Below are 144,179 nucleotides of genomic sequence, written 5' to 3' on the forward strand. Positions count from 1 at the left end.
TTGTACAATGCATCCAAGGTTATTTCAGATTCTCAAACTGATTCATAGAAGGTGCAGTAAACATTGCAAGCAATGATTAAACATACCTGAATGAGTCCTCACATTATAAGTGATTTAACACATTTGAGTACTGAGAATGTTAGACTTGTACCTGTATTCAGCCGATACACTTAACTAAAATACCCGAGTGACAAGTCTGAATTAGGTAACCAAGTAGCCAAGTATGTACAATCTAATTCCATTTGTTGCTTAAAAGTTAAGTTGTGATATCAGTACTAGATTATACAGAAGCATTTTTTGCTATTTAATACACGTGGTTTTAGCAAAACAGGTATCAGTACTGGAAACTGGTAAAACCCCAAGCATTACTCTGCAACTACAGCCTCAAATTTGTCACAGCAGCAGCCGTGACACAGCCCAAAATATGACCTTGTTTACATTGAGGTGTCAGCAGTTTAAGCATAAAAACTATACTCATAAATGACAAATAATCTATTCTATAATATTTCATTTTACATACATACATTTCGATCTTGACACTAATTTTTGTAATTATATTGCAATTAAATTTAGTTTAATTTATCTATAACTTATTTTTCAAGGTTTACATTATTGTTAAAGATTGCATGTTTTAGCTATATCTACTGCAAGAATTTACATGCTTTTAAAAACTGATAACCTTATTAATATAGTTCTGGTAGTGAAACTTTTTTTAAAAAAAAAAACACAGATGCTGTATAGTATTGGAGAAGATTATTCTGCAAATTGTCACATACGGGTAAGTAAAAATGAACTTACAACTCAAAATGCTCTCTCAAGAGTCAGCTTGTACAGTGACATTGAACCCGAAGACCCCAATTTTGCATACTGATCATACTCTTAACAGATTATCCCATTACCACCTATCAAAACACCTGCACTATTATTATTCCATGCTGTTACAACTGAATGAGTTTTCACTGGTATGTACTGATGACCTTTGCAAATTGGCACACATTGTCTGTGAACATTCATAACCTTCTCAATTACAAATGATTAAAAAAACCCCAAAACACCATCCCAGTCAGGTAATGCTGAGGGCAAAATAGAGTATTATCAAGAAACATTACCAAGTAAACTAAAACTCTGTGCAAGTGCATTAAAATAAGCCACAGACATCTAAAAAGTTAACTTATGCAGCAAGTACAAGACAATGATGTTGGAGTAAACAAGTCACCTTGTTTACTCTCATTAAAATGTAGCTGCTTTATTTCAAAGAAATTCTAGGCCTTATGCAATTAATTGAGCTATTTGCATTGTCTATTTCGGACACCAAATATTTTCTTTAGTAACTGAAACTCACAAGCTTCAGATACCAAAGTAGTAAAATCAAGATGACATTCAGTGCAGTAATCTTTAAAAAAACCCAACAAATAAGTGCAACATTGAGCTGCTGGGGAAAATACTATTTATTATACATTTAAATACAAATTTGAAATGTGTTGTGGACACATCTGCAGGGTTACTGTTAAAAAAAAAATAATGTACAGAGTTATGTTCTGCATTTCTCAAAACTGATGCTTCAAAAAAATTTTCACAAAATAGCAAAGAGTTCATCTTTGTAAGAACAGCAAAGATAATAAGGCGTACAATCTTTTGCTTGGCAGATTATCTTTGTTCCCTCCCTGCATAAAGTACCTAGAGTTTGTAAACAGTCTTTAAAAGTGTTAATAGCTTTAAGGAATGTGTAATCACAGTTCACATCCAGCAATGAATTATAATGCTACACAGTAGTTTCGTGTTTCCATAACCCAGTTCTAATATTACCAGTACTGTCTGCAGTGAGCAAGGGTCCATCCTGTCCACTGCTTTTAAGCGGTCCATTCTGAATGGCTAAATTTAAGCCATAAGATTTTTGCTGGTTTTCAAGTTCAACTGCTATTGGTTTCCTTAGAATATCTTTTTTGTTGTTGGTAGCTACTGTTTTTTCAGTATTTCTGCTACTTTTTGGAAGTGTACTGCAAGCATCGCTGCTATCTTGTTGGGACTGGTTATACTGACGTTCTCTATATGCCAAATAGGCTCTTCGGCTCCTTGAATGCCCTTCGCTGTTGCTTTGTCGACTTTTAGGTAGGCCATTTTGCACACTTCCTTCCACACTTGTGGGAACATCATATGCATATTCCCTCAATACTGCAAGCCTGCTAGCACGATGTCCCTTGCTTCTGTTCTTATGATGCCGACTTGGGTGTCCGTTTGTCCGAAACTGTACCTCCAAGGGAGCTACATGCATTTTGATATCATTATCCACCGAATGTTCAGTGAGACTGTTATCAAGCTGGGGACCTGTGTTCAATGGCAGAGAGGTAGGGTGGCACTGAGCTGCTGCAGCTTGTAAATTAGTTAGTTTACAACCTTGAGAAGAATTTTTTAGGCTTGATGCACTTTTATTTGTGCATGAAGATTCCGCGCTACTGTTGGTGCACTTAGGGGTCTCTCCATTGGTTCCACTGGAACTGGAGGGCTGAACATTTACTTGCACTGAATATGTACTCCTTCCAGGGCAGCAAGTTGTTATCCAAGCATGCCTGACATCTTCCCTGTTAACGCAATGGTGCACCATAAGAAAGGCACTGAGGCTTAAACATGTTGCCCCAAAAAAACAGCTGAAGATCAGGTCCATGGGATAATACAGGGAAACTGATAGAGCTCCAAAGATCCACAGAGCAACATACAAGAGCAAAGTAAGGCCCACTCCCAGCAGCTGTGCTTGAAAGCTGTGCTCGTTCTCCAAAGCAGATGTGGAAACCAGTGACACTGACAATGAATCTTGATGAGCCAGTTCCCCGTGTTCATTGGTAGCCAGGCGCTGCTGTTCCTCAACAGGTTCCTTAAGTTCGTATTTACGTTCAGGGTGACGTTTTAGTTGTATGAATATGCTGAGAAAATACATACAGTTTATGAAAATTATAAAGCTAGCTGGTCCATAAAATGCTCCTAAGCTAGGTTCCCAAGTCATCCAGCAACTGGAAAAAAAAACAAACCAAAGAATCAAAATTAACATCTCACAAGTCACTTACGCTTTATCAGTTCATAATGATACCTCCAAATTATCTCAGCTGTGTTACATTTTCTGGAAGAATAAGAATTAATTGCAAAGAGTACTTAGAAAAGCAAATCCATGAAACCTTATGACAAAGCTCTCAGTTACGTGGTACTTACTAAGGAGCATTAGGTCTGCTGCCATAATTTCGGATGTTTGCTGCTGCTGTTATTCCACAAACTATGATAGGGATCCCTCCACCAATAAGGTAGAACCTAAAAAGTAAAGCCAGTATATCAGTGGTTGCTTAATGGCAATGGATTTTATTCAGTCACCATGAAGGAAATGCAAACTTTCCAGGATTTATTCAAGTTCTTTAAGAAAATAAATAGTGTGAATCAAGTTTGGCCTTTGGCAATATCAATTTTTTCTAAATCTTCCTCGCTACCATTTCCCCCCTCCCCTGTTGAAAACCACCTCTCTCTCACAGTGGCTCACCTCCCTCGCAGGCACTGAATGAAGGTATACACAGTTAGACGGAAGAAGCAAAAGCTGGCAGTCAAAAGTTGTAAACTGCTGGAAGAGAATATGGAAACTTAGAAGGAAAATAGTAAGTGGTATGTTTCTTGTTCCAGAGATGATTTGCCTAATATTATGGACACTGTGTTCAAAAGATCAGCCATAAGAACTCTTGTTACATGGGGGCTTTTTGTGTGGAGGGGTTTGGGTGCTGGTGTTGGTGGTGCTTTTATTTATTCATTTTTAATGGACTCTGTAACCTCATAGTATATACCTACTGCTTCCCTGTGGTGGTGTTAATGAAAACTGCACGCCTTCACAAGGACAAGGGATATGTTTTTGGAATATCTAACTTTTCATTCCAAATTCTATGAATTCACATTGAATTCATTAGTAGCAGATCAATAATTACTGACAATTGTTCCCATTAATGGCACTGTCCTGCATCTTATGCTAGTCCAGTCCAGATTCAGATCAGAACACACAGTGAAAACTACTACTGTGACATACAGATGGGTAGTTTTTGTCAACAGGAGACACCTATTCTGATGGTCCTGGACCTTTCCACTGCATTTCAGATTATTTACCAGAAGGTACTGCTGTCTCACTTGAGACACAAAACAACAGTCTAGAACAAATTCTTTCTTGGACGTCTAGGTACACTAAATATATTACTTAGTTGCTGAATTCTACAAAGATCAAATTTGATCATTGGTTAATTCTGTACATTTATGCAGCAATCGGGAACTGGCCAGATGAAACAGATCTTTGTGGCAGATTTTACTCTATTTATCTTTCACTACAAATTACTAAATCGCTGCCTCAAAGATGCACCACTACTCAAACATGAACAGATGGGTGAAGCTGGTTCTACACAAGGCAAATTGTTACTGGTGGCAAAGTGAAGCAATATGCCTTGTTTGCAGCCATAGTTCACTTTGCTGTATTGAAGGAACAAGTTTACAACCGGCCTTGAACCATACCAAGGTATCAAGTACCAACACACACAAAAAAAGCACGCACTTGTGTGTCGCCGTGTCTAAGTCTTCAGTGATTCCTAAGAATCAAAATTACAAACCAAAACTATCACGCAACAAGGAGCTGTATGAACAGAACAGTAACTAAAAAACATATACAAAGCATGCTGAAGGAGATGCAGTAATATTAAGATTTTGGGGCAGAATGCTGCACGAGCTAAAACTTTTCCATAAGTTCGATCATAAAGAGAAAAACAAATCTAATGACATAGGTACACAAGAGATGTTACAGTAGTAACAGAAAAAAATTTAAATAGTGAAATGTTGTGGTTTTAAGTAGAACATTCACTCAATAGTTGTATTATAGAAATACAAATATTTGTATTTATTTTAAATAAAATTACAAGATACAAATATTTGTATTTTTTATTTCATGGTTTACATGAAGTATCCCATTATTAAGGTATTCAGCAAGGTTCTTTGTAAAGCAGTTATTTTACGTTAAAAAAAATTGTCTAGTTTGGAGTCTGCTGAACAAAATACCATTTCTGCACGACAAACTCCATTTCCTTGTTGTGATTGGCAGCTGAGGACCTCAGTTATTTTTACACTCTCTTGCCTGGCATGGCAATGCAATATACTTGGCATAAAGTTTTTCACAGTTAAGAAATTCCAATCAGTGCCAAGTGTTGCATTATCTTCTCAATATGGCTACTGTGAGCCACAGCAAACCTCCCCTCTAATGTCTATGGCGGCCTTCTGAGGAACACCAGATCCATTTCAAAGTCTTTTTCCACCTTGTTCATGATTTGTGACAAGGTCCCATTAGCACACTAAATGAATATCATCATCACCAACAAAATTCTCTCACATGCACTGACTTTCCTAAAATAAAGAATAAAGCTTATCTACAGTAGAGGGGAAGGAAGCTTAACAGGTATGAAGTCCACCTCCAGAAAATACCTACAGGAACTGAAGATCAGCATAAATGTCACGTCTACCTATCATCTGCAAGGTGGACTTCTTTAAACCCAAAGAACACGAAGCAGAATAATTTACATATGGCAAATAAGGAGAAAAATGAGTACCTACATACATTTATCAGGGCTTTTTTTTCTGTTGCAAAAGGCCCTTTTTAATTCTGAAAAGGCATATGGAGGAGGAATATAAACAGCGTAGAGGCAAACAGAGAATGAATTGTTTTGTCTCTCTAAATTCAAGAAACGGGGAGCCTGATAACAGTAGATCGCTTGTTCCAAACAAGCAAGAAACTCTTCTGTAAAACTTTGCCCTATGCCACTATGGATAGTTCTGTTTCAAACATAAGTTTAAAAGAAAAGTGAATTAAAAAAAAAAAGTCCTTCTATGGCTGTTCCATGCAAAACCATCACACATCTATCTGACTGAGGAAATCCCTGATCTGCATGAAGTTGGACACCGAGAAAATCTGAAAAATATGAAGCATGTTTCCTCTGTTCTGATACTTGTCTCCAGAGTTACTGCCGTTGTCACAGATGAGGTGTCCAGATTTGAAATGGTATGTACATGTTTACATCTATGCAGAGCTGAGCCTATGAGGCTGGTAATTTTACTGTAACATTTTCCAAAGCAAGAACTCTATGACAAATGTACAAGAATGAAGAAAAAAAGGGGAAAAAGAGGAAAAAAAAAAAGAAAAAAAATCGCAATAGAAGTTAAAAGGGCTATTCAGTACCCTGCTGGAGGGCACAGAGGTGGTGATGGGTATGATAAACAACAGTGAATACAACAGATTTACTTATTCTTAAAAGAAAAATAATGAAAGCTAAGGAAAGCAGAGACAGCCCTTACGTGGTATAAATATTAAACTTCTACCTTACCAATTAAATATTTCTATATGCTTGTATGTAATACTGCAAATTTTAGTTGATGATATTCAGAAAAGCATTTCTGATTTTCTGCAGTCTCTGTACTTAAATCAAGCTTTCTAAATATTGGCCTATAACTAATCAAAGTTAATCAACTTCTGCCACCTTGTGGAGAATTTCAGCATAGCAGTTTTTAATTAATATTCAGAGGCTCAGTAAGCTACACGAACAATGTCGATGTTTTCTATTAAAAATGTTTCACAGAGTGAATTTCACAGATAATTAGTTTGTGCCTTTTCAGTGATTTAAGAAATAAAAATTCCAAGAGGAATGCTTCACAAAGAACACTATTTTCCTTTCATAATGAGTGATACCTATTTTTCAAATTATTTGCAAGCAATCTTTGGAAAACATATTCAACTTCATTTACTTAAACTGCAGTGTTTTTTAATTGTGTGATAACACAGTTCTCCAAATTCTTTCTTCTATGATAACTTAGTGGGAAGTGTTGCTATCTAAAGTCCTAATCAAAGCACCAAGGGCGATGCTGAAACACTACCAATTTCTTAATTTACAAATCGGGAACACAGCACTGTAACAGTAAAATGCTAAGACCAATCGTCCTTCACCTCATCCTCCTTAACATAATGCTGAGGAACAGAAAAATCTGGAAGGAACTTTACAGACCTGGAAAGAAAATCTTTTATGAAAGGCACTTGCAAAAAACCAGCAGTGACCAGCTACATTTTTCTGGTCAGAATATAAGCATAGCAACCTGGGAAATAATGAGTTGCAGAAACAAACAATAGGCTCACCTCAGCATTGGTCTGGGTGGAGGAGGTGGCTCATCAGGATCTTGACATCTTTTTGCTTTTTTGGTTACTTGCTTGTAAATATTACGAGATGTCACCCCCAGCCACAGTACTGTCGCCAGAGTGGAATAATGGAGAATTATCCCAACCTTAAAAAAAATAAAATAAATGAACCCCCAAACATTTCCATTTTACCAAGTTAAAAAAAATTATTTAACACGCAACTTGCATAAAGCCTGAATTTTCAAAACCTCTTTCCAAGAAAAGAAAAAACTCTCTTATTTTACTATGACAGTTTTAAATGCCAAGTCATTGTTGTTTTCAAAAAAGTAAAGTATATTATGCAAACCCATCTCCCCATCAGTTGAGTCTGGAAAGGCTACATAGCTGCAGTTGCCTCTGCTGGAGGGAAAACTTAATAATGCAGGAAGAACTTTGGTTTTAAGTTTACATATCAATCATACACTAGGAAACTGTATTTCGCAAAATGCTTAACTCTTGAATATCTGTAATACAAGACATTTTAATTGAAACAAATAAGGGAACAGCAAGCTAAACATTGTGGTAACTACACAGCAGCTAATATAGACAGCTAAGACTCATCAGTGATTTTAACACAATGGAGGGAAAAAAAAAAAAAAAAAAGAAGTGTCATACTTTAGATATTTAACCAGCCCAAACATTAATGCAAAGTCAGCCTCACAGACTGACTGGGCACTACTGTTAAGAAAATGGTTCTCTGTCAGATCCTTTTGCATCTGCACTATTTTATAAACTGAACATTGTTTTCTTAAAAGAAGTTCCGGGAATTCCCAAGTCCCTGTGGTTTTGTCAGTGAAAGGCATGATCTGGTCGTCCTGTATTTCCTTACTTATAAACCAACACCGAGATGAAGTGACTGCAAGAAGTAGGTTTCATGTATCCCTTAAATGATAGCACATGTGCATGGAAGAGGTGACACTTCAGTTTCTGTTAAGATGACTGGGGGTGGGTTTTTTGCAAGTTTCAATCACCAGTAAAAGCACAACTGTTAAACAATCCAACCATATCACGGGATTTTTCTTGGAGGATTACTGTCTCCAAGGCAAGAAAAAAGATTACAGTTTCTTAAACTATCTCTTCATCTCCATATTGCATGTTTGTGTGTGCACACGCATATGCATGCACACAGACTAGCATTCTCTCTATATTTGTAGGAGAAATATCAGGGACATACTTTATTGCAACACTTTCAGCCATCAGCATAGTAACTACTGTAAACCAACAACGAGGGGCTGGTGGGGAATGTGAAGCTCAAGGGCAGCCTTGGCTGCCGTGACCATGAAATGGTGGAGTTCAGGATCCTTAGGGCAGCAAGAAGGGCGCACCGCCAGCTCACTACCCTGGACTTCAGGAGAGCAGACTTTGGCTGCTTCAGGGATCTGCTTGGAAGAGTACCATGAGATAAAGCCCTGGAGGGAAGAGGGGCCCAAGAAGCTGGTTAATATTCAAGGATGACCTCCCCCAAGCTCAGGAGCGATGGATCCCAACAAAGAGGAAGTCAAGCAAAAATGCCAGGAGACCTGCATGGATGAACAAGGAGCTCCTGGACAAACTCAAACACAAAAAGGAAGCCTACAGAGGGTGGAAGCAAGGACAGGTTGCCTGGGAGGAATACAGCGAAATTGTCTGAGCAGCCAGGGATCAGGTTAGGAAAGCTAAAGCCCTGATTGATAGAATTAAATCTGGCCAGGGACGTCAAGGGCAACAAGAAAAGCTTCTATAGGTACGTCAGTGATGAAAGACAACTAGGGAAAATGTGGGCCCTCTCCAGAAGGAGACAGGAGACCTGGTTACCTGGGACATGGAGAATGCTGAGGTACTCAATGACTTTTTTTGCTTCAGTCTTCACTGGCAAGTGCTCCAGCCACACCACTTAATTCCAGAGGGCAAAAGCAGGGACTGGGAGAATGAATAACTGCCCACTGTAGGAGAAGATCAGGTTTGAGACCATCTAAGGAACCTGAAGGTGCACAAGTCCATGGGGCCTGATGAGATGCATCTGTGGGTCCTAAGGGAACTAGCAAAGGAAGTGGTTAAGCCACTATCCATCATATTTGAGAAGTCATAGCAGTCCAGGAAAGTTCCCACTGACTGGAAAAGGGGAAATATAACCCCCATTTTTAAAAAGGGAAAAAAGGAAGGCCTGGGTAATTACAGGCCAGTCAGTCTCACCTCTGTGCCTGGCAAGATCATGGAGCAGATCCTCCTGGAAACTATGCTAGGGCACATGGAGAAAAACGAGGTGATTGGTGACAGCCAACATGGCTTCAGTAAGGGCAAATCATGCCTGACAAACTTGGTGGCCTTCTACAATGGGATTACAGTGTTGGTGGATAAGGGAAGAGCAATGGACATCATCTACCTGGACTTGTGCAAAGCATTTGACACTGTCTCACACAATGTCCTTGTCTCTAAATTGGAGAGACATGGATTTGACAGATGGACCACTCGGTAGATAAGGAATTGGCTGGATGGTCACACTCAAAGAGTTGCGGTCAATGCCTCGATGTCCGAGTGGAGACCAGTGAGAAGTGGCATTCCTTGGAGGTCGGTATTGGGACTGGCGCTGTTTAACGTCTTTGGCAGTGACATGGACAGTGGGATTGAGTGCACCCTCAGCAAGTTTGCCGACAACACCAAACTGTGTGGTGCAGTTGACAACGCTGGAGGGACCTTTGCAGGCTTGAGAGGTGGGCCCATGCAAACCTCACAAAGTTCAACAAGGTTGAGTGGAAGGTGCTGCACATGGGTCAGGGCAATCCCAAGCACAAACACAGGCTGGGCAGAGAATGGATTGAGAGCAGCCCTGTGAAGGACTTGGGGGGAGTTGGTTGATGAGAATCTCAACATGACATGGCAGTGTGCATTTGCAGCCCACAAAGCCAACCGTATCCTGGGCTGCATCAAAAGAAGTGTGATGAGCAGGTCGAGGGAGGTGATTGTCCCCCTCTACTCCGCTCTCACAAGACCCCACCTGCAGTACTGCGTTCAGCTCTGGAGCCCCCAACATAAGGACATGGACTTGTTGGAGCGAGTCCAGAGGAGGGCCACAAAGATGATCAGGAGCACCTCCCCTATGAAGACAGGCTGAGAGAGTTGGGGTTGTTCAGCTTGGAGAAGAGAAGGCTCCAGGGAGACCTTATAGCAGCTTTTCAGTACCTAAAGGGGGCCTGCAGGAAAGCTGGGGAGGGACTTTTTACAAGGGCATGTAGTGATAGGACAAGGGGTAATGGCTTTAAACTGAAAAAAGGTAGATTTGGATTAGATGTAAGGAAGAAGTTCTTCACTGTGAGGGTGGTGAGGCACTGGAACAGGTCGCCCAGAGAGGCCCCATCTCTAGAAGTGTTCAAGGCCAGGTTGGATGTGGCTTTGAGCAACCTGGTCTGGTGGAAGGTGTCCCTGCCCATGGATGATGGGAACTAGATGATCTTTAAGGTCCCTTCAAACCCAAGCTACTCTATGATTCTACGTAAACTCAAACAAAAAGCATTATGGAATATTATGGTGAGGGATTAGAAACTTTTATAAGTCACTGGATGGAAAAAGAAAACATTTTAAAAATTTCACTGATACCATTCCAAAGTGACAACTGTTAGTATACTGAACCACTGCAATGGAATTAGAGATGGCCAAATCTTAGAAGAACAAATTGTGATAAAAGAGGAGTCTCAATAGTGATGTTTGTTTAGAGAAAGCATGGGTCTTTGACTTGAAACACTTCTCTCTCCCTCCCTTTACATTATAGTGAGCAAATAGAAATAAATATTTTAATACCTGTGGAAATCAGTTCTCACACAGTCTGTAAAGGCCACATACAGCCTTATAAAACAATACAATAATAAGTCTCAAAAATAAAACAAACAGGTAAAACTTATTCTTTTGTGATAGCATTTTGGGCAAAAAAAATTCTGTTGCACTTCTGAAATACTTTTCCAATTTTCAAGTAATAAACTAGTTTTATCTTCATGGCTGGATGAAAACACAACAGAAATTTCTAAGGTAAAAAAAGAAATATTGATTTTTTTGTCTAAATTTTATATTCTGATGAAAACGCCTGTACAGTACCACTGTTCTGTAGGAGGCAAGGGCGGCCTATACATATATAGGAGTATGAAACTGGTAACTGATTTTTTCAAGTGTTTGCATGCTTACTTACTGCTTGGCAAATGCTGGCATTCCTGGTCTGAGTTATGCCTCCAATAAACATCACACATGTCAGGAAAATATGAAAGCTCAGGTTAACTAGCATATGCCAGCTTTTTACACTGATCCTGATCACACTGTTAAAAGAAACAAATCAGACAAAACACAGCTGCATTATTGTCTTTCAGAAACTAGCAAGATACACTTGTGATAAATGAGATACAATTACTGTTAATGATTGTTTGACTACCACGTACTTTGTAATCAAATATAATCTCTGGTCTTCATCACAAGAAATTAAAACACCCTCCTATTAACTAGCTTTATACAACTATTTGGGGCCTGATTCAAAAATTTTAGGCTGCAAGCTTTCACATCAATAGAAATGTAAAAGCCTGAACAGTTTGTTAAATTCTACCATCATCCTTGAGTGGTCTCTTCTTTCATCATGAAGCAAAAGTGAAGAATCAAAGAGATACATGGTTATGAGAGCTAAGTTGTCATCCTCAAGAGATGAAATAGCTACTTGCTTAACTGTTAGTTTGCATCAACAAATTTTATAGGAAGAAAACCCCAAACCAAATGCAGATTACTATATCATGTTCCTATCAAAAAATAAAAAGTAGTCCTAAGCACTATGAAACTAATTTTTTTAGTCTAGTAATTTTGATTCATACCTGTGATGGTATATGTAACTGACTATGATCATCAACAAGCACATTAGCAAAACCATGGCAGTGGCATAAATAACTGGATGCAAAAGATCAGCTGGCTGTGTATATAATTCAGCTCCTGTCAAGTCCTGACAACAAAAACAAAATTAACATTAGTCCACCTTATGTCTTCATTTTGTGGGGGCAGGGGGAAGTAGAGGAAACACGAAATAAAGAAGTAACAGCAACCTTCTGAGGAAAAAAAAAAAAAATCCCTTTCCCCCACCACAAACCCGACTCTCCAATTATTTATTATCTGATGTTCCAGGCTTTATTCCACAATTATGTGCTATTCTAGCTGACGTTTATAAATGCAGTCACACATCTTATAGAACACTTAAACTTCATATATGCTTGAATATACAGAGAAGTTAGCAGCTTATAGACACGCACCATTTTCTTTTTCTTAAAATACTTATATAGCATGTAGAACAACTGTGTGTTTCAGTTATGATTATTATCTTCTGTAAACAACCCCTAGGGCATTGCAGAAAGTGGCCTCAGCAAGTTTGCAGATGATGCCATAGACTGAAGAAACTGATCAATATATTGGAGGATATTCAGAGGGATGTTGGTGAGCCAGAGAAATGGGCTGATAAAACATCATGAAATTTAGCAAAGAAAACATGAAAAGATCTGCATCTGGGATAGAACAACCCCACGTGTGCAACAATACAGGCTGGGCAAGGGACTGAATAGAAAGCAACCAAAGAACCATTTTAGGGTACTGGCAGACAAAAGTTGACCACAAGTCAGCAGTGTAGCCTGCAGCCCAAGGCCACATTTTGCTGTACTAACAAAACCACAGCAAGCAGGTGAACTGATTATTCCCTTCTGTTCAGCACTATAAGACCACCTCTGCAGAAATGCCTTCAATTTGAGGCTCCCCAGTACAAGAAAGGCACTGACATACTGGATGAAGTCTAACAGATCACTGGGATGATTAGCAGGCTGAAGCACACACTGAGACTGAAAAAGCTGGGTTTGTTCATTTTTAAGAAGAAAAGGAAGATGGGACAAATCTTATTATTATATTGAGCTATACCTACTGGGACAGTATAAAGAAGACTGAGTCAAACTCTTCTTGGAGATAAGCCATGAAATGATGAGAGGCAATGGACATTATCAGCAGCATGGAAAATTCTGGTTAGATACAGGAAAAAATTTCTGATGAAAGTGGTCACATACTGGCCAGAGAGCCTGTGTAATCTTGGTCCTTGGAGATACTCAAAGCTTGACTGAGTATGACCTGGAGCAGTATGATCTGATTTGTGAAGCTGATCAAACTTTGAGCAGGTAGTTGGACCAAATGACACCCAGATGTTCCTACCAGACTGTTATTCTATGATTACTGCTTCACTGGAATAGATAGTTGATATCTCAAATAGAATTCAACAGCTCTTTAGCATCGTTCTAGTTTTCTGAATCCACCTGTCAAAATGTTACTCAAGGAGTAAGCATGAAATAGAACCTTGGACTGTTAAAGCATGGCAGTATTTCAAATAACAACTGAGGAGTGACATTTTCATTTATTAATAAGAAGAGCAAGAAAACGTAGTTCTGTTTGGATGCTGTTACAATTTACTAGGGTTCTATTTCCATAATGGTAATGAATGGAACTGAAATAAAAAAAAAACACCCAAAACAAAAACAAACTTCAGTACCTTCCAGCACAAAATAAAACAAATTTGCTTAACTAAGATTAGTTGAAAAATCTATTAAAAAGAATTTTTCAGAACAGACAGGATACAGAAAATTCTCTCACCTATGATTCTGAGTGAGAGTCACTCTTAAACCTCTAGAGTTGGCAAAGTTCCAAAGTGTGCTGGGAGGAAGGAGAACAAATTTGGCATTCACAAAGAACAGCAGAACATCAGGAGGGAGCTTCAGTTTGTTTTGAGAAAAATCACAGTGATATACAATCTGTTTTTAAGGTTAAGACGGGTAATCTGATTTCATGGACAGGAGAAAAGTTCTTGAATTGAGGCTTACAATTAAATTAGAGTCAGCAGTCTCTTCACTCCTTCAATTGCTCTTTCATTAGAATATAAATTTGTTATTCTGAACTAACTCACCAAGCTCATTTCAAACTAATTTCATCCGATTGCCAGTTTGATTTTTATGTATTTGGTTTTCTTTGGCACCTGGAAAAAATACTTTGAGAAAGATCATAAGATATTATGCCTCAGGCAGCCAGTGTCATCTGATTTCAACACTACCTGTGGCCTGGTTGATATCCAGCTGGAGATCCCTAGGAACCCACTGCTGTTACAAGCATGAGCAAAAGTGTCATCACACATATTCAGTGAGTATCAGAGAACAGAAACTGTAGGAGAACTCCTGTTGCTGCTTCCAGATTTGTGACAGGTAACAAGATGTTCTCTTAAGTTCACACCAATACATGTATGACAAATGCTACAAAATCACAAGATTTACAATAAACTTCTAAGATATCTGAGAAAATTCAGCAAGCCTAGCCTAGCTAGCAAAGGCCTTGACCCAATACCCACTAAATCCATGGAATTCCTACCGATTGCACCAACATTTTTATCAGACCTACTAAAAGGAGTAAGGGGAGCTAATAAAGTTATTTCTAAGCTAAACTAATCCTAAATAATAATTTAATAAAAAAAGACTGACAGTAAAACAACAGCAGAGATGATATTAAGAACAACACTGGGGCATTTATAGCCAACTAGAAGTCTGTTTCTTCTCAACTACCATTGCTGTTTTTTTTCCTTTGCTGTAGGCCTATAATAATGAGATTTCAGCTGAGTATCCTGGTTATCTCTTCTATTATTAAACAGTGCTTAAAATGATTTCCAAATAAATACAAAGTTTTATAACTGTATCTTCCTAAATCACCAGATTAGAAAACTAGGCACTCAGTTATGGGTTTCCTTATCAGAGGGGACTTTACATTACGTTCTGAAACATATAAAGACAGGTCAGTACATTACAACCTGATTTCTTCTACGTACATATGTACTAAAGTAGACTAAAAAGGAGTGAAGTAACACTGGTTAAGTCATTCACGATCCAGCCAGGATGATGGAATATTGCATTCAGGTCCCTCCTGCCACTACTGTTCATGCACTCAATGTTAATGACAACTGCTGAATTAAAAGCCAAACTTCTAAAACTGAACCCAAAATAATTTCTTGTGAGCCTGGGACCAGGAGCTAGACTTTCACAACACTATGACAGTCTACAAATGAAATATGCTATTATTGCTTTTTTACTTAACATATGGATAGGCATTATGAAAACCTTTTTCAGCAGCTACTTAGACATCCAGAGCTTTTGCAGTGTATTAACTGTGTGCAAGGAACATCTAACAGATGTACATTACTCTGTCCTCCTCCACCTCTCCCCTCCTCTGCAGTCCCTACAGCCTAACATTTTGGGAAGTAGCTAAATACTTAAAGAACACCAGTTTTGAGCAAGCATAGAATGAGAGCCACTGGCAGAAAAGAAAGCAAGCTGCCCCTTCCTCAAACTTTTTTGATTTTTTGACTGTCAACAGTTCTCTATATAACTCACAATAAGATATTGATATAATCTTACCATGTATTAATTTAGAAAGTCATTTACAGCAGCAGATTGAATATGCTCTTCATTTTTCTTCCTCCAGATGGCAGAAATGTGACCAATTTAAACCATATTCTCTCTTTACACCCATACTACACATACAAATGAAGTATAATTCTGTTTTAAAGAATGCTGTTATGTTTTAGGAAAGGATTATATATTTTTAAAATATCAAAGAAGGGAACTACAGGATTATAACAGTTTGAAGTAATTTAAAACAGTACCTTCAGAGGTAAAGTGAAAAGTTGCTCTCTTTCAGCTCTTTTAAGAAGCTTGGCATGTAAGTCTTAATTTTATTTATGTTTAGCTTTTCAGTATTCTACTATTTAATTCTCTTAAGAGAAAGATTTTTGAAAATTTGAGTTGCAAAACAAAAATTGCAACTTCTCAGGTACTGATCATCATAAAGGAATCCTCTTTCTTCCACATATGATTACATAAAAACATATATTTAATTCTACCCAGATCACATTAACTACAACAAAACCCATACCAAATTTACACTTATGTTAACAATATTTCCTAAACCTCTTACAATTTCACTCGGCTTCCTACTAGCCTACCATTTTCATGTATCACATCTTATCATTTAGCATCTGTATTGATGACTGATGAGAAATGTAGCAATCACCATCTGTAAAAAGGGAAGCCTCCCAGGCCAAACTTTGAAATGAAGAGCTTTGGGAACAGACAAAGAAGAAATCCTACTTCATAACTGTGGAGCACTAAAATAAGGTGTCTTGCTCCCTTCTTTAACTATCACTGTATTTTAGAACTGGTTAACCATTTTATTGACATTAATATGCTGAGACTAGAGTTCAGATACTATTCTTTAAGCAATATTTCAAAAATATTTTGGATAGTAACTGTTTGATTTTTTTTTTCCTTTTTCAATTGATATTTTCTGGTAACAGACCTACATACCAGAAAATGAATGAATAGCTAATTTGCAGTGAAATAACTATCTCTGGTTATGGATTTCAGTGGAAAAAAACCCCAAAACTAGGAAAACACTCCTGTCAACAGACAAAGCTAACAAATTTGATCTAACACAGAAAAGATAGGTTTTTTTCAACTGTTACCATTCACTATTTTAAGCTGTCATTATTAGACTAAAGTTCATAAAAGCCCATTTGATTAAGTAGCTCATTAAAATGGCTTCCTATAATATAGTACTTTTCATATGAAAATTCTTTTGTATCTAGTATATTCAGCAATTAATTCTGCTTTGACACATTTCCACTTAAACATCATCTTACATCAACATTTACATCAACACAAGCAAAAACTGAAGATTTACTTCATATGTCTAGTTTTATGTGAAATGGAACACGGGAATGCTCATTTTCTTTAATGCAAGAAAAAAACCCAACAGAATTGCATTCTGAATATTTTTAAGTTCCAGAAAGAGACATGTAATTCCAAGTGTCATACCATTAAAACGGCATAGTTGCTGAGGGTGTAGCACTGAATGGTAGTAATATTTTCATCAGACAGAAGAATACGACAATCATCAGATTTCCATCCCCCTTGTCCGTTCAGAAGATCAAAGTCCCACTGAGCTGCAACAGCATCTGCTCCATGCGCAATGCGCCGCAGTGTCACATTTATAGGAACGTGGTGACTAGCTAGGTTTAAACCATCTGTTACAAAAGAAATGTATTTGCACATAAATTTCTCAACATGTAACACATTAGATGCTAAAAACCTCTTATTAGATATACACTAGTCGAAACAAAGGAGTCAAAAATGTTTCTTAAAGATCATGAAAAAGTAATACTAAAAAACAAACCTATCTTCGCAAGAATAACTGGTGTTACAACTGTACGACGTTTCCCGTCATCAGCCAGATTTGTTGAATTTCCTGTTGCTGGAAAAAGCTTTCCATTGCGAAATGCAATAAGCTGAAGCTTGTAGACAGATTCATCTGCTGGTCTGATTTCTCTTTTTTGCTTTTGGGTGAAAAGGGAAGCTGGCAACTGGATAGAAGCCTCTACAATTGTGTTCTAGAAAGAAATAGATTTTTAAAGTTTTAAAGAGAAAATTAAATTCTTTACAGAGATTAAATTAGCAACTCCTCCAACTGAACAGTGTCAGAGATGAATGCATTTAGCAGACTATGTATTGTGACAAACCTATTTGATAGTGTTTCCAAGTAATCCATGATAAAATAGTTGAATTGGGTTACTAAAGCCTTAACACTTTTTTAAAAAGAAAAAAGACAAAAAAAAGTTAAGATTCTGTAGTTATCTTACTTGTTACAGAGAGTAAAATTGAAGTTAGTATCAGTAAACTATTACAAGAGTTTTCCAGATTAGACTATTGGCAACTAGAAGCGGCAACCAAGACAAGCAGAAAAAGAAATGTTGTAATTGTGCATTAGTACCATTCAAAAGGAAATGCTGTATACAAACATGTTTTTATAACTTGTATATAAATTATACATGGGTAGGGAAGCATGCATGCAATTTCATAGAATTACATAAATACAATTTCAAACATACACCCTGAAGTAACGTTCAAGCACATTAAGGGATAAAAGCAAACTGGTATGTTGGGCAATGTATCTGAAAAAATACTTTTAAAGAATATGAGGAAGTGTTTCCATTCAACACACACCCACAAATATAATTAATCTTTCAGGTCTGTTTTCTAATTCATGCTTAATTACAGTATCATTCTGAGCAGAATATTTCAGATATTTAAGGAGACTGTTAATATCTGATTTAGTATGTAATGAAGGTGAAAATACAGCAAAATAAAGCCAAGTATTACTATGAACTAGGGAGCATTTTGATTTCCATACTTATGAAAAGGTCTGAACGCATCTTTCAACTTAAGATGTTTTAATAAAGAAAACCACACCTACTCATTAGAAACTGTGTCCATTAAGAAAATATTCTATAATCAAACTCTATTACCATTTGTCACTAATTATCTCTTGTTACAGACATTCTGGATTACATAAAAATACTACTTTAATATTAGAAATTAAGAATATTAAGCATTTGGAAAGCAAGCTTATAAGACACTATTACAAAGTCAGTAGGGAAACAATGAGTATCTGACCTTTAAAGCCAGACTTGACAGTGTATTCGAAACATTGCACTTAAAGCTTAATTGTTTATCTAGATTTCCATCTGGATCTCTTCTCCCATAATCACTGAGTCCTGTACGGTCTGATGTAGCCACTTTCTGAAATACGGTGCACGTCATCCCAGTGAAACCAGCAGCCTTTATTACATAAGCCTCAAGAGCAATATTTGGAGAGTACTGTGATGACAAAAATCAAACATTAAATAATTTTACACACCACAGGAAGAATAATAAATAATCTTAAAGGGATTCCTTGCCATAACAGAAAAAAACCACACAGAAAACTGTTTCTGTTTATCTGGCAAGGATAAATCTGTTCAGATTATTTCTCTTCTCCCTACAGAAATAGTAGGCATTTCAGATAATGCCAATATCTATTAAGAAATATAAAAAGCTATTGAAACTCAAGAGCCAGCAAAATGTCTTCTAAATAAATAAATTTATACTTACAGTAGAATAAACTTGAGCTCCATTAGCAAGCCGATACATAGCAATTTTCTGTAGACACTGTACAATTCTAGTGCAAGCCTTGGCTTCCCTTTGTGCCATCCACAAAACACGTTCATCAGCTAACATAATGTTACTTGCTATGTCCACCATCACATCTCCAAGCTAACAGGGAAGAGAAATAAGACATTTTATATCTTTGAAAGCGGTCATCAAGTAGGATCATTATCAGAAAATACAAAGTGACTTGTCAGCACAAAAAGCAAAAGGAAATTGATTGTTCCTATTTCAATCACTGCGTGTCATGTTGAGATACTGAAATACTCTGACTCTGACATATACCTCCATCCAAGAAAACTGTAGTGCCAATGTAATTTATCTGTTTACATTATACTTAGAAATCAAAAACATGAGAAATACAGGTATTTCATTAAAAGCAAAGAATGTAATACTCCATGCTTTATTGTACTAATTATTTAAAAGGACTATTTATAATCAAATTCAAACCTAGAATCAATAAACTGAACTATAAATCAACAATAATACAGTTTGTGTATATGGAGGAAGATAATAAGAAAAGAGTAATACAAGCAAAAATTAGCATGCAGCCTTTCTGCTTCTCTTCCTTTCACTATGTCTACCTTTTCTTTGATGCCTTCCTTGCTTGCCTTCAATTTTGCATGAACTGTTTTAGGTCACAGGTTATACATGAGAGACAGCAAATACCCATAGGTACCAGAGCTGCTTTCAAATCACCAATTACATTGTTGTTAAGTTTAAGCTCACACTCCCCACCCTGTCTTCTGTATGACAGACAAATACAACTGTAAAAGGAATTCATTTATTTAGGCCACAACTCTGCCAAAATTAATGGACCAAAAGTGAAGGTGCATGTATTTTTCTAGTTGAATTCACTGAACTCCAACTCACAGTGCCTAAATTTAGGGACTGGAATTTTCTGCTTAGAGACAGGATGGGGTAGGGAAGACATCTCCTTTACCATCCAGGCTTCCCAATCCCTTTTCAGAATATTACTAATACGAAGAGAGAACAGTAGTTTGTTGTTCTTTTTTTAAATCTTTAAAAATAAATGCAAGAATGGGAATATAAAAATATTAACTGTTTTAAGAACTATCTCTTAGGGACAGAAGCCACAGTCAATAAACGTTCTCAACAGCTAACAGAGCCTCAAGAAGCATTTGCAGGCTGTAGCCCTTTTCATTAAATTCTCAAGAACAAATGAAAGTTAAATTACTTGAAGATGGTCATTATGACTTATTCCTACTTGAAAACTGGTAACGTTTTACACCTTAACAAACGGTGGTTTTACAATAAAGTATCAGTATTAAGATCCTGAAGTCACAGGACTGAAGTTGTTTCATACTTTTAAAAAAATACTACACATTATTCTTTTGCCTGCTTATCAAGGTATGCACAAGTTTTTTCAACTGCATACTAACTTAAGACAATCTGCTAAAAACTTTCTGAACATTTGTCTTCAGTTTGTTTCTTCTTCTGACATGAAAAAGCTATTAAATGAAGCTTTTAATAATTTATAGCATTTATCTTTCAGAATAGCCACTGTAGCAAAAACTAAAGAACTGACAATAAGATGGTATAAGTGAATACAGTATCAAGAAGTTTGGTGAGTAATACGCTAATAAGAAATAACTAAGTCTTATTAATAGCCACTAAAAATAATTAAATTGCAGTCCTGTTCCTTGAATATATAAGCAAATCAAAGGTTCACTTCAAATCAAACCAATTAAGACAAAAAAATACATTGCCTAAGACCAAAACTACCTATGAAATTAACTTAGATTTTTTCATATCATCTATTACCTTCAAACATGACAAAGTAAGGCCAGATTGTGTCACTCTACAGGCAATAAAACACAGCTGAGAAAAGAATATCTTTATAACACAACAAATCATGCAGCAATCTAAAACACAGTCCTATTTTTGTCTGGCTACAAAATCAGCCATTTAATGAACTGCTTGTATAATTCCAAAATACACCAAAAAAACCCCAAAAAACGCAAGCTGTGATTGTAAAAAGGAGATTTAGCCTGAAACTTCTCCAAGGCATTCTGCAAAGAATTACAACCAGCATTTATGGTTTTCTGAGGGTGGATGGGGAAATTTGGCTTTTTTTTGCGCAAGGTTAAAATTGAGGCATTGTGGTTTCCAACTTCCCAACATGCACTGTACAGTGAGATCAATATAACCTCTGTTCAGCAGTGAAACAGAGAGTTCCTACCCACTGGCGGGACTATTCAACCACTTGCATTTTTCTCCCCTCTTAGAGCGTTCTCTAAGATTTTATTTTAATGTCTTATCTTATATCCTGCAAGATATAGGAATACTGAAAACCTTAGAGATACAGCTCAATACTGAATAAAGACAGCCTACCATGGTGGGAGGGGAGAAGATAAGTCTTGTTTTATTCATTATTGAGAGGATCTCTGAGGCTTTCATTATTTGTCTTTTTACATAAGAACATACCAATGAAAACCTGTGTGACCCACTCCATATTAAATAAAAACAGACTTACTGTACCTATCTCCCTGCTCCAGTGCTGACCAGAGGTGTTACTCACATTACAGGTCCAGTGAATGCTGGATCATCTCAGCGCGAATGCAAAGTCTGTGACCATGGGTCAGCACTTCAGGGACCTACTAAACAAACAAAAACATGGAATAGAATCTGATAATCCACTAACTCAGTGCCTGTATCTAATGCTGAGAAGGTTTCACCACTCAGAATACTTAAGGACAAACACTTCGATTATCTTTAAAGTGATGGCAAATTATCCAGTTACCTCTTTATATTTTTCAGCAAATCTTCCAAATTTCTCTATCATTTCAGCCACAAAAATAACATCCATCTTATCAGAAAAATTTGCTGCTTCAACGGTGTAAGCCAAGAGCTGTCTTGCTGTTGCCACTGCATTAGTAAGGTTGAGCGGCATCTACATAGAGAAATATAAGCATTTTGAAGAAGTGAAAATTAAGTACAAGATACAGGAAACACTTTAGCAATTAACAAATAAGCATTTTGTGAAAGAGGATAGCAATCTCCATAGGGATCACAGTGTTTTAGGCAGCCAGGGACTACCAGCTTATCTGTTAGCAAAAACACTTCCTACAAGCCAGAGAACCAGCATTTGTACCTGCAGCCAGAAACTGGGTTTTGTCCTGTTGCCCTACAAGGGAGAGAGGTGCTGCACGAAGAAAAGGGGGGGGGGGGGGGAGTACTGTCAAATGCCTGTTTTCCTTTGCACCAGAGCCTAGGCATGGCAACACAAAGCTCCTAAAATATGGTATTTTATAGCATGGTAAGCCAAATAAATTCAAACACACCACTGCTGTAGCATTCACTCTTCTGTAACTCTGTAACTGGAATGAAACACACACAAAAACCCCACCAAGATAGATCCTCTCTCTGACAAAGCTCATGATTTCATTCCTGAAACAAGTACCATGCTGAAAAATTCTTCACTAAATAGTATGCAAAATCAACATGCCTGAGCTAGCAGGGACCAAAAATGGGAAATTTCACTTAGTACAGTGGAACACTGTGCAAATGTTATCAGCTTATGTTCAGATGCTGTTTATCCATGATAATCCAAAATGTCCCATCTCTGTTTTTTGGTGTACAGATATCTGGTCTGCCCTACTGAATTTGCAATGTGCCACATAAGCACAACTACATGTTTGTCCCTGCTTGTCTTAGCACTTCTACATAGATTTAAATGCAATTAATGGAAGATTTTTTTTTCCCGAAACACTGAAAGTCATGTATTTAAAGTGTAAATAAAGTTCAAAGTCATAACACACACTGAACAAAGTCAACTTTCAAATTCAGATATTCTGTATAATTTCTTTGAACTTTCTTTAAACGTGAATTCCTTTTCACCTAAAACTATACCTGTACTATACACAAACAAGAACAGTGAAATATAAATGTTCTTGTATAAATGTCACAAAAGTTTCACTCCATTTTAAACTTAGACCTCTACTTGATTTAAATTGCTTGGCAGAGTTCTAATGTTCAAAACAAGATTTCTACTACCTTAGTGTTCAAAGGCTCTAAAGATGCTTATAATGTTATAACATTTAATATTCGTCTCAAAGAGACAATAAATTTCTGTGCAGAATACTGCTATAAATTCCAGACCTAATACACATAAAAAGAGGAAGGCTTTAACGAGTAAAAACAACTCCTAAAACCAAAACATGCCACTTATCCCTTTAAAGAAAAAATAAATTTGAAACTTCTATTTCAGCATAGCATACCTGCGTGTGTATATTTTTAAGCAGATAACAGTAAGTTATCTACTTCACACATGGAAATTATACTTCTACTTCTGCTTTTTTGAAGATACTGATTTGACCCTCACATTTTAAACTTCCTAACACAAAGTTGGCAACATTATTCCACAACCTGGTAAATGTTGGCTAACTAAAAGCTATTCTAACAGGCTGAAGCAATCTAGGCTCCTGAGCAGCTGCAACTCTAAAGTTGGGCTACACTACATAGGCAGGAGTAGCATTGAGATGTTACAGGCCTTGCAGGAAAACATGAATTCCCAGGTGAGGAAAAAGCAAACCAGCAGCATCAAAGCTCTCAATAAGCAAACAATCAACCTTGCTGTGTCCCACAAAGGGACAACAAAGGGATCCCTGGCATCACCTCCCACCTGCTAACTAGTCATTAAGCACCACCAGCCCTCAAACATGCTTGTGACCAAGCCACAGCATGCACCTCTAGTGCTCAGAATGTAAAGCAGCAGAACACAAACAGTTACATCAACCCCTAAGTTCATCTTGGGCCAGAACAGGCAGTCCTTTCCCTTTCTGTCCCTCCCACTCTTTCCGCCTTTTTTACACCAGTGCCCACTGGTCCTCAGGGAACCTGAGCAGCAAGATAAAAAGCTATGTCTACATTAGCAAGTAATTGAACACAGAGGGAGCAAGTCAGCAATATGCAGTTCAGTGCTTTTCCCTCAAACTAGATTTAGCCCAAGCCACTGGACATCAGGAGTTCACTATGTATATAATCTAAGACATCCAAAGGGCAAAGATCAGTTTAGATCCTGATTGTGCCAGTCAGGGGCTGTGGTGCTTCTGATACACAGTGTGAAGTTTTCTCTAAAATAACATGAGCTTGCACATTGAAACACTCCAAACACAGGCAACACACAGTAATCCTACCCAGAGGTCAGACAAGCATCGTGGCCCATGTTAAACATGGGTGGCACTACCAACATCAACTCAAGTGGCATTGCTGTATTATTGAAAAAAAGAAACAAAAAAAAAACCCCAAAACACCAACAACCCAAACCATCGCACCAAAAAACATTCTTGTATCGCCATAGTTTCACCTGTTGCATTGATGCTAGTGATCTGACAGTACATATTGGAAAACATCAAGCTTAAACCAGAGGTTCAAAGCTTTATGGAGTATTTTACAATACAGCGCCTACACGTACAAGGTTGGGTACATCACTGCAGAACAGTGTTTGTGAAAGTATGTGTTAATTAGAGATAAGACTCAAAAGGAGTTTGGAGGTGAAAAATTCTGTTTCATAGCTACATTTAAAATCTAGAATAATCTCTTGTATCCTGCTAAGTACTAGCAGATTAGAGAAGCCTAGTTAGTACTCACTACTTTCACTAGTTAACTCTCATTGGCCACATATCGGTCTATTAGATGTTTACAGCAACAGAGGCAGAGCAGAGTTTGACTATTCTCTATTATTATAATGGAAATAGCTGTTCTCCATTACAACTTCAGCCTGCCTTGTTTCTTTATAGCATGTGGGCAGGACAGTGCATCCAGTTGACAAGAACTATCATGACAAGTACCGTTTTCTTATGCTTCACACAAGTACACCAAAGAGTTAAATATTCCTTACACTTTTAATCTGGGTGCGCTCAAAATAGATATTAAAACCAAACTCTTAACATAAACCTACAAGTTCTGTTGTTGTACCTGAGGCATGTGTTCATAATAATTCATCTAGACCACCAATATTACCAGCTTAAAAAAAATGGAGAAAGACTTTTGAGTTTTTATTTTCATTAAAGAATTTGATTTTATAGAAATGTACAACTTACCTGATTGAACATATAAAGAACTCGAGTGACATCATTTGCATATTGGCACCTGGAGTAGTCCTCTTCTGCCCAGTACCCTCCTCTGTCGCATCTGCGCCAGGCTCTTCGCTCATCTTGTGAGTTGCCAGGATATATCCCACTGCCAGCAGAGTAACGTGTACACAGCAGGTATGCTGTGATGCCTGCCAATGTTCTAGGCCACCTGGGGAGTCAAAGGCAAAAAAAAAATTAGACAAATTTACATGACAAGTAAATAAAAGGATTAAGCGCTACAACATGAAATAAAGAGACACTCAAAACTAAGCATCTCTAAACTATTTAAAGGGCCACTTTGGCTCGCCTTCAGTATTTTCAAGCTGTTCATATTTGTGTACCATTAACAAAATGAGTTCCAATGCTAGCATGCTTTTTTTTTTTTTTAATTCTTTCATGAGGTTGCAGGTAGAAAGAAAAAGGTGCTTATAAAATTACTAAAAATAGTTTACCTTTTTTAAATAAAAAAACCCTTGCCTTCATGAAAAATTCTATATTAACACTATAAAAAGTTAAATACATAGTAGAAAGCCCTGCAAGCTTTCTACTTGTCCCATTCACATGCATCAATGTAACTTTCAAATGACTGCATACATATCAATACTAAACTGCAGATATGAACAGAAGACTACAGTTACAGTAATTAAGAAACAGTAGCAGTAGTACAACCACTTTGACAGATTTTGCAACCAATCATAACATTAAATAGAAATTAATGGGAAAAGAAAGTGTTCATAAAGTTAAGTAGAAAAGAATTCCTTTCACTCAAGATACATGAAACTAAGCACTTTAAGAAAACTTCTAACATTCTCTTAACTTCTTCCTCCAAAATTTTAGTGCATATTTTATCTGTATACACTTATACACATATAAAAATGAAATAAAGAATACATACATACAGAAAATTAAATTGCAATACACCTTTAGTGCACTGATCATTCATGAGATTCGAAGGAAACTTAAGAATAGAAAGAAACCACGCCTGAATTAAGCTGCAATGCCGAGAAGAGAAGACGAGAGGGACAAGGAATACTGGCCAGTGTGCCTGCCCCTGCTTCTGGCCCTCTCTCCTGTTAAGATATGTATAAGCAGTATTTTATCACTCAGAATAGTAACACTTAAAGTTTAAAAGCAAAAAACATACATACCTAAATTGCAGAATGCTAAGTATCTCAAATCCAATAACCCAACATGTAAGTTTAACTAAAACTGGGAGCAAAAGAGAGCTTCATTTGATCATCCCAGGCTTTCTGTACCATAATTAAGGTAAGCTCCTTGAACAGCCTTAAGAGCTAATACACTTTTTCTCAATTTTAAGTATTTCAAAGGGCCTTGCACAAAGCAGTTGTCTCCAAAAATCAAAATGGTTGAAGAAAAAATTCTGTTAGATTACACTGTGTTTGCTTTTACATCTGGACTGCATTTCAATAAGTGGCCATTTAGTCACTACTATCATCTAAATTAAGACATGCAGAGAACATACATATATTTGAAAAAAAAAAAATTCTGTGTTTGCAGTAAACACCTTGAAGAATGTTCCATTTCAGGAAATTATAATTTAAGTAATATTGCCAAAACAGAGAAACTGAACAAGTAACTGCATTCTTCTTCCTTATTCATCAGTTAAGTAACTTCTCTTAATGAAGATGCTGGGACTTATCACAGTTCTTTCGCAAAGAGAATAACTCTAGGGATGGACAAAGGCAAAAGGCTACTCTTCCCAATTATATTAAATTATGCAAAAAATTAACCTTTTGGGGTATACTGAAAGTCTTCTCTATCTCAAATTCCTATTTATTCCTAATCAGCTCCAACAGAACATATTCAGTAATGGAAGAAAGACTCTTACTTCAGGCCATTTTGACAAACATTACTTTGAGCTGCTTGTTGCCCAAACCTAAGATAGCTGCTGGTGGCATCCTTAAAATGCACAGGTCATGGCAACAACCATAAAAGAATTCAAAGTCAGTAAGGAATCTAATAGAAAAGACTAGACAATAATTACAACAAACCAAAACAGAAAATAAAGGCTTAAATTTTACTACCTTTTAGAACAGCTTTGGCATTACAAATCAGTTCTCCATATTGTAGTGACTTCATTTAATTAAGAAATGGAAACTTAATACTATGAACATCACCATAGTATCTGAATACTAAAAGAGACTGAAGATTATTTAAGTATCATAGCAGAGCTTCATCCAGCCTAGAAAATGCATACACTTAAATTCAGAGCCTCAGCAGCCACTTCAAGAAATTAACAGAATCGTCACCATTCAACCTTTATCAGAAAGGAAAACTTATACTAGAATTGGTGGCAATGGAGGTGGTTAAAAGAAAGAAGGAAAAAAAAAAGAATTAGCACAGTTTTTAAATGCCAGGAATCATATACAGGCATTTTAGAGAATGTAAATTAACTCAAAGAACAGGTATAGATTCTGCAATGGTAATGTAAATTATTTACCATCTTTTCTCCCGTATAGAAGAAAAACCAGCAGTAAGGACAAAAATCTTCCTTAGAAAAATCACAACAGCCTTTGTAAATTGCTGCAATCCCAGTAGTGACCTTAGTGCAACACTACATGCACTCCAGCAAGGTAATAAAAACATCACTTTGGATCATGTCTTGCCAACTCTGATCATGGACAGCAAGTTAGGGATCTGCTGGGAAGGGAGGAAGGGATAAGGGGATACAATAGATGTAAACTTATTTAAGTCTCTGAAATTTCTGGATGGACAAATTAAAATAAAGTCTAATCAACATGGACTGGAAGAACAAGTACGAAGATGAGCTACTTCTATGCTCGCACTTCTTATGGATACATAATGAGCCTTCAGAGAATGAAGCCAAAAAGTAAACAGGCAGATGAAGACAACTGTAAGTCAACTAGTACAGCTGTTAGAAGACATGCAGGCTCACAAACACCTTGCATAATACACCCAAACCTCAGCTTCCAGAATGCAGAGCCAGGTTTCTAGAAAACACTGAAAATGGAGTGCCAAAACATCACTTCCAAAACAATTTTATCAGCACTGAAATTCTAGTATTAAGTTTCTACATCAAAGATGCCACTTTGAAAGAGATATCTGTCTCTGTCTTTAGACTTTTCTGAAAGTTGTATTTTTCCAAAGCATTTTAAGCTAAAGCATGGTTGGCTCAGTTTTGACTGAATGTATCACCTTACAGACTTAGGATAATTTAAACTCTGCAGTCCTGACAGATGTTGTATGACACAATCTCCAAGATAAGTGCTTTCACTGAAAAATGGCATGTGCCATTTCTTTCCTCACTATTTACACCTAGTGCTAAAGAATTAGAAAAAGAGAAACCAGAATGAGACACTAAGACTCAAACGAAAAGCAAGTTTTTCAAGAGAGCTTTAATTACTATATTTTTAAACAAGTATAATTTCTAAGCTATATGTATCTTCTGGAACTTCTGTAGCCATCAAATGGAAAAAAGTGAGAGTTTCAGTGTTTAACAATACTTGAAAGGTTATTAGATTATCACAAGATTATTTGCCTTCTCTCCCTGTTCTCTGCACTTCCCCTATTTTTTTAATCCATCTCTTTCCCTTTTGCTATTGTCCTTTGATTCCTACTACATTTACTTTTCATTCATCTCCCTATACAGCATTTTATCTTTTACCATGATCTTCTCAAAAGAATACTAGCAATGCCAGACAGTCATACAGTCTGTGCTACCTTTATAACAAATTTAGATATCTACAGAAATGTTTTACTAATAATACTAATATATTATTCATCTAATGATTTATAGAAAGCTTTCTACTAAACTAGACATAAAAGGTGAGCAATTTAAAACTCCCAGCTTTCTACCACAGTATTACACAAAACCAACACAAATGCACAGCATCACTAAGAGAAGCGCTTCATGGGGAACAGTGTCCCTTATCCTCTTTCCTCTCCTATTCACAATACCCGTTGTGTGGGTACAAGTTTCTTTGCAGCCCAGTGGCAAATGAGATAGGGGAACTAATTCCAGTTGTAACTACACTTCCCTTATTGCCTATTTTTGCTAAGTGAATGCTAACCTAGACCATTCTCAGCAATGAACAGCTTCCTCCCAATACCTCTATGAGGTGAGCTGATGAGGCATTCTCCACTTTCCACGAAGCCAGAGAGGACACCCCTCCAGCAGGGCTCACAAGGTGACTAATGACGTGAAATTCTCATCATGCAAACAAAGGCTACCTAAGTGTGGCTGCATTCTTAACTTCTTGTGAGCCTAAGCTTGAGTATCTTTCACAGTTTACCCAACTGCTAGCAGAAGTGCAAATTTGGACTGTATTAACACTCTTATTTCATCACTGTTTATAATTAGGTGCTCAAAATTTATCACATATACATGAGAGGAGACAGCTGTGGGGGAAAAGATGGTTCATTTACATTTAAGTACTGTAATTTCATTTCAGGAAAAAAAGTCAGACCATGAGATTATAAAAGAATCCTTTCCTTCATGCATATTAATTCTGTTTTGAAAGCATTCATTTCTTTAAACCAACAATAACTTTCAGTTACAATAAGTCTTTATATCATAATTTCATTAGCTTACAGGTAGTCTAATTTTTTTTCTTATTGCATCTTAGTAATTCTCTAAATTCAGCATGACAATTACAGTTTTAAGAATAATTACACTCAGTGAGTAAGTTTTCAAAAGGATAATTCTTATATTTAAGAACGAATTCTATCAACTACCAACATAAAATTATTCTAAACACAACAGTTGAAGGATTTACTGAAGCAGAAGCACTAGGTTACATTTTAACATGTTAACTGTATTTTCAATTTAATAATGTATTGTAACGTATTCAAGGATATTATCTGAGTAAGACTTAAAAGAATATCTAAAAAAAAAAAATTGATTTCATGATGAAGACAGTTTTTGCCTAATCTTTATAAACTCATGCTAAACTACTATTACTGAGCCAAAGACACTGAAGACAAACATCCTCCTTCACTATGCTTTGCTATCCCATCTCTGAAGGGATAAAAATCTAGATGCCAGTTTTGAAACAGCTTCCAAGCTAAAATGACTAACCAGTTCCAACTAAAAGACTATAAAAACAAATTCACCTAGGATCATTTACAGCCATCTGCTCAGAACCATTTTCTCACTAGTCAAAGCCTTATTTCCATATGGTCTCAAAGGTGAAAAATTACTCTTTATTATTACTCTACCTAAACTACAAATGGAAGTCTGTTATAGTAAACCCAGACATAGTGAACTTTTTGATAAGCTGAACATTTCCTGAAATCTTATTTCTTTCTACTGAATTCCAGAGGGGGTAAATCCTATTACACTGAACAGCCACTGAACAGCACAGGTTAATTTAATGGAAAACACTTTGAAATAAGCCTTTACCATCTGTTTTCACCTCTAATGGCAAATCAAAGAAGAACGATTCACACTTGTATCATAAAAAAAAGCGTAAGTGATTTAAATAGATGTGTTCTTTGATGAATACAGCATGCATCTGTTTGACTTTCTTCACCTTTTATCTTAAGAAGGAATTTCTCATTTTCTAATGTAACACTCATCCCTGCAGTTGAAACCACCACAGTGTAAAAAGAGGATATGCACAAAGTTTCTCATATAAATAATTCCTTACAATGTGAAAGTGAAGCTCTTCAGTAGTTCCAAATTGCCTCTGTGCAGCAAGTGATCTTAACACTACTTCCCTTACTAATATTTCCTCATACTCGGGTACCCTTCTTCTCAAATTGTCCAACTGATGAACATAAAGATGAACTCAGAACAAATGCTCTCAGCCAGGACTTTACCTGAATTTTTGCTACAACTGGAGAAGGCCTTCTGTACTTGAAAGATTGTTTTTTCTCCCCCAAAAAACTATGTCCCAGCAACATGTATTAACTTACTTTTCATTTCTTAAAATAAAAGATTTATGGTCTTAGATTTGTTGTACAGAAGGAAGATGACTTTAAAGAACTCTAATGTACACAGGGAAAGGAAGTTTAGAAACGTAAACAAAAGATCAAGCAGAAGATCAACATAGCTAAGCAGCATAAGTGAAAATAAATGAGTGGGTAAAAGCAGTTATTACAACATTAAGAAACCCTACAAACCATAGTGAAAACATATGCTATGACATACACTAATTCTCAGTAGGAGCTACTGCAGGGAGGTACAACACAGAGTAGTTATAAAGGGAATTACCTTACATATAGAGAATCTATACAGAAGCTATCTGTTACAGCTGGCACCTCCAGGAGTAACGTGTTGTTAGAGTGAACCAGCAGCAGAAAGATCAGAAAAGGGAAAACAGGTGAAGAGGTAAGAACAAAAGATAAAATACTCTACAATACCCAACACAATGGAACATCAGAGCTACCACTACAGTCCCAACAGTCATTAAAAGGAAGCACCACTCATATTATTTACTCTAATACTCACAGGGGAAAAAACCAAACCTATATTACATATTTCTTATATAGTGATTTTGTCATACAGAAGCAGGAGGGTTTTAAAAAGAGAACGATAACCTGGTGGAACTGCCCCCCCCCCCCCCCCCCCCAGTATGTGATCCAACTCTAACTTGCAGATCATCTAAAAAGTTTTACTCTATTCCGATAATTTCATTTATATATTTCAAATATCATAGCTTAATTTCCATCTCCTCCAAAGATGTGAGTTAACAGGCTCAAACTTTAACGCTTCATGGTATAGTTGTGCATACTTCTTTCAACACATACTAATTTAGAACAGTTAAAAATCTATTACACACCATTTACAAACGAACATCCACATAGGTGTCTTTAAAGCATAATACTGTAGTTAAAATTAAATGGACTTTTCTTTTCTCTGAAAAAAAAATTGAGGTTACCAACCTGAAATCCCCTTTATTGTTCACAACCCTCTCTGGAGGGCAGTACTGTGCAGAACTTTCTAACACCACAATGTCTACTGTCCTTGTGTTATTCCCACGTCTGGTTTGCACATGGCAACCCCAGTTTCCTGTGGAGCCAGCCTGAATGTTTGAGATTGTCAGTGCACTGGGAAGATAAAATAAAAAATAAAATAAACAAATAAAACTCAACAGTCTTGCAATAAAATTTATATAAGCTTTTACCAAAAGATGAATAAAGTACAGAAAGACAATGGAAGAAACAACCAATTACATACAACTGTGTGATCTTACAAAACCAGAGCTATCTATGAATCAATGTACTGTAATTAACAGGGAAATATTTACTACTCTTTTAGCTCTCAATTTTGCCAGAGTAGGAAAGAAAAAGAACAGCCATGGGAAAAAGTTCCTTGACTTCAGAGAGAAGAGATGAGAAATCCCAATTCCCCAAGTGTTATCATTGATCTTCAACACAAAATTTTTATAGTTTTTCCAGAAAGGCCAAACTAAAATAACTTCCCAAATGCATAATTTGTGATAAAGTTAGAAGCCCTAATTTACTAATACAATTACAGGATATATAACCACTCTGTAGATGCTGAATGAATCAAAAATCTGCTGCAGGCAGAATAAATTATAGATGTCTGCTGGCAATCCTCAATATTACCAACTGTGGTGTGCTCAAAAGGAAGAGGAAAGAATCCATGAGTAGTTCACTTAAATGCCTTGTTTTTGCAATTTTAATGTTCCAGTAGAACAAATGCATCCTACCACAAATATATATTACATGAACTGCATTGGGTAGTCCTTGGAGATAATTAAAACCCAACTGCAACAGTCCTGGACAACCTGTTCTAACTAACCCTGTTTTAAGCAGGTGGGTTTGACTCATCAAATCTCTAGACATCCCTCCTCAAACTTAATAGTTAGCAACAGTGACCAAACCCAGGTAATTTAAGAGATGTGTGAAGTTGCAGACTACTTCCCTCCTTGGGATGTTTCTGTCTATGTATGTTCACTCAGTGAGGATATGAGGGGGCCTTACTGGTTATGGAAATAGTCACTAAATCAGAGCAGAGAATAAAAAGAAATACATTTTCTCTTCATGAATTCACCTTGCAATCAGTGAGCAGTTATGAATCATGTTTTTTTCAACAAAAATACCCTGGGACTCATCAGTTTCCACTATCTTTCCATCCTGATACCACAAGACTTGCATGTCTTGATCAATATATGAAGCCATACATTGGAAGGGTAGACTATCTCCTTCAAAGACAACTTGACGGTGAGATGGAGTCATATAGAAAGATGGTAATTCAAGTGGTGGTTCTAGAATTCAAGAAATAAAAGCACAATTAATAGCAAGAATCTGCTATACAAATAATTTTCAAAAAAGGAGAAAAATACACTGAGTATCAATTATTGATAAAACTTGTAAGCTGCATCTTGCAAGATTTATACAAAAACTACATTGGATGCATCAGATATTGAAAAATACAAATTCTCATCAAATTCTTTTTCAAAACATGTATTCCTTTAACACATTTAAAAAATAATTTGCTAGCCCACTAAAAGAGTGAAAAATATAAACTTGAATGAAAAAATATATTTATGCATTTTATTTCTTCACAATTTCTCACTAGATTTCAAAATCACACACACGTTTTATTACTCTGTCAGATGGAATAACTCTAATACAACAAAAGTTAAGCAAGTTGTTCATGGTTTCATCACAACAAGAAGGCTAATCAACAAGAGAATCAACATGTAGGAAAGTAAGTCATAAAATGAAGGCCTTCAGAAATTTGGTCTTGGAATAATTTGCACGTCTGAAGTCACATAGCTAGACTTTGGAAAAAAAATTATCAGTTTCTGATTCCTCTTGTGAAGTTTAGGTAAAAATCTCTGAAAAGCATGGATTAGCAGGAAAAAGTAGTTTATCTCCAGAGACCACACCTCACCCTTAGTTTCTACACACTAACATCCACAATCACCAATTTATTTATTATTTATTTCCAGAAGCAAACACCACCAAATCATGACTAAAGAACAGCCTTTGAAAAAGAATCATTATTGCCACTTGCACTGGGTTTGCATAGCAAGGTTTTGTTAGAGGGGGGAGTTACAGGGGTGGCTTCTGTGGGAAGCTGCTGGAAGCTTTCCCTATGTCCGACAGAGACAAGGCCAGCTGGCTCCAAAACGGACCCATTGCCGGCCAAGGCCAAATCCATCAGCAACAATGGTGGTAGCGCCTCTGGGATAACTTATTTAAGAAGGGGGGAAAAAAACCTGTGTGGCAGCAGTCCGAAGACAGGAGTGAGAACATGTAAGAGAAACAACCCTGCAGACCCCTAGGTCAGTGAAGAAGGAGGGGGATGAGGTGCTCCAGGCGCCGGAGCAGAGATTCCCCTGCAGCCCGTGGGGAAGACCATGGTGAGGCAGGCTGTCCCCCTACAGCCCAGGGAGGTCCATGGTTGAGCAGATCTCCACCTGCAGCCTGCAGAGGACCCCACGCCAGAGCAGGCTCCTGGCAGGACTTGTGACCCTGTGGGGGAGCCACGCTGGAGCAGTTCATGAAGAACTGTAGCCCACTGGAAAGACTCACGTTGGAGAAGTTCATGGAGGACTGCGTCCTATGGGAAAGACCCCACGCTGGAGCAGGGGAAGAGAGTGAGGAGTCCTGCCCCTGAAGAGGAAGGAGCAGCAGAAACGTGTGATGAACCGACCACAACCCCCATTCCCTGTCCCTCTGCACTGCTGGGGGCAAGGAGGTAGAGAAAATCATGAGTAAAGTTAAGCCCAGGAAGAAGGAGGGGTGGGGGGAAGGTCTTTTTAAGATTTGGTTTTATTTCTCCTTATCCTAGTCTGATTTGATTGGTAATAAATGAAATTACTTTCCCCAAGTTGAGTCTGTTTTGCCTGTGATGCTAATTGCTGAGTGATCTCTTCCCATCCTTATCTCGACCCACAAGTTTTTTTGTTGTATTTTCTCTCCCTTGTCCAGCTGAGGAGGGGAGGGATAGAACGGCTTTGGTGGGCATCTTACATCCAGCCAGAGTCAACCCACCACTATCATGTACGTGCTGAATTTCAGGGAAACAAAACAAAGTAAACAAGTCTGTTCACTAGTATTAACAGAATATGGAATGCATTAGAAAATAAGTATCAGTTGTCAGGAGAGCTTACCGCAGGTTAGAAGCTCCTGCTTAACACCAGTCACTGTCTGCGACTGAAGTGACTTGGGATAGGCACATTTAGTTTCACGTACAGTTATATTTCTTTCTTTTAACCACTGATGCATCCACAGTATGTTGCAATCACAAAGAAGATAATCAGTTTGAAATTCTCTGCAACACAAAATAGATATTCACAGTGATAAAAGGCAACACTCAAAGGTCTGAAAGCTTGACATCAACAGCTGTGCAATGCCCCTCATTGTCACAGACGTACGGACCACAAGCAAACCCCAGAATACAGCAGAGTTGCCTAGCACTACATATTGGAAGATACTCTAATCCTCCACAAGCTGTGGTCTGAAAACAAAAGTATGCGCTCCCCAAGGAAAGGAATCCTCTCCATAAATATGGGGAATATCTTTAATACCTGCGCGTGAAAAAATTTCTAGTAATTTCCTTCATGGAGGGAGTTCACATTATTTAAGTGAGCAATAACAAGGAATTGCTTGAATATGCATCAGCATAACTTAAGAACACAATTGATTGCTTCATTTTAGCAATCAAATGCTTTAACAGTAATATCAACAGAAATACAAAAATAGCCTCTCACCTATTTCTCTTTTCAGAACCACTATTCACACAATTTTAGTGGTAGTTTTATTCTGCTTTATATGAAAATCATATAAGGCTTTTCACTGATTCATAAAGTCTTCTCTGTATAATTTAATACTTTCTACTAAAAAGACATACCAGATCCCCCCACCGGTGTGTGTTGTATTCAGATAAATTAAAAAGAACACAAATATTCTACCTGTTTAGAAGCAGTTAAAAAAAAAAAAGTACCAAAAAGTATCACTCTGTCTACACTGTTTTTACCTCTAGTGCAAACATGTTTTCTTTTTTCTTTTTGCAAATGTCTAGAGGATAACACAGCATCACAGGCAGAACACTTCAAACACTAAATCAACATGCCTGTGAAATTCCATTTGGTCTTTGTTCACAGGAATTCCTCCAGACACACACATTTTTAATAGCAACAGTTATATCCAGGTTCTCTTGTCAGACCTGTGATGTTCTTGGACAGCAACCTTGATATACACAATTAAAATACTAGGAATAACAACTTATGAACAATTAAAAGAAGCCAGAGGAGGGAAAGTAACATTTGCCTTTATAAACAAGAAATTAACTCTGTGTCAAAGCCAGAGCTTTTGAGAAAGTCCCAATACAGTGAGCCAACTGTCATGACTACCAGGGAAAAATGCAAGCTAGTCATCAGCACTGATAATTTTTTTCATTTGCTTTCTTCCTTACACAAGATTACAACTCTCATGAAATTTAAAGAGAGAAAAATAACATAAAGTTGAGATGTACTCACTGTTACATGTAACAAAACTATACTGTTCTTCAAGGACTAAAATCTTCCTTAAAAGTATTTGTTTCCTTTCTTAAAAAACGTTTAAAACACTGTTTATTTAATATAAAGTAATAAATGATGCATACAGAATGAAACTTTCAGAAGCCCAGATGCCAGTATAGCTTTGTTCTCTCAGAACTAGGTAACGAATACCAAGCATCTTTTGAAGGAGTTATATAAACACCCATATATCTGTACACATCCCATGCACTTATTCAGATAAAGAAACCACTGTTATGAGTTTTAAAATTAAAACCACAAGACTGTAGTACAAGCAAGTGTATATACAATTATTTTTGTAAAGAACACAAATGATCATGCAAATTAAGATTAGATGCAATAAATACTTACAGAGACTTTAGTGAACCAAGATGATCAAATGTTCCCTGTGTAAGTGTAGAAAACAGATTTCCAGAAAGATTCCTAAGAAATAGAAATATCATGATTTGAACTCATGCTCAAGCAACTGACATTTGAAATAAAATAATGTTGTCTTGAAGAGGGATTTTTTTAAAACCTACAAGATACTATTATGACACTGTCATAGTTCACAAGACTGAAAGAATAATAATCAGGTCTGCCCTGCAAAAATCCCAAAATGAACTGTTCCCCAACACTTCTTTTTTAGCTGAAGAATTTTAAGATTGGCAACAAGGATTGAATGCAAATACTTTATTTTTATTTAAAGCAACAACTAGCATATGTTGAGCACACGTTTCAAGAAGTTTAAAATTAACTTTGTTGTTCACAGTGAACTGATGTGTTGCTATTAACATGCTGTAAGAAGCATGCTAGATCTAGCAGAATATTTTTTAAAAAAATTGTACATCCCAGTTTCTCTGTATCAGTGAAAGCACTGCATAAGAAGCTAACAATCAGGGCAAAGAAACATTCCATAATCTTACATGTTATTTTCTTAAAGTAAATGAAGAACTACAAAACATGCAAGAAAGCCAGCAAAACACAACCATGCTGATGCTGTGGTAAAAGGCAGGATATTAAAAGATTCTGTAACCCTGAAATAATTTTCTTGGGAAAATATTTTGTACAGTCTGCTACTCTCCCCCCCCCCCCCCCCCCAAGAAACTGGAAAATGGTTGCAAAGTAGGCAGGGCACCCAGCACTGTGGTTCTGGTTGCCCCTGCTGCCCCCCCCCCCCCCTTTTTTTTTTTTAAGCTTGCTACTGAGTAACAAACCACAATCATAGCCACACTGCATGTCTTTCAAGCACACACTTAAAACAAACTACTCCCATTGAAACAAATAATGTTAACTTACATAAGACTAAAACTTAAAAAGTGAAATTATATACAACAAATTATACTTACAATCTAATAAGATTTACAAGTCCTCTAAATATATCTGCATTCAGGCAGCCTATTCTGTTATTAGTTAAGTCTCTATAAATAGGAAAAAGCAAAAATCGGAATAAACTGGTTTATTTCCAAGTGACATACAGTCTGCAAACAGAAGTATTTCAACTAAAATTCATGAGTAACAGATTGCACCATATATACATTTAGTCTTTTTCAGCAAAACCCAAAGATACTGCTATATGGGTGTATACACATGCACATAAGAGTCCTTATCCCATTTCTAAAGTAATAATGGTTTGCCCATATATTGCTAAATGAGCCTAGCCTTACCAGTAAATCCCCTTAGAACAGGCTTGCCTTATATCACTACAAAGTAAATTTTCATATTTGTACAGTATATTCATCACATGTGCTACATCACTTCATCTTCTGACGTGCCAGAGACCTATACTAGTGCATTTATTGTACATAAATAGGACCATTTCTATATTCATACTTACATAAATATTTAAATATTATATATTTTACAATGTAGGTCTTAAATTGAATTGCCAAAAATTCTTAAAAGAATAAAAATTAAGCTTGCAATTAGTAATAGCCCAGAATTGGTCCTTCAGCTTTATTTTTAAGGTTTTCAAAAGTGCAATTACCAACAAAATTTCCTTTTAAGTCAGCCAGATAATCTGATCAGTGAAAACGAACATATATACTACAAAAATTTAAGAAGGAAAGCTGTATGCTGACTAAAAGGGGGGGTGGGGGGGCCAGACGTCATCACTACGACTTAAAAGCTGTCCCAGATATTCCAAAAATCTGAAGAGTGTTTTAAAAAAAGAAAAAGGAAAAAAAAAAGGGGGGGGACGGGACGGGACATGGAGAAAAAGGGGCCATCATGCTGAGGTCTTTTTTTCAAGTTTGAGCTGGGACAGAATTTTTACAGCCAAGGTATAAATCCCCCAAAAATGTGTTAATGGGAATGCTGGCACAACCTTCAGCATTAACAGCGCTGTAACTTCAGTGTAGTATTAATAGCAAGGGACTCTTGTGTTCCACTATGACTTTCGGGGGGGGGGGATCATAAGGAGTTTAACATTTAAAGCCAGACTTGATGGCATCAAAGCTCTGAATGAATGTTCACACAGTGATGTTTCAAGTCACTGAAATACAAAAAGGAAGGAATAATACAAGAGACTGTCAATAAAAATAAGTGAAACTGCAAAGCCACAAGCAGTGGATGTTCTTCAGTCATAAAAGTGAAAGCAGACTTTGTTTTATACATATGTATGTGTGTGTATAAATTTAGACAGCATACACATATTCAATTTGTAATATATAATAGCTGTGCTGCCTAAATTTGCAGAACCTAAGACTTATCTACTCTCAGGGTTTTTTTGTTTGTTTTGTTTAAACTGACTAGATAGATATACTACTTACAGTCTTTTCAGAGATGAAAGCCCCAGAAAAGCTCCTGGATCTATAGTACTAATAAGGTTGTTCTTAAGGTCCCTGTAGAGAAAAATTAAGACATTACATTTGCCACAAACTACCCTTTAAAACAGGTACACATGCATGAAGATACGCTTTCCTCAACTTGTTCGAAAACTGCCCAAAAAACGTATACAACACATTTCTGCTTTCTCCAACATAGTATCTCTCAAAATTTGAAAATCTGCATTTTAAATAGAAAGAAGAATATAAACAGCATGTGTATTCCTTTAAATATTCTATCAGTTCCTATCACATGAAAGGGTATAGAGTCAAAGATACTTTGCCACAGTGTCTAAATAGATTACACTGCTCAGGGTGTAACATGCTTATTACACCATACAATACTGTTTAGCACAGTGTTGTCTTCTTCAGCCTACTGAATTTTAAATACTTTAGTAGTGCTCAACACCTACCAAAAGAAGCAAAACAAGATCCTAAAAATACACCAAAGACACAACATGGAAAGTTTCCACCAATATTACTGGCACAAAAGCAAAGCCCTGGCTGAGAATCCCAAATAAAGCTGGCGAAAAAACTCAAGACCACATATTTTTAAATTTTAAGTTTCCAGAATAGGAGATTATAAGGAGAAATATAAAATAACTATGCCATTTAACTGCTTTATTAATTGTAGAAGTGATATAGGAGTTTTAACTCCTAACTCGAGATATTTTGCAGATACAGCTTAATTCGAAAGGTCACAGAAAGCATCTGCCAGCATCCACACAGTTTTGAACAAACTTTATCACTGCATGAATGCTAAAATTATTTCTACCTCCTTATTCATCCAAGATTTTTACTATAATACTATCTGAAACTTCGCAGGCACTTATTACTATGAGAAAAATTTCTCATTCCTTGGTAATATGTGAACATTTTGCTTTTGAAAAGAAAATTGGTAATTTCAATTAAAAGCAATGTTTTAGTAAGCAAGGGTAGAAAAAACATCCCCTAAATCTACCACAACATTAATAATTCTGCCTGAAAGAGAACAGTACAAGAGGATTACATCTACCATCACACAGATATGCCTGAGCGAAAATATAAATTCATCCCAAGATTTCACAACAGCATTTCCTGCAGCCAGATTAACAAATCATGGTACAACAGACAGTATCATGGCACATGGATCACACTTCAATGCTGCATCTAATAAACATTTAAAATACTTTAAATACTTTAGTTTTATCTTGCAGTAAAGTAATTTTCATTAAAACTATGACATATACACACTTCTTTTATCTCAATTTTAGTTTCTTGCCCTGTATGGTGGCAGGGACTGTCAACTACTTCCAAAGCAGTATCGGAAGCCTGAAGGACTGTAATGTTTTTAAGTCTCTTTCAGCAGGCTTATAAACCCAGTACCAAGACCATGACAAACCTGAGCATACTAAATGTTATTCATCACTTATTTACCATCAGTCTTTGGGACAGGGAAGAAAAAGTATATTTACTGTTCATATTTTAAATTTCAGTTTAAAATCACGTAACTCCTACTTAAACTTGAAATCTCACTGTGGAAAACACTCAGGGAAAAAAACCTTGATAGCATGCCTTGGAAATCCGCTAGTCTAGATTATCAGTGATCTTTAATTTCACTACTTAAATTCAAAGCGTACTCCCTGATACACCTCTTTCTTAAATCCACAGCTTCAGTGGAAAAAAACCAGTATAGTTTTAAAATTAAAAGCAAGAGTTCTACTACTTCCACAACCTGTTTATACATTTTGTCAGATTAGTTGATAAAAACTGACTAGTCTATTCTTTATGCAATTTTTTGCTTTTTTCCCCTCCACTTAGTAGGACTTAACACCAGTTCCAGAAGGATAATTATACTAGAATTAATAAAATCTTTTTGAAAAGAAATGACAACAATTTTCATGTTTTCATAGAACTCTTTCAAAGTATATTCTGTATTTAGTAAATAAGATACCAAAGCATTAATGAACCACTATACTAAAGTAATTTTTAAAAAACACCCTTAATGCCCAAAGTGTTAGCATTTTCTCAATGTGCAACTACAACAGTTGGGGAGTATCTGGGGGTTTTTATCCCCCCCCTCCCAGTGGCAGTCATTAGTAAGCACTAGCAACGTATTCATCTATCAGAAAGTATTAGCAGATGAAAACTGTGAAATACAAAGAGATATTTAAAGATCTCAAAATTAACACAGTGCTGACATGTCTGGCAGCTCTTCAGAGATAGTAAAAGATGTTGATACACAGGCTGCTGCAACTGTCAGGACTCCAGGATCTAGGACAGTTTCTAAATGAAGAAATGACAGTTGTGGTTAAACCAACAGACTGATAGGATTCTCACATAAAAGGGAGGTGCGGGAGACAATCTCATTAGAAAGTTGTGTTTGGCTTTAAAATTGCTGTTGTATTTATAAGTGTTAAAAACATTTATAAAAACTACTGATTTTTAGCAACAGAAATTTGCTCATCTCAGCGGATGATTATCATTTTTCTTTGTCAAAGCTCAACCGACAGGATATAGTTATAGATATTTATTTGTCCAAACAAAAGAAAATCTGTCCAAACGAAATCCATTAGAGGAGAGTTTCAGTTAGGGTAATATTACAACTTCCCCAAGCTCTAGCTTATCAATACTTTTTTTATCTTACAGTAACTGCATCTTTCATCTAGCAATTAAAAATACTGCTACAAAAAAAACCCACAAGCCAGGCAGTGGAGCAATCTTACACTGCGAACCTATTAAAAAAAAATTAATTTTCTCTTAAATCTAAACAGCACTGTGGATAAGCATGGCCCTGTATTTATCAGAGAAGGTGACTGAGATTAGGATCATAGAAAAACTTAGGTTTTAAGGCATGTGTTGAAGTCATGTAGTCCAACTTCTGGCTCAAAGCATAACTAAAATCAGATTAACTGCCCTGCTGCTATGTCCAGTGCGGTCCTCAAAACCTCAAAGGACATAGATTTCATCACCTCATCACCCAACTCTGAGTGTTTAACCATTCTCATTATGAAGAATTTTCTTAAGTCTAATTGGAACGCCCTTTTTCAAATCTGTGATTAAGTGGGCAAATAGCAACTTAGCAACAAGCAAAAATATTTTTAAGAGCCTGACAACCACACCTAATGTTATCTTGTTAGGATATTTTTCTTATCTTAATGAAAGAGTACTTAAATGTAACTATAGATTGCCACGTAAAAAACAAAATCCTTTCATTTCATTAGAATTTATAATGAAATGTTTCAGTGGCCAGTTGTCTATGACTTAAAAGTGCATATATACATACTTAAAAATTACTTATGTATAAATACATATTACTTATAATTTACTGCTTTCTGTCTCAGCACAGTAAAGATTGTCTTAATTATTACTTAATCATCCTGCAGGCACAAACAAACAATGCATATATATACATACTGACATGTATAAATTATTTAGTCTTTTCTTCCTGAACAGAACTTGAGAATGAACATCCAACAAGAAACACATTAGCTACAATGGACTCTTACTATATGAAATGACTTTTCAAAAAGGAAATGGGGGAAGAGTACAAAGAAATTGCAAAAATAGGTTAAACATTACATAAAGTCAGCCTATCCCTCCCACAGCTCTATGGAGTGTAGATTTTTTTAGGCAGGCAGATCCAATAAATGCTTATGACTGATTAAACAATTTTTTTGTTTCCTCATCATTCTCTGTGTATGACTTAAATTCTACCCTATACATACATAGGCTTTCTCCCTAAAATATAGCAGGCTATATTTATTTTGAGTTTTCACCATCAGTGTACCAAAACTTTAGAGTACCATCAAAACTGTTGGTAACTGAAAGCCCAATACTTTACTGCATGTGGGTCTCAGATGTAGAATTCGGCTTTCAGGTCAACATATTCAAATTTTATGTGAGGATCAAGTGCTGCTGGATCTGTTTCACCAGGTTCAAGCAACCCTCTCTAGGAAAAGTAAACTGGCTCAAATCTATCACTGATTTTGATGATATTAGAGTAATACAACTCGAGAGCCCAGGTTTGTAAGGAAGCATGAAAGAGACACTTCTGAGACTTGGACATTTTCCAAATGAAAATTAAAAAGTTGTTACTGAAAATCATCTTTTGACTTTTTGAAAAGTTCTGACATATCCTTTTGACATCCCCTTGCATCTAAAGAAATCGACAGCAACTTAGATCACTTTGTTTTGCTCACCCCATCACAATGAAGAACTACAATAGTCAAAATTTCTTGAAGAATACAGAAGTTTTAAAAAAAAAATATGCTTGGGAATACCACACTTCTGCAAACTAAACAAAAGCTAGAACCTAGACCAGAAAACCTTTTTGCTTCCTTCAAATAACTTCCGTACTTCCAACAGTTCAGGATATTCCATTCAATTTCACAGCACAGATTTTTCAGCAGAGATTAGAAGCACATTTCCCCCACCATTCATCTTTCAGAAATTACCCAAGAAGCAGGTAAGGATGGGGAAAAAAAAAATATTTTGTTAGCCTAGCACTCCCAGTCTTCTCCTGAAAGAGCCACAGCTAACAGAAAGCTGGAGCTTCCAGAACCAAAACCAGAACTAAAGTTAGAGCAGAAAACAAGTTCCTGAATATTCATAAAACCATTTCTCTGCTCAGTAATATTCAAACAAGAAATACTGACACTTTCCAATTACTTTTTAAAGACTTCCAAAAAAAAAAAAAAAGTGTAAGTCTACCACTAGGAGAACTCAGGTCCATCTTTTCACATGCTCTGTTGCACTATCACAAGAAGAATTAAAATCAGAAATTGTTACTGTCTGAAAAAGTATTAGAAGCTCCTATTTTTATTTCAGGCTTCCATATATCTGCAGACTGGTGCTGTAAAAACAGGAGGAAAAAAATTTAGACTGTCTACAAATAACACTCCCTTCACACTGCATATCTTCCCTTTTCAAAGGTATATTAGTATATCCTAAAAATACATTGGTAAACCCTTGTCACTATTTACAGTTCAATAAATATCAAACCCTTTTCTTGCTATCAAAATATCTTACTGAATTCTGTGCCTGTCTCTTCCTCCTCTCTCCCTCACGTACAATGAAAAATAGTACTTTATAAATACATAAAGTAATCTTCCTTATCCTCGCAAAAATCAACAGGCAGCATTAGCTAGCTTCCAGATGGAAGGCAGCAGTTTGCTTCTAAGTTGCGGGACTTCGAATAATGCTATATAAAATCAAGTATCTACTAGGTGAAAAATTATCCGTCGCAAATTAGTTGTGCAAGAAGTTACTTTAACATTTAAACTGCAAGAGACTCATAGCAAAACATAGCATTAACAAAGTCAGTGGAGATTAAAATATTTAACATCTTTTTGTACAGACACTTTAATTACCACTTATGGCAGTAAAAATCTTTTACCTGCTTACTGTTATTCAGCTATTATTTGCATGAATTTTTTCCTACGACTAGATGTAGACATAGCATAGTCATTTTCTACTATAATTAACAAACATTTCACCCTCCGGCAAGACAAAACTCTTATTTTGGCAATCTTATCACCCTGTTTACAAAATGATGCATTACCAAATTCTACATTTTCATAAATTAACATACATGCACAAAATTATTAACAAAGAGATTTTAAATTCCTACTTGGGGCCAGCATTTTTAATGTACTTCCCCATAGTTTTGGGGCACACAAGCAACAAATAAAACAATCTCTCCCTTTCAGTAGTAACAGTGAAGAATTGTCAGATGGGGATGAGGTCAAGAGACAACATGTTTGGGCAAAATGATAACCTACAATGCAACAATTTGCCAGCTGTAGACACCATATGCCCAAGTTTATCTGAAGAACTGAAAAAATAACAGAAACCATTTAAGTATGTAAATTTTCATTAAGATGTCCAAGAACTACCAGGAGAAAACAAGTTTAGTATATTAATAGAAGAACTATAAAGTTGTGAATCTGTATTTCAGGATTCACAATACTGATTAAAATGCAATTAAAAACAATTATTATGCAGGTACATGTGTCTGACATATTAGTTGGTTGGTTTTTTTTTTTTAAAAAAGGCTTTGGTTAAATATATCTAAACTCTATCCAAAAACCATTAAGGAGAAATGGCAAAAATATTTGCTATGAAGTATAACATTACAAGGAATGAACAAAACAAGCATTAAATGTATACAGAATCTCTCCCTTGGTAAGCAGTAATGTTAAGTGACAATGCTACTGCCTGAATTAACTATTTTAATGCTGACTGAATGTATTTATCTCTGTTTCATCTCTTAAACTAAAGCGGGGAAAAGAGCGTGTCTACAAAGAAAGAAAACACTCATAAGGAAACAAGTGGGGGTATGAGTAGTATGAGAAACTAAAAATAAGCAAGAAACTGTCAAAAATGTGCAATTTTAAAGCCATGCAAATTATCACAGTGAACATTAAGGAATATAATTTGAATCTGCTGAACATAATGTTAATGGTTAAAATAATTTCCATGGGTTTCAACTTTTTTTCCATTGACTATTCATTTAACTTTGAAAAATTATTTTAATTACAAGAGTAGCTTCTGTCCAAGGTCACAAGAGCATCTAAAGTGGAGAAGTTTACTTTTGCTGTGGTTAAATAGATTATTTTTTTTTTGTCCTCGTTTCAGCTGGGATGGAGTTATTGTCTTACCAGTAGCTGGTATAGTGCTGTGTTTTGGGTTCAGTATGAGAAGGCGGCTGATAACACACTGATGTTTTCAGTTGTTGCTAAGTAGTGTTTAGACTAAGTCAAGGATTTTTCAGCTTCTGATGCCCAGCCAGCGAGAAAGGTGGAGGGGCACAAGAAGTTGGGAGGTGACACAGCCAGGGCAGCTGACCTCAACTGGCCAGTGGGGTATTCCATACCATGTGATGTCATGCCCAGTATATAAACTGGGGGGAGTTGGCCTGGGGGGGAAATCGCTGCTCAGGAACTAACTGGGCATCAGCTGGTGAGTGGTAAGCAATTGCATTGTGCATCGCTTGTTTTGTATATTCCAATTTTTTAATTATTATTATTGTAATTTTATTATTAATATTATCATTCTTGTTTTCTTCCTTTCTGTCCTATTTAACTGTTCTTATCTCAACCCATGAGTTTTACTCCCCCCCCCCCCAGTTCTCTCCCCCATCCCAGTGGGCTGGGGGCAGAGTGAGTGAGCGGTGCTTAGCTGCTGGCTGCAGTTAAACCACGGCATTTTTTTAAATAAGTCTTGCACATACACACACACACACAAAAAGAAAGATGGTCATTAATGACTGGTGTATCATGCTTATCCCCTCCTTTATGATGAAGACACCTGGCCATTAATAATAATTTGTTGATATATTAACTCCTATACCAGTGCACATAAAGTGCGTTACCTCATTCAGATGAGACCACCATGCCACCTAAAATACTGCTATCTCAGATCACTTTAAATGCTCAAATGTGATGCCTTCCTTACTGCTTTCTTTTCATGAAAGATACCAAAATAACCTAAAAAATCCTTAAAAATGACAGGAGTTAAATGGAAGAAAGCTGGGTTCTTATTGTTTTAAAGAAAATTAAGATTTGGATTCATAGAGCAAATGTAAATGATCATCTCAAACTAATTAGAGTTTCAAGTATTTCCTGTCTGAAAATTGTAACGAGTTACAACAAATAACAACTGTCAGCAGATGCCTTTATTAGTTAAGCAAGGATGCCAAAATAATGTGTAAAAATCTAGAATGCCATCACTGCTGATAACCTTGCTTCTTTGGCACAATGGCTTATTTCTACAATAAAGCTCATCTGCCAGTGCAGAAGACAAATCTTTCTTCTGGCATGTGGGGGACGGAATGGTGGAAGTGTTTGAATTTATTTAGGCCAGGTGACTGGGATTGCAGCCTTCAAGTTTTAGAGGAAGAGTAAAATACTCTTAATCCCCTGAAGCCAAAAGTCATTTGGAACTCTTCCTAGATGTTGCGAGATGATTATGAAACTGGCTACTTTCCCAGTCAAATGGCCTAGAAAAATCCTTATCTCTAAAGTTTCTGCTTGCTCCCAAGTAGATCAACCTGCCAATCCTGACCTTCTACCAGCTGGAAAAAAGCTGACTGTAACAGAAGCTACAATGCTGCTTATTATCCCATAGGCAATAGATCATCTGAAAGGGAAAGTGGAAACAGGAAGCAAAAGGTGTCCAAGAAGTTAGTCCCATCAGACTCACACCCATTTCCCCCCCCCGCCATACATTCAGTATGTACCGAAGTTACAAAGCAAGCAGCAAAACTGTTAAAATAAATGTCAACAAACTTACAATGAATCTAGCCTCTTTTAGAGGTTCCAATACATCTGCTTCCCCTACAAATATACTTTACAATTGTTTGATAAAGGTTTTAACACTTCATAAGAAATTAAAGAAATAATTTTCTTTACAACATGAGTTTTCATATTACGAGACCAACAACAAAGCAAAACCAGTCACTATAGCATTTCAGTGAACTTCCCAATGAAGCTGCCCTAATCTCACCCACAAGTGAGATTATCCCTTTATGCTGTTACATGACACTCATATTCATGAAGAGAATGCTTAACTATTTTAACTCTTCAATCAGAAAAAACCTACATGAAAACGAAGTAAAAACACATCTCTTATTTAAGACACTGTTCTCAGAATTATTAAGGAAACAAACACTATATCACTTAATTTTTAAAGTCAAAATAGCTTTTTAAGAAGTGCTTACAATCTTTCAAGAAGGTGCAATCCAGAGAAGGAACCATTCTTCAACTCAGTTATTTTATTGTTACTCAGAATCCTGTAAACAAAGCCAGACAAGAATAATATATTAAAAGTTTGGTAACAAAATTATTTGCTACATCTTACACTTGTGGTTTAAATCTTTTTAACAGCCTTTATATCAAACTACAATGCCTAGCTCATTGTCTGAGGCATATATAACAGCATTGCTTAAATATTATGGAGAAAGGATTTTCTATCTTATGTGCCCCAAGTACCATGCAAGCTTACATAATTAACATACGGAAGAAAGTACACCCATATAGGATTATCATAATAAAACACAGAATTGACATAATAGAAAAATGAAGTATTAAACAACCAATCTACACATTCAACACTCTGTACTTCCATACCCATTTTGGTTTTCAAAACCACGCAGCACATTGCCTGCTTCCCCATTTCCTCTGCTGCCACCCTCAGCCACTCACACACACTCACTTCTCCCATCTTGTGTCACCTTTCCCAGCCATCCTTCACACATTCATCCTTCTCCTCAATGCAATCTTTTTAAGACATCTGCAAATAAACTCAGCAAGCACTCCTTTACTTCTATCTATCCTTTCTTCTTTAAAGGACCATACAACCGCAAATTCCCTCTTCCACACAAACAACTGGATCAGGCCCATCTAGCCAAGTACCCTATTCTCCAATCACAGCTGTCTGCAGATGCAAACTATCCTCAAGTTAGGAAATCACTTCTATCACTGGATGCTTCCTTAGAAGGACCTGCTTTCCATACATCTACACATTTCTCTGTCACAAAAAAGACTATTTTCCTTTTGAACCACGTAACACAACTACAACACTCCTTACAAAAGGTTTTGCATTTCAAAGCTCTGTTCCATAAAGAAACCCTTATTTCATTTGTTTTGAACACAGTTCCTGCTAGCTCCATTTGATGCTCCCCATTTCTTATACTGAAACAAGCAGTAATCCATCCCTGCCTACCCTCTCTTTACCACATGTAATGATGTAGAAACCTAGATGGTCTCTCGCCAGATGGAAGATTCATATTTTACTTAATTGCTCTTCACAAGGAAGTAATTTTGTGCCGCCTTAGTAATTTCTGAGCTCTTTCCAGCTTTATTACACTCAAAAAATTCTGAGATAAGACCACCAGAACTGAAATAGTATTCATCACACAGAGAAGTCACAAATCTAGATAATGGGATAATGATGTTCTGTTTTCTTTCTTATTGTTTTCCCAGCAATTCCTAACATCTGATCTGCCTTTACTACTTGTACTAAGAATTGAAGGTTTCTGGTCAGCTCAGTGCCCATCATCTTATAGATGAAGACAGAATTGTCGTCATCCCCAGTACAATTTTCATTTTTCTACAACGTGCTGCTTCTGCCATTTTATTGCCCAGTTATTAGTTTCATAAACTTCTTCCAAAATTCTTCACTTTACCCTCATCCTTATTACATCAAGCAACTCACCAAACTCTGTCAACCCCCTACTCGCAACGTTTTACAAGTCATTAAGAAATACATTGTGCATTACAGGTCTCTAAGACTCCACTCCACTGTGAGGGCTATTTACTTCCACATCCACTTATCCTTCAGCAGGTTAGTTGTTCATACAATGATTTTCCATTTTAGGCTGACATACTATTTTCATCAAATGCCTTTGGTGAGGGACTGAGGGATGCCTTTTGGAAAAGCATCTATGTCTCATTACATCAACTGGATCATCCTTGTAAATATTTCGCTGATTCTGAAGAACTCCAAAAGGTTTGTAGTGAAGAGCTTCCCATTACAGGAGATGTAAATTTTCCAGAGTACATCTCTCTCTTTATCCAGGTATCCAAATTATTTATTATAAATTCTACTGATTTGTTCAACACAAACATCAGACTTGGAATCACGTAGTTCCCCTGAACTCCTGATGCACTTAAAAATCAGCATTTGCCATTCCTCCAGTCCTCAAAAATCAAGTTCATTCTAAATGAGACTTCAGACATTCATCATCTGACTTTTTCATCCCTAAGTTCTTCTAAAAGCTCTCCAGTGCACACCATCTTGTCCTGGAAATTTATTTACTCTGTCAGTTTGTTCCACAACTTCTGCTACAGTCACTTCAATTTCAGACAGGTCCTCTATCAAATGTATCCTGCAGATCCCAACATGTCTGTGCACTTCTTCAGTTACACCAATTACATCTTCAGGCTGGATAACTACTTCCGCACTTAAAACTGCCACTAGATTTCTTTCCAGTCTACTACATCTTTCAGATATCCTTTACAATAGCCATAAACCAAATACACCCACCCACCCTCTCTTTCTTCCAATGCGTAACTTTTATTATCCAATGACAAGGATTAGTACTTCAAAACATCATGAATAAGATAAAACTAAAATACAGAAATACCAGTCTATGAAAACAGCATCATTTTGACACAACCTTATATTACATTAAGTAGTTTTCTTCTCCAGGTTTCTCAAAGATTGCCTCAAGCCTCTGTGGTTTAGACAAACACAGGGCAGGCAATTTTTTGTCTCAGAGCTCTGGCTTTGAGTCAATCTCTCTCTCTCTCAATCTCACACACACAGAATCAAGACAGCTGACCAAATTATTTGAAAATCTTTCCATTTCCAGTCTGACAGATGGAAGGTTTGAAAATTCTTAAGTTAAGATTAAATCATTCTACCAAGGTAACAGTTCTGATGCTAAAAGGAGGAGATCCCATTCCTTCTCCTCCCCTTACAGTCATACCATGTATTTACACAGCTTATCTCAAGTCACCCCTGGTGCTCACTGCTCCACGAGCAACTAATGTTAAACTACACATTTACCCAAGGCATCTTCCAAGAGATTAATTTATATGTCAACCACAAAAGTGTGATCAACATAGCACGCTACAGAGTCAGCTAATCCCCGGTGAAGACTGATCACATGAATGGTGGAAAGGATGAGAAAAAAATACTTAAAAGTATACTGAGAATTTGCTGTTATATGTGCCTATAATGCCTGTAACATCCACTAGAGTGTCAGCTAAGAAAAATTGCTCTTGTGAAAATACAGTTCTAGAGTCATATACATTAAGCTACCTTACAAGAAGGAAAGAAGTACAATTGCCCCTTGGCTACAGCTGTGATAACCTAGATGACCAAACAAAGGAAACAAACGAGTATCCTTTAAAAACAGATGTACAAATCAAAGCAGCCCAGGTACTGTATTTGAAGAAATCCTTGCATCAAGGAAGGCCCAACATGTAACAGAAAACCTGAATACGCATTTGCACACTGCAAGTTTGGTGATAACAATAATAACAGCAACATACAACTTGGAATGCCTGCAAAACTAGTAAAATTTAACCGAAGCATTAAAATCACACATCCTAAAGTCTTTGAAATGACTTTCACTTCTACTCAAAGAAAAAAAGGGTTTCAAGCTAAATAGTAAGTGTTATTTGTAGAAATGGTAGGTACAGGATTCATTCTGCAAACCAAATCTATTCAGAGCAAAGTACACCTTTATTTCAACATCTTTCCTGGTTTCAGAAATGTATGCGGGAAGAAAGATAATAATTTAAAAAGAAATGAATGAAGGAGCTTATAAAAAACCTCATTAATAGTTAATGCAAACTGAAAATAAGGCATAACATCAGCAGCAAGAAAAAACATAGACCAATTTCAGATTTATGGATAAAATAAGAAAAAAAAGTGAGGTTCAGAAAACATCCAAGTCAACACAAGCAGGCAAGCGAACTACAATCTTTGGTAGCAAAGAAATAATTTGTATTTTAGCTATAATTGACTTCATCTTAAGATTTATTGATTTTACCTGTACTTTTTCCAGAAAAAGGAGCTATTCAAAATGGAGCAGAAACCACTTCAAAAGTAGCTATAACTGACTGAACTAAATTGAAATGAAATAAAAATTACAGTTCTGTAAAAAAACAACAAAAAAAACAACACTACCCCCCCACCCCAGTTTTCTGACATTGCCTGTAAAATAATAGGCCTAAAGTAGAAGCCTTTGAATATCTGTGCACTAGGTAAATTTCTCTCTGGAGTGTGATGTACAAATTATAGTCAGGCTGATTTAGTATTTTCTCTGCAGAGGCTGTTAGTTGCTCAACCATAAAGGTTTAGTACAATAAATGATAGATTTTACAACATTCCATATAACCTAAGACATTTCATCACACTTAAAAATGTTGTAAGTGTAATCTTTAAAAAAAATGCAGTTTAGAACTTGCTACTAATATGTTTAGTCTATACATTATTAGAAGTGTTAAGGGATGTGGCATAGGAAGACAAAACACGATAAAGCATTCACCTCACAGTAGATGTTTTATAGTCACTTTCACAATTTCTGTGCATTAATGTACACTGAAATGATGAACTATTATGTACCACTTAGACACAGAAAATTATTTGTGATCAATAATAATTTTAAGTTACCAGTTTAAGACCATAATTTTTCCTAAGAGGCAAGTAATGCTGAAAATACATGAACTTTTCTGTCATTATGAAGTTTAAAGGGAAAATAGTAGAGAGCTACAGATCTCCACTCATTCCCATCTTGTTCAACTCTTCTTTAACAAGTGACTTTGCAACATAAATGACGTACCCGGAGATGTCATGAAGGGGTTTCCAGAGCCTAACATCATTGCTGTTCCGTATGTCTTAGAAGCTCCAGATCAGGGTTGTTTTTTTTTAATGATCAACAATATCTGCTTGGAACAAATGCATTTTGCTTGTCCAAACCTTACATAACTGAAAATAAAATCTGGAACTACCACATGCAAACACACAGCCATGGGAATTAACACAAAAAACTTGGAAGAAAAGGCAGCTGAAAAGTAGGTTCTAGAAAGCATTATGGACAATGTCTCAAGTCACCTTAAAGCAATGCATTTCCCTCTCCTTTGAGCAGAACAGTTGTAGAGACAAAGAGGTGATCTGTAGCTCAAGAAAAAAAAGATACCACCACCCCCCCAAAAAACCCTAAAACCCACCCCAGCTTTTCACCCATTCCAAGAACATTGGTGAAATGTTACTATGTTGAACATAGCTTGGATCTGAAAGCCCTGTTTGCATTTTGCGCCATGAAGTGGCAGAAGAATTTGGAAAAACTCTGCAAAGAAACTCAACTCTGGCTCTAACTAATTGGCAAGACCTTTAGCAATAGATGCCCAGTTGCTAGCATGCAAAACATAACTATGCAGTCAAACCCAAAGTCTGTCTTTTGTACTACAAAGAGTTTTAGCAACAGATAGTAAAGGTGATGTAATCATCCTTTTCTTTTTGATACAGCAGGGGTGGGGGGGGTGGGGGTGGGGGGTGTATCAAGGCTTGATTAGTTTTTACCATTAGAATAAGGTGATAAGCACCAAATGAAAAAAGTGTTGTTCTATGAAACAATTTTGGTTTGTCAGCTATAAAACAACCATCACTAAGACAGCAGTCAACTAGACAGGAATTTAGAATGCATCTCCAAACTTCACAAATGAATCCTTTCATAGCATACTACTAAAATACACGCATATCCATTAACACTATTACAAAATAGTCAAAATGGCCTCCAGGAAGCCTGTGTAAAGACTGGGAGACAGCGTAACTTCTAGGTGAATGCTGAAGTAGCTTCCAGAACATGTTTTAACAGACTCAAATAGAGAGCCAGGAAATAGAAAATAAATCAGATCATTTCATGATGATGGCTGTGTACTCTAAGGACCGAGAAAGCGGCCACCAGCAAAAATTGGACTAAAATAACAATCTGTATAAGTAAGAAAAATGCTTTCTGCTGAAAGCCGTGAACACGCAAAAAAAATACATTTTTTGAAGTTTATCTTGTAGAAGCTGTGATTTAACAAGGATATAAAAAACAGTATTTTTCAACAGTCAGTATTTTGCCTTCTAGTGAGTTACTGGTGTCAAAGGGAAAGAAGTAATGGACTGAGCAGAACATGAACAGTAGTACTTCCCTAAAAGTAACCCTGAAATGAAAACACTACCCAAGCTATATACAGAGAATTATGAATCTTTTTCCAAAGCCCATAACAAAAGGAGACTATTTTCCAATTTAACAATAACATTATAATTGAGGAAGCTTAGCAATGAAACATTTGCAAAATATAAGTTTGCAACAGATAAAAGACTTCCTGTGCTATTTCATTATTAGGCATATTAAACAATATTAAGATTGTAAACTAAAACACTCAGAAGTAATGAAATTACAGAATTAAAACTGTGTCTATATTACTTAATTTTTAACTGGGAATGTGCTAACTTCATATGCTATAATGACAGACTTTTGTTTCTATACAATCTCTGCAGCATTCAAGCAACAATGCTCACTTCACGCACTGCTATTAAAGATATTTTTTTTCTTGCTATTCAGTATGTGGCCACATGCTTTATTTCTTGCCTTTCTTTAAGGATAAACTGTTCTTTAAGGACAGAAATTCTTTATTTCTAGTGAAATACAGTGCCAATCACTGAAGTACCTCAGTGAATTTCCTATGTAAAAGTACTAAATAAAAATCATCCTAGAAAAAAGGACAGAACTGAGAGGCAAAACAGAATGCAAGAATGAGTAGCAATGCTGCTGAAAATGATACTACTATCAAAATAATTTCTTGTGAAATTATGGCCTTACCAACCAAACCTCTCTTTCTAGTACCTATCCCGGGTTGGAAAGCCTACCTAAGAGAAATTAAGAGGACACAGCAATATCCAATTTGTTCCAGCACTAACTCTGAGTTGCTGTTTCTAAAGCTAACCAAAAGCATTGGTATCCTAACCCTTGTGACCATTACATTCTGGGGAGCTTCCTCCAAGCTCTCTCTCCCTACCTCTTCCTATCTGTAGCATCTGCATTAGTTTAAGAGATGATGATTGACTTCTTCTGTAGTAACCCTCCTGTCTTCCTCCTCTTCCTTCTGCTGCCTCCTGAGTTTCCCACTTCTTATCTACCACATGTACACTTTTTAGGATTCTCACTGACTTGTGGTTTGGTGCAAGTTTACCCTACGCCTCCAACCTCCATACATACACATAAAAGAGTAACTCCCTTCACAAGAAATACTGCACACACAGAGATGGCTAGCCAGACTCACCTAACTTAAGCTGATATAGCCAATACATTCTATGTGTCATATCACAGTAGTATTAATTATAGCATACACTGCCACACCCAGTCTCACATGTATTTACATTTCCTATCAGGTGTATGTGCTCTCTAGAAAGTGCTTTGTCTAGACACGTTAGCAAGCACTTCCCATCAACTGCTGGCACACGAAGATACATTTTCACAAAAATTTATAGCCTAATCCTACAGAAGTCAACAGGTTTTGGATAGTTTAGCTCCCTGAACTGACCAGGCACGGAGCCAGACAAACGCTAGTACAGCAGCAAGGGACAGGAAAAAACAGCTCCAATTCAGGGTACAGTTTTACAGGCAGCTGGATCTGGATGTAACTTTCAGCACTCAGAGGGGGAGATCTCTCCCCTGCCCTTGCTCCTGATCATTCCTGTGTCAGAAGCACCAAGAGCGGGTAGAAGGGGATCTCCCTTCTCCAGCACAGAGCTGTAAGGTCAGCTCACTGCATCCCATGGAAACTAATGAGCCCATCAACACACAATTTTGAGAATTGGTTTAAATTCCTGTTAACACCAGAGGCTGTTATCCTAAAACAACAGTTTGAGGTATTAGAATCAGTCATTTGGGATGTCTTACAGGATGCTTTCAGAAATCTGAGCATAACTTGCAAACTCTGCCTGATCCTAAGTTTCAAGGTAAAACCTATTCTATAGCAACATGGGCTAATAACGAGTTCTTGTATCTGACAGAAAGAAGCCTGTATGTTCATCTCCTCAGATGGAAATAGCGCACCATGTGGACCATACCAGAAGAGTTTTCAGACTGTGTTATACCACTACCATTTCCTTGTATGATCCATCTGCTCCTACTGGCATCCAGTCACTAATCCTGCATTTACTGATTTTGTGGGTAGCTGCTGAATTTCTGAGAATTCTTGCCCATTTCACGCTAAGCCAGTTACACTCACCCTTCAGCAGCTTATCTGTGCTGCCTCCATTCCCTCTGAAGTCCTTCTGATTTCCCACCTCCATAACAAACACATCCATTCAAAGAAACACACACTCCCATCTCAACTCCTCCCCGACTCCCAGTAGTAGCTTCTACCGTTTAATCCATTCTCCCTGCCCTTCTTCACTCTGTGTCTAGACCCCAACCTCCCTTCCTCTACCTCAAAGACTCTTTTTTTCCCTAGATTGAACTGACCTAGCACAGCACACAGATTGTACTCTTGGACAAAGCACCTGAAGATGGCACAGCCCACAGCCACCTAGAGCTGTAATGCTGGAGACTTGTCTGCATGAATCCTAGAATACACTGTCCAGTGCAGACAGAATTGTCAATTAAGCTGCCTATTTCTTAAACATCTTTAATCAATCTGCATTTATTATGTTTGGTTGGGTTTTTTTCCCCAAAAAAGCTTTTAGTTGGTCTGCCTTGCCAAAAAGGTCAAGTTCCTACTCTAAAAGTGACAACTCTGCAGCCCTGCCAGAACTGTCTGACTGGCTTGGACCACACACACCACGAAAGCAACTATGCTACTTCGGGACCTAGCTGCTCTGTACTGCAGTGCACTAGCATCCCATTCACTCTAAGGCAGCTTGGAGATCTGCAGGACAGTACTGTACTGCACCCCTGGACATTCCCTGTGTCATTACCAAAGGAGGAGTCACCACACAGTAATGCACATAAACAGTAATTAAAGGATACGATCTGTGCCACTGTGGTTTTCTAAAGGCAACAAGACATTGCAGTTTTCACTGCTAAACAGCCCAACAGTGAAATCCAAAGGTGAAAATAAAATTCTCACCTATTTACTGTGTTAAAAGACTAAAGATATTTAATATAGTATTTAAGATTTTACAAATTAATATTTCAAATTCATTAATTATCTCACTGCAGAAAGCAAAACTCACTAAAACATACTTTAGTTATCTGAAGTTCTTGAATTTAAAACAATTTATTATCACTAATGAAAAGAAATGTTCAACTGTTTTGAATCATAATGGATTAACTACTGGTACAAAGAAAGCATTTAAACTGTAGAGAGTCAAGAGTTGTAGATACTATTACAGTGAAGATACAGACTAAAGTAAGTAATGACAAATGTTCATGAACCTGCAACATATCTGGCACATGCAAAGTACATATGGGAACAATTAAATTCTGAAAAATCTAACCTTGCAGCTCCATACTTGTTTTAAGTTACAAAAATAACCTCTGAAACACGAACAAACTGCAAGCAGAAATGAATGAGACACATGTAGTTACTCATTTTTCATCACTGCAGCACAAATTCTAGTTCTATTTCTTTAACTCTTGGCATTAACTTTTAAATTTTAATACTTTGCCGGACTAAAACAAAAACAGGAGTACTACTGATCAATAAAAGACAACAATAGAAGAAAAAAGGATTAGTCCTGAAGATTAAAATCTCTCTTCTTAAGGCTACCTAAAGCATAATGCATTGAACATTTAATACTCACTTAATGAACACATAAAGGGCACTGCTTATATGGATATCTCCATGGGAATAAAGGTATTGCGCAATTCTACATTAATATTGTGGCTCAGAGAATTACAAAAATTAATTTGTACTCATTATAAAAATTTTAATTTGCTCTCCAGAATTTTGCAGAACTTATTGCTGTCCTCCTCCCTTACTTTCAACTCAGCAGTAATCAATACATAGCTCTCATTCAAAATCTAAGCCCCAAGCTTGTAACAACTGCCTACACTTTTATCTATGGTACAGAAGCCATATTTCTAATTACTTCAGGTATTTAATCTAAAGTACAATAACCTCATTGTGAGAGGCACCTAAAACAATTAAAAAAAATGTTTATATAGAAGAATTATCTTTAGAAAAAAAATCAGCATGCATTGATACAATCAGTATTGCATGAAGACTACTACCAATTACAACGCACCATGTATGTTAAAGCCATTACTGCAACACTAAAAGAAACAAGAGAACACTATTCAAACTTCACTGGGTATCCCACTGGATAGGTATTAACAATGTAACATGACGTCTTCCAAAGCTGAATAGTTACCTGGGTAGAACAAAATACTGCAATTTAGAAGAAAACACTGTTCAAATTGTGACCTCAGAATTTTCTTGCAATACTCATATACACACAAAAGTGTACACAATCATAAAAGATGAATGTATGTATTCAATATGCTATAATAATAACCCCACAATAATGAATCAGTGTTGGAACAGGGCATACTGCAAAGCATGAATCTGATTTCGAATGTGGATTGCTGTCATCTCAACAAGGTAAAAGACGTGCACAAAATCTGATAGATTTATACTGAATAGGTCTACTAGAATAGAAGCCTGTCAGAAAATGAAACTTCACTACTGATTTTAGGAGTCAGATGTCACTGGTAAAAAGGCATGTACGAGTACTTGTGAATTACTAAATTGTGGATATGACAATTCTCAAGTACTGTCTCTGTAGTGCCATGTGTTCATGAGTAAAATATATTTTGCATAGTCCATGTATCCATGACTGAAGAAAATTTTAAGGTAAGTTTTAATTGGAGTTATTAGCCTTTTGTGTCTTCAAAAAAATATTAACACTGCCCAAGTTATTAGTACTGAACACTTAAAATTGTCTATTTTAGACTGTTTTACCTAAAAAGGGATTAGCTGTCAATAGCACCTTCCAGTTAATAATGGAAATGTACTTTAAAAGAAGAGGCAAATTTCCACAGAAGACATTTACTATGCCTATACTTTCTGTTTGTCAATGTTTTGGTAAACACTTTTTTCCAAACATGTAATAAAGAAAGGCCCAACTAAATAAAACAAAGGTGTATTGGGTTTGCATGGCAAGGTTTTGGTAGCGGGGAGGCTACGGGGGTGGATTCTGTGTGAAGCTGCCAGAAGCTTCCCCTGTGTCTGACAGAGCCAATGCCAGCCAGCTCCAAAATGGACCCGTCACCGGCCAAGGCCGAGCCCATCAGTAACAGTGGTAGTGCCTCTGCGATAACTTATTTAAGAACAGGGAAGAAAAAACCAAAACTGGCAACTTCAGCCAGACAGAGAAGTGAGAATACATGAGAGAAACAGCCCTGCAGACCCCCAGGTCAGTGAAGAAGGAGGGGGATGAGGTGCTCCAGGCGCCGGAGCAGAGATTCCCCTGCAGCCCGTGGGGAAGACCACGGTGAGGCAGGCTGTCCCCCTGCAGTCCATGGAGGTCCACGGTGGAGCAGATCTCCACCTGCAGTCCGGGGAGGACCCCACGCCAGAGCAGGTGGGTTCCAAAAGGGGGCTGTGACCCCATGGGAAGCCCGTGCTGGAGCAGGCTCCTGGCAGGACCTGTGCACCCAGGGAGAGAGGAGCCCACGCTGGAGCAGGTTTTCTGGCAGGACTTGTGAACCCACGAGGGACCCATGCTGGAGCGGTCTGTGCCTGAAGGACTGCAGCCCGTGGGAAGGACCCCCACACTGGAACAGGGGAAAAGCGTGAGGAGTCCTCCCCCTGAGGAGGAAGGAGTGGCAGAAACAACATCTGATGTGACCACAACCCCCATTTCCCCGTTCCCCTGGGCTGCTGCAGGGGAGGAGGTAGAGAAAACCAGGAGTAAAGTTAAGATCGGGAAGAAGGGAGGGGTGGGGGGAAGGTCTTTTGAGATTTGGTTTTATTTCTCATTACCCTACTCTGACTTGATTGGTAATAAATTAAACTAATTTCACCAAGTTGAGTCTGTTTTGCCCGTGACACTAACTGCTGAGTGATCTCACCCAGTCCTTAATTCAACCCACAAGCCTCTTGTTGTATTTTCTCTCCCCTGTCCAGCTGAGGAGATGGAGTGATAAAGCAGCTTTGGTGGGCACCTGGCATCCAGACAGGGTCAGCCCACCAAAGGAAATGAAAACAATTTAGCAAAGCATCAGATCACGCCTCAAAAAAAGGAAAGAATATTAAAAATAAATCAATACATAAAATGAAAACAAATATTAAAACTTGAAGTCCTTTTTCTGTAAGAAGGAAAAAATTACTCATATAATTACACGTAATTCAGGTAATTACAATGTAATCACACATTGTAATGCAAGTGACTACTTGTATTGAGTAGTCACTTGAGTGACGTTTTGCTTTGAAACTTTTGGAATTTAGGAATTTGTGTTACAAACGGAGAGGCTGTGCAGATATCTGGAAAGCCGAGTATGCCTTTCAGCTGCTTAGCTAAAACTACTGATGGACTACTCGTGGATGTAGTTTGACATGATTATATTTAGGAGCTGGACAAAACCTGTGACATTTTAAGACGTTTCTCAACAGCAACCTAATTAAACATATCTTTGAACAATTCTGAACACAAATCCAGGCTAATGCTCTGGCTTGTAAATTCTAACACTTTTAAGTGCAAACACTGATACTCATACGTTCCTATCAGGATATGTGGGTAAGCAAAGTCGTTTGCAGTAAGGCTCCTGATTCAGAAACATGATTCTTTACTGAGTATATATGCTTTTCCTCCATTTATTTAGATTCTTATTCCTATAGAATAACCTATGTTTAACAGGTAACCAAAATTCTCAATAACAAGTTAGGACTACAACTTCACGGGATTGTCTTCAGTAGGATTACACATTCTCTTCCAAAGAACGAAGTAACGGCTAATACCCACCAAGTTATGACATCATTTGAGCTTGCATCAAAGAAACACAACACCAATGGATATCTTATCTCAGACTTCTACTACAAGAGTATAGTGCATTCCTCACTTAAATGTAAATCGCGGCCACAGCTTCAGTATCTACTGAAATACAGAGCATGTCAGACAAAGCACCGAGTCACGTTCACCCAGTTACATTATCTTCACACCAAAAGCATCTCATCTGGCTGGTTAAACTACAAAGGTCAAAGCCATCTATGGTCTTCATGTAGATACACCCTTCATTTGTATCCCAATCGGTTTTTATTACATAAGGCTACAAAAAAGTCCCTTCCTTAGCTATAACTAAACTTGAATTCACCTTGGAATTTGACCTAACTGCTCAGTAAAGCACCAGCTAATGCTACCTGGATTCTAAAGGAATGTCAATTTACAGTACTGCCAGAAATCCTAAACATTACTTATTCTCCCATTAATAGTCTTCCTCCAGTGTTTGCTTTCCTTCCTCAATCATGAAACAAACTTGTTTTATCTCTTATCAATTGAAATCAAGTTAGGATATTTTTTCTGAATTGTTACTAAAGGTTCTAAATACTCCTGACCTAAATTACTAGGATAATAAAATGTTTTGTGGCAAAAAAAGGCCAAGGCATTTTGTAAACTAAGTGACCTACCCCAACTTATCAATATCATTGTTAATCACTAACTATAATTGTGTGCAAGAATGAAAGAACCTGGTCAGCATCCTCAGATGCTACTAGTTTATCCTAATTTCCACTATTTCCCTTATTTCCTCACTTTTTAGAGATTTTTGTCTTCAAATATATTGGGGGGGGGGGGGGAATTGTAAATGCTAAGTGCACAGCAGCTGATCTACTGAATAAGAGTTTAATCAATGATAAGGATGGAATCAGGATTTCTAAAATTAATATAATCACTTCATTTGAGTCATTCTTAGCTCCCTCAAAACCCCAAAAGTTTATATAAATTATATAGGTAGTCATATTTAAAATCAGTTTGCACAAAAAGTCAACATAAAAGAAAATTAACTGAATTAAAATGCAGCTGACCTACACAACAGTGATCTATTTTCAGCTACTTATCTCTGCAATGATCCACTAATCCACAAAGATATAACAGAACTAGTACTTATCTTAATAGAAGAATCCCACAAGAATCAAGATTCAAGATAACTCAGGGCAGTTTGACTCTAATCAGACAACCTTCCACTATCCACCAAGTGCTGCAATTCTAAGTATCAGCTTGGAAAAGAAAGTAATTTTTGGCAAAAGATTAGATAACAATTAACCCAGCCACTACTAATCAACATGTTAATGAAATGGCACTTGGCAACACACCCCATAAATCACCAAAACTTTCTAACCAGGTTAACATGGATTCAAATTAAAAAAAAAAAAAAAAAAAGCCAACACAAAAAAACCACACACCAAAAAAAAACCCAACCACAAAAACAAACTCTCTCAGAGATATGAAAGTCATGCCTCAAGAGCCAACAAACTTGAAAGATCCTGAACCACAACAGTTATTGTGCCCACTCTGTTAGAAAAAGCAGCATTGGTTTAATAATCTTTGCCTCATATTTAAGTAAAATTTCAAAGTGTGTGTTCATGTTAATTGTATCAACACAGTTATGATAGTTACCACTCATAACAATGAAAAAAATCACATTGTTTCTTGCTACGTTTATTAAAAGGGAAAACCAAATGTTTCAGAAGTTATCATTAACTTCAAAGGCCAGTTAAAACTGAAAGCAACTAATTATTGTATGTAGATATGCTCTAGATACACTCTAGATAATGAAGGAGTATGAAAATAAAGATGAAAAATGAACCATTCTTCCAAATTCTTCTGTCACTGCAATTATGAACAAAGGTCCATTCACAGCAAGGCTGCTGTGTTTGATATCTGCTTGTCTTTCACAGCAGAGCTGTGACTCCAAGTTTTTTGAATCAAAAGACCCCCACAGTCAACTTCAGCGTATCAACTGTACTAACACCTACTTTTATCAAAATTTTAATGGATAATACTCTATTTTTAAGTTAATCAGCTGTAAAGCATTGGAGGCTAAAAAAGACTAAAATGGATTTGTTGATCAAACAGCAGTCACCTTCTACTTTTAGTTTTCTTTTCTACTTCAGAAACTTCACATATGAATATTTCTGGTCACTTCTCACAGGTACTTTAGAAATACTCTCTGAACCCTTGCAGACTGCCAAGCAAGAACAACTACTTTAGCCTTAACCACCTCCCTTTTTTTGGCTTTCCCTTTTCTCATAGGTCCACATCCACGTATCTGCCGCTGACTGGGTCCACACCACACTAGGACTTCCTGAAGGAAGCCCTTCCTTGGTGTTTCAGTGCTGTCAATGTTCGCAAAAGCAGCAGTCAGATTGTTGTTCTCATGACAGAACTATATACATTCTATGCTTATTAAACTCAGGTTATTGGTAGATCTTTCAAACCGGTGATTTCCAGTTAAGTAGATAAATATCTTAAGCTAGACCCCATAATTCAGTTTCTTTTAACCAACTTTCTTGCATACTACTTGGTTGCACTTCAGTCTTCCCATGGTAGCACAGGCACTTTAAGGGTCTCTAAAGAGGGGACAGGTTTCCCTTTTTAGCACCACCAACTGATGAAATCCAGTGCTGCGAACATCCTTGCCCATGTCAGGGGGGTTGGACTAGGTGATCTTTAAAGCTCACTTCCAACCCAAACCATTCTACAAACTTCTTTGCTAGAGTGACCGATTAACGTCTCGGGAAGAAAAACAACTTGCAAATCTTTTCTTTACATGTGCACACTCACATCTAAGTAAATAGCAACATATTTCTTACTTTGGAGTAAGTTGCACATCCTGTTTGAAACTTGTTATTCAAATAGATGAGCTAGGATTGCCTCCACTTAAAAAGAGCACGCCTACTGCTACATGGAAGTAAACTGACCTTTCTTCCAAAGAAGAAACAAAATAAATCCCTTTGGCTGGTTTTATCACGACCTGCAACAAACAACTTGCTGTTTTGCTACCGCAAAACTTCAGGCCCACCTAGCATACTGCACGCTGAGTGGCTCACGCTCTCTATTTGCGTTTGGTTGTTAGAACTACCTCAAAGCGCGACACTCCAAAGCTGAGCTTCTCCTGAGATTAAAAAAAATAAATTTAGGGAAGTTAAAACAACACAAAAAAAAAAAAAGCAGAATTACTTTTAATAAAGGAACACCTAAGCTTTCCGACCAGGGTGAACCCTTTGATGGAGAGCAGCCCCAAGGGGGAGGAAGGAGCAAGGGGGGGGTGTGGGGATGCTGCTCCGTGGGGCGGGCGGCGGCGCGGGGGGGCTGCGAGGGGCGGTCCCGCCCCTCGCAGCCCCCCCGCGCCGCCGCCCGCCCCACGGGTAAGTAACGGGACGCCCCCCCCAAACCACCACCCCGGGAAGCTAAGGGAAAATACGAAAAGCACAGCCCCCCCGAAGATCCGCCTCTGGGGCTTCCCCCAGCAGCAGAGGGGGTCAACCACGCTTCCCCCCCCGCCGCGCCTGACCCCATTTTACCTCAGGCCGGCGCTCCCCCCCACCCCGTCCACGTCGCACCAAGGCCGCCCACCCCCCTCCGGGTCCGGTACTCACAGGGTGACCGTCCGGTTAGGCAGCGCCTCGGGAGGCAGGACCTGAACGAGCTCCAGGTTGCTGCAAACTACCTTCACCTCCACCGGGCCGCCGGCGGCCGCCGCCGCTTTGCCGGCGCTCTTGGGGCGACCGTCGTACTTGCAGCCCGGGGGCAGGGCGCCGCCGCCGCCCCCCAGCGCCGTCAAGAGCAGGAGAGCGGGCAGGAGCCCCGCCGGGCGACGACGGCGGCGGCGCGGTGGGCGGCAGGCAGCGCGGCGGCCGGGGGACAGCATGGCGGGGCTGTGCAGGGCCCTGCTCCGCTCCTCCCGCAGGCGGCGGGGACGGACGGGGCCGGCCGGGGGACGAACGAGCGGGGCCGGGATGGGGGGGAGGGGGGGGAGGAAGGGGGCGCGGTTCGGCCCTGGCCTAGCTCCGCGGGGGCGGCGCCAGGCGCGGCCGCAGCGCTGCCGCCATGTGGTGCTGCGGGCGGGAGGCGCGGCCGCCCTCGTCTTTGTGTCGGGGCCGGGCGGGCTTCGCGCAGCGGCGGCGACAGCAGCGCCGCCTTCCGCCGGTGCCGGAGCCCCGCGGCAGCGAGGGTGCCCGCCGGGCCTAGGCCTCACTGCGCAAGCGCCGGGGTGGCGGCGGCCGCCACCGCGCATGCGCGTCGCCCGGTGGGGGTCGCGGCGGCGAGGTGCTGCTCTCCGGCGGAGGGGGGCGAGCGCTTCCCGGGCGGGCGGGAGAAGCGCCGTCCCGGCGGGAAGACCCTGGCCCGTTCCGCCGCCGCGCCCTCGGCAGGGCCGTCGGCAGCGCTGGGCCCGCCCTCCGTCCTGCGGCTCCCCGCGGCGGCGGCGCTGCGAGCGGTCGGGGCCTTCCTCCCGCCGCCTCCTCCGGCGGGGGGCTGTTTGGCCGGGCCGTGGCCTGATCCCCGATGGCCGGTGTCTTTGCCCTCCCCAGCATCCTGTAGAGCCGAGGGTCCCTTTGACACTTCGTGGGCCCTGTCCCCCTCGCAGTGGCAGGGTGGAGTGGTTTGGTTCCCTCTCCTTCGCTAAAGTGCCTTTCCCCTCGCCCCAGCTCCAAATCGGTGGTGGTGCGGGAGGGACTGTCGCCGTTCCCCTGTCTGCGTGCTGAGTGGCTTTCAGTACTCCTAACGCCAAGCATCCTGTGCCTGTAAGACATTTGCCCTCACATCCTCCCTGTAAAATGAGGTAACCCTGTTATTCCCACCTGACAGCCAAAGAGCCAAAGGATGGTAAAGTTATTTCAATAACCTCAAATGTGAAAAAAAACCCATCTGCCTACAACGTGTCTTTTCGTTGCACACTTGGGACTGCTTTTCTGGGTGTAGTTAGGTCATGTTCTCACATTTCTCTGCAGCCAGGACAGCCAGGCATAAATGCCTTTGTGCCAATGACAGCTGAAATTATCGGTATGTTCTTTGCCTCTGGTAGGTGTGAGGACAATAAAATAACTGTTAACCTAACTCGCAATCAAATTACAAGAACTGGCAGCACCTACTTTAAAAATGTTAAGAGAGACTTTGCAGAACCCATAGGAAGTTCTGATCCCTAACCAAGAATTCACAATGCCCCATCCTTACAGAAGAGCACTGGCAAATAACACACTGCAAAATACCTGTTATTATGCAGAAATGCAATTTTAGGCATTGGCAAGAACAGCTGCCAAAATGAGTCTTACAAAGTCTTCAGCCTAAGGTGTCCTTGAATAATGTTGAAGCCTCAGGTTGCGACCCAGTTTTAAATGTAACCGAAGGAAAGATACAGGCAAACCATAGGAATTGTGCATTGGGGGAAGTAGAACAAGGTTACACTAATAACATCACAATTACCTGGGCGTGTTGTAGATACCCTTTACTCACCATCATGTCTTCTCTCCTCGATTGTATGGCCTCTTACAAATGAAGATAGAACATGTCCCACTTATTGAAATTGTTGACCAGAATGCAAAGAGGACACAGGTCCTTGAACTTTAATATTAGGTTTGTGTGCCACTGAGTCATTCAGCAGGACCAACCTGATCTGGGTGAGATGCAAGGCCACTATTACACTTGAACTAAATTAGGTCAGGACACAAAAATGCAAAGTTGACAATGCCTTTGTACTCTTACACTGCTGTTGTGCCAACTGTAAGAGAAGAGAGATCTAATTAGCATAAAACTCACTAGTGTAAAGTTAATTCTTCCCTTTTGGGCTTGCTTTGAAACAAATTCAAATTGCAGAGTGAATTTGTATTGGATCAGTGCTTTGTACCATGGAGCCCCATCATTTTTGATCTAGCACCAGGATTTTTAAAGCTGGATTGACTATATCAAACCAGGGCCCAAGATACTTCTTCCTTCAGAAGTAGTAGTGGGTTAAACAGTTCTTCCCTTTGGCTACTTTCTTCCCATAACCTTCAAATACTTCAATAACATGTTCTGATTCACTGCACAGCTACATAAAAAGTTTGTGCTGTGTTAGGATCAACACGGAGACAGGGCATACAGCTGCCTTTTCTGGCAGGTCTTCCCTTCCCCTTACTGAAGGGAACATTCCCATGTTTTTTCTGAAGCTACTTGCTCCTCTCCCTTGTCTTGCATTTGTGACAATGCATATGTTTTGACCCCATTAGTCTCCAGTTGTATCAGTGAGATAATCCAGATGGTCACATAATCTGAAGATGATGATGGAAGTGGTGAACTGTTGCTTCTGGTGACTGTGATCATAGATCATCTTAACTCTCGATTTTCCCATAATCCTGGAGAGACAAATTTCTTGCCACTCTGTTTCATCTTAATGTCATATCCACTTCCTTTCCTTCTAATTTATAGATTCAAGCATGTTACTTGCCCTTGATGTTTCTGAACTATCATCTGCTCTGTTCTTTCCACGACACTGAGACCACCCCTACTAAGATCTCTAACTGTTGATCCCAGTTGCAGGCTCCTACAATTTTAAATGATGCATCTGTTTAAACTGCTTCTATTGAAACCTTGAAGTGTTGTTGTCTGTTGATTTATATTCTCTTAGTTTGTCTGCTTCTGCAGTGAATGTAGTTCCAGGGCGTATTGTTCCTCACCTGTTTTCAAAAAGCTTGAAGTCTCCAAGCAAAAGGCTCTTCTCAAAGGCCTCATCTCTCTTCTTTCATGCAAGTTACTGCAACTTCCATTCCATGCCAAAGATTTGAAAAGGTATTTTCTTACATTGATTCAGGAAAGCTCTTAATCCAAAACATATGTCCCACAGGAGTCACTTAACAAATTTCATGTGTGGTTTTTTTGAACTGTGATATACCTTCGTCAAGTTTATGAGATCACTACTTCTATTGTAGTTGTAGTGGTCTAAGGATATAAGGACAAAGTTACATTGTACATCTGCTTCAAAAACCAGAAAGTCCTGTTCCTCCTAGCTTTCCAACAACCCCTCTACCTTTAGGTGATATGCCCTTTCTCTTGCTTCACCTGTGGTAGTCACCTGATTGTTCAGTAAACTGATTCAACTCAACAACTAAGCTATCCTTTATTTGAGTTTAGTTTTCTGCCAGGTTATTGAGTTGAATCAACTCAGGGAAGGGTTAAAAGAGTGCCAGATCTGGAGGAAGGCGAGGGCACTAGGAAGAGAGTGGAACCTCCCACCAGGGCTGCAAAGTAAGCCATCCTATGTAATTTCAAGAAAGATAAGATTTGTAGAGGGAGGCAATATCTTTTATATAGTAGATGATATAGCTGCAAAAAAGGGAGCAAGCTGTTCCCAAAACTTACTTGCTATAGCTGGGGTAGCAGCTACTGTAAATATTACCTCTTTCTGCAATTCTTCCTTCTTTTTCTGAATTGAAAAACAGTGAACTTTCTTTGCCTCAGACCCCTCCTTCTCCATCAGTGTTGGTAATCTTGTTGGTGCTGGTAATGCTTTACTTGAGGTGAGGCAGTAACTTGAACTTTATTGAATGCGCTTTGCTTCCAGATTGCAAACAATTATACTTTGTCCTTTTCTGTTGTTTCCCTTCCCTTCATAAAATTTGCTACTAGTACATTCAATTTTGAAAATTAATTTTTCTACTCTTCTTTCTAGTCTACTAATTACTAAGTTTTTGTGTCCGAGATATTAAGAAGAAAAGTGTGGGAAAGAGGGGAAGGCACAGAATTTCTTATCAGTATTTATGTGTAAACAAAGGTAGCTTTGGCAGCACTTCAAATCCTTCATTTGTCTTCAGGTCAGAGAGATAAATAGGAGCTTTTAAGCGATTTTTGTCTGTCTTTCATTCTGATTCTTTTCTTTGCTTACTCTTGTCCTTTGCTTTTGTCAGTTCAGGTTTCACATCTCTGCACATTTTTCTGGGCTATCATCACCTTCACTGAAATGATTGCTCCCTAATTCTCCTCTCAAGGGACTCCCATGCTGCCAGTACCTTCATAACTTCTCTTTTTTCCTTCTCACTGCCACGGAGTCTTCTACCTACCACATTTCATCTCTTTCCTTAATGGATTGGGACATCATCAGTTATGTTTTGTTTGCTACAGCAGTTGTCAAGGAAGAGGAAGCATTTGGTTGCCCTCAGCTATGTCTGCAATACTGTGGTTATTTGCTATTCCAAGTAGAGGGAGGTGATGATAACTGCTGGCACATGTTGGCTTGCTGTTGGTAACCACTAAATCCAAGCAGGCACAGAGTCACCTTACTACAACAACACAGCTGCAGGTTGTAGGATTATATCCCTGCCTCTGTCAGACAGTTCATTGAGTTACCCTAAGCTCTGCTGTTGCGTGTGACAAACACAGGTATTCACAGATGCTTGGTTGATGTTTATCATGTTGGACATCCTCCATTTGTTCTCATACACAGAGATGTTCTCTGCAAGGCCCTCTCCCCAGTCTACTGCAGTCAAGGGTCAGAGATCTTCAGTGTCAGTAGTATAACTGGGGAAAATACAGTTTTTAGACTCAGTTGGGAGTCTGAGGAGAAACACTGTTTCCCTTTACCTGGTTGTTCCTTTAAGTAGACATACTTCAAGAATGCTTTGGCAGAATACCAAACATTAGTTAGCTTAGTTTGTATACCTATTATGGAAAACTTTTTGGAAGTGCTTAAAAGGAGAATGCTCTCAAAGCTCTTTATTTAGAAGTCTCTGGGTTTGGTTATCAATAAATCCCAAATTAAGCCAGAATTAGACACTGAAATTTTTTATATTAAAACTTGAAATATCACCAGTTGTACTTCTGCAGAAAGAACAGTCAGGCCCTGAAGATTTTCATGCTTGATTTTCATTATTTTCGTTGCCTTGAGTGAAGGAAAAAAACCCCATACTGTGTGGATTTAGCAGACTCATACAGGGATCTCACTCCTCTCCTGCTCTTCTAGTATATAATTGCAGATGGAACACTGACTTTGAAATACACTCCCATCACTAAATTTTTGAAAGTAATGTAAGCAGCTCAACAATATGTAAAATATGTTGTGCAAGGTTTCTTTTTGACATGTATTTCCATCACTACTTTTTCAGTGTTTGGCCTCCAAATAATTGTTTCATATAATTTTTAAACCTCTTGGCTTTCTATATATCTGATGTCAGTTTTCAATAAAATAAAGGTAAAGCTATAGAAATATGTATTTGCATGGAAGTTTTCATACAACCTTGCATTAAAAATTTTGCTAAAATGTGTAACTGTCATTTCACCCCCTTCTGAAAAGATTGTCATCAGTTAGGCACATTACTCAGCATTAATAAGCTTACAGGCTTCCAAGCAATAATTGCTAATAAAAATGGAAATAAAATAGTTTCCCTTCTACTCCTTGTTAAACATTGTTAAATATTGAATAGATGCTATAATGTAAGTAGGATCCAAACCCACCGAGTTGTGGGGAAAAATTAGTAGAGAAAACAAAAGCTGAACTACTTCATTACTAACACATCAGTGCCTATGGCTGAAAAGGCGGCTATGGTACTCCAAGATGGTAGTGATTACGTCTAGCTAGATAGATGGGGATTTGCACTGTTGTGTGAACAATGCATATGAAAGAAAAGCTGTCTGATGCTTAAGCAATTCAAATGGTTCAGAAGTTAAACTTCCTTAACATGAATACTTTGAAGAATTTCCTTCACTCCCAAATCTTATCACCTTAGATTTTACAGAACATTAACTCTAGAAAAGTCCCAATTTTATTGGCTGCGTAATGGCGCCTGAAGCAAGAGATTCTCTTTCTCTTCCCTGCACAGTACCTCGAACTCAGGCAGAAAATTCAGAAGGAAAAACAGAGGGGAAAAGGCTAATGTGACAGTTAAAGAATATCAAAAAGCTACACTGGCCAGAGGCAAGCGGCAGCCGAGTCCCACACTGGCATGGGACTGTAGCTCAGCCAATATCCTACAGGACTGAGCCAGGCCTGGGCGATAGTCAAAAAAGCAAAAGGGGAGGATGACAAGAAGCACATCTGGGTGTACCTGCAGCTGACGAAGCAGGAGTTACAGACACATCGATGACAACAAGTAACGTGTTGGCCTTGAGACAGAGGCTGGGGTCCTTGCTGTCAAGTAACCAGGATGCATCTGCACCCTATATGGCTTAAAGACACATGACACAGCCAGCAGCATGCAGAGATGCAAAAAAAGCAGTAAGTGGGTAGGAGAAGCGATGTGTCTTACCGTGGTACGCCTTCCGAACTCAAACCAATACCTTTCAGCAGGTGGAGCCACAGCAGTAGGTTATAACATGCCTATCTGGTTGCAGAGCTAGCACTCCTGTCGTTAGAGAAGTGATCTTTGTGGCACCCTCAATTACTAAATAGAAACATGGTCCAAACAATCTGCAGTAAGACTCATACTGGTCTTTTCTCCAGTACATTTTATCCATAGGATTACTTTTAGTTCTGGTAAGCGACCACAAGCCATGAAAAATGAAGCAATAGGAAGCATGATAATAAATAGCAATTAATACATCATTATAGGTTTGCTTCACAAGGCAGAAGGAAATGGGGAAAACAATGCATTTTGATGTCAACATCAGCAAAATTTCTGGATCCTGCTTTTGGGTACTTAATCATCCTGACATCTAGGCACTTTCATGGGAGTTTCGGCAGTAAAACTATCCAGGGAAAACTTTTTGTTCGAGCAGGCCCCACAGACTACTCACTCTTTGTATTTTTCGAAACGTGATTTTGTCTTGATAAACACAGCATGGTAAACATATTCCACATTGTGTTTTGTACTTCCTAGACATTTTTTCAATTGAGATTTAAGTATTTAATTTAGACTTCATTAAACAGTTATTATATATTAAACAAATAGCAACTACATACTAAAGCATATTTGCAGAGTATTATGGCTATGCAATAGGTCCATATCAATTTCACTGTTATGAATCTATTATGTAACATTTAATCCTTGCTGAATGTTTAATAATCAGTATTCAAATAACATACATTAACTGTCCTATTAAATCTAAATTAATTGTGGCTCAGGGAACATTAATTTAAAAGGTTACCTATTTTCCCAGCAGATCTGATCTTTGTTTCATATTTTTCCATTAAAATTAGTGTTAAAGACAGAGTAAATTTGTTTCATTTAGAATATAGTTACTAGTTACTCTGAAAACCTGTGAATCACGTTCTGCCAAGCTTCTCTGCTAACAGCGATATTAAAGATTGTCTCTCATTTTCTTGCAGTGTAATTAGCATTACCTGGAGATAATAAAATATCACATATTTGTTTAGGAAAGTAATCCCTATTGACTGAAGGAACTGACATTCAGCAGTTCATTAAAATCACTGAGTCAAAATTTGTCTGTGGGATTTGCATATTCTGAGTTTACAAAATGACCAACTCTCAGGAAGGGATGTAAGATTGAAAATTTTTGAAATACTTTCTTCTTTAAATGAATCACCACAGAATTGATCTAAAAGTGACTGTATCCCTTGCAGTCCTCTGCATAACAAATGTGAGAAGCTGCAATAATGCTGGATTTAGACCTTAGAGCAATAACTGGCATCAGCATGTTTTGATCCGAGAACAGATGTTTCGTTGGAGAAAGGGACAAGATTCCTTGAAATTAATGCCATAAGAAACTGTTGAATCATATAGTCTAACATATACTATAAGAAGCCATCAAAAGCCAGTATTGACCTCAGTAAATTCTGATTCAGGCTCTCTAGAAAGATATTTCTGAGAACATTCAGAGCTAGAGAATTCATTGCTTCTTTTAGTAATCTATTCTCAGTGACTGTTCACCTTCAGTTTTAAAAATAAATATACCAGTTTGAACTTTTCTGCCTTCGGTTATGCTATTTTTAAAAGCTAGTATAAAGGCATTATTCAGCACCCTGTATCTAATTCTCAGTATTGTATCCATACACCCTAATCATATCACCTCTCAGTCTTTTTAAAGTCAAACAATCTCTGTCATACAGAAGTCTTCTCTTCTGTGGATCTTTTCTTCACTCTTTCCAGTTTCTGAACACCCCTAAAAAATGCAGTCACCAGAACTGTATCCAGTATTCTAGTATACTAGTCTCATCAATGCCGTATAACTTCTTGGTTCCTACTTATCATTATTTCCAATGATTGTGTTTTGTTTTTCTGCCACTGCACTTTGAGAATCAGTGTTCAGGACCCCACTGAACAGTCTGTTGTTTAGTAGATCTACTTTGAATTCTTTGTCCTATCTAGATACCATGCCTAGATATATCTGTGTATGTGGCAATATGAAGTTGCATATAAAATTTTAAATACAAACAGTATAGCAGGCTGCTCTGTGTATTGCATGTTGGTTTTGCATGGAAGACTCCATGTTTCTGAAATCAAACCTTTGATGTTCTACTGATAGACCTATTACATTGATGCTATAATAACATCTAACATCCAAACCAGAAGCACAGCAGAACAGTGTTCTGGCTCTTTTTACCCAAACCATTCTCACTGAAACATGCAATTTTCAAATTAGAATCATAGTGTAATTTAGATTGGAAGGGACTTCTTTATGTCATCTGGTTCAGCTCCAGCTCTGAGCAGGGCCAACTTCTATGTTAGATTAGGTTGCTCTGGGCCTTACCTAGTTCTGTAGAAGTTCTTATCCAAGTTCCATGCAATTTGCCATGCTACAGTTCTAAGGGATCAGTATGATTACCCTGTACATATTATCCATCACTGTCATGTGGCATTATTTATTTCCAGAATTGAAATGAAAATGTTGGATAGTACTAGAACTGAGTGTCTCATGAGACACACTAGAAACATCTCAATGTAAGGAATCTTTAAATGTATTATTTATTGAAGGCTTAACCTGAAGAACATGTATCCTATTGTTAACATATAGCACAGATTTCTTTTAAACCTGAATGCTGTTTGGTATGGTGTTATAGATATGATTTCTCTGAGTGCTACGAAGTTATCTCAATCATTCAAAGTTTGTGTCAAGAAAGAATGAGCTCAAATATATTTAAGAGATGTACTTAAAAAACTGACAAATATTAATTTATAATTTTTTCCTGTTGATCAATTCAATCCTGTGTTGACTTTTGCCATACTTTTCCGGATTAGAAGTTCACACAGGTCATTATGCTTTGAACACTGGAACAACAGTAATACTGCTTCTGTTCTCTGGAATTCATTCAGCTTTACAAGACATATTAAATTGAACATCTCTGAGTAAGAGAGATACTTAGCAGACTCTCCTTGGAGTCTCAGCAACAAGCTAATTCAGCACTGAAAAAAAAAAGTATTCTTTATAGATGTTGTGTGACATTCTCCATGGCCACAGCAAAGAGACAAAATCAAATGTGTTATTTTTACAAGACACAAGACTTCCAAATATGAAATATGTAGTTTTCAACTGTATTTTCTCCACTTCTGTGCAGACCTGTTAAGTTTGTCCAGTAGTTCCTATTTTGCAGCATCCTGCAGCTGGGCTTTTTTCTCATAAGTTTGCAATGCCATGTTGTAGTTTTTCTCCCACTCTATAGCACTGCATGCCAGATGTGTCAACTACCTGCCTGTCACTGGCAGGCAAAGTCACAGAACAGGACGGAGGCTAGCCTGCTATGCTGCATCAAGTGAGTGGTCACAGGATTGCTGTTAAAAAGCACATTCCTGAAGTGCAGGCTAGCATTGAGCCTCTCTGGCTAGCTTCACATTAGGTGCATAGAATCTTATTAGAATTTGAGTCTCTATTTGCTGCAGAGATAAAACAGTGTTGGTGAGGACTCTTCCACAGCTCCTTCTAGGGTCTTGATCTTCTGGTGCTCTCTCTCCCGTGAAAGTTAAATATTGAGGGAGCTGATGGCACTAACTGCCATGAAAGAGAGCAAACCTCATAATCTTGTCCAGCGTGAGAAAATAGGGAGTGTTTAAAAAGAGTTAAATTGCATTAGCTAACAAAATAATATAGGCAGATTTACTACCCTTTACATTGTTTAGCTGTTTGTGGCTGACCATTGAGTTTAAGGCCAAGATCCAAAAAGCTGATGAGATCTGGGTAATAAATGTCTTTGCGGGTTAGTTCTCAGCTGCTTAAGAACCAGATATTTTATGTTTCTCTGCACTTCTCAAATAGGGCTCATTTTCTTTGTCTTGATAGCACTCAGTTTCTGTTTCTCATATAGAGCCAGAGATTACATCATTTCTGGCTCTTGCCATCTATTTCTTACTGTACTGCTTTAACACTGATGTTGTAGCCCTAGCTGTAGTTTGACCAGAGCAGCAATCTTTAATCTCAGCTGATTCATGGTCCAAAAATACTAAGCAAACAACAGTGCCAAAGTTTTACTTTACTGTCCCTCTCACCCTGAAGAAATACGCACTTAAGGAAAACAAGTAGTACAGGCAACAAGAGACGGCATGGTCTTGTAAGCCAAAGATAGAAGCCACTTCTCTGGTCCGCTTTAAGCAGAACTTTGTTCTTTGCCCACAAAAGTAATTTGTTGATCAAACTAGATTTTATTAGTCAAGTGTTACTGTTTACTGCTTAGTTTAATATCCATCTCCATTTCTTTGCCTCTGGAAACCAAGGGGAGGCTAAAATTATATTACAAATTAAAAGAAGAGAATAAGTGAGGGTTGAGGAACGATGAAGAAGAATTATAGGCCACTAAATTTAACTTCAATACCTGCCAAATAACTAGAACAATTAGTAAAGCAAGAGCAATCAGTATGTAAACAGCTTGAAGAAAATGCAGTGATAAATCGGTAACACATTTGTAAAAAGCACAAATCAAGTGAAACCAAACTAATTGGTTTCTTTGGTGGAATAATGAATGCATAAAGCAAAAGTGGTAGACACAGAATTTCTTAATATTAGTAAGACTGATACTGGTTGCACATGGCATTCTCAGAAATAAGCTAAATAAACTTGGATTAAATGAAACCAGCTTAAAAAGAATACACAGGTAAATAAATCAAACAGTGAGAAACTTTATGAACAGTTGAGCTGGTAGCTGGGAGGAGATCAAAAGCACTTTAGATGAGCAAACATCTTACATAGCTCAATTTAGACATGAAGGGGTTTTATTTATTTTATTTTTTTTAAAGACCAAAAACCACCATAAAACAGCATCTAGTGTAAGACACACCTAAATACAGAAACTGAGCAGACCAGCAAAAATGACAGCCATTTTGGTTGTATGCCAGCACCAGAATAGCTTACATCAGCATTGTTTTTCTGCTACACAGCTGAGTTTCTTTATTTAGATGTATTAAATACTCCAAGGCATATCTAAATAGAGCTTTGATTACTGCAGGATTATCTCAAATTTATTTATTGACATTGCTTCTGTTGACTGATATTTCTGTCCATTCATCTAAAAGTCGCATGATTCATAAAATGTTTATGCCTTTTTGTTGTGACTGAGTGAGAAAAGATGTCTAGTGGCATCACGTCTCTGGGAACTTTTGCTCTTTTTTTTCTTTATAAAAGCTAATAAAGATCCTTATAATTATCTGTTTGTATTTGCCACCACAAATAGGCATGCTATTGACAGCTTTGGCCACCTATGCATTTTGACACCTAAGAGAATATTTTGGATTTTAAGAATACAAAACAAAAACTTATTCTTGTCCCAAAAGCTGATGTGACAAGAGACAACAGGTGATAGAGATATGAGAGCCCAAGATAACAATGAGAGGGTTTTTTGACAGCAATGGTAGCAAGAACATCAGCTGCCTCATCATTGTCAAGATTTTTCGTAGCTATTAGAGGGAAGGAACATTTTTTAGAAGTCTTAAAGGAGGATTATCAGGTTAGTTTAGCAGATACTTATAAGACAACCTTCCCAAGTAAGAAGGGCATCACACACCTGAACACAGAGTGAGCTAATCAAATCTGACAATAAAACACAATAAATGTATTTTAGATATTAGACTAAAAATATAGTGTTGAAAGGAGACATCAGCTGTAGAAAAAGATTGAAATGCAGAGCACAGAGAATAAGCAGATGCAATTAACAAAGTGTTTTACACAAGAAAAAGCAAATACCATTATTTGTTAAACAGTTGATTTTGTCTGCCCACACAGAGCGCAGTAGTATTTATTTTAAAGTATAATGAATAGAACCAGTAAGATATAGGTGACAAATAAAATCCTAGTCAGTAAAACTTTTGCCATAGTAATTTCTGCACCCTTAATATAATCCAGATTGCACTGAGTTGAAATAAATGCAAAATTGCTTCTGACTTCCCCAGGAATGGCTTTGCACTCATAAGCATTGTGCCTACTAATTTCAGCCAAGTACCACATGACTTGAATAGTCAATTTTAAAAAGGGCAAGGATAAAATATCATTAGATAGTTTGGGGTTACAAAATTAGGAGCTTATATTTAAAATAATAGAAAAATCCTACATTGAGTTTTTTCAGTGGAAGTATCATATGTAAAGATGCAAAGAATAAGGAAACTCTGTTCTCCTCCATAACGAATGGTACCTCAAATGCGCATACTAGTACAATCACAATATTATCTTAAGATAAATTTAAGAGTTCAAAACATATAATAAAAATGAATGGAATTAGGTTCTTTCCCTTTGTGCTGGTTTTGGCTGGGATAGAGTTAATTTTCTTCACAGTAGCTGGTATGGGGCTATGTTTTGGATTTGTGCTGAAGACAGTGCTGATCACACAGGGATGTTTTCGTTACTGCTGAGCAGTGCTCACACAGAGTCCAGGCCTGTTCTGCTTCTCCCCCCACCCCACCAGGGAGCAGGCTGGGGGGGCACAAGGAGTTGGGAGGGGACACAGCTGGGACAGCTGACCCCAACTGACCACAGGGATATCCCACATCATATGACGTCGTGCTTAGCATATACAGCTGGGGGAAGAAGAAGGAAGGGGGAACATTTGGAGCGATGACGTTTGTCTTCCTAAGTCACTGTTAGGCGTGATGGAGCCTGCTTTCCTGGAGATGGCTGAACACCTGCCTGCCCATGGGAAGCGGTGAAGGAATTCCTTGTTTTGCTTTACTTGCATGTGTGGCTTTTGCTTTAGTTATTAAACTATCTTTATTCCAACCTATGAGTGTTCTCACTTTTTACTCTTCCAATTCTCTCCCCTATCCCACTGGGGAGGAGTGAGTGGCTGTATGGGGCCAAGCTGCTGGCTAGGGTTAAACCATGACACCCTTATAACTCAGGTTGTAGGTAGGCTTGTTCACTTCATAGAAAAGAATGACAGCAATGTTTAATAGCCTACAAATACAAATATATATTAGATTGCAAATACTGCTTGCAAAGAACAAAATAAAAGATACAGTCAAATTACAAAGGGGAAATTTTGTTTACAATGAGCAGACTAGATAGTAAATAAGAGTGACTGTGGGGTTGCTGTTACTGGAGACCAACATGGCTAGAGTTGATGCTGCAGTGTCAAAACAGAAGACCTGAGATATGTTAAATTCATCTCACCAAGCAGTAAGAGCATTGAAAAACTTCAACTTCCAATTCAGAGGCTACCACGATTTTTTAATATTCTGCCACTTAGGAATCCACATGCACCAGTACCTCTTTCTGAGGAAGTAATGTGCAAGGCACTTTTTACAAAAGTTGCTGGTAATAGTGCACCCTATCTAATGTCCCAATTTTTACATTCCAGCTAACTGCCAGCCTGTTTTAGACATCGGTGTTTTCAAGCAGCACGGTGAAGAGTACAGGGGTTACATGGGCTCTAAAGTTTACCATTCTTCCTTGTAAGTTATAATGGATTTAAATACTTAACTTTCTACTCAAGAACTAAACCCATTTGCTGTAGCATAGCTAAACAGATTTGTTCATAAGTAACAATACTTTCACTTAAAAAACCCTTACAACATCTGATTTAGAGAGGCCTGGTCAGATCTTATAGCTCAAAATACATTTTTAGGAATGTTTCCTAGAAGATACAGAAGGGTGCTTTTTACCCTTTTTAATTGAGAAGCTGTAGCATAAACATGTATGCACAAACACACACAGATAAATAGTTCTCAAAGAGTTTTAAAGTGTTTTTCAGATCTACCCCATAGAAATGCATTTGGGCACATGAACGTAAGTAAGAATACAAAACAAGATAACAAATGTTAAGATAATTATACATGTGTCCTTTCCGAATGCCTCCACCAAAAAAACGCAACTGCATAAGGCAGTGGGGGTTGTGTGATACCCTGAAGGTGAAGAAATTTGAATTACAGCTGCATATGAAATTTCAGGCTCAAATGCTTATTGCTCATAATTACTATTCTCCAAGTGCCAGTCTACAATGACAAAGAGAAAAGCCAGAACTTGGAAGATTTCTAAGTGAACTATTAGCATAATTTATTTTCAAAGACATACCTCCCACAAATCTCTACCAACATTTTTTTCCATCAAAGAGATACAGCTTCTGACATGTAGCAAAGAGTATCATGCAGTGGTCTACTACGCAATGGTCTAAACCAAGAATCAAAACCAATATCTGCATAAGACTAGGTGGCAGGAACAGGAAGATTTTAAACAGACAGAATTGTATTACTGGATGACATTTAGCCAAGGGAAATAGTACAATATGTATTATCTTAGTTTCATTAAGTCTAGTCAATCTAATTGCCATTTGCAATCTGGAAGAAAGCAGTTCTAACATAGCCATGATTCAATCCTCTTGTGGGACATGTATCCAAGACATGCAAGGCTCTCAAGACATTTATGCTGCACTCAAAAAAAACCCCAGAAAACTAGCTCTTGCAGATACTAGCTGTAGCAGAGACAGCCTATAACACAGCTGTGAATAGCCATGTGGCCATGGCAGCACCAAGATCAGTGCAACCTTGCTATCCAAATATTTATGCAAATCTTCAGTAGATTGCTAAGCACAATAACAGTGCTAACAGCACTTAAACTAGTTAGCTAGAAGTCTAACCTCTGTAAGTGCACAGAGCTAATCACAACCTTCATTAGAGCATAAATTTACTGCTGGAAGGAAGAGCATCACTCCTGACTTGCTGTTGAGATTCCCTGTTTCCTTAAAGTGGCCTTTTGTTCAGTTACCGACTTTGCTTAGTTTTACACAGAGTGAACAGACCTAATTACATGCAATTGTCAGCTTTGGTCCACAGGGCCTAAGCCTTCTCCAACCATTAGTTTAGACTGAGAGAAAGTTAATTTGCTCCCTGGAGGTTCATGGGCCTTCTTCTACGGCATCTTGTGCTGATCACTGCCACACACAAAATACTCACATAGGTGGATGCACTGAATCCAATCCAGTATATCACCCCTTATGATCCTAGCTGATAAACAGGTTCCACTGAAAAAGTACTAGTAGTGAAAATCCTAAGAGAAATGGGAAGTTGGGATGACCTTCTCAGGCCATGATAGCCAGCATAGGGAGGCAAATCTGCATGAACTACAAGTAATTTATTCATGACACAGGAAAAAAATAGTATTGAAGCTGAAGACTTCAGTTTATGATAAATTAAATTATCCTATACTAGTATGCTAGGATCCAGACATACATTTTAACATAACATCACCTTGTTTGTATGAATAATAGCAGTGTGCTAACATAGGTACGCTCATCTGAATTTCGCTGGGGCCTCCAGCTGCAATAACATCATTGTAAATCAAGTCTAACTTTACCAGGGTTACCCACTTTTCCCACTAGAAGCAGCCCTTTATAATCCACTATTGAATGATGACCATGGCTCTTAATTTTTGTAATGTAAAGGGTAGCTTCTCCCACAAGATTTTCACAACCTTGTGAAAGCTGAGTTCACCAAATGCCCACCCTGTTGCTTTCTCCACACCTTACCCCACCAGTCTGAGATGCAGTCAGATTTTATCTGGCTCTCACCGGACAGGAAACTTAGTGTTCATATCATTTTGTTTTAACTCAGAGCATAACCATATCTAATCCACTTCACATTGAATGATCTAATCCTTTGTGATTTTGGAGCTGGGTAAAAGAGCTGTTAAGTATTAGCAAGTTTATATTTCTGGCTTAAAATGCCTGGGGTGCTTGAGCTGACGCTCTGTACATCTGCCTTGCTTCGGTAGCATTTGTCAAGGAAAGACCCTCATCCTCAGCATTTGTGCCCAGATAGTCTGGCAAGTCATTGTATTCATATCTGCAGAGTATGCTCCAATTTTCCTAGGCCCTTTTCTGAATAGGGTATGTACTGTCAGGAGAACGATTCTTGCTTCATAAACAATTCCCATGTTGATGACTGTATTGTTTATAAAACTCACCTGGTTTATAGTCAAGCAGTATATTATATAAATGTGAAAATAAAATGCTTATTTTAGGGTCTTAAAGATGCACAGCTGAAGACCTCCTTCCTATCCTAAATGTAAATGCTATTAAAATCACTTTTTCAGCAATTAAAGAGCATTAGGTAGACTCTCAGTTAAGATAAATTTACCTCAAAAATGTATTCATCACTCTCTTCAAAAGTAAAGCCCCAAAGCAAAACGCACATAGTTGCCAGCAGCTTTAGTTAAAGCTAAAATTAGCCATGCTGATTAAGTGGATTTTGCATAACCTTAACTATTAATCCTTCATATTGGTCTTCTTTTCTTTGAAAAATCTTGAAGTACCAATAACCTAAAGGTTTATAGAGTCACTTTTTAATACTACTTAGTTAAAATTTAATCCTTTGTATAATAGTTAACATTGGCACCATCTTTTAATAGCCTAAGATTTCTAACATGCACTTCCTGAACAAAACAGACATTTTCAATTCCAGGGAAATAATGGCAACACGCATAGAGCAGAAGAACTTTGATTTAAAGAATTAAAAAATGTACTTACAAGAGATAAAGTGGAACTAACAGTAAATTAATCTCTCAGTTTTCACCCTTTCTTTAAATAGTGTTCTTTTCACGCTTAATTCTCTCCCCTTCCATTTCCTTTAATTCAGGTCCGTATTTTCTAATGGCTAGATTGCCTCCCATCTTACCTGGCTAAGCAAGGCATAAATTACATTTTCCAGTGAGACCAATATGGAATTTGACTCCAAGTCTCTTTTCAAAAGCGGCCCTTGTTTTATAGATACTACCTCTGAAAAGACACAGTACTACTGAGCCTTGGATCATTTCATTGCCGTCAGAGGGAAATTAAATTGCCACCTTTAGAAGTTGAAATTGTTCCTATTCTCAGATCAGGACAAGAAGGAACGAGGTAGATGATTGTTCTTCATGAAGCGGTGCGTCACTGCAAACTTGGCTCTTGTTTAGGGCTGATCCTGCTAGCAGAGGGTGCTCTCCCTGAAGATTTACCCAACACATTTTGCTTCAGATTTGCTTGAGGCTAAGAGTGCAAATATTGTTAGTTACCCAAGCTCAGCCGACACCTGGAAGCTCATTAGTTTACCGTAATTCCTTTGTGTGCCCCTGCCCTGCCTCAGCATTTCATAGCATTTGCTCATCTGCCTTTTTTTACAAAAAGTAATCAACCTTCACATTTTGTAATAATTGGCATTTTCTGATATTTATTTTTTTAGCACCAATAATTTGAAGAGAGTTTGGTGGCCTCAGTGATCCTGCTTCTTTCACTTTAGAAATAATTAACTGAAATCCAAAAAATGAGCTATTATAGGTAGCTGGTAATTATAGTTCAGACCTCTGTTTTGCCATTCAAACAATTCAAAAAATCAATTATAAGGCAAATTATTAAATAATTGAGCACTAAGCATTTTTACTCTTTTATATCAGTTAGGCTTTTTTCTTCTGTATTCAAGCATTATTTCATTAATGGTTTTAAACATCACTTCATCAGCGGTAAACTCAGAGCAGCTGACAGTTGTGTTTTGTTTATATATTTGATCAATAGAAGCAGCTGAAAACTTTCAGATCATTGATCATGTCATGTTCTGCTGAGTAATTGGCCAGTAAAACTGAGTATTTGGAAACTGATGACTTAGTGGTTCAAGGGTCAGTCCAGTAAGAAACTGAAGCTGGCTAAAACAGACTTTCTTTTCCTCTTTGTCTTTTTTTTTTCAGTAGGTGGTCTTCTGGATGATCCATGATCTCATCTCCAGTTTTCATGATGTTTTTCCTCTTTATTAATGACAGATTGTTGTTCCATAGATCACCTTACTCTGCTGCCTGTACTGCATTGTAAAAGTCTAGCAATGGTATTCCAGATGGAGAGCATAGTGACATTTATAGTTTTCTTAATGCTTTCTTTCTGTCCTTTTCAGTTATTTATGATTTTGTCAAACTTTCACTTTCATAGCTGAATTTTCTCAGATATGATCATTGACCAAAGGTCAATTTTATCCTAGGTCACTTATTAAGTTTTAGGGGAAAAAAAATTCATCCAACTTTGTGATCTTAAGTCTTGTAACATTTTGCTTTTTCTTACATGAAAGGTTGGATATTTTCTTACAGAGCTTTAAAGAGCACTCATATCTGAAGACTTTGAAATTTATTTTGGAGAACACAGTATAGACATATTCTTTTCAGTGATTTATTACCAGTCAATTCCTATTTGATAGAATTATACATATTATCCAAGCTATGTTTCTTTTTCAATGGTATGGGCCTTGTGTGGAAAGAAACAGAACTGTAAGAAACAAATGAAATTATGAGATTGCCAATGTTTGGAATCTTGTATTACTTCTTCTCCTTTTGATGAGGTTCCTGTCTTAGAATAAGTGCACTCAAACTTTTATCTCACTAAATGATGCAGTGACTTCACATGGGAAACTAGCACCAAGGAGGGACTCCACAATGGTCAACGAATCATAAAGAAATAGTGCCTGAAGAAGTGAGTGAGATGAATGAACTCATGGGAGGTTACAGGTATCAGATGCTGTGAGTAGGATAATTGCATTACTCCATAGATTTCCTTGAATTAGGCTCAAATAGCCAAATAATTTTTTTGGCTATTTCCAGCTTTCAAAAAAACTTTCCTTCATTTATCATAGTGATGAATATCTACACTATATATACACAAACATAGTTTGAGAAGAGTTTGTATTCGAGCTTTAATGATTGTTAAGAGGATAAATTTTAAAGTGCTAGGTGAGCAATGACAGAGATAAACCACAATGGAAAAGCGTAGCAGTTTTTTGATGCTGTCCAATGAAAAAGCTATTGTTTGCAGATAGATTTGCCATATCTGTTAAAATTCTAGTCCTACAGTCAAATACTTATCCACCCTCTTAGTAGATTGTGATCACAACTCACTTCAAAGGCAGTTATAATTATGTCTTTTATAAAATCACCTCTTTCCCTTACAGATTCACAGGAGAAATTTGAATGATAAAAAGGTAATCTCTAATGTCATTACAGCTTTCGTATTTGAATTGGTTGTATACTGAACACAAGCCTTTAAGATTTCCTTCTCCACAGGAGCTGAATTCTGTAGTATTGACTTTAATAGGCAATCATTCAACTTTTAAACTTTTAAAATACAAAATAAATTTAGTACAGGAAACTTGCTATTGTAAAGTTATGGATGAAAAGATACGTTTCAGCATCCACTCAGCAGTACGTACAGGTTAATGCATACAAAATGTTCAGAAGTGCAGAGCTGGGATACGTGATTTTGAGTTTCAGGTCTTCTTTCTGACATTTTAACTTTTGAGTTATAAAGCTCTGTTAATGTCAGTTTTTGAAGGAATATACAAAGTTTCATATTCTGTTGAGCATTCCTACAGACATGCTTTCCAGAACAAAGCAGCACTGTAAACTTACTTCCAGTATGTACATAAATATAAAAGACAATTAAAACTAACAAAAGCTTCTAGCTTTCCATTTTTATAATTATATATTGTAAAGCAAAACATCTATCTGCATGTTTTCCTAATTCTTCAGAAATATGCTTAGTACCAGATAATTCTGCAGTGTACGTGAGAAGGTACAGACAGGTATTGTCCCCTGAAAAGGACATTTGCTTGATGAAAGTTCTAAATGTTTTTCTAATCCTGATATTGATCTTTTGTATGGCTTTTGAGAAATCATTGCCCTTTTCTCTAGGGACTCTGTTCTCCTGTACAGTGTCTTTTCAGGGACAGAGAAAGATCTCTGCATAGCAGCACTGGAATTTTTTTGCACTGGAATGCTTACTGTACTGTGGCAGGAAACAATTGGTATCAGTTGATTTTTTAAGGATTCTTTGTCTTTTGACAGTGTCATTTCCTACTTAGTCTTCTCTTTCCATTGTTCCACCTGTGAACTCTTCTCATTTGAAAACTCAGCACATTCAACGTAAAAAAAAAAAAAGTAAAAAAAGTTGAAAAAATTATCATCACCTTTTTTTTTTTAAACATGGGAAAGAATAAACCTATGCCTAGAGAAATTAATGTCTGTAAAATATTCCATGCAAATAAGCAGGTATTGCCAGAAACAAAAGTTATACTAACCACAAGATCTTCTCTTAAGAGAATATTCCCAGTTTACTTTGTCATGCTGATATTCTCATCGAACTTTCCTAGGAGAACAAACGTTTTGTTTTGTTTAAACCTTCTCCTTGAATGGCAAAGGTATGCTTAAGGTACTAATCCAGCTGTTTAACAATTGCAAGCTTTATAACCAATAGCACATGACAGACCATGCTGAGAGATACACATCTTGGGTCTGTTCTAGGCATCAATCCAAGACTCTGTGCTGTAACTGCAAGAGAACTACAGAACTTACAGTCTTTAGAAAACCCTTAGAAATCTTATATACACATATGTTAATGAGGAGTTGGCTAATCTTGATTGAGAGGGAGAGTGAAAGAAAAAAATCCCAATCCCTTTTGCAATTCCCATTTAACATTCCATTGCCATAGTGGAAGTTCAGCCATGTTGAAAAAAGACTGAGAAAATAGCTTTTAAACTATCAGTTACAGTTATATAAAAAAAGACATTTTGTCGGAGATAAAAATTTGGGTACCATTCATGTGTTATGTTTTCTTCTCCTTTTATTCATGTTGAGTAAACGGTTTATTTTGGTGAAAGCTGAGACCTGATCCAACTTCCAATGACTTTAATGGAAAGCTTGTGTTGATTTTGTTTGTAGAGGCTGTGTGCAAATAGAGTCCAAAGTGGGAATCTTTTTGTATTCTACTTGTTGGAAGTGAGATAGAATTTGCATTTTTCCAGTGCATCCTGAGGAATTTTGCACTAATATGTTTATAAGGAAGAAAACAGTGAATATGGGAAGATGGGGTTTAAAAAGCAGAGATTATTATGACTTTTTTTTCTTTTTTTACTGTTGAAAACTGACAGATCCATTAGAACCAATATATTTTGTCAGAATGCAGCACTGTGATACGCTTTTTATCAATAAGACACCCAGAATGCCAAAAAAAGGAGAGGAATTTGTAAGTTCAGTGCAGGTTAGCCAATACATGCTGCCTAGGACACTCATCTGGTTAGTGAGAAATGCACGTTCTAACCCGACTCAGGCAAAGTAAGAACCAGACTCTTCTCTTGCAAATATTTCAGCTAACACCTCTAATAACTATTGCATCTATTCCTCATTGTTTTGGACCACAAGTCTGACTGCCTTTTTCTTTTCAGTCTCAAATTTGTCTTGGTATGGATCAGAGGTGACTGAAACATGAGATTTTTGCAGGAAGAAAACAAGATAGCTTTAGCATCTCCAGGCACTGAAGGAGTGAATCAAAATTGGGACACCAATGAGACATGTTTGTCAGCATACCTCTCTTGCCCTATCTGTTAAGATTCATTAAAATTTGGACCCGGTATAAGCCTTGGAAGAAATACCCTTTACATAAACTTGGTGGAGAGCTTGTTAGGAGTTTAGTTGTGTAATCTGCCAAAGAGTCAGTCCGCTTTGAGAATGCTTCAGCCCCTCTCAGCTTCTTTGCATTAACTGGATTGGGCTGTTCCTACAGAGATTGAGCAGGCTCCGTGCTAGAGTTCAGAGGCCAGACAAAACTTTCCCTGCCATTTTCCTACTGCTGCCAAAGGTTGTTTAAAAAAAACCAACAGAGGCTAAGATCAGGAATGCAGGCAAGAAGCAGAGTATAAAAATAATTGATAATCAGTAGAGCACACTCCGCTGCAGAACTTGGAACTCAACATAAAGTTACTCAGTCTTTGGCAAGGAAACAAATAACTGAAACCAATGACAGGCTGTAGTAATAGTCCACATAAGAGGTTACGGCTTTCTATTGCTACAACTTCTTGCCTTGGCTCAGCCTGAGAGGAAAGTGTTGTGGGTAGCAGCACCACCAGTGGACAGTTTTTAAACACATTTAATAAGCTGCTATATGTATTCTGCTAAAATAATGGTAATTTACAAAATCTACTTTTCAAAGGCTAGAGAATAAAAGGTTGACTTTGTGTCCCCCGTCCCAATCTATGTCATAGATAGTGGTGTAGTCTTTTAATAACATAAACACCCACTGTTCTTCTGCAGGCCTCCATGGGAATGTAAGGAACCAGTATGTATGTTCACCCAGCCTTCACATCCTCACAGCTTTGCCTGTGGCCTCCTACTGGATAGTGATCACTCAGCAGCCACAAGCTTTAATACAACAACCATTACTAGGTCTATTCACCGATTTAGTTTGAAAGAGGCGATTAACAGAGAGACATACAAAGGAACTGGATCCAAAAATAGGCCTGCGTACCCATAAACTCCACTTTTTTTGTTGTGTGCTTATAAAATTCTTCAGTATATCATCAGAAGGGGAAAAATGCGTATGGTTCCATCTACACTATGTGACTGTTCAGTTTTCTCTGTGCCAAGCTAAAACATGAGGAAAGATCTGAAGAGCTTAAATTGAATGAGATACTGTATTCATCCTTGTGACTTCTTTGTTAAGTAGACAACCTCTGTGATGATAAAAAGGTCAGTGCTGCACCGTTACACCTACCGTATCCTTTAATCTTTTTTTTATTTGTGTGTTTAAATCAAGCAACAGAGAGCTATGTTAAACAGTTGTATTGATTTTTTCTTTTGATTCTATTAGTTAGCGTCAGGGTCAGGTACGTGTTTTGTGATATTCCCAGAATAACGTAATCCTGAGACATCACTGCACATCTGTAATACTGTTTGGAAGACCAAAATTTTATATATAAAGCACAAGTTGTTTGAAAAATAACCTGTATTTACTGAATTCCAAATAGGTATTTGGATTACTTTGTCAAATTAAAGTACTGCTGTACTACTTATCTCGCTTTCCAGGTGCAAGCAGTAGTGTTCACTAATATTTTGCAGGATAAAAATGAAGAGTACAATGGATAGTATTTCTTGCAAAAGGAAAAAATATTTACAGCATAATGGCGTAGCACAAATCTTTTGAAAAGTAATATCAACTACTGTCTCTCATAGTGTGCTGCTGCTTAATAGTAGATAGTTCCATATTGCTGATATAGGGAAGTGAATTTTATGTAAATGCACTAATATAATGGGATTTCTTAATCCTGACTGGTGGAAGAAGCTTTTCAAGCATATTTGCTAAAGTTATAGTCAATGTCATTAGTCATAGTCAGTGACATTAGAAACAGCATTTCTGTAAGAAAAGAAAATGAAAGATACAGTTTCTCTGCTATAAAAACTAGTCGCACTATTCCTACCTAATTCTGAAAACAAAATGTGGGACTTTACAGGACTTAATACATATCATAAATGTTGAAATTATTTGGTTTAGTCAATATATGCCCAGTATAAAATTGGTCTGAGCAGAATCCTTTCCTAGTTTATTCTATGTATGTATTAAAATAAAGAATAAAAAAAAACCTCAAAAGGAAAAAAAACTGGTAAAATGTGCTAAGAATTTTTCTAGGTTATTAGTGTTTTGGTGAGAAAACCTGCATAGAATTGGAAAAAAAAAAAGTGCTTCTATGATCATTCAGTTTTAAACCCAGATTTATCTGAGGGTTTTAATTTTTGCTTTTTTGTGGTTTTATGCATCTTGCTTGAAGCATTTCCTGTGGTATCGGCATCTGTAATGTGTCTCCTTTGAGTATATTCTCTGGTGCCTAATATTATAGTTGCACCTACTTTTCAGGCATTCCATCAGTTGCAACACAAATATTGGTCTATCCATTTATTCAGCCGTGTTTTCTCACAAATGTTAGCTTTCTGTCCAATTTGGTTGGCACTGGCTAGTGATTTCCACTGATATTCATGGAGGGTTGATAGACTGAGGACGAAGCTTCATCATCCCTGTAAGTGTTCAAACTTCTCAGCAATGTTTTTACCCGCGTGTGATGTGACGGGAGCACACACCTCTGCCTCCTGGGAATGCGATGGCAGCAGGGGCTGCGGGTAGATGTGTGCGTGGGGTGGGGGCTACACTCTCCAGAGCCTCTGCTGTGCTTTGGCTTCTTCTTGTTGATGGCATGTGGGGTCAGGAGCAAATAAAAAAAAAAATTAAAAAAAAAAAAAAAAAAAGAGAGAGATCAGCGCTGTGCTGGGAAATATGTAATTTGTGAGTGTTAGAGTAAGAGAATAATACAGACATCATATATATAATCTCCCAGGAATAAAACCCAGGTGATATGACATGTTTCTAAGGGTAAATATGATTTAGCTGTTAACAAGGGAGAAGTTTCAGAAGCATCAAAACAACGAGATACTGGGCCCACATTTTCAGAAGAGTCAGATTTGACCTCTAGGTTCATATGGACACTTAAATAGTGTTCCAGAGTGAGGTAACCCTTGGATAAGGTGCTGGGATTTTGAAGTGTACATACTGTAAAAAAATGGGGCATACTGGTTTTAAAGTAGGAATTGTTATGTGCAGCAAAGATTATATGTACAAGGTTTTGAAAATTCAGCTGTGTAGTGAAATAGCCTACAGATTCATGACTTAAATAGGAAAACTTGCTGCTTTCACACATGTGTAAGACTTCTTTGCCTTCTATTTTAAAAATGTTAACAAGTTTAGTTTAAAATCATTCCGATGTGTCATTCTAACCAGTTGCAGCCAATCTGATTAGGTACAGCAGATATTTTCCTGGCAAAATCACATGAAGCAAGTTTGCCATTAGGTAGCTCTACAAATGTCTCGAAACTCTCAATTTCTGGAAAATGTAGGCAGCTCTTCCTGAAACAGAGTGAAGGGTTGCTGTCTCAGCAAACAAGTTGCATTCACAAGGGACCAGGGGTTCTGTCTATGCTTCTGGTATTTTTTATGTTGTTTTTTCTTTTTTTTATGCTGACATTTTTGCACGGTGGCTCATTGTTTTTAAACTTGTTCACCTATAAGGTGAACAATCCAGAAGCGTAGAACGGCAGGATGTGCAGAGTTACAAATGAATAGAGCATGGTTTTACATGAAAGGGCTTTTGCCAGGTTTTCTACTGAAGTGTGCAAATTTAAAGCTGTGGATCAATGCCCTGCTCTGTGCACACTCAGTGTTGGGTCACGACATAGTGACAGTGACAAACTCCTGAGCGGCCAAGCCCACTTAAAAATACCATTTGGAGGCACTCAGCAATAAAGAACGACGCCTTCAACAGCCAAGAGCTACTAAGGACTTTTGAAGACTGATGACCAATCTGGAATATCACTTTACATATGTACTATGCATCCTAATGCTGTGCCATGCAGAATTGTCGAAACTGTCTCTGGTACAGGGAGTGATGTAACACTAGTTTGGCACTCCGCTGTAGCTTGTGTCAAGTTATTCGCAGCAAGATTAATTTGTGTGAGCTTCTCAACTGGAATTAACTTGCTCACAACTAGCTTTAGCTCTCCAAGATATTGTGCACATATATCTGGTATTGGAAAGCTCATAGCAGCTGGCATTACATCGGCAGTTTCCTCAGCAATATCAAAAAATTTAAGCTGCATGATGCAATTACCAGAAGCAGTGGGAGAATATTTTATTTGTTCAGTCTCATGCTCTTTTATGGTCTTTTAGCCAGTGGCTCACTGTTATGTCATTCACTTCATGAAGGACAACACTCTGTTAAATGGATGGCTTACTTTCAAGTTTTCTTCCAGGAAAAAATTCCATAGCTGCAAAATCTCTAACCATCTGACTGATAGTCTGTTTTTGCAGTGCCCAGACCAAATACAGAAGAGAGCTGATGGTTGTAGAGCTGCTTTAAGATAAGTCATTACTTCTTTGCTTATTCTATAATAGTTTTGCCCAAATTTCACTGTTTTTCTCTGCTGCTCAGTTACAGATTCTTGCCTAGTTTTCCTGATGTTCTTAATTTTAAATCTCTTCCAGCATTACAGTTCTCCAGATTTTTACCTGTTACCATCTGTTGATTTTTTTACCCAAATATTATTCTTCTGTTCTCTAAACTGAATCTCATTGCAATATTCTGCCTGTTTCTAATCTTCCCGTGACCTCTTGTATTATTTCTCCATTTTCAGCAGTGTGCTCAGCTCCTCCTAGTTTAATAGATCTGCAGAGTTCATTAATGTACCATTTACTCCCTCTTCTAGCTCATTATTGAAGCTATTAAATGAGATCAGAAGTAATACTAATCTTTGTGTACTGCACTAAATGCCTCCCTTCAAAGTTATTGTTTATCATTACCCTTCATTGTTTGTCATCACCCTTCATTTCACTCAACATGATAGTTCATTTCCAATTTGATTTAAGTTTGGGAACAGAATTTTGACACATTGGAGATGGGAGAAGAAAGGCTAATCAACAATCCAGCAGAGGCTTCTAATTAAGGCTCAATTTAGAGGATCAAAGTTAGGAATCTTCTACTGTAGCCACAGTGTAAAGTGGAAACTGTCTCCATAACTTAATTGAGAACACCTTAAGCTCAGTGCTAAAATATCCTAAAGAAAACAGTATACTGCTAAAATTCAGACATGTGACAGTATAGCTTCTGCTCTCTATTCATTAATTTTGTATTACTATTAAAAAATCAAGTTTGTCTGGCAGACTTCAAAGTGTTTTAGTAAATTTGTTTTCTCAATAGCTGTTCCATTATGTTGCCAGGGAGGGAAGCTAAATTTATGAGTAGCAATTACAAAGACAACTCACAGAATATGTGAACTTCTATCTTTGGCTGTTTCAGAGACTTACAGTCTTGCTTCCAAGGCAGCTATATCCTTCTGTTCCTGCACAGTGTAAAATTTCCGGAAAGAGATTTTAATTTTCACAACCCCTTCAAAGTTTAATTTCTAAATCCTGCAGTAAATACCATTAAACTTATTTATAATGTGACATTAGGAAACATGAATTCAGTCAGGAAAAACTCATTTTGACAAGACACAATTCCTCTGATAATAATTAATCCCACATGACTTAAGGGCCCAACACCAAACCCCGTCTATCCTTCACCTTAATATAATACCTAGCATTTTATGAAGTTAGATTACCAACCCTTAGCATCAGGGCCAATTACTCTTGGTCTTTATTGACTTGCCAAAAATATCTTTGTCCAAATACATTTGGATATCCAAGAACTGCTTGATTTTTCCTAGGAATATTTGGCTTAAGCTCATTTAGTTACGTATAGTCTGTGTCAGTGCAAATGTAAAAACCCTAAACCTAGTCTGGAAAAAATTTGCCTCTAGGTAGAACTGAGATCTCTTATAGTTTTGTACTTACATGTGTTGAACAAAACAATGGGACAGTGAAATACTGAAATTCAGATTGGGGTCAGGTTACTTGTTAGATGTAGGGAAAATTATCAGAGTAAGAAGGCGGGTGCATCCTAGGGGCCATGACATGCAGTGGGTCTAATGGAAATATAATTGCAAGTCCCACTACTGCAAGAAGGAGCGGTTCATGAGTCCAGAAATACAACCAGAAGTGGGGTCACAAATCTAGAAATTGGGTTGCTGGAGGAGTTTGAGATTAGTTGCTATAAACGCAGCTTCTCTGAATTTTGAAGCTCTGCATCTTTCAGTATCTGCCTACTTATCTGGCATAGCCTGCTACCTCATTACTGTGAATCTGCCTTAACCTCTGAGGCAAATTTTGTTCACTCTTCCCCAGACTGCTTATGGAATATTTTCCTCCCACTCAATCTTTCCTAAAACCCATCTCTGTCTCTGTTGATTCCTGCTAGGGAATCAGCAGTGACACTTTTTAGCCTTGTTTTTATGGTTACACATTTTTAGAAAACTTTTTATTGGGTTTTTATTGCTACTATCTTCTGTCTGCCCCGCTTGCCCTATTATTGAGTTACATATTTATTATATCTCTTGTGAAATTGAATTGTATCATTTTCTGGGAAAAGATTTAATGTCACTTACATTTTCAAAGGTACCTACCAATAACATTTAATGATGTAAAAAATATGCATTATTACTCTGGTTCATTAATACCTATTAATCATAATTTAAGCTGTCCCTGGTGAGTTTTACTGTTAACTGTCCAATGCTTACCTTCTTGCAAATGAAAGCCTGAGGAAGCTGCTTCAACCAGAGAACATTAACTAGTTCATTGCAGCAATTTTTGGTCATCTATATAAAACATGTAAAGGATACGTATGTTTGCCTAGACCATGTGTCAGCTTGTGTTTTGGGAACAAGTTGGTATGTTGTGCCTCATTTCCCCCTTTGTTCCTTTGTATTCAAGGGGCTTTTACCTTTCTTTTGAAAGCCACTTGAGGAAATGCTTGCCTGCTGTGAAAGCCTGATTTATTTTGCATTGCATCTGCACTGTCTGGTTCTGCAATGTGCACTTTGGAATTAAATCAGCTTCTCTGCATCTCTACAAAGGATTTTTTCTCCTAAGAAGTTGACTCTTTCATTGTGTGTATTTCTGGCAAAACTATGTGCATTAACGGTTTTAGCGGCTCTTTGTGTATGTTGAAGTTTGTCTTATTTCTGTTATCAAAGAAAATATCACTTACATGTATAATGCTTTGCAGGAGTAGGTCCTCACCCCAAAAGATTTCAAAATCAAAGGGGTGCAAGAAGAGTAAAGAAGAAATAAAAATAGTAGTGGTCATCCATTATTGTCTAGCAGTCCAATATGTGCAGATGCTGACCTTGGCAAAAGCGGTGTGGATATACTATTATAATAAATGGGGGAAAAACTCCTGTAAGTCAAAAAAAAAATTGCAGTAGTGCCATCTAGCGTGCCAGGTGTTGCAGTTTTCTGAGAAGGGACAGTAAACTACTTTCAGCCCATCCCACTTGTTACAGCCATACGTACCCTGACTCGTCCTCCTGCTGCTGCTCCCTTCTCAGCCTGCTGACAGGAGAGCAGTGACAACATTGACAGAAGGTAGAGGAAGAGACCTGAGGGCTGTTTTTGCAGATGCTGATTCTGGCAAACATGCCATAAGGTTGTCATTGCTGCTCTAGAAAAAATGAGCATTCATGGGATTTTAAAGAAGAAGATAGCTGTTCTGTCTGTACTCCCATACAAATCTTCCTCTTCGACTCATTGGTTTCCACTGCTAAACATGCAATGGCTAAAACATCCTTTCTCACCTACTGCAGGCAAGTTGTTTTGGTGTTGGGAGAGAGAAAAAATGTAAATTTGATGCCAGAGAAGAAGAGGTGCTGCTGGATTTTGAAGCTGAAAGGAGTGGAAAGGACTTTTTGCCTGCTGACTAAAGGATTTATGTTGAGTAGAGGGTCCACAAAGTCCTTTGCCTGGGAGGTGGGAGGTGAGAGGGAAGTGAAGGGAACAGGGCTCTGTTCCGTGTACTAATGCTCTGTAGTAGGTGGAGTCCTTTTACCGTGACGACCCTAGGCTTTTCCACTGCTGCCTTTTCCACTTTCACTGTTAGCTGACTGAACCTCTCCGCTTTAATCCTGAGATATGCAAAGTGCATGGCTTGCCCTTCAGTGTGTGAAGCTCCACAGGGTTTATTTTTGTCTTCAATATGAAATCTGCTTGTAACAAGTGGAAGAGTGATCGAGCCAGAAACCGTTGTCTGCAAATGAAGCCGGCATCTCCATAGCATCGCATAATGCTGTGTATTCGCCTGTCCTCTGCAGCCGGTGCCAGAGGATATTGCTTTTCCAGTTGGATTTGCTTGGGGTGCAGCTACAGCAGTGTATCAAATTGAAGGTGTCAATTTTTAGCTGCCAAAGTGTTAAGGAAGTTTTAAGCGAATGAAAGTCTAGATCCGTGTAGGAGAGTGTTTGATCTTTGTTATGTAGATGCTACATCTGATGCAAATCCATGTAGGACTTGTGTTTAAACACTTCTGGCCTGAGCAGTAAGAAGAGGGTAAAAGATGTTTCAAATCTCAGAAATATGGAGGAGGAACCTTTCACTAGCTGTTGAGAGTGGGTGAAGAAAAGGAGATGTAAATAATTTTCCAACTAGTTCTTGAGTATTTCCTTTCTCTAGAGCTAATTTAAGTAGATTACTATTGACTATTCCAAGACTGGATGGGAGAACTACCCCATCAGACATTGGTACTCACAAAGGGTCCTCAGTTAGGAATTCATCTCCAAGGAATATGAAAAACAGTGAACTGAGAGGTTAACAGTTGGACTTGTGGAGGCCCTCCCATGGGGACATGTATCATGTTCCCAGCCGAATGGAGGTGCTGATAAAATGATTTGCCCAGCTTGATATGAAAATATGTGGCAGATTAGGGTATCTAAACCCATAAGGTACAGGGACACCTACAACCATAACCCCCCCAAACTTTATCCTTTCATAAATGTGTGTTTAGAGACCTTTAAAATACATATAGATCTGATTTTCTCATATTATACCCTGCAGCATACAGGCACTTAACTCCCATTGATTTCAGTACCTAAATGGGAGTTGTAGATCTAAAATTGTCTTTGAGGATGTAGCCTTTAGTTCTTGGTTATTGCTGAAAGCGATAGTACTTGCCCATGCTTGGTACCTTTTAACGAGCTCAGTTAGCTTCACCTAATAGACTGAACAGCTCACTGTTCCCGGGGAATCAATATTCTGGGCCATATTCTAACTTGAGTCCTGCAATGCGCATAGCTCTACTAACTAATTTTTAAAATGTGAATTGTGTGTGCATATAGAATGAAATTATAATTTCCTGCCTTTTGAGTGGCTAGATGCGCAACTTTAATGTTCTCTTAATGTATTTTTAATGAGCTTTCCTAGAGGCTTCTGAGTGGGAGAAATGTTAAAAAAAAATAAATCTATAATGTGGTCTAGACACTACTCAAATGACCCTTTTCCCACAGAAGTAAGAAACTCAACAGGGAATTCCTCCTCGTGAAAGCTTTGGAAGCTGTGCCGCTTCCGACTTAGAGGCAGCATGATTGAAGCAATAGTTCTTGTAGAGTCCAAACTCAGTTGCTGCACATATCACAAGATACACAGTGGATGAGGCAAGGGCTGACAGGCTACTTTATTTTTCACTGTCAGCTATGTATTTATGCACAGCACAACCTTCTCCACTCTGTATATTTCAAAGTGCTAAAAAATCATACCAATTGTACTCTGCATGCTCAAAGTGCAGATTTCAAAGGTTCATGACTCAGTCAAATCAAAATCAATTTGCACCAGAACACTCAAAAGCACTTCTTCTTACTGAAGGCCATTTCTATGCTAAATTTCAACCCTCTGCTTGATTTTTTTTTTCCTTTTTTTTTTTTGAGAGAGGGAAAAGTTGCAAAAAATTCTTATAATGGTAAAAGTGGTTTTCTTCATTTCTTTCATATGCCAAATAGTTGAACTGCATTAATTCAAACAAAATTTCACCTTTTGGGCAGAGACCAGGCTGAGAAAATTTCCCTCCAAGAAGTGAAAGCACAGATGAATTAGAAGAAAAGCTAAGTTGGAAAAGCACGTGAAAACTTCAATACTCTGATCAGTAATATTCCTGCTTCAATGGCTTCACTTGAATGGAAAAGCATTCTATCCTATTCCATTGTAATAATTACAGAGAATGGGGAACATGCATCACATTTCATGATAATTTATATTAATCATTTGATGACATGCTATGTGATGATTTGGTAGCTAAATCTCACCTATGTGCTTGAAATGTAAAATTAGTTCCTCATCACTGTTTTTTCCTGGCCCAAAGCTCCCTAAAACTCAGGGTATGTCTACACTAGGAAGTGCTGTGTAGTGTGGAGGTTTCTGAGCAAGCTTAGAGGTGCACGCTCGGTTCATTGAAGCAGAGCAGAGCTCTCTGCAGACTAATTGTGGCTCAGCAGGATACGTTAGTGTATGTGGAGCTTTCTGTTGCTTGGGCTAGATTGCTTCCTACACTTCATTTAGCTAGCTCAGATACTCTACGCTGTACAGAGAGGCACTTCGAACAGCATGAGGAATGCTTGAAAGTGGATCTGTTTGCTACAGCCCCAGTCAGGGCTTCATAGTGGCTAATGACCACTGGAGTAGTAGTGTCATACTCTGCTGAAAATCAAATGCTTCTCCTCCTCCCTCCTATCTCCTTTGCTGGAGGAAGGCAGACAAAAAAGTAATCGTTCAGCATGTGCTCTAGCTGCTGGTTCTTAAATGAAGGTGTGTTAGCTGCCCATTATGGCAGCTTTTGGCCTCCCTTCACTCCCACTGTAGTGAAAAAAGAGCTATATCATATAGATATGGTGCAGGAAGCCTGCTCTTAAAGGCTTCTAAATTCTAGGTACCACCAAAGAATTACTGTTATTTGTTATTTGCTGCACTTATCCAAAATGTCTATTTATTTCAGCAGGCATATTTGAAATCAGAAGCAGGATATAGAAAAATTTTAGTACTGTATTTTTCCGAGGAGCATAGAGACAGAACACAAAGTCTGTGATAAAATCTGAGATTAAGAGAAATTCAGATGTCTGGATCTAAAATTTGACCTACTTTGAAGGTTGTCCCATGTAAGAGTTTAATTTACTGACCAACCAAATGTAGATGTATCGGTGTTCGTGTGCTGCAATAAAATTCTGTAAAGAACATGAAATGTGACAATGATCTTTGAAAAGCTAGGTTATAGAAGTGATATTACAGATTTTAGTAATGCTTTAAATTAAGTGTCTTCAATATGCTTAACCTTGCATTAAACTTAGATTTAATAAGACAGATGTGTATTAAGTACTGAATATACTTAAGGGAGCAATCTTGTGTTGGCAGGGGATGGACTCAATGACCTCCTAATAGTTCTCCTCCATCTCTAATTTCTATGATACTAATTGATTATTAAAACACTTTTATTGAGGATTGATATGTAGCTATTATATAGTTATTAATCTTACAACCCAGCTGATATTTAATTTATACATGATTTTAACACACAATGTCATTTTAGTTTTTAAAGACTAACCCTGGAACAGTGCATTCACTGGGGCTCTGAAAAACCTTGCTGGTAAATGAGGTTGGCCATTTTGGAGTTATCTGAAATTTTATGATAAAATCACACTTTGCAGGGGTGTAAGTTTACAGAGCTCTCCACATTAAAAATGAATTGTTTGCCTCAGCTACTGCATTGCTCTGGAAAGACAAAAAGCTTGTCATGAAGAAGGGTGCATTTATTTGGTTTAAATACTATGTGATGTTAGTACTGTGTAATCTCAAACAGCAGCTAAATTTTGAATATTTTAAAGTTAATCTGTCTACCTCAATTTTGGAATTGCAAAGAAATTTCCCAAAACTATGAAAGTGAAGAAAATGGTGCGGGGGTTTTGAGCACTCAAAATTCATTTCTGTGAACGTTTGGCTAAGCAAAAAGCAGAAGTTTTGCAGAGCTATGTTATTAATTCAGCTTGTATATGCCTAGGGCCATGGCTCATAATGGCATTCCTTTCTTTTTAACAGACTGTCAGGATTTTCAAAGGACATCCAGAAAGCCGTAAGTGCCTATTTGTTGGATGTATTTCTCATACCCTAAAGGCTTTCTTTGATATGGACTGATCTTTTACGTTTATGGATGGAAGTTGCATTAGAAAATGGCCTTTGTGAAAACCTGTAATATCTCAAGAGCTGCAACATCTGATTTTTGGCTAAGGGAGTATGAAGAGTGTCAGAACTCTGACTGCTTTTTAAGACAGGATTTTCAAATAATTAGCAGTAAGCAAAAATATGAATAAATGCAAAACCTAATGCAAATACATACTAATGCTTGAAAGTTTCTAGTTACTTTAAATTATGAGGAGCAGGGAGGGAATACTGCTTATTTTGCTTATAGGATTTTGAGGGGTTTGTGCCTACCTTGTGATAAATATTTACATTCAACATATGTCTTTTGATGTCAAAATTGTCACGACCAAGTTTTGTTTTTCAAGCAGAAGACTGGAATGCAGATGGAAAGGACCCTAATGTCTGGGACACATTCACCCATCAGGGAGGAGATCGAGTTTTCAAGAACCAGACTGGTGATGTAGCTTGTGGCAGCTACACTCTGTGGGAGGAAGATTTGAAATGTATCAAACAGCTTGGATTGACTCATTATCGCTTTTCTCTTTCCTGGTCACGTCTGTTACCTGATGGGACGACAGGTTTCATCAACCAGAAAGGCAATTGTTTCTTAAAAATAGAAGGTTGCAGCTTTAATTCAAGGTTATTGCTGCAGTCTGGCATAATTAATCCAGTATGCTATTCTGCAGTGTAGCTTTGAAATTGCAACTTTTTTCAGAGTAATTATGGGATGATTTTTTATAGGTTTGCAACAACTTACTAATTAATATTCTAGATCCCCTTGGATAGCACAATCTTTTGGGATAGGATTAGTATTATGTTTCCTATGTATCTTTTTGCTTACTCCATTTTTTTTAATTGTAACTCTAAATCATTTTGCTTCATCAGAATGTTTATACTTACAGGGATCCTAGCCATGAGGATATTTTTGGATGGCTTACAATAGACAAGTATCTTATTTGGCAAATGCATTTAGATAGTTTATCAGTATACTCTGATGTACTGAACTTCACATCGACTGTTTTTCACTAAGAAGGACATACTTTTCCCAGATATTGTCTTTAGCAAATTAGAGAGGATTCTTCAGACTCAGCTAGGAACTGTGTTTAGTTCTGTGACAAACACAAGACAGTCCCTGCTCTGAAGAGAAGAGTTTTCACGGTCTCAGCAGACAGTGTAAAAGTGAAAAGGGGTACAGCACATAAGCAAGCTGGTCAGATTGCTAGAAGTCACATATAAAATTTGTTATGCTTCTGATTTGTTTATTTTAATTCCATTGGTATGGACTGGGGGAGAGATTAAGGTCACTCACTAGGAAAAGATAGGAAATGGCACCTTTGCCTGCAGAAGGTAGGGAATGGAAGAAGAAGAAATGAAGAGAATTGTGAAGAATAAAAGCAACTGAAGCTGAACCAGAAAGGATGGGAGAATCAAAGTAGTTGGCTGAGGTCTCTTGTATGCTGGAAGGAAAATGTTCCAAGGAGAAAAAAGCAGAGTAGATTTGGATGAACTTCTGAATCTCAGTTCTGCCTCCTACTCTTCTGAATCTCAGTTCTACCAAGAAGATATATATCTTTGTACTTCTGGGGCAGGTTTGCCCTGGCAATTCTTTTCTTCCCCTGGTTTGAAGATTGCAAAGATGGAAGGCTACAAAGCGAAAGCATTTCTTAGAAAATGCTCTTCAGGTTATCCTGATCTGTACTAGGAAGATACCAGCAGAAACAATATTTTTCTGCAGAATTTTGGTCATGTAGAGTTTGGCTGTTCAATAGGCAGCAGCCTGTCCTCTGCATCCTGCAGATTACGGTTTTCATCAGAGAGTGGAGGAGCCTTTGTTTCAAGAATTCAGAAAGGGGGGCTGGTGAATCTACTGTAAACAGACCAACCAGCCATTTTCCCCTGCAGAGCATGACTGCAAAAACCGTGCCAGCATCCCAGAGAGGCTTCAATGGAAGCCTTTCCTTTGCCACCAAAATTTACAATATGTGGCCCACTTTCACTGGCACAGCTTGCCTTTCCCCAGGAATGCTTTTTGTGGTCTGTTGAATTTAAATTTGGCTGAGTCCTTGTGGTTTCTCTCCTGTACTGATATTCCTTCAGCTGGGACTGCAGGCACTGTACAGCCCCACAGAGCTGCCTACTGAATGGGCTTTGTTATATAGACGTCAGAGTAGGAGATAGCAAGCATTCTGAATGTACTTGGTAAGGAAAGCTAACATTTTGACAAAACTCAGCTGTAATTTCAGAAAATGTTCACTTGATCTCCAGTATAAGCAGTTGCCTGATTAATATTATGAACTTTACATTTAACAAAAGGGCATTGGAGGAACTCCAAGTAGGCCAGCTTTCATTAGGCAGGAGTTCACTTCTCTTGTGCAGTGATCTGTTGAAGCAATTGTAGCTGCATAGCATGGAAAGGCCATCATCTTCTATATAAACATTTTTACAAAGAGCATGTGAAGAATTAGAAAGCTTAGAGCAATGTCCTTTCAAATAAAATCATTCACACCAACTGATTCACTACCAATTTCACACCTAAGATGTAGGACATTTGAAAACCTTTAAAACCATTCTGTTTCTGACTCGGTGGGGGTAGGGTCTTTTAAAGCAGCGATGTTGTAGGTGTATTGTTCCTAAGATGTGTCAGGTTTTAGGTTAAAACTTACACCAAGTTTGTTTTTAAAGTATTTTCGTACAGTTGTTTTTACCCTAGAAGGTGCCCTGAGCAGAAAAAGTTAGCTGTTAAACACTAGGTGTCAATGTGGAGGCAGACAGAAGTAGCAGTCAGGGGGGTATTGAGTCTGGGAGAGTTTGGTGTTATGCCTCACTTCAGCATGAAGGGAGGGCATCAGGAAGGGGAGAGAAGATGACAGAAAGGTGAAAAGAACAATCCTTCACTTTCCAGTGAGAAAATGCTCCTTAATGTCTCTAATCCCCAAATTTTGGGGTGTCTCTACAAAAGCCTTATATACACAGTTTCTTGGAAGAACGTTTTCTTCTGTATTTCTGCTTCTAGCTGACCCACAGACACAGCCATAGAACTAAATCAGGCTACTCTGGAAGGTAGAGACAATCTGGAAACTTGACTTGACATTTACATTTTTCAGGGATGCAGTTCTATTTCTCTTCATTTCCTAACACAAAGCATAAATCTTTTCCAGTATTGGTGTTTAATTGAGATGTAAAAAATGAATGATAGCTGGTTGCACTTAAATGTTATAAAGTGTACTAAGTAATTTATGATCTGAAAATTAGAATGAGAAATGCTAGTGTCTTCTAGGCAAGCATTACTCTCAATATGGCAGAACCGGATTCTGTACCAGCAAAGGATTTCTTTTTTCCCAGTTTAAGCTTAGATAGTAAACCTTGTAGTCCCACCAGCAAACAGTTAACACACACCCAGTCCCACTGAAGTCAATAAAAGTAACAGTAACAAACTGTATTTGCTCCTAATTGCTCTTGAAAATTGCAAGAATTTGCCTTTCAAAATTTAGAATTCTCGTGTATTCCTTCCTCTTTTACGTGAGTGCATTCTCAGGCACAGACACGTATCTCCTTAGAATTTAATGTGTTTTTCTGGTGCTGCATTCGGAAGGAAAAGCAAACTACCTGTGAGATTTATTGTGAATTACTTTGTAAACAAACTTATTGAGTCTTGCTGTGCTAAAGGATGTGTATGCACCTGTTTGTTTAGGAGAAGGCACTGTCTAAATCTGGGGTTCATAATTGATTGCTGCAGTAAATGTTGTCTTAAAAGAGCCATTTGATGGAAATCTTTACGATCAGTCATTTGAAGTTAGGATAATTTGAAGTCTAATGCTGTCCTTTTAAGAAGAAGGCAGTATGGGGTTCTGTGTTGGCATTTTTAAATATCAATACACAGTAAGCTGAACCTGAAAATACAGGGGAATACATAGTACAATATAGTACAGACATATTTACTAATGAACAAGTTTCCTGCTTTGGATTAAACAAAATCTCTGGTTCAGAAACTGTTAAGAGTAATAATCTAAACCATATGTAACTTCCTAAGCATACATTTTGTTAACCTTTGCAATTTAGTGTTGTTCCTCCTTCTTTCTGCTGTGTTTTCAACTTCTTTAGACCTTTCTCAGTTCTGGGTTTCAATACAGCAAGGCCTTGGGATAAACATTTCATAAGCACCTATGTCTCATTAGGATATGTGGTAGTCTAAGACCCACAAAATTTTTATGAATTTTAGGTATCTAAGGTTCTTAAACACTTTGGTATATTTAGCCCAAATCTCTGAAGCAAGGGCTGACTGATTTCTACATTCCACCAGCATGATGGAGACCTATTCCTGGCTGGTGCCTCTTAGCTTAACAAATAATAATTCAAGGCCACTGTTGGCCTTTTCCAATTACCACACTAAACCAGACAGTTCAAGTAAAAGAGCCAGATAACTGATACTCTTTGAACCAGAGCTTACGAGGTGTTTTGCAATATCTAGTATTTTCAGAAGGCTTAAAAGCAATGTAGTTGTGTTTGGATGTATGCAAAATTAAAAGAGCCTATACGAAAGCTTAAGGTATCCTGATATTTAAACTTACAGTGACCTCTCAGCAGCATAAAAATAGTCCCTTAGGAAACATATTCATGTCAACCACTGCTAAATCTGAACAGAAGGTGAATTCCTTTTAAGCCTGTAGAACTGCATCCCCAGTACTGCCCAGCTTTAACAACACATCCAGGAAATTAAAGTTGATCTCTGTCTTATCAAGGGGGGACAAGAAAGGTTGGAAGTCATGAGCTTTTAGAGAGGTGAGCTAATTCCTGCTTGCAGTTAGAGGGACTGAGCAGTCTGCAGCAGTGGCAGCATAAAAGGAAGAGAGTTGGTTTCTTGGATAAACTATTGCCAAGCCATTCAAGTTGGTGGCTAAAGAGACCAGTGCCCTAAACTCCATCTAAAATGTAGTAGACCCCAATGAAAGCCTTAAATGTCATATAGATCTAATGAGGGAACCATTGAATTCACACCATTGCAAAATATTGAATGCATTGACAGTATCTTCTTTGTCTTGATGCTGGCACAGACAGTGATGGAGAATGGAACAGTCTAGAGGAAATAGCTCACCCAGCTAACCAAGTTCAAATCATAAAAGATCAGCTTAGTTACCTTGCTAAGTGTGGCACTAAACTTTTTAAAAGACAGAGTTCTCAAGGAGAGAAATGCTTTCATTAGAATGAATCTACCTGTCAGGCTCTCAAGTGTCAGGATTTTTGCAACACGCTTGTGCCTTGTACATGAAGCCAGGCTGCCATTCAGGCATTTAAATGAAAGGATTATATTTTCATGTGACCAGCACCCATCAGAATTATGTTTCTCCTGGGGAGTTGCTGTCCACTGATCTATTTTGAAAATTTGCATCCTCATTTCGTTTTATGTGCCTGGTTGGAAGATTTCGTGTGCTGAGCATTTTTGCCAACTCTGGGGTCTTGTAACAGTAGTCAGCATGCAGTTGAGAGGAAATATTTGCATCTCATAATAGAGAAAATGTGCAGTTAGGTTTCTTCATGTGTTAAAATGTAAAAAAGTTATTAAGTTAACCCTTTTTTGTTTCTTTTAGTATTTTCAGGAGTCAATTATTACAGCAAAATCAGTAGAAACCTGGGAAATGGCATCCTGCTTCCTGTATCACTTTGGTTTACCTCAGTCCTTAGAAGATGAAGGTGGCTGGAGATCTGAAAAGATCATCAAGCCGTTTGATATTCATGCAAGGTATTGCTTCAGAACATTTGGAGACTGAGTGATCACTATTAATGAGCATTATGTTGTTGCTGTAGGTGGTTGTGAAAAAGCTGTAGCCCCAGCATTGGTACCAGAGCTTACAAGGCAGCTTATAACGTGATAAAAGCTCATGCTAAAGCCTGACACAGTTGCAGTAAGGTATTTGAAGAAAACAACATGGACTTGTGCCTATAGCTCTTAACTCAGATTGGTAGAACCTCTGCGAATCCATAGCAGATCAAAAAGCAACTAAAGGGTACCTGTCCTTTACCTTGGACGGGTTTGTCAGGACCATGTTTACTGCTGGTGAATATCCAGCCATCATGAAGTCCCGGATTTCTGCAATGCATTCAAAGCAAGGTTACTTATCATCAAGGCTTCTGGAATTCACTGAAGAGGAAAAAATGATGATCATGGGTACTGCTGACTTCTTTGCTCTGAACTGTTGAAATTAAGACCAAGAAAATGCAGACTAAATGTTTCAATGGACTGTGAAGCTGAGCAAATAATGGATCCTTCTTGGCCTGTTGCAACTGGGAGTTTATGACTGGCTGTAGTACCATGGAGTTTGCGGTGACTTCTGTGTTATATCAAGGAATGACCTGAGGGTCACAAAACAATTTTACCACTCTTAGCTGGCCAATGAGGGGATCTGAGAATCCAATGAGTAATACTGGTGATTTGTTTTTTTTTTGAGGAGCCCATCTGGATGGCATAAGACACTGTACAAGATATAAATAAACAAGTCACCTTGGGATTCTTAATTTGATTTTTGCATGCTATAAAGAGTAGAAGCCTTAGTGTTTTCCTGTTGCCTTTGTACTTGATAGCTATTTTACAGTTTGAAATGACACACCAGTGTTATATCATCTTTTGAACTCCAGAAATGATCTTTGTGATGCCAGCAGTAAGGCTTTCCTGGCATGCATCTACTCCTGGCAATGGGACGTGTGGTAACTGCCAGTACCAAGGGGTTAAGGAGCAGTGACAATAAGCAGATGCTAATGCTGGAAAGATATTTTAGTCTTCTCATTAAAATAAGTCATTTCACTGTCTTCATGGATATTTGCACAGTTTTGCTTTTCCATTGTTAGTCATAAAAGGTCAGCTCATGGAAAATTAAGTTAATAGGGTCAGTGCAATTTGATGAAAACTAGTTTTAGTTTGTAGCTCAGAAAAGATAGAGGGTAATGCATCTGATTTTATGGGCTTTCTTACATCTGTTCTGAATAAAACTTCTGCTCTCTTGTTCTAGGATACATATAATAACCCTATAATTTACATCACTGAGAATGGGTTTTCCCAAAGTGACCCTGCTCTACTTGATGACAGTCAACGATGGGAGTATTTCAGGCTGACTTTACAGGAAATTTTAAAAGGCACCATTTAAAATGATGAAAGATCAATTGTGCAAACTTAATATAATTTTACTTTGTGCTTATTTGCATTCAGCAATGACCAGTGATTCTTGAAGCTAAAACTCATGTAAATCAGAGTAAAGTGATGTGATTAGACAAAAAAAAAATGTTTAGCTGAAAGGAAATCAAGTAGTTTTAATCCCACTCTCCCATCTTGGGGTGGAAACAGATGAAAAGGTTCTGCATAAATGCATTATTTCTAAACTCAGTTTTGTAGGGCCATAGTTCTTTGCTGAGCAAAGCAACCACATTGATCTTCAAAAGTGCTTGCAATTCATACTTCTCATTGTGAAGGATGTAAAGTTGAGTGCACCTGAAAACCTGACCATTGCATCTCATAATTTCGTTACAGAATACAACCTCCCATAAACAATGAGATCTGTGTAATAATTCATTCCTGTACAGGGCCATTAAGTCATTCTAGCTCAGCTTCTGCCTTTAAATCAGGATGGCCCAAGGTGTTGCTTTACTATTAGTTTTGATAGGAACAAAGTTGGTCCAATTTCCAATATTCTGGAAATTCCTTCCTTATCTTCCTTCTGTTGGTAGTATTCTCTGAGGTAATTTACAGGGAGTAGATCTTCTCACTATGTATCAAGTGAACTGTGTTTTAAAATGCCAATTCATTTAAATAACAGCTACTCTCCCTGTTATATTTGTCCAAAGTGATCACAATCATGAATGTCATATCATAGTTCAATGTTTTTTTGTAGCCATTTTTCCATCTTCATGCTTCTTTTTTTACTTTTGCTGTTTATATTCTTTATTTTATCCTTGCTTTCATTAAAATGTTCTTTTAAAAGCTACCTTTCTATCTTCTTCCTTTCCATTTGTAGTTGCAGTTTAGACTTGTCATCCATGCCAATTAATTTTTGTTCTTCAACTAAGTAGAAGATGCAGAGGACCATTTTCTGGCACTGAAACCAACTGGTAGGGCCTGCCTCTCTCTGAAGCCGGCAGACCATCTTCTAGCTGCCTTTGGGGGTCGCTTCCTGGGCCGTGCCATATCTGGTCCCAAGCCATGTCTGGAGAGCGATAGTTGACATTGGACAGCAGTTTTGGCAAGGAGTTTTGTTCACTTACGAGGTCGTAGACAGAATATCTGGATTTGACTTTCTCTGAAGATGTAAAGAAATGAATAAACATTAGCTTCTCACTGTTTGATGAAATGGGATTCATTTACCAAATCTAGTTGTTTTACAATGTACAATGGCTTATGCTGAAGTAAATATTTAGGGTAGGTCTGATGAATCACACCTTAGTGCATTCATTGACACAGTTCTCTTCATGCATAATAAGGAAATTAAGTGGACTAGCTCTGAGGTAGATGCTTATATGGGAGACATTGGAGTTGGGTAAAATGAACCTTTTGCCATTTGTTCAGTCCAGCAAAGCTTTTAAACATGTATGTGGTCTGACTGTAATCAGTGCAACCTTACACAGGTTTAGTTATAGATGCAGTTTAACATTAAGTTGCATTGATGTTTATCATTTTTTCCAGTAAAAAGCATGGTGGAACACTGGTCGATACAGGTCCCCATATGCAAAGATAATATAAATATTAAATCCATCAGCTGTAACGCACTGTATGAAGAAATGCCAGTACCATTATCCCCAAGTAACTTCTCTCCTGCTACTCTGAGTAAACAGTTTGTTAAGGCCACTCTGTATGTACTGACCCACAAATGAGCAACCCATTTCAAGTTTTCAGCTCAGATATCCTCCAAAGCAGGATATTTGAAGATGTTCACTTTATTCAATGCTTAAATGCTTAACCATTTATTAAGTGTTATGTGAAGCAGAACAGTTTAATTGCTCTGCATACAGTGTCCACTCTACAATAATTCCTTATCTTTTGAGCTAACTTTTGAAATCATTAGTACAGGCTCATTCATGCAATGAGCTCTGGGTCATGACAGGGACCTGTGTAGATGCTGCTGTGGGATTTGGGCGTGCCTACTTACTTTTTTGTTTAACCAAGAAATAAATGTGCTTGACTGCAAAGGAAAGTGTATCTACAGCCCGTTAGTGCACTTGTTAATAGAAATATTTTAATATGTTGTAATTGGATTGATAGTATCCTCATTTTATCTTTTTGCATTAAAAATCATCCTAGCTTTTAGAATATGCTTGCACTAATTATGTTAATTTTGTTAGCCAAAATTTTCAAAATAATGAGTTTCCCTTTTCAAGACCTCCTGTTTTAGAAAGAGCTGTGCTTTAGTACTCTGAAAATCAGATACCTTAATGACTCTCAAGCTACGTAGCAAGAATGCTGGCATCCAAAATTCCTAAAATTTATACTATCATCGGGACTATTTAAATGACAAGATTTTGGAGGGCAGGAGCAGTCCTGAGTCGGTACAGCAACCTTCACCCACTAAGACTGTGATCACACAGTATGGATAAGTAATAAAACCACTATATGTTACCCCTATGCTTTATTTTTAGAAAAAGATTTTGATGCTGTCAGAGAAAATTGAGATTTTTATTTCGGGGGCAGTGTTAGTTAATAAGACCAGAAAGAGCAATGTAAATATGAACTAGGAAATAGAGAGTGAACAGCATGCAGCTACTATAAATATATCACATTATAGCTATTATAGATGGAAAATAGTTTTTAAATGGGTACAACTGCTGCCATGTTGCTTCTGCACTATATGAATAGATAAAAGCATCAATATTTTAATAAATGTGGATATACATATTTAGCATCTCTACAGAGCCATAAGCATGCATGGTGCTTTACAGATAAATGAAAATGATGTCTTCTTACCCCAAGGAACTGAAAATCTAATTTAGATACAATGCATGAAGAGGCGACAAACAGAAAGCTGGATGAGATGTAAAAAGAGAACATGGATCAGAGTAGTGAAATACTTTTTGCTATGGTTGCTCTTCCATAATTTTATGTAGTGTATGTTAAGGATGACACTTAGACCAAAGATCAAGGCTGCCAATAACAAGGAAATTGAAACCACTTAGTTTTGAAAAGTAGAACTTTCTAAAAGAGACAATAGAGTTTCATAAAGTCTATGGAGGAGAACAGTGCAAATAATGGGTAAAACTCTTGCCAGAGGCAGTTGATGGAGAAGAGCAATGAAGTTATTCCATAATCTGGCTGGTAGAAGATCATTAATAATGCTGATGGGGAGGAAAGAATGAATTAAATGAATTTTAGGTTGCAGAGGGCTGCAAGATGTAGGCACTGGAAAGAGAGTTGAAGTTAGTACAAACAGAAAATAGGGTTGAGGATGATGTGATGTGATAGGGGCAGAAGCAAGTAAGAGGGAGATGAGCAAGAATAAATGTGAACAAGCAGGACTAGATTTGGGAGTAAATAGAAAACATATGAACATTGAATTTGGAGTCAGCTAGAAGGTCAACAGTAAAAAATGCAGGGCAAACAGAAGAAATTATTGTGAGGAGAAAGGGATGGATAAAGCTTAAGATCAGGTGGTGTTAATTTTCTCCTTAAATATGCTCGAATGAAGCAGAAGAGAAAACGAGATACAGAGAATGCTGACTGCAATGGGAAGTACAGAGCAGAACTAAAACTGACAGTAAACAAGGGCTGCAGTTAAGAGGATTTTAAAAAAATGCACCTTAAGTTAAATGCAGTCCATTCTGGATAGCTTTTTTTGTCCTTTTTTTTCCCTCAGACTTCTAAGAGTTGTTGTAAAACCTTTTATATATTGTCATCACTGTACACTTTGACCTTGCTCTTATGAACTAACCATTTAGTCTGTGTTGTAGATACGTACAAGCCTGCTTTTGCTGCATTCCCATGCACATAAAACAGTGAGGTTATAATGCAATACTGTAGTCCATGAAAATATGATTTATTGTTAAATTAAATATGGATGTCATAATGTGAGCCCCTCGGGTCAACTATAAGCTTGAATGTTATTGAAAGAGCTGCAGCAGCAGCTCTGTTTCTTCATTGCCGCTGACAAAAATGCCTCTACAAATAGAATACAACAATGCAGACATATTAAAGAGTCTCTGAGATGTGCTGTCCCTGGCATAACATTGCCATGTGACATTTTCAAGAACTATAAATACATTGACTGCATTATAGTGTAAAAGTTAAGAAGCTTTGCAGTAGTCACTGCAGAAGCGTTAAAATCAAGATGAATTTGTTGTGAATACTATGAGGGATTCAAAGCTTTAAAAAAAACCCAACCCAAACAACAAAAAAAACTAGAAACCCCTAAAATCATAAAGATACAGCTAGCATAGAGCAATGTCTTTATCAGATTTTTTATATAGTTTTAAAAGGTCCAGAATACATAAGTATGATTCCATAAAGTTCCAGTTAAATGTCAGTTTTATAACTTCACATTATGACAAGAACAGCCCCACATAATTTCTTAGGAAAGATGTCTGAGACCACCTTTAGACAATAGAAACAATTGCTTTGAAGCAGTATTTTCTCGTTACTGAAAGTTCGTACCTCATTTTTTTACATTTATCCTTTAATCTGAATGTTTTAATCTGCAAAAGTGACCACTTTTTTTTTTTGACTCTTAACCACCAGTGTTCCAATGCAAAATTATGAAAGAACATTTTCATTCTCCAAAATGCTCTGTAATCTGCCTTCAAAAGTATCTTCAGTGAAGATAACAAAACACAGTTGTGTGCTTGTGTTGGGAAAATTTCTACTGGAACCAGAGTGATAGGAGCCCGGTCAGTACACCAACAGAAGACGATCATCTCTCTGAAACAAAGATATGTGAGTGGATTTCTTGCTTGCCAGTGTCTTGATTTTGATTGAAAAGATTAAATTAAAAACAATGGCTGCTAGGTGTCTATGGGCTGATCAGATGGTCCCTGGGGAAAGGGCTGCAGAAGACACGGGAGCTTTGTGTGCAGTGTTCGAAAGAGGGTAGCTAGACTGAGTGGTGCAGCAGTTTGTTCAAGTTGTTGGGAATCTGGATGTACTCAGTATTTCACATCCTCACGCAGTACCTGGGATGTGCTTTGATTCAAAAGTAACTAGACCCCAGCCCCCAGTGAACTGTTAGTTTTCAAAAGCGTTAGCGACTGCAGCACAAGAATAGTTCCTGCTCTGTAGAGGAGAGGTACTGTGGGGGAGTTTTTATGACTACTAGCTACCCCAGAGAGGATAACCTAAATATTTAGGCACTGTGGATGTTGGACTGCTGCTGGATAGCTACTAGAACCCCTTTGGGGTATTACTTTTGTACTTTTGACAGAGGATTTGCTTTGCTTAGATAGAAGTACTATGGCATTGTTAAAGCAAAATTCAGGAGTCTTCAGCTTTGCTGCTGGTTGCCTCAGTTGTGCAAGCAAAGACTGGGGATCTCAACAACTAACCAGTCTCTAATCTCCAAATCATATCTATGTGGCCAGAAAGTTAGAGGCAACTATTACTCACCTGCACGTTAAAGATTTCCCTCAGCAATGATTTGTACATATACAACATAATCCCCACATCAGAAGTAGCTACTGTAGCTTTTTGATTCTGCTTTTTTATTGTCCAAGTTGAAAGATAATGGCAACTCCACTGAAAAAAACCCTCACAAATAAAAAGGAGGGATTTTGGCCTTTATGATGAATAAACAGACTTTTATGAAAATTGTGAGTTTAAATTAGTCAGATGTGGATTGCACGTAACATCACTGGGTTTGATATCAGTTCTAAGCCACATGCTTCATTTGGAGTTACCTTTCAGGAGAAAATATACTGAATCCACAGAGGCACATCATAAAGAAATACTTTGCTAGTGTTGTGTCTTTGAGACAGTTTTTAATTTAAATCTCCCCTTTTTCAAGATAATTCGGTTTTAAATAACCCAGGCCCATTAAGTGCATTCTAAATGCTTTTCCTAGGATTATATACAGGATTGCTCATAACAGAAACTAAGTTAATATATCATACAGTTTGGCTAAGCTTTTCCATATGGGCATACATCTTTCCTGGAGTTGAGAGACAAGTCCAGTTTATTGGAATAAACATCTTTATTTAGATACCTATCACTTCTTAGTCACAGATTTCTGTTCTAGAAAATGAGATTCTACATTTTTATACATACAACAGGAAACATATTTCTTCTTAGGGCAGAGCTTGTTACCAAAAATATTATGAAAATTTGTTCAAAAGGTATTAGAAAATTATTGAGAAAGCTATTATTATCATTATTATTATTATCATCTCAGGATGTTTGTAAGTGATGATTCCTCAGTATTTTCCATGGGATATATTCATGCCCTGCTTCTCATCTTTCTGTCTAAATAACTGCTGTTGACCATTTAAGTAGATGGACCTATGACATGATCGTCCTTATGTTCATTTGACAGTTACTGAAAAATGGATCTTTTCCAAGACACATTTTTAGCAGTGCAAATAGGAGAATGAATGAGAAGAGAACCTTAGTTAGGGTCTACTATATTAAAAAAAAAACCAAAAAAACCAAACTATGTTTTGAAGTGCTTGGATAGCTAATATATTGCATCCAGCTTCCAAACTAGTTATTTTTCATGATGTTTCTGTGGAAATAATAGCTGATCATTTGATTTCATGGGAGTTATTGTCATTCTAAAGGGCTGAAAATGATGTAAATGCAGCTGTACAGGGAATATTACAATGTCAAATGAAGCAGTGTCATTGCAGTTCTACGTATATGCTGCTACAATGTCAAAATAAAAGGAAAGAAACCATATTGATCAATAGAGCAGAGTATCAGAAATGATTGGATAAAATGCAAACAATGCATTATCTGTTATAAAGTCTTCTTAAATGAAAATGCAACTTTCAGGCTATAACAGTACATTGAATTTGAACTCACATATGTCTGGGTGTTTAAAGCCACTGCGATTTTTACTAAGCAAGTATATGTTCCTTCAATGCATTAACACATACATTCAATATGACCTACTTTATAATTGCTGTGGGAGTTTGCCTTTGCATTTTTTTGATAGCTCTCTGTTCAGATTCTCAACCATAACATTGCATTAGTTTATTTGCATTGAATCAATTTTGCTAAGGGATCTCCCATTTTTATATAAAGAAATACTTAGCTTCATTACACAGGGAGTGAAGTGTCTCGTTCTCAATTTTAAACTAGGGAAATTGAGGTAGCACAAGTTCAGTGTAATTTAGCTAAGGTCAAAAAGCAGATGGGGTAATAATGGGAATAGTACCTGGATTTTTCTGCTCTCCTGTTCTGACTCTGTATGTGCAATGTCACATTTCTGCTGCTGACAAACACATTTTGAAATAAACATTCATATCAGAGACTATGAAGCTGTACATGAATGCATGGTATACATAGTAGCTGGAAATTAAATACAAAATGTTGCTATTTCAAATATATTAAAGACACTTATCCTTAGTGAGGCAAGTCTGATGTTTGAACAGGAGATTTTTGAGGAGTTAATAATTCTATTACATGGTGGAATAATTTGCCTAGAAAAAAGGTGGACGATTACATTTCTGGGAAGTGAAAAATCAAACCACCAAATAGTAAAATAAGTACAAGGCATTATTCCTCTGTAAGAATGCTGCATCTATCTGGATACAACACAATTTAGAATACATAAATTGGAAAAAACCCATTGCTTTTACTTCTTCATGCTAGAGTAAAAAAAAGACCAGATACCTGAAGTTTTCTAAACTTCCCTAACAATTTATCTTCTGAAAGAAGTAAATGTAAGAAGATGCAGTTCTCAAAAAGAGAATTAATGTTATCATGTTCGTGAATGCTTGAAAAGAATTTACTTTTGCATTTAATTTTCTTACAATAATGTAACAGTTAAATGTATTTTCCTTGTTATTCCCCGAGAGAAGGAACCCTCTATTGGTGTCACTGTTTTATTTTGGAAACTTAGCAGCTGAAAGGAAGGACCTGCCTAATATTTATACCAATTTTGTGTGCTACTGTCAAATTGTGCATCCTGGCACATTTACACAGTGTAAAAGTGACTTGGGAGCATCAGAATATAGGGCTTTTTTAACTGTCTTGCATGGGCGATAAAATCTGGAGTGAAATGGACTTATATGACAAGTATTTGCTACTGTTGGGCTCAAGGGGTTAATTGCCAATTAAAGGAAAGAAGAAAATGCCCCTGCAATGGCTGTTTGCAAAACAAGGGAAGAATGTCTGGAAAAGTTCCTTCTCCTGCATCCCACACCATATCTTGTCTGTGTTTCAGTTATCAAGAAGCCTTTGAGATACTTCCATGTTAGTCTTCCTTTGTTTGTATTCCCTTGGTAACACCAATGGCTTAGGCATAGCAAAGACTTCTGAATTCCTGTCTCCTCAGCTAAAGTGTAATTTTTGCTGTTGATGTTCTTTGTGTTGTCTAATTTATTGGAATTCAGGCAGCGTTGGTATGGAATGGTAAAGTTTATATGGATATTAGCAGGGGCTATGGGAGCTTTAGTAAAGGGCTTAAGCAACAAAGAAAAGCTTCGATTTTTCAGAAAGGATCAACTGTAGTCCATACGTGCCTTAGGTATTTGAATGTTTCTAAAAAAAAAGTCAGATGGTCAAAACCTAACAGTACTTCACACTGTCCTTTCTTGGAAGTGTAAAAAATTATATGAAGCAGAAGTTTACCAAGAGTGTTCAAAATCACATGTTTTTAAACACTGTGTGTCCTTTATAATGAATTTTTATTGATTACTTGGATGATTAAAAAAAGAAAAGGCAAAACAATGCTCATGCTACTGTGAATACAGGGTCAGCACTTACTTACAGTGAAGAGCTCATGCAGTATATTTTCTGCTTGGGCTAATACCTTCACAGTAGTAAGTAGCCTCCTGCTGTAATAACTGAAGCTGCCATGCACTTTTCAAGTTTATTCCTCAGTCACCGTGCATTGTAGAAATCCAATCTAAAGATCATAAAGGAATGAATAAGCATGGTGTAATGTAGAGCCAGAGACAAATGCTTTAGTCCTTGCAGAAGGGGGGAAGAGAGTGCTTTTAGCTTCCACAGCTTCTGAAAGTCATTCGAAAGCTGTCTTGGACTTGCATGCCTTTTATATCTGCAACTCAGACTGTCGCCTCTGATCTCAGCAACCAGCTTTATGCTTGTCTGGCAGTCTTTTTCTCATGAGCTGCCCCAGCAGTTATGATCAGCTGGGTGCATAAGTAAACAGTTCCCAGGTTCAGCATCCTGCCCTTTACTTAATATCTTTATAAGCTTCTAAAAAAGGATCTTCCACTAAGAAATACAATTTGCAGAGCCAGAGTGGGGCAAAATCATCAGTGTCCTCTCTCAGGTGTTGGCTCTGCAGGGTGGGCATTGGCTTGAATACTGGACCTGCATCCAGAGACTTCAGTAATTCCATGTTTTTTTAATATAGGCTACAACATCAGTTAGGGTCATGAAATCCCCTTTCCATTTGTATTCTTTTGACTGTTGTGGATTTTTTCTGTTCTTATTTGACTATCACGACATTTCTCTTCTTTTTTATTCCCTGCATGCCTTACCCCCATTAGTCCTGTGTTTTCCAGCAGGCAGATGCAGATTCTCCTCATCCATGTGTAATCCCAATGAAATTTTCATTTTCCATATTTTATAGTCTGCTGCTATTCACCTTTCTAAACACAGGCAATAGGAGTCTAAGGGAGAAGAATTCACTAACCTCCTGGGGAAACTAAAAATGATCATAGTCTAGCAAGTCAGTCTTTAAACGTCCTCTGCCCATTCCACCCTCCCCTCTGCTACTCTTTAAGTATTTAAATCTGCCCCCTACCAGTCAGACTTCCTCACCAGATGGTGCCTTCTGACTAGCTCTGCCTTTCTTCAGAGGATGAATAAGTACAGTGAAGAGCATAAGGAACTGGTGAGACAGCTACTGGAATATTTCATCAGTGCTAGTGTCCACTTTTTTAAAAGGACAGTGAAAAACGGGAGAGGGTTCAGGACAGAGCCGCAAAAATGATTTGAGGGCTGGAGAAAACGCCTTACTGTGGGACTCTAAAAGAGCTCAATCTGTCTAGCTTATCAAAGAGAAGATTGAGAGGTGACTTGATTACAGTGTACAGTTACCTTCATGGGGAAAATATACTAGGTACTAAAGGGCTCTTTAGTCTGGTGGAGAAAAGCATAAAAAGAGCTAATGGCTGGACGCCAGACAAATTCAGATGAGGAATCAGAGACATTTTTTAAGAGTGGAAGCGATTAAATTTTGGCACAAATTATCAGAAGGACTGGATTCTGCTCCTCCTGCCTTCATATCAGTGCTGAGTGTAGTTTGGAAGATGTGCCTTAGCCAAACACGAGTTTCAGATACATTCCAGGGAAACTAGTGAAATTTAAGAGCCTGTGATTCACTGAGGATAAATCTAGATGATCTTATGATCTCTCGGGTTTTAATTCTATAAATTTAAAAGTGCTGACTACAATGACTGTCCACACATCATGAAAAGCAAGCTGGTGTTAGGTGTACCCTTGGAATATTAGTCACTGCTTTTGTGGAAGTAGATCTATATAAATAATTATTTTATTGGCCTAAAGACAAATCTAAAAAACCAAACAAACAAAGGAACGTATCGGTCCAGAGTATATAATTTTAGTGTTTAGATTATTTTAAATTATTATCCTTTTTGAAGTCAGGACAATTTGAAAATACATACGTCATTTTGTAAAGAAAAGTCAAGCTGTTTCTTCAGGGAGATTTTTAATTTGAATATTTATACTTTACCCACTTTCATCTTTTCATACTGTTTTTTTTCTGGCTGAAAGAATTCTACCCTTCTCGCACCATAATTGCATTTACAGTATGCTTATTTTCAATGAGAAAACCACCCAAGATTTGTCCAGAAAAACAGGCAAACATGTTCCATACTAATGCTCATTGGTTGTTCTCACTTGTGCTCCTCTCTGAGAATCATTATCATTTATGCAGGCAGTGATAGGTTTTTAAATGATGTAATCATATATAGGTGTGAAATGGTAATGGCTTTATCTTTAAAGACAAAGATTTTTTAAAAGGTTAATTATATTCCACAAATTGTTTTAAAAGTGGAATGTTAATGTTATTGGAGGACTCAGACTTGGAAAGCAATTCCCCTGTCTAATATATGTCATTTAATCCCAATATGCTTCCTTCTTTTCTTCCCATTATTGCTACTGTTTCCCATTGCCCTGCTAGATAATTTCTTTCTTTTGTGTTTATTCATACAACTGTCAGTAAACGTGTTTCCTCTCCTCCAGCCGTAGACATTACTTAGCCAGGCCATGCATATTTATCTTTTCTCTTGGTCTTAACTCATAATTCATTTTTTCCCTCTCGATTGCTTTTGTTTTTCTTTCAGCTTCATTCAATTTCTCACTGTCTCTCCAAACAAATCATACCCAGAACATGAGACCGTAGTAATAACAAGTGTTACACCGTTGTGATTGCTGATCTGACAGGCAATACGTGTTTCAAGTAAACTCCAATGCAATTTCAGCCAAGGAAAAGACAAGGAGCAGTCTCAGGTCTAAGGCTGGGGAAGGGACAGAGGAAAAACATATCAGTCCTATGTGGAAAGCAAAGTTGTATGTAGCATGGCTCAGTGACTGAAGCAGGAAGACAAAGGTCTCAGGAGTGTGGTCAAGGCAGGTTAGACAGAAAGGAGAGGTAAGGAGAAGGAGACTGTGGCAGCAATTAACCTCGGCTACATAAAAGTTGGAAACTCTGCTCTAGCCGTAATGAAATATTAGGTACAGGAGCTTTATGGGATTTTATTCCCCTGGATCTCAGGAGATGAATTCTCACCCTTCTGCATGTTGTACTGGTATTATCTCATCTCTTTTCACCGCCCATATAGTGGTAGCAGTAGCTATAGTCATCCTCTTTATGTCACCAGCTGCAACTCTGCCTCCTTGTTTTATATGTGTTTGGATAACGCTTATCTCTTCACACTGGCAAATAGTGCCCCACATCAGTGCAATCTTTCAGTCTAAACCACCACCTATGTTTTGTGTGGGTCATGGACCTATCCCCCAGAATTTTATAAGTATTCAAGTAGTTCATCCTAGACAACTAGACAGCAAGGACATACGGAAAATGGGAAGGTAGATTCCCTTTTTCTTATACCGAATGTAAGCTGAGTAGGGAAAGCATTGAAGTTAGAGGTTAGAGCCATTAATTGAACAGTCCCTAGTCATAAGAACTTTGCTAACATGGCAGCATGCTGTTACTGGTATGTGGGGAGTGATGGTTTATTTGTTTCTGTGGTATCAGGTTTTGTTATTATTTTTTTAAAAGACAGCTGTGATCAAAGGCTCAAATGTGTATGTGCCTCTTCACTGGCAGTCAGTTGGAGCTCATGCCTGTTTTTCATTTACTCTGAGTAAATGTCTGAATAATATAGACAGTATATTCTGTGCATGATCTGTAACTGGAGGTGGCAGTGTTCTGCTACATCCTTTCCATAGTCAGTTTTAGTCATGGAAAAGTCCATATTAATTCTCTCAGTCTTAATCTATTGCTTTTAAATAAGAAAAGCGTGTGCACCTGTTCGAAAGTTGTAACAGAGAAGATTAATATGATATGAAAAATGTCTTTACTTAAACAAAAAGGTTTTCCAGAACCTTAGTTTTATTAATTTATAAGCAATGTTTATAAATTACATACAAAATATACTGTAGGATAGCATCAGTTCTGCGTGCAACAAAGGCAAACCGTGTTCTAACACAGGAGACATCCCTCTTTGTCACGGATAGCTGGAAGTATGAATATGCTGCACGGTTGCTATAGTTATGTAAAAGATTTCAGAAAAGAAAGCAAGCTAGACATTGTGAAACCAAACCTTTTGCCCCCTACCAGTAATAACCACAGCCCTGGTCCAGAGGTGACCTTTTTTTCTTTCCAGGGGTAGGAAGCGGTTCACTTTGTGAAGCAGTGAATACTTTGCTAGTCCTGCAGAATCTGATGAACTGCGGGAGATTTTAGAGGAGCAGAGGACTGGCTGGAGATGAGCTGAGGGAGAGACTCTGCTACAGCATCCTGCTCCCTTGCACTGGTCCCAGCTGCAAAAATGACACTGTATCTGTGTATTGATTTTTTTTACCAGCCAAACCACTGTGTGTACCTGAATCTGTAAAACAACAGAATATTGATCTATTAAAGAAAATGATCTATTTAAAGTATCTATTCTCTTTACTAGTCCAGGGTGCAGAGACATCTATTTGCTAGTGTGGCCTGGCATATCTGCACTGCAGCCACCAGTTTGCACCATCTGGGTGTAAATTTATGCAAAAATCTTTAAAAATACCTAAATACTGGTTAAATCTTCTACTCTCAGTTTCCAGGTATGCCGAGTGGGTTGCGTGGAGCCATTTGAAACAGAAGAGCTATTAACAGGCAGAGTTGGATTTTTTTTCCCAGCTAGCAATTTGTTTAACAGGTTTCCACTGCAACTCCTAAATGATTTCACTTAAAAGGACACTGTGAATGTTAATTAAAAACATTCATTAGGGTTTTAATAATTCCTTAGAGGCTTTAAACACAAATCTGTTTCTGTACCAAAAATGTTTTTCTTCTTGTCTTCATCCATCTCTTCTGGGGAAGACAGTGTGTGTTGCTGGACTGTTAACACTGCTTCTTCTCCTCCTACCCCTACCTTGCTTTGAGAAAGAAAGTATATGTTTGATTGGTGATGAGGAAAGATCACACTCAAATTTAAATTGTTTCTTTTACAATGAGAAATTGGAAATAGGATCTGAAACCCAGCTTTTATGTCAGTTCAGACATATTTGATTAGAGTGAGGTTTGTGTAATGTCGGTTAGGTATGTAAGCATGACGTGGTAAATCTGTCCTTCTGTTACACCAATACAACCTTGAAGTCTCCATTAGGATGGTATCAGTATAGCTGGGACAAGATTTTCTAATTTCCCTGAGTGTGTATTGATCATTTTTGTGACTAGTATTGTTAGGCATGAATTGTGGTCTGAAGATGTCTCAACATGCCACGTAGGTGAAATTCAGGATTCCAGAGTCAGTGGGAGGTTTGCCGTTAACATCAATGTGACCAAAATGTAATTATACATGAATATACACTCCATTTAGTAGGAGGTCCTAAGTCCCTTCATCATTCACCAGAGGGAATGGATAGCTTTTGAATCGCCTTAGATGTACAGATTTTGAAATCTTCTTTAGGTATTTTTTGACAGTATCTCCTGATTCTTTCTGCATATTTCCACACAGAGAAACATAATTCAAATATTAAGACTTCTGTAAAGTGTGACAATCGTGATGCCGTATAGCTGTCTTTATGTCATACTTCTGTGTTAGCAACCCAGATTGTCACTTATATTGCTGGAATTTTTATTTCCTTTTTTGGTCTTTCTCTTGTGCTTTTTTAGTTTATGCTGTTGAAATCTAAGCCTCACTCTAATCTCATTCCATTGTTCAAGTCAATTTTTTCCCCTTTGTGTTTCTGTCACATTTGCTAACTCTGTCGAGGTGTGAGGCATAGTAATACACATGGTATTAAATTAATGTTCTTTTTTATTCTCTTGATTATTAAACATCTATTTAAATCCATATATATAATTTGCCTGTACATTTCATTTGCATCATTGAATGCTTTTTGGTAGTGAGACAGATTCTGCATACTGTAATATGTCAATTCCAGAACTTTTCAGAGACATGTATTTCATAGTTTTCACTTTGTGGTCTATGAGGAATCTCATTTTTTGAATAAGTATTGATTGCATACTACAAACGTACAAGTCTTCCTTTTATTCAGAAAAAATGAGCTTGGTTGATGATGAACAAGAGCATTCATGGCAATCCAATAGGAAAAAAATACCTCGATGCCTGCAACTTAGTAACTGTACTCACTGTAAAATTAGGTAAGTGCAAATGTTGATGTGCAATGACTTCTGTAAAATCAATATGAAAAGCAAGACTCGACATTTTCATTTTATGTATAGGACACTGTCTATGGGTTTCTTGTTCTCACAAATCTGGGTGAAATAATCTAGTATTGCCAGCTGTATTGGTAAGGAATAGCCCATCTCTCCTTAAAAGGAGCCCAAAGGGACAAGAAGACATTAGCAGTGCACAAACATTTTCATAGCAAATACCATATACTACCATTTTTGTTAGTATACTAAGGGCAGAGTAAGCAAGGGAGATGTAACCATCTCTCAGATTAGATAGTTAATGCAGATGAACTCAGGTTGGGCTAGGTCCAATGTTTGTTAATAGTAGCATCTTAAAAAGCCGGGTGCGTTTCTAAAGACACTCTAAGGTAGGGAGAGCAGAAGGTGCTTTATACAGAAAAATGACAGTCAGGTTGTCATGGAGGGACACAGTTCAACTTCCCCTATAAATTAACACTCCATGATGGCACTCATTGATGGAAATTTCAGGGTGGTTTTTCTTTTACAGTTGTAAGCTCTACTACAGATTCCTGCACAGTCAGAGCTTGAGGTCAGTCTCTTTATCCATGCCTGGATAAAGGGCTGCTGCTCATCTCTTCTGAATATTCATGGTCCTGGATGTCAGTAGCCGTGCCTGGAACACTTTCCAGTTAAGACTCTAAGCAGATAAAAGCTGCAGAGTTGTAATAAACTGGTTTATTACATTACATCCAGGGTTTCCCCCTATTCTTTCTCTTATTAATATGCCAAGTAGTTAATTGATAATGTTTGCTTTGATACTTACAAATCTGCTTGTCCTGCAGACATTAGGTGCTATAAAGTTGTCACTCTCAGAACAACAATTTGAAAATGCTGTTCTCGGGAAATTTTCACTATTTCTCATTATCCCTCTTGACTGATCTTCAGTGTTTAACTTTGCAGCGCAGCTTGTAATATGAAAGCAAAACCAGAGGAAAGTGGAAAATATACAGCAGTACCACTGTTTAAAATCTCTGAGCAGTCACCAGTAGACTTTCAGTATTTCACACCTGCAAATCAGGTCAGGTCTTTGCTGAATGAACTGCTAGGATGATGGTTCAAATCTGACTCAATGTGCTTACAATGACCTAACATTTACTCAGCATCACCAATTACAAAACTCCCTCTTACATGCCTAGATGCCCTTGTTGTTTGTCAGATAAGCCACTTATTCAACTGTTTCCATTCCTGTGCAGCCATACACTTGCATAAGAGAGGATTAAAAAGTTTTTTCTGCCTATCTTATGTCATGACTGTTACCATTTGCAAAAGAAAATGTTCCCCTATATCTACCATCACAGAGGCTGAAAGAGTAGTGAGGTGTGGCCTATGAGAACATTTGTCTACAGTATGCGACACAGGTTCAAAATTCATCTCTGCTCTCTCATCAGTTTGAGGCGGCTAAATAGAGGTATCAGCTTTGCTGAAACTTCAGAGTGGAAGATGACATTCCCAAGTTACTTGGTTGCTAGAGCTGTAAGTTCCAGATGAAAAGAATTAGAAATTACTGTAAAACACATTGCAGTAGAAAATCTGATGTCATGTTCATGAAGATATGAACAGTACTATCACAGAGATACAGTTTACCACCATGGTATAAAGGAAATATTTTAGATAGTGTTACAAGTATTCATTGTGTCAAACGCTTTGACCATAGTGGCTTAAAAGTATACTATATTCTGAACAAATAAACTCTCTTACATTTTTTCAGATTTAGTCTCAAAAGACTTTAGCATACACATGTGCTAAATTTGCTGATTTTGAAAGGAGATAAGGAATAGCCTTGATGAACAAGTTTTATAACAAATAGAACAGGAGACAATGCCAAAGGAGAGTAAAGTTCAGAGAAAGTTCAATTCAGACCATTGAGAAAGAACTTGGGTAAAATTTAGGCAGAGGAAATGGGAGAACAGTGGTGGGAGGTAACAATATTTTAGAAGGAAATGATTGCAAGGAGGTAGAACTGAAGGAGTAGCCAAAATAACTATGAGATGTGCATAAGCTGGTGGTAAGGAGAACAGCTGCCATGGATATGGCTGCACATTCATCCTTAGGCATGCAACATCTAAGGAAGCCATGGGGAGTCCAGCACAAGATACCACAGAAGCAAGGCTGGACAGCCAGAAGAGCAGATTTAAGAGTCATGAATGCTGGGAAGTAAGTGGGTCCAGGACAGCTGGCAAAGACACCCAGGCAGTGGCTGGGAAGAGGGAAAAGGGAATGATGACAGAACCTTGAGAGGTGCCAGCAGAGACAGGGCAGAAATAGAGGATCTATCAGCACTAACTCTCTAATGCTGTCAGCCAGCTGAAGAAACAATAAGTTGGTGTCACATAAACCTAAGGGTGGGAGTTTCTTGTGGAGTAGTAAGTGGCCTATGGTGTCAAAGGTAACAGAGCTATCAAGGAAGAATGAGCACAGAGAAATGACCCTACAAGAAATAGGCACTTAATGTGAAGGATGACAAGACAAATTAGATATTTGGCAGTATACCTAAAGCAACTCCTTCAGCTACTGCGACCACCTACATTGGCAGAGTAATTAGAAGATCTTCCAAACACAGTGATAAATGGCATGATAGGGGCAGGGAGATCTATGCCTATTTATAAAGTCCCTGTCATCATAGTATCCAGCTATCACAGCAGCCAGTTAAAGAAAGATAGTATCTATCCGGTAGTGGAATATTTTCTTCAGTTATGGTTAGATGTGTTTGGTATAAAAAGATATCCTGAATAAACAATATTTTGTCAAGGATGACAAAAGCAGGGAAGGCCTCTCTACGATGATGTACTGTGTACATTTTCAGGAATAGGAAGTATTCATGCTTTGAAGCTGAGATTAAAATATTTTTTATAGAATTTTGTAATGGTGACCCTCTTCCTGAAGGAAAAAAAAAAAAAGTCTTGACTAGCCTATGCAGACAAGAGCTGGTGCACAATTTAACTAGCAGTGTTAAAAAATCGTGCTTAGGGCTTAGAAATAATGAGCTCCTAATGTGTTTTTCTAATCAAAGTATCAGCATGAAATTCACTGTATTTGGAGACCATCTTATTACCAAGGCAGCAGTGTATTAAAAGTTCACTGTGGATATTATTTTTGTGTCTCATCTTTGAATTAGATTTGCTTTTGCCCCTCCCTTTTAATAGTTTTAAGTCAAAAGCAGTAGAAACAAGAGAAAAGCAGTGCTTATCACATCTGTTCCAGCTTTCTTGGACCAACAGACATCCCTGTCAGTCTCAGTTATCTCTCTGTGCAACACTGTTTTGAACAGAGGTTTGATACGCAGAAGTTTTTTCCCTCAAGATTTAGGCACATCATAAATCAAACAGACAACATGATGGGACTTCTTTCCCTATTTAGTCTATTGGACGCAGAAAGGTGTGTACTGTAGGTTCCTCAATGACTTATCTCCTAACAAAAGCATAATGTTGTGCAGTTCACATATTACAGCAGGCTTTTTGTGGGTTTTACCCAGGCAATATTTTCCTGTCACAGAAACAGAGCCATATTTCCATTACTGAATCCACATAATTGTAGCAGCTGTGGAACCAGTGGTGTTTTTAAGGACTTATTTTTTCTGTTTCTCCCTCTGCCTTAGAGTAGCAATATCTTTTGTTCCTGAGAGGTCTATTTTCTGTGTTACGTTTTGTTACAAAATTATGCATATGTATAATTAGTGACATGCACCATTATGATTCCAGAAATATGGAAGAGAGAAGCAGATCAGGTTTGGTTTATCTTCTTAGTTAAACCAGTGAAAGGAATTCAGGTTTTCTTCACTTTATTTTTGCCTGGTTTTAATTATCCAGGTTATATGAGCATTGTAAAGTTTCATGCAATTTCTCTTGATACTTTTTCCAAGAAAACCTCCAAACAGTTATCCAGGCAATTGTTGCTTGATCATTTTTGTTAGCCTTGTCTCACATCCACCCTCATATTTATGCAGACAGACAAATACAGATATGGCCAAGTCTCTGACATATGATACGGGGGAGTGCAATACAATCTGGTATTAATGAAAGAACAAAGATCTGGAGGGTTGCTGGAAGCTCTTTAAACCCTGTCTTAGTTATCTAACAAAATCTGCACCAAAACATATGTAAGCACAGAGAATTCAAGCAATAATGTTGTTATACTAATTTGCTTCATGGCATATGTGTATTACTTAAACAGCAATTTGATAGTTAGAGGTTGTATGGAGGCTAAATCATACATGCTGCTTGTCTACTGTGCTGCAGAATGTAACTAGGAATTGGTGTGTAGCCTTGTCCATAATATACACAGTGTACTTCAGACAAGGATCCCATAAAAGCTGTCATGTTGAGAGGAAGTTGCGAAAAGTTCCATTGAAAAAAATCATAAATTATGTGCTTTACTCAACTTGAATTTCACAACACTAAACCGTCACCCAAATTAGGCCCCCAAACTAACCCTTCCTTGAAAAAAATGTAGTTGGGAGGAGGAGGAAACCCTGCCTTGTACTCATTAGCTGACAGGACAGAGGTAGAAGGATGCTGTATATATTGGTTTTAATAGACAAAGGTGAAGGAAAGGGAGAGAAGTTTAATGCCCTACTATAGTCCTCCAACCAACCCTACACCAGAGCATGTGTAATTGTAGAGAAGGGAAATTAAACAACCTCCATGAGTTATGTTCAGGTCTGCAAGTCTTACTGCCAACTCTTTATGAACAGCAGGGAAAGCCTAATCTTCTGGATTACATTCATGTAAAGACAGATTATAAATAGTAAGTGTTGCATTTTGGGTCATCGACTCATTTAAAAGTGGATTATAAAAACATGAACCCATATATGCTCCACATTTGCAATTATGTTTTGCATTTTAATTCCAACCATTTCTTTTGATGCTGTCTAACATAGTATGTTTTGTGTGATTCCTGTGATAACTTTGATAACATGCTTCCCCTTCCCCAGAGAAATCCTGTGAGAAAATGCAGCAGAAAACTGGAACAAAACCCCACCTCTTCGAAATGCCAGTGTGGTAGTGACATGGGGTCTCATAACACCAGCAGCAAGTCACTGCCCTGGCTCCTCACTTTCTTTGAAGAAGAGGGGAGAAACAAGGTAAATTTCTCTCAGATGAGTATCTCAGGAGCATTTAATTTCATGGAGCACCAGCCTAGTTTAGGGCCAGTCCAAATTAACCCCAATTTGGAAAAGCACAATCTAAGCTGGGGTAGGCAAAAAGTTTTCAGGCAGAAGCAATGCAGAAAATGTTGATGTCCCGTCCCTGTAAAATATTTTAACATAGACCCAAATTTTCTGTTAGTGACCCCTTGCTTTATCACACTCTCATGGTAAGAGGTTCATTGCACTAGCTAAGCAGCTGCCGCCTTCTGACAATGGAGAGAAAAAAAGTGAACCTTTTTTTTAATGAAAAGAATTTACAATAAGAAAAAGTAATGTGAAAAGACTGTAACTTCCTAGAAAAAAAAAAAAATCACACAGCTCTGATGCTTAGATTAAAAACAAGTTGTTTTACCCTTATACACAATGCTTGCAATCTGCAGCTGTTCACAAAAGACCAGAAGACTTAATATCTAAGCAAGTAAGGTTGTTGGCTTTGTTCTGTTCTTTTCTTGTAAAGGACACGTGTACTTTACCTGTTCCAGTGTTACATCAAGGTGCTCTTCTTGAATCAAGACTTTCTTTTTCTCCTTTTGACATTTGGGAGGGAGGGGAAGAGGAAAAAGTAGTAATATTTTGCTTTTACTTTGAGAAGAATCTTTCATGCTTCATCTTTAAAGTGCTTTTCTAAGACTCAGAGTACTAAGTATCCTGCATTTTACAGATGGGGAAGGAACTAGATGAAAAATAAGTGCTTTACATTCAGATCTTACACTGATGGTTAATCTTACAATTGCTCTTTCTTTTCCAGTAGTTGGCACATCACCTCAGGATCTCGGAATCAAATGAGCTACGAGCTGCAACAGTATTTCAGTATTTGGCCAGCCTCTGTCATAATGTCACCTTTCTGACCTTTGATACAACCGATGGCAGAGTTGATTTTACCACCTACAGGTGAGGTTCCTTAGCAACAATTACTTTAGAGTGGTGCTGGGATCAAGATTAGACTACAGAACTGTGGTTTCCTCATCTCATCGTAAAATCTTCTCTTTTTTCCTCTACATTTTTGTCTTGTTCTTTGCTTCCCCACCTCCCACACACCTTCTTAAGGCACATCACTTCCAAGAATGTCATCAACACTATACATTTTCTGTTTAATTTTATGCCATTGTTTAAGTTTGGCTCTCTTGGTAATTTCAGCATTAGGACACCTACAGTGGACTGTGTAGCCCATGCTGGCAATGGTATTGCCTCTGTGTACAGTAGACTGAGTGTGTGCTAAAAGCACAATCCCTGTTAATGTGGAATTACCCAGTATCACTAATGTGCAGCTATATTGATCCCTTCAGGCCACCATCATCCGGCACTTCAGAGAAGCTCCACTACATTATTCTCTGGGTACTTCAGCTTCAGCCAAAGAACCAGATTATAAACTTGCAGGCAGCATCAGATTTTCACTGTGGTTATTTACACACAAGTTTGTCTGGAACAAAGCAAGACAGGAGAGGATCCTAAGAAATACTCTTCTTCAGGAACAGGATAGAAACCATTAAAATAAAGGTTACCTGAATCAACATTTATTAGTAACTAATCATTACCTTATCTGTCTTTACTATCCTATTTTCCTACTGCTTAAACAGTGAAATCCCAGTAAAGGCCTAGAAAATCTACTTTCATATTCTTTTTCAATGTCTGCCTGCTTTATTGGTAGTTTCACACCCAGAGCCCTAAGCGTGGTATATGTTTCAAATGGGGGTCACCCCGTATGGAAGTTCTGCTTGTGAGGGATGACTTTATTGACAGGAAGCCAATCATACCAATTACTTCTCCTGGTGGCAATTAGGACCCAACATGGTTTTCTATTGTAAGAGGAATATTTGCATTTCTGGAAGGTCAGAGCTTCAATAGCAACCCCTTTATATCACATACAAACCCTCGGGGATTGACTACACTTATGACACCTTACTATTGTTATCTACCTTCACTTCACCTCTCATCTTAATGTTTCAAACAATAACTTTTCTCACCCTTCCATTGTTATAGCCCAGTGTATATACATAGTATAATAGCAGGTATTCGGCTTGCACAGGTAATGACTTCCCTGTAAAATTCGATGTGATGTACTTCCATTCCCCTGCTACTAAAAAGCTAAAAGTTCTTATCAGATTTCCAAAACTCACAACAGTAATACATGAAAATAACATGCAAAATCAGCTTACATGACTATAGAGGGATGTAAGTGTACTTTCCTGTTTACGTTTTATAATGATACTATAATGGTAGTTCCAAGGAGAATCGGGATTCTTACTTGTGGAGATTATAGTGTGATCACTAAAGACTCCCAACCTTGCTCCTAAATCAAAGTCACCTTGAGCCTTTGGTAATTTTCTGGCAAAGAAACTACTCTAAGTGTCTTGTTTTAGAGAGCCATACCAACATGTTCAACTGGATCTTCTGGAAAAATTGGTTAAGGTAAGTAGTTATATTTTTTAGCTGTTACTTGGTAGTTTTTAATTTTGCTTTTTTACAGCAAAAAAAAAAAATTTACAGCAAAAAGTTTTCAATTATGTTTGTTTAAAAACAATGTGTTATATATTTTTTGTCTGTGTCTTGTAGGTTGTCTTGTTCAGTTTTATAACATAGTGCCCATTTACCTTTCCCTCCTGTGTTTCGTATGGGGCAGTTGAACTTTCTTCTAATTAAGACAACTGGGCAGAGTATCATCTATCCTATAAAGGATATTTGCATGTTTTACAACAGGACAAATGGGCAATGCATTTTTCCTTGCAGAAATGAATATTCTTCATTGTAAACAACACAATCCATCACGTTTGGTCTATGTGGTGAAGTGAATATCCTGATAGTTAACATGAAAGCTTACTGAAAGTACAGTGACCATCTGCATCTCTCTGTTGGGCTTTAAAGGCCAGTTCTCCCTTCTAAAGATTTATAATACAAAGGGCAATTCACTAATTAGTACTGTAAATTAGTGTTGCCATGAGGTTAAAAAAAAAAAAACTAACATCCCCTGCAGTATTTCAATTAATGTTATTTTTAATTGCTTGTATTAGCATTTGAGAACAAGATTGATTAGCTTTTGACTGTCAAAGAAACAGAACTTGAAGCTCTTAAATACTGAAATGGAAGTTGTTAATTATACTTAAAAATCCATAGATACTGTACATGGAAATCTGGAAGGTCATCTGGGTACTAAAGAGGGTATGTTGCATTTCTGTTCTGTTTAAATAAAAATTAAAATTGTTTGCATAGAGCCACATGTATTTCTCATGCTCTCTACTAATTGATCACGCAAATTAACATCTCCAAAATCACTCTAAAAACAAAACAGCTTTAATAGTGCATCTGTTTATAGAAAGTAATTTTAGAAGTTGTTTAACTTTAAAGTGATTAGTTAATTCTCAATTTGTGATTGAAGTGGCAAGACCTGAAATTTCTCCTAAAGCTGTCATGAGTTTTCCTCTGTAGACCCCCATTCAACAAATAGCAGCTGTTTGCTAGGACTCGAAGGCTTGCTCCGAGACAGGACTTGTGCTCCTTTATCCCCAAGATCAAGGCCCTACCTAAGGTAGATTTAGAGACCTCGGAATGGAACACAGAAAAGCCAGCGAGCACAGCAGAGATCTTCCTGTAGCAAGCTGATAAGGATCCTGAGGCTAGCTGTGCTGTGTAGCACCTGGCAGAGCTGCCTGTGTCCAACAAGGTAACCTGAGGCTGATAATCTTTCCATCTGTAGTCATTGTTTAAAAGAAACAACCAGTATCAGTATTTTCTCCATTATTTAATAGGACCTGTTAGAGCCGTAACCTGGGAAGCAGAACACCTGGATTCATGTACTTCCTCAGCTTGGAAGGATTTAAATACATCACCCATCTCACAGGGATATATATTAACAACCAGACCATTAAGGAGAGGGGATAGAAGAAAAGACAAAAGTTTTTTCTTCTAACCAGGTCACTGAAGCTGTGCTGTTTTGCAACAAAATGTGAGTCATCCACTAAGCCTAGTTAGCCTTATTTAGTTCTGTAGCTCCAGAGTCCTGACTGGATTTGGGAAGAAGAGAGGTATCTTTTCAAACTGTGTAATTTTTGGCTGTAGCCCTTAAGCACTTGCTTAAGTCCTCTGTAGTTAACGGGGCAGAATCTCAGTTGATGTACAATGTTAGCTCTTCATCAAGTGCACGCGGAGGTCTGCTTCCTTAATGACTTTTGGATGTGTGCTTAAGTGCTTTGCTGAACTGGAGCCTTCAGCCCAGATCAGAAGTGGAGTGGAGCCTGCAGTTCCACACGTGGTTTGTCGGCAGCTGGGCTGGTCTAAGCAGCTGCTCTGTCTTCAGTGCCTTCTCCCCACTGCTCACTTGACTCCTCAGGCACATACTTTGTTGGATAGGATTGTGGAACTAATGTGACTAAGAAAACTTTTTTTCCCCCGGCCCAATTATTTTTCAGCCAGATTATCATGGGTGGAGGCTTGTAATCATCAAACTGTGGATATAGCAGGCATACCACTTCAGCTTCTGCTTTGAAAGGCAGTGGAACTTGGTACTCTGACCTTGGTCCCTTTGCTGCATTAAGGCACTGAAAGAAGTTTGCTGGAAGAACATCTAACTGTAGATTCTTGTTGGCCTTAAGCATAGGGCAGGTACCAGAGAGAACTGGCGAACACACAGAGTACAGCTGTCAATGCACGAGAAACTTCAATGACTATCAAAAATTGTGGCACTTTGGAAATTCATGTTTCTAGCTTAGGTAGCAGCCAAGTGTCAAACTTGAAGGCTGGCTGGTACTTCAGATCTTTCTAAGTCCCTTTTTTTTATATATCTTAAATATAACACATGGAGGACCTGGCTCCTACCGCTACAGAAGCGAAGAATATGGATATTACCTTGGTAGCAAAGACAGCAGTACTAACTGACAACATTGTCCTGAATTCCATGTTCTCCCTCTCTCTCTTGCCATTTGATTCACATCCCCTTACCAACCTCATTCTTCATCTCATACACTTATAGCAAAAAATTACTGCAGATTGTAAGTAATCATATATTAGCTATTCTACAATAATTGTAATGCGAGGGAGCTGCTGCCTAGCTTCTTACTGCTTTACATCTTCTAACTAGATAACAGTGAAAAGTGAGGACCACAAAAGTAAGGGAGACTGAGATAAATGAAAATGAAATTTAAAAATGAGATAAGATAAATAAAAATGAAATCTGATATTTTTCACTGTCAGGAAAGCAAACCAAAACCACATTTTAAGTAAAAATTTTCATTTTGGAAAAGGATTTTTCAGCTGAAAAAGCTTTCATACAAAAAAATTCCAGCTACATATGTCAAAACAGTATGTCAACTCATCAGAGGACCAGGATTTTTTTAGAGGCAATTAGAAGGTATATTTTAGAGCTAATTTGACTATCTAATGAGAATATCGCAAATGAAGTGATTCAAGATAGCTCAAGTACTAGTGATCAGAGTTTGTCAAGGTCAAAAGTTTCAGTTATTAATATTTATATATATATAAGTGGGCGAATAGTTTATTCACAGTTAATACTTTAAAAAAATCTGCAATGTAGTGACCAGCAAGGAATTATCATACCAATCTCTTTTAGCATGCTGTTGAATTCCTAACTGCAGTACACATGTCAAATAGAACACTATATTTAATTCCTGGAGAAACAGATGATAAATCAAACTAAATAGAATTAATAGTGCCTAATTACTAGTTATATACTTCACTTGGAGTATCATATTCAGTAGTGATCACCATACTTTAGGATATAATTGCCCTTCGTGGCTTATTATACAGAGCCTGAAGTACAATAAACCTCATAGAAAAACATTAAAAAGAGAGAGAATAAAAACAGCATTTTCTTTTTAATATTTGAATAAAAATCTTGGGGTTCAAGGATATCACCATACATGGCTTTTTTAGTAAGTCATAAGACAATGAATTGTGTGGCTGGTACAAATGCATACTGCTGATCTATGAAAAGCATAAGTAGCCTTAAAATGTTTTAATTTCTTTTTCCCTACAGGGCTGTGTCATTCTGGGAATATGGTACTAAGTCTGCTTGAAGAATTAGTTTCTTTTTTTAAATATACTTCACACTATGGCATCTTTAACTTGACTTATTTGTGTTGTAACAGTGTTGTGACACGATTTTTGGCTGAAAAGGAAGAAATATAGATGCTTTCCTTTCATACAAAACTGCTCTAGGTGTACACAATCTGTTTCTTCTTAACCTGTCATATAAATCAGCTTAGAACAATCTAATGTTGAGGAATTCTACAAATTTGCAAATGGACATTGCCAATTGCTGGATAATTGGTACATTATACTTGAAGTCTTAAAACAGAGTTGGAGACACCAGGCTCTTGAAGACTTTACAAAATGCGCATGTTACTTATTTTTAAATATTTTTTTTCAAAGAGTGCCTCTTGAGGGTTTAATAAGTTATTTCCTAATTTATTGTGTCAGTGAGGAGAGTCAGTTAATATCTGTGTCTTATTTTATCTATTTGTATAGTGGGAAATTGTCTACCTACTTATATGTGTAATCAAGATCTATTTCTCTATGGCCTTCACTTAATACATAAGTACCAACTTATTGTTTTACAAGTGGACAAAATGAGAGAGAGGACATTAGTTATAATGCTAAACGTTTTTCTGCTTTCTCTTCATTAGAATTAAGGATATAAAAATACTTCCTCAGGCTAGACTTACAGATTAATTTCTAACGGGCTTTCTAAAAGCATTGCTAAGTTAGGGAGAGATGGTCTGGCAGTTAAGGATGTGATTAGCTTTCTGATCACTGAAATTTTGATATGTGTGCAGCCTTAATTTTTGCAGACATCGACTTCTTTTTGGCTGGTGAGTAAGAGGTGATCTTCTCTTTATTGGCTGCTCCACTAAGTACAGTGATCCCAATGTGGCTGTGTTGGTTCTTTTAGCTTCAGAAAGAATGATGACCACCCAAAGAAGGAGAGGAAGCTTACCTCATCCTCTGTGAAACTACAGAAGGAAGGTGACAGAGAAAAAGGGCACTCTTACTTCTTTTACAAATGAAACAAAAGTCAGACCCGTCCTGTAGGATAATTCTGCTGACGTTTTTTCTCCAACAGTGTTTGAACAGCATGGCATTTCTCTGCTGAGAAGCTGTTACTTCCAGATTTTGCCTTGCCAGCTGGAAGAATCCTGTTCTAAAGAATGACCATCTCGCAAGTTCTACTGTATATAGAGAGAGTCAGACATGAGGAAGACCTCTGCTGAATATTACTGCTAGCAGAGTTAGGAGCTAGGAGCTCACTCTAGGGATCCAGCCACAGGTCTTTTCATGCAGCAGGTTTTACATGCCTTTGTATATTAACCTAGTGTCAGACAGAACTGAAAACATGTTTTTTTACCACTACACCAGAAATAAATGGGTCTGTGATGGGAACTCTATATTATATTTCCAGTTTTCTTGTAAGTGTATTTTATGATATAGAGTTCTTATTACTTTAATGGAATGTGAATTGATTTGCTTGCACTATAGAAATAGTGAGAGTACAGCTCTGAGAATGACGTTTCTTGCAATTTCATTTTTTACAATACAATAGGTTACTGAAACACTCTGAAATCATACAAGTTTTGATAAACCATTCTCCTATAATCCTTCCTCATGTCAATCTTTACCTTATTGTCCATAAATTTCATTTAACCCTGTTAGGACTGTCTTTATTGAAAGACAAAGGTGCACTTATCTGAAAACACTGAAAGCCTTCATGCACCAAGATATCACACTCAGCAAAATATGACTCCATTTTTAAACTTTTTCACACAAGAAGTTTGCTACCTTATCATGCTGTGCGGGACCTGGTTGGCAGTACTGGTTTGTTCTGTACAACTAATTCCTGTTGCACCATAAGCACCTTCTGTACCATGTAGGATGAGACTTGATAAGTCCAATGAGAAGCTATCCATGAGCCATTCTTCCAGAAACAGTGTGATTCTGTTAGAAAGGATACCTCATGGAGGGATAAGACTGTTAGATCCAATGCACACATTAAAATAGCACGGCCACAGGAAAAGTATCTATATAGAAGATTTCATGGCAAGAATGCGTGATAATAGCCTTGTTTGGGCAACGGAAGAAACAGGAGTCTTTTATGGAAGTTTGCAGAGCTTCCTTCGTAAACCTTTGTGTTAGCAGTAAATTCTGGTTTAGATACTAATTTGGTGCACTGGAAAACTATGCCAAAGCGCACTTTTGTTCTTGTCATGAAAATATGGAGAATAAGGTCTACATATCACTGCTGTGGCAAGTTGACATCCAACAAGATTTATGCTTTTTGAAAACCCTATTCTTGCTAAATGCATTGCATATGTAAGTTCAGTGTAATTTACTCGGAACTTTGCTGCTACAAATAATGTTAATATCTCTGTTTTGATATGACATGAAATTTATTTAAACTGGTACCTCATTTTGAAATATATTTGTTAAAAATGTTGAACGGAGAAAAAATCTGTCAGCACAAATGGTGTTCATTTTCACTGTGACAGTATTCACAAGTCCCAAGAAATAGAACAGTTGAATGGATAATGTCACATATCATAGCATTATTCGGATGGTGTGATCTTCTTATTGATTGGACAGCAGTTGCAAATTTAGAGCTTATGCTACATTTCACTAATACCATGACAATGAAGAACATGAGCAATGGTCTGTCAAATGTGTGAAAATTGTGCCATGCAAGTAAATAAAGACACAGTTTATAATTCTCTGAAAGGAAGAGGATAACATTTGTTCTGGAATTAAGCAATAATGAAACAGAGGCTCTGCTTTGTGCTTAAAACATAAAATGGGGTTATAATGGAAGAGCAATTCTTTCATTACTGGTATTAAGAAATAGCTGAAATGGTTAGCTTCCCTATAGTGTAAAAAGGCCACTTCTCAAGCAGACAAACAGAGACAACTCTATTGAAACTGCAGTTTGTAATCTCAGTGCCATTATCAGCCTTTAAGACAGCAGGCATTTTATCCTGTTTTTATTGTTGTAAATAATACTGAAAGCTTTTTTAATAGAGTTCTTTCCTAGTAAAAAAATAAAATTGAACTTGGATCATTTGCAAGACACTCATTGTAGCTTGAGTCCAAAGGGCCAAACTAACAGTTTGACTAGAATTCTTAAACCGCCTTTCACCAAATTGTCTGCAAAGTCCCAAGATGTGGAACAATTAAATGAGTAATAGCTCATAGCATAACATTATTTGGATGGTGTGAATAGTGACGTGTCAAGCAACATAACTAGAATTGGTTGCATGTTTGTATCCCATCCCTCCCACTGAAAGGGGCAGACAAGGCAACAATTCAGATGTATGAATACAGATGCTCAGTGGCTTTTAAAACACTATAGGGTATCCCACCAGGCCCCCAGCTGTCACTCTAGAAAGGCACAGGTCTTTCAAAGGTCCCCTTTAATTTTTGCCAGCTCCATGGAGATGCCTAGAACACTCTAGATCATGTCAGTGGCACTGTGTTAAGGCTGTTGAATCTCCCTGGGAGTGTTTCTGGGCTTTATTGTGTGTTTAAACAGTAAGGAGAAAGCAGTAATGGAGAAAGCAAAACAATGTAATCTGACCTTCAGCCAGAGAGTCAGGGACTTGACGCGTGGCTTACATTATGCCCTGTTACTGAGGGAGCATCTGTATGTCCCAGGCGAGACAGGTCCTTGAATCCTTGTGTTTAGGGCATAGAGAATTCAACACAGTCCTTGCTTCAGTGTTCAGTTTCATTTGCAAAGGTAAAGCTTAGAAGAGGAGACAGAGCTGAGGGGGACGACATCTCTTGGGTTCCCAGGAGCAGAGTGAGAGGTATGTCCTTGCCCACCTCAAGGCTGTATATTAAGAGCAGTTTCCCAGTCCCTGTTTACCCTCTGGAGGGCACTCTGGAACAAAATTAGAGCAAACCAACTGATAAATTTCAGGAAGGGGATAGAGAGTTGCCTTTCAGTGTGCCTTCAGTTTAGGTTGTGTAACCACACACTTACTGCACATTGCACCTAGCTTGGCTGTCCCCTTGTATTTCTTCGTCCTTGTGGAGATACTGCTTAATCAGCATTGGCTATATAGAAGAGACTAGTGGCAAAGAGTCTTAAAAGGGTTTTGATGTTGCCTTCCACAGAAACAAATATTTACAGCCTACAGGCTGGCTGTGAAGATAGTGTACACATGAATAGTGAAATCTCAGAAGAACCAGCACACTCAGGTACGTATAGGCTTAATTATTCTCCTAGTCTAGTGCCCTATCCACTAGCCTGGATGTGCATTGTTTGGGACAGAGATTTTTTTTATTTTCACTTGTTGAATTATTTGCTAAACTGAGTTTTTCACAGCAAGCAGACAGAAATCTCCATATGCATCTTTTCCAAGCAGGACTGTGCACAAGAGATACCTGCTGTCTGGCCAGGTATTGTGGGTATGACTGCCATCATTGATGCAGCATCCTCATTGGAGCTGGCAGGGCAAGGGAAAGATTTCATAGTTGTCTGTTGGGTTTTCTTTCTCCTGAATATTGCTACCTTTTAATTTTCATTTATTTGCACAATTCTGCTGAAAATCTCCACCTATCAGCCAGGTTTGCATTTCTTCTTGGCACGCTGCTGGTCTCCTACCCATATTTTTCTTTATTGCTATGCACTTTGGAAAGGTGGGAGGAGAGGTGCCAAAATGGATTGATTTCTTCAAAGGTCAGCTCGGGGAAAGGGTAGGCCTACAGGCCTGATCCCAGTCACACTGACAAATGTCAGGTATAGCTCTAGACCTTTTCAGCCTGGCAGGCTACATACCCTTGTTTCAGCCCCAGGGGAAGCCATGTCCTGGAATGTTCCCCATCACTTACTGTGCTGTTTGCAAACAACGTGTCCTGTGAATGCCTTATCTGCATCAAAGTACTGTGCAATAAAGTCTGGCCTTACTTGCAGTGAATCTCTAGCTCCCAGGAAGCACTAGATTCTCATAAATGACAATGAATTTGCATCATCAAAGTGCACTTATCCACTCATTCTTTGCATGCACAGAATTCACAGAATCACAGAATGGTTGAGGTTGGAAGGGACCTCTGGAAGTCATCTGGTCCAACTCTCCCTCAAGAAGGGACTCCTAGAGCCAGTCACCTAGGACCATGTCCAGATGGCTTTTGAGTATCATCAAAGATGGAGACTCCACAACATCCCTGGGCAACCTGTGCCAGTCCTCAGTCACCCTCACAGTGAAAAAGTTTTTTCTAATGTTTAAATGGAATTTCCTGTGTTTGAGTTTGTGCCCACTGTCTCTTGTTCTGCACCACTGAAAAAAGCCTGGCTCCGCTGTCTTTCCGCTCTCTCTTCAGGTATTTATACACATTGATAAGATCCCCTGCCCTGAGCCTTCTCTTCTCCAGGCTGAATAGTCCCAGCTCTCTCAGCCTCTCCTCATAGCAGAGATGCTCCAGTCCCTTCATCATCTTTGTGGCCCTTCACTGGACTGTCTCCAGTATGTCCATGCCTCTGCTATATTGAAGAAAGAGCAATGCCCACTGTTCTCTCCTCATCTACCAGGCAAAATGCAGGAGGCATGGTGGATGCGATGCTCCTGAACAAGTTTCTGTTAATGCTAGATAATCTGTCTGCCCATAACACAGAGTTACCTACAAGAGAGAGGAGCTTTGGGGGTAGACGTTGGGTGAGCTAGGTGCCCTGGGAGAGTAAATGTCGTTTATGGATCCCAGCTGCAGTGATTAACAATATGAAGTTAATGGATAGGGAGGATCAAGTTTCATCAGAAACAGTCCTTTATTCTCTCTAAACATTTAAAACTCTATCTATCTCAGTCATTCCAGCACAAGAAATAAGGCTGAAAAAAGTTTTTACATATATATAATTTCAGGGACTGTGCTTCCTTGTAGAATGACAAACTGCTGCACAAGGAAAACAGATGAAATTATATGACATAAATTTGTGGTTTACAGAAAACCAAAATAAGCAATTTCAGTCAATTAGGTATGTGCTACAAGTCATTCTACTGTGTGTTTTACAAGTGAAATTTTCCGGCTCCTGACACAGTCTATATATTCTGCTACAACTGTTCAAATGGGTTATGACTTTCTTTTCTAAAACAGTAAAATAAGAATCCCTCGGTCTCTGGCAGCAGCCCAGCATTTCTGCTGCTGTCTGCCACCCCACGTGATCTGTCCTTAGTGCAAAAAGTCCACCAGCGATGCCGAGCAGTAGCTTCACAAGAAGCAGAAGACTCCAAACATCAGCAAAACCATTCAGCTGTGTGCACCCTGGAGTCACAGCCGTGGAACATGTCAGGAGAGCAGCAAAACATTGCAATTCCTCTACGGGATATCAAGGGAACCTTTATCTTGCTACAACCGTTCATAGGCCCCTATCACTTTCAGATGATGGCAGAAAATCATTGGCACTAAAGTCCCTACTGTCCAGCAATGACAAAGAAAACGTCACCATTTATCAATTGTCTTGTAGCAATTGTCACTGAGCACTGACAGCATGCAAAGTGCACTGCCATTCCAATTATTAAAAGGTCTTTTAGTCCAACCTGGTTTTCCCAAAGGTAATTGATATCAATTTATTTATCTAGTTTTTCCTAATTACAAGAAGAAGGAAAACTGGCTTAGTGAGATGCATTGGCATTTCATAGTGTTTTCAGGGGAAAAAAATCCCCAGCAAAGTAGACAAAATATGTTTCTGTAGGAGAATGTGATAAGTCATTCTCTATTGATTTAAAAACTTCGCATGAGGAAAGTTTTGCAGTGTTTAAAATGAGATTGAAAAGTGAATGCATTGGATTTTTTTTTATCTGTATTATCAAAGTCTGGGGTTGGTTTTGATTCAGTCTTTTTTTTTTCCTGATGAAATGTTTCATGTTGTAATGTAATAGAATTAATAAGATCTGATACACTGACTTTTAATGAAATTTCATTTTTCAAAAATAGGCACATAAAAATGTCTCCATAATAAACTTAATTAGAGAAAATAGAAGATTGTATTATTTCATCATTAATACAAAGAGATGGATAATTAGGAGGATGCAATATGCATATTGAGTGAAATCAACCCTCCTGCAGGAGGCTGGCGTATACGGGCCCTGTGTGAGAAGTTATTTAAGCCAAGGAAGGGGACTCCAAGCCCCATCACTAGAAGGCTTGCTAAGGATATAGTACTCAATACTCTTCAAAAGTACTTTTCAAACTCAATGCTCTACTGCCTCTCTCCTTTGCTTTTTTTTTTTTCTTCTTCTCCTCTTGGGTGATCTGGCGCCATTTCTCTGCAGCCTAAATATCTTCGTATTAGCCATTTTGTTCCAGTTCCTACCTAAAAAAGCCCCAAACATGCTGCATTTTTCATATTCAGTCAGTCTCCCTTCCTGTTCCTTAGCCTTTCACTAAAGCTCTGCTTTCTTGGTTTCAGTAATTTTCCTGACATTTTTCTTCATTTTCTTCTGTACTAGTATATCTTCATGTGCCTCAGCAATGTTATTGTCAAGGTCTTATTTCATTATATAACTCCTACTTACATCAGTTGATACACTGTACATGTCAATATTTTTATTAACCAGATTTTACCAAGGAAACAGTAAAAATTCTCTACTTAGCCTGAAAGCAGATTATTTGTGAATGTAGTATAAACTGTGTTATTCAAAAGACTGTGTTGATGACTAAACCAGTTTCAGTTTTGCTGGAGCATGGAGCGAATTAATTTTCTGATGCAATCAGAATGAGAGGTAGTTTTTCAACTGTTGAAATTCACTCCTGTTCACAGGGTCTGTACAAGGACCTCGTTTAAGTTTAGCTGATGCATGAGACCTTGTATGGGTACTCTACATTGACAGAAATTTATAGACCTGATTTGTTCAGTCTATTATATTAGTACTGTTCTGAATAGGCTAAAGCTCTCATTGGTGGATTTCCTCCTGTAATTCCATTCTTTTTACCCTGTTACCAATTTTACGATCGGTATTAAATTAGTCTTGTCAAGGATGGTAGCTTCCCAAACTGCCCTAAAATATTGCCAACTTGTTTAAAACAGTACAGCCAATATATTTTTAAATAAACATTTTAAACGAAGCTTATATTGAAAATAAAGATTCTCAGTGACCAACATTTATACAAAGCTAATATAATAATAAAGTATAATAACAGGATTTGGAGGAAAAATGGCTAATAAAACATTTGCATTTCAAGCTTACAAACAACAATGATATTTTGGGAAGTATTACTCACTGTTCTTCCAAATTAAGGTGTCTAAGGTGACATCTAAAATCACTTTAAATCAGTTTTTCTGTTTGGTCTTCCACTCTGAAGTAAGTCTATCATGTAGTGGGATTTTTTGTGTGTGTTTTGGGTGAGGTGTTGTTTCTTCTGTTTTTAAACAATAGTTTCCATTCCAGGCAGCTGCAGTAAAGCAGCAGGCTGTACCCCCTTCTTACAAAACCTGGGCTGAGAACAATTGTTCAAGGAAGCACAAGGAACCAAAGCTAACTTCAAATGTCAGTGAAGCACATTCCTGACTATGCATTCCCAGGGTTAGGATTTTAAAAGCGAGCCTCTCAGTTTCATCCTGCTACCTGCATTTTCTGTAGATGTGCCTGTGCCTTTACTCCCCAAACCAACTACGTCAGTGCAGCTCCACCCGCTCACTGCAGCCTTCCACAGGCTGTGTCAAAAGAATATCAGTGTTTTAAGATCAGATTAATATTTCCCCATTTAAAATTTTGACACTGTGAAAAGGCCATTCTTCCAACTGAAGATTACTGCTGTGAGTTGTTTATTACCCCTTCTAACAAATAATTTATTTTGTCATTGCTACTTACCAGTTACCTCATAACAGTGGGTCTGGCATCCACGTTCAGACAAAGACTGGTCATACCTGACTAGCAGTCTTGATGATTAAATGTTTGTAAAGAAACTTCTGCAGGGAAGGTGCCTGCCCCTTGGTCTGTGGGTTTATTTCATGCCAGCCTGGTCTTGCTGTATTTTGGTAGTGGCCTGAAGATCTAGCCAGTTCCCACTTCAGAACTGTGCACAGCTCGGTGTGCTGCTGGGTGTTCCCATCACCTCCACCTCCCTCACAGTCTGCAGAAACGTGCCACTAATCCTGCTTCTCAACGGGGAAATACGTCCCTCATATACTCCCAGAGGCCTAACTCCTGCAACAGGATCTGCCGTGAGGAATCACAGGTGGAGGCAAGCTCCGAGCTCTCTGATGACCTGCGTGGGGCTCCCAGTAGCCCCCCTCCCCAAACGACACCCTCTCTTGCAGATCCCCCTCTTTCCGTGGGTGCTGTGCAGGGTAAGCCAAGCATCTTGCTCCAGGCACTGAATGCCACTGCAGAGGCCAGTTATCTGGAAAGCCTGCATCGCAGCAAGTATTCAGACCTCCCAGATGTAGGCACTTTAATTATCGGCTGCCTCTGCAGTCAGCGTTAATGGCTGACCTCCTACAGGAGGAGAGGCAGGCGTGAGATGGCTCCCGGGCTGCATCAGCTAACCCACTCTAACCACTCTAACCACGGGGCAGAGCGGCAGCCAGCGTGGGTGAGCGCCCTGAGTTAGGGGCCTGAACTGCAGTGGTAGCAGGACCCTCTCCTTCACTTCAAAGCGTGCCAGTCATTTCTGAAACGTGGTCCCCCGTTCCTCCCCTGATGTGGCGCTTGGTTTCTACCTCAACAGTAATAGCAGCCTGCAGGCTGTATCCCTCCCAAGACAGAAACAAAAGATGGAAGGGCTAAATAGTGCTTTGGAAGTGTCCCCAGATCTCTCCTTTAACCTTAGAGGGAGTCTAGCTGAATAGCTTTGATTAGATGTCTGATTTTAGATGACGAGTTTTAGATGAGTCACACACTAAGAAAAGGCAACATTTTCTCTCTCCACATGTGGTAGTTTCCTCCACTTCTGGAGCGGGTGTCATATGATTTCCCACTCTGAACTTGGTCTAATTCCTCATCTTTTTAGAGACCCATTTGTAGCTCCCTTGCATCCAAAGAGGAATAAGCAGGCCCCAATCGCCACCAATAAAACAGCTGTTAACAACTCATTTTATGCAGATTTTGACCTCCTGGGGAAAGACTGGGGCAATGGAGGCTACCGCTGCAGGCCAAGATGCCTCAGCTTTTTTTTAGCATTTAGAAGCATCGGTCTACCCTACCTGGCTACAATGCATATTTCAATTAGCATTACGCCTCAAATGGTTGTCTGCTGTTTTCCAAACTTACTCCCTGTTTACTCCTGTGATCCCCTTTATAGATGCATTTCCTCTTGCCATCAGTCTGTATCTTTTTATGTCATTTTCCTTCTCTGTTAGAAGCCGTATAATTCTTATCAGCTCCCATAGTACATCATCCAATCCTCCTTTACTTTATATTGTATGTTGCTATCAATATTCCATTCTTATATATTTTTTAATCTCAGACAAGAATATTCTACCATCTTTACTTTGCTCTGATAAAAGAAATGTAATATTTTGGTATGGAAACTACTCTGTAATCCACATGAATATACAAGAGATTTGTTTTCTGTATTGAAAAGAGGTCTTTTTTTACAGTATCTTTAAATCAGAAAAGACATAACTTTTTTTTAACATGTTTTCTCCTTAAAGGATGAATTTAGTGCTCATGAAAGCTGCCACACTGACAGCTCTGAGAAAAGAAGCCTATTTAATTGGCCATGGAAAAGATAAGTAGCAGCAGTGTAAGCTTCCTAGACTGCTTATGCATTCACCTGGAAAAATCTATGATCCTGCTACCATTCAAGTCAATGGTAAAATTCCCTCAAACCTGGTACTTCATTTGGCTTCTGAGTCTGCCCATGGAAATAATCCTTATGGTAATGGTAGATGTGCTGTGTTCTTAAAATTCTTCTTCAGGTGGAGATACTGTGAATTTGCTCTGAGAGCTGAACGCCTTTCATATGGTCACATCTCTGGCTGCTTTTGGTCTATGCCAGGTTCACATCAATGACATAGAGAAGAGAGGGGGTATAGCTCTTCACTGCTCTCTTAAGCCTCCTTGATGATATTAAAATTGTGATTGTATTAACCGTGCGTGATATATTACAAATCTCCTTCAAAGTCACATTTTAGCTCTAAAAGGAGTGAGAGACTTCATCAATAAATAGGTGGTATGGTGTCTACCACTGTGGTTTGTAAATGTTATGCCCAGAAGAAATCTTATTTTATAAACAGATGGATCCTTTTTACTTGATTCACTAATGCTTTACAATTAACTAATTAACAGGTTTATTGCCAAAATTAGCAATAAAAAGTGTTCAGGAGTTTTGACCAAAGCAGTCTTTGGCAATTACATAGATATAAAACAATCTGCGTGATAGTTTGAGGCTAAACATTCCTCAGATCAGAATTTAACCTGCTGTTTTCACATAAAAGTTGACAAATAGGAAACCAAACCCTGCAGATTTTCTCAACCATTTCATATTTGAGATCCTCAGCCTTAATTAGTATTAATTACAGGTAACACACCAAAAGTTTGAAGGGCTGATTATGCATTTTCTAGACAAACAAACCAGTTTAATATCCTACACTTTGATGGACTAACTTCTTTCAGGCTTCTCTAATGATATAGTTCTGGGTCAGGAATCATTGTGCTTTCTGTGCTATAAATATTTTGTTTTAAAGGGCACCATATCATATAGAAATATATAGCACGAAGGACACTTAAAATCTAATTATTTAATTTTACTGCAGGTCAGGAAGAGAAGGGGGAATTCTCATAAAAATAGACTACTTACTTTTGAGTAATCAGCTGCACAATTCCTATGTAAAAATCTGTCCCTTTCCACTGGACACCACAAAAACGCAAATGAACAAAACTCATATGATCAGCGTTTTAAAAAGTCTTATTCATTTGGTAGATATATCTCTAGAATTGATTAACAGATGGTGGTGACCAGTGATTCACTCACACTTGACAATGAAGTTTTCAAAGGAAAACATATACAAAAATACAAGATATAGTTAAGGCAAGTCATAGTCAAGTCAGGAAGGGAGTAGTTTGCAAGTGTATCGAGTTGGTGTGTGTGTCCATCCATATATACCAATTCAGTAATGATTTATTATACTATCCATTGTGACCCATTATGCCTTCTTCTTGACATTGCATCTTGCAAACTGTTTATAATTTTCTTTTTGGACAAGATCTATCTGCTGCAG

At 37.9% G+C, this 144,179-nt stretch overlaps 1 protein-coding gene and 1 pseudogene across 1 annotated transcript; one reads left to right on the top strand and one right to left on the bottom strand.

The window, feature by feature from the left end:
• Nucleotides 1-512: 512 nt before the first annotated feature.
• ADGRA3 (adhesion G protein-coupled receptor A3) lies at nucleotides 513-65,056 on the bottom strand. Its single transcript, XM_075023854.1, has 19 exons — nucleotides 64,737-65,056; nucleotides 48,350-48,421; nucleotides 39,595-39,666; nucleotides 38,173-38,244; nucleotides 37,196-37,267; nucleotides 35,438-35,598; nucleotides 33,367-33,580; nucleotides 32,232-32,396; nucleotides 25,332-25,533; nucleotides 22,031-22,180; nucleotides 19,213-19,374; nucleotides 18,736-18,939; nucleotides 17,459-17,672; nucleotides 17,101-17,309; nucleotides 12,040-12,164; nucleotides 11,376-11,499; nucleotides 7,181-7,326; nucleotides 3,202-3,297; nucleotides 513-3,005 (listed from the first exon to the last, which is right to left on the bottom strand). Exons 1-19 carry the CDS (start codon nucleotides 65,006-65,008, stop codon nucleotides 1,763-1,765), a joined length of 3,975 nt encoding a protein of 1,324 aa, XP_074879955.1. The 5' UTR covers nucleotides 65,009-65,056; the 3' UTR covers nucleotides 513-1,762.
• An 11,778-nt stretch (nucleotides 65,057-76,834) lies between these two features.
• On the top strand, nucleotides 76,835-105,972 carry LOC142032364 (cytosolic beta-glucosidase-like; annotated as a pseudogene).
• The last annotated feature ends 38,207 nt before the right edge of the window (nucleotides 105,973-144,179 follow it).

Source organism: Buteo buteo, chromosome 1 (assembly GCF_964188355.1).
Source record: "Buteo buteo chromosome 1, bButBut1.hap1.1, whole genome shotgun sequence".
Taxonomy (NCBI): domain Eukaryota; kingdom Metazoa; phylum Chordata; class Aves; order Accipitriformes; family Accipitridae; genus Buteo; species Buteo buteo.

Bases quoted from the DNA above. Each gene is read 5' to 3' on its own strand.
- ADGRA3 (XM_075023854.1), bottom strand. From the start codon at position 65,008: ATGCTGTCCCCCGGCCGCCGCGCTGCCTGCCGCCCACCGCGCCGCCGC. The intron at 11,500-12,039 runs GTATGAATCAAA...TTCTTTTAACAG, and splicing joins AGTTACATATACCATCACAG to TGTGATCAGGATCAGTGTAA. The intron at 7,327-11,375 runs GTAAGTAAGCAT...ATTTTTTTTAAG, and splicing joins ATGCCAGCATTTGCCAAGCA to GTTGGGATAATTCTCCATTA.